Source organism: Elephas maximus, chromosome 22 (assembly GCF_024166365.1).
Source record: "Elephas maximus indicus isolate mEleMax1 chromosome 22, mEleMax1 primary haplotype, whole genome shotgun sequence".
NCBI classification, from domain to species: domain Eukaryota; kingdom Metazoa; phylum Chordata; class Mammalia; order Proboscidea; family Elephantidae; genus Elephas; species Elephas maximus.
This window is the reverse complement of record NC_064840.1, coordinates 33900909-34045087: the sequence shown is the minus strand read 5'-3', so window position 1 is coordinate 34045087 and position 144179 is coordinate 33900909. Positions and strand designations below refer to the sequence as shown.

Below are 144179 nucleotides of genomic sequence, written 5' to 3'. Positions count from 1 at the left end.
TGTCTTGGGAATGACACTTCACCTCTGTGAGTTTGTTTGCTTCTCTGAAAAGTGGGCAAGTGAAAGGGCCCTCCTTATAGAGTTATTATAAGGACTAAGTGGGATGGCCATGGGAAGCGATTACTGAGTGCCTGCTGTGTAGAAAGGGCTTCTGGAGAGGCTGTGGCGCTTCATGTTGACTCACAAGTAAGCTCTCAGTCTCACCTCTCAGTGACAGAAGGATCTTGGGAAAAACTGTTTCCTCATTTGGAAATGAGAGCTGAGATTCCATTTTGAAGTCCTTGTCACTGGAGTAAGGATCCCTAAGGGTGGCAGAGGGACAAATGGCCTACTCAGATACCTGGGAAGGTACAGCCAGCCGCTCATGAATTCTTCAAACGTATATTAAACACCCACCATTTGCAGGTATTTTCTAAGCACTTAACATCATTCTTGAACAAAGCAGACAAACCCCTGCCCTCCTGGGCTGTGCTTCTATCCATGTATCAGACAGAAACAACAGACTTCACCAGCGGGTATGTACACAGGACCTTATTGTGACACTCACGGCCTCCTCTAGGTACAGATACAACATTGGGAGTGATGAACCCCAGGACCAAAGAAAAAAGCGAGTGGACTTGAGGTAAAGCAGGAGAGGCCCCGTCTTCACAGACCAGTGAGAACAGTAGAAGGAGCTTCAACTGCGCAGAGGCCGGGCACGATCCTGGGTCTCACACATCTTATGATTCCCACTAGAGGGGTGAAGTCTATGGGCTCCCCTGCACCAGGAAAGGATTCAAAGAGCTGATGGTGAGGTCCAGAGTGCCTGGTGGAGCAGGTAGGCATCAGGCTCAGAAAGGGAACATGAAAAGACCCATCTCCACCCCAACCCCATCTCGGCTCAGCTTGCCCCCATCACAACACCACCCTGGGGGCCAGGACAGGTGTAGCATCCAAACTGCTCCACAATCTGGCTTAGACCACAGCTGCACATGGGGCTGGCTCAGGCTCCAACCTGCCCTTTGAGAGCACAGTGTCAGTGGGAGATGGGACCACACACGGAATGGAAAGAATAAGGCAGTGTGTGGGTGCACAAACTAGTGGTGGAGCTGCCACAAGGGCCCCAGGAAGATGGGGGCAGGAGGAGAGACTTCATTGTTCACCCATCCATCAGACATCTATGGAGCACCTGGATTTTACCATCCAGGAGGCAGGGCCCAGGGGAGACACACAGTATAGGTCAGGCTTACTGTAGAAGAGGAGAGCTGGTCAGACCAGGGACTCCGAGCTCCCTATGATGTAGGCTATTTTCCAGCCCTCTGCATGGGAACCAAGCTGCCACTGCGAGTACGGCCAGAGTGGGGGTTGGTGGGCGCTGGGATGGGGCTAACCTCTGGTAGGCAGTCCCCAGCAAGTAGGTCAGCTCCCCAGAGTGATTCCACTGGAGGACACATGGAAGGAAAAGTCAGGCCTCTGATTGTGCTGCCCACCCACCTGCCCTCAGTGCCATCTCCTCCATCCTGGGTATGTGGTTGGAAAAATTCCTGGAAGATTTCTTCGAGTTTCTGGATTTTCCCTGCCTCCAGCTGCTGGAAGACTACACAGGGTTCAATATACCCAGATTGGAACTACAGCAACGTGTCTGCCTTCTCTTGGCACAAATGGAACAACCAGAGCCCGCTGAGGCAGAGCCAGAAGGTGAGGCAGAATGAGGGTGGGTGTATGACATGTGGGGAGGGGGACTGGCTGTATACCCAGGGAGAATATTCCAGGTTTGGGTTGGGATAGGAGCAAGGACTAGCCTCAGACCACTCATGTTTTGGACTGCAGTCTAGGAAGGCTTCTGGGAAGAGGGGTTCTAGAACTGGGGCTGCTCACAAGGCAGTGGCATGGTTTGTATGTTTGGAAAAGCATATGGAAAGCCCTTGTGTTGGTGAAACTTTCACTCTTTGCAGCTCCAGGACCATCACTGGAGCTACACACAACTCAAGCATCAGCTCCAGTGGCAGCTCAGGAGCTGGAAACAGCTCCTCTGGCAGCTCCAGAACCAGCTCCATCACCAGCCCCAGCAGTTACACCAGAGCTTGGGCCAGTGCAAGCTCCAACACCAGAGTCTTCCTGCCCCTCACTTGGGAGCACAATGCATGGGCTCAGAGGGGAGAAGCCAAACATCTTGTCATTCCCTCCCAAGCTGGTGGCAGAGCAATTAACAATGATGGATATGGTGAGCAGCTGGGCGGGTGGGGTGGGCCTGGGGTGGGCCTGGGGTGGACCTTAGTTCTGGCATTTGGTGCCCAAGCCATGCCTTTCCCTGTTGTGGATTCCAATTATGTGTCTCCAAATGGCAGCTCCACCTCTTACCAAGCATGGGACTTGGACAAGTTTCTTAAACCCCTGGGCCATTGTCCACATACGGACAGTAAACACAAGATACTGACCCATCTGCTGCATAGGCTGACTGTGAAGATTCGAAGAGACCGGACAAATACTCAAGTTGGTGGGGGACATCTAGTTAAGTGCCAAGTGGTACTCCTTGATGGACACTCAGTTCATGGGTGTCCACCCTTCTGACCAGAGATACTCACCAACTTCAGTACTCATCAGGCACTAATGTGTACATGCTCTACGGAAAACTTCCAAACAAAGCCTGAGGTTGTAGAGTCCAGGGAGAATGTGCATCTGAACGGGGTGACAGACCAAAAGGGCTTATCAAGATGGGCAGAAGGTGCTACCTTGGTATGTGCAGGCTGGAGCCACCTTGTGGTCCTTTGTTAGTGAGGATAGGCTGGGTGACAATTCTGTGCTCTCTTCCTGGCCAACAACGAACCCTGGCTCACTCATTTGCTGGGCATTCACAATGGGGAGAAGACAAATCCAAAACACACCACGAGGCTTATGCCACATCCTCAGCTTCCAGAGCTCCAGCTCACCCCAGTGGGCCCTGGCCTAGGACTGTGGGACTGTGGGCTCTGAGGTGGGGTGGGGAATGTCAAGTGACACTTCTCCTCCTCTCCAGGAGCTGTTCAAGAAGGTGGTGCCCTATGACTGCCTAGGATCCATCTGGTCCCAAAGAAAGAAGAAGGGCAATGAGCACCTGGCGCCCACCGTCCGGGCCACTGTCACACAGTTTAATAGTGTAGTACACAGTGTCATCACCACCTGCCTGGGGGACAGGAGCATGAAGGCCTCAGACAGGGCCAGGGTGGTAAAGCACTGGATTGAGGTGGCCAGGGTAGGTTGTGGGTGAGGCCCAAGGGACCCCCTCACTCAGTCCTGGGAACTTCCTCTTCGGTCAGCCCTCAGGATTGACGTCTGTGGTTGAAGTCCCTACACAGACCCTAGTCCCCTCCTGGGCAATGGCACACTGGCCTTGACTTGCACCATTGGGGAACACCCATTCCTACCTAAACTCCATCCTCAGGTTACGCTAAGATCATTCTCCCTGTGATCCTTGTCTTTGAGTCCAAGTGTGCCCTGCAGGGGCTTTTTGAGCGCCTGTCTCACTGAGGAGGAAAGATGTCAGTTGAGATAGACTGGGGCTACAGCCCTCCACCTCATGGCTCACCCTTTTTACTTCTGCAGGAGTGTCTGATCCACAGGAACTTCTCTTCACTCCAAGCTATTCTCTCTGCTCTGCAGAGCACTTCAATTGTTTGAAGGAAACTTGGGGAAAAGTGTCCAGGTGGGCATGCGTCTCCCACAAGAGCACCAGGGTAGAACTGGCACTTCCCACAGGGATGAGAATTACCCCCTCAGTGAGCTGGGACTGGCTGAGAGGAGTGTTGAGGGCAATAACTTGTTGATGGGCAAGGTCTCAAATCCTCCATGTGTCCTTAGGTCAGCAGTTCAGTGTCAGGACTCGATTTCCCCACTAGTTACATACAGGGTGGTGTCAAAATACTGTCAGGTGTTCACTTCAAATCTCCATAACTCTCTGACCAGTTGAAATCAAAACAGCAAAAATCTAGCTGTTCAGTGGAAACGGGATGTGGGATCCTTGTTGCACCAACCTGAGACCTCACCACCCAAGTCCCAGAGGGCCCTTGGGGGCTTGGTGCGACCCCGGTTGTAAACCACTCACGCAAATAGTTTTGCTCCTTTGGGCTCTCAAACAAAAAGGGTTTGACTTATACGCAGCCCTACATCCCCAAATTTCTACTTCTTTCTTTCCTCTCCTTAGCCACAGCTACCAAACCTTTAAGAAGCTGTGTAAGAACAAGAACATGGGGATCAGGGACCTGCCCATTAAGGTAAACTGGAGGCGGGGGGGGGGGGCAGAGCAGGTGGTACTCTGTCAGTTTCACTTTGAAAGTTTATGTGAAAAATCCCAGTCCTTCCTCGACTGCAGTAAGAGAGCCCTTTGGTCAATGGTCAGGTTGGGAGCAGTGTCATGAACAGGAAGCCCTGGTAATCAGTATAGAGATGTAGACTGGCCTGTTGTAGGAGCGGTGGATGAGCTGACAGAATGAGTAGGTCTCTGGCTTCCAAGCTGGACTCTCACGATTAGACTTAGCTCCTTTGGGCTGTTGGTTAGTTGGGCAGGCATGGGCCCTTCCTTCCACAGCGTACACATCCTGTCCTCAGGCAGACAGCCCTGCTGCTTCTTCTGTCTTCACTGCACACCCAAGCATTGTGGCACCCCACTTTCAACAGGGATGTGGACTGCAGGGGAGCCCTGTGAGCTCTGTGGCCCTGCTTTGAGTACAAATGGCTCCACCCAGGAGACAGATGTGCATATATTCTGGGACTCCTAAGCCCCTTGCATACAGCAGACACTGCTCATCCATCACAGACCCAGGATTTTCATCATGGGGTCTCCGTAGCAATGACATATGGTCACATGGCTTATGAGAAGTATCTGGAGACAAATGAATACAGGCTCTACCTCAGAAGCTTCCACATCAAAAAGGGAGCAAAGTGTCACTGCACATTGCTATTGGCAACTTCTACCCGGTTTGAAAGAAATAGCCCTTTGGGAAGCCGATTCCATAGTTGATGGGGACAGAATTCTCTGCAGGGGAGTTTCTGAGGGCTCCTTGCGGAGGTGACGACTTTGGCAATGCCTTGGGACCAGAGACTTGAGCAGAGCGGGAGCAGGCCTTCTGAGACACTCAGTCCCTTCTCTCCACAGCTCAGTCCATCTGGGACCCAACCTCACAACAAGAGGCCAGGAGGACAGTCCCCTGGTCAGTGGTGGGGGTGGAGTGAAGGCAGCTGACCCAGGGCCTCCTGCTGGGGGAGAGGAGCTGGTCTCTCCTGTGTCTCCCTGTGAGACCCTGAACACATCGCTGCCCCTCTTAGGGCCCCTGATTTCTCATCTGGAAAATGGGAGGATTAGGATGCTGTGGTGCCCGCCTCACGGGATGACAAAGAGGGTTATAAAGAAAAAGTATGTGCGTGAGCTTTGTGCAGGGCTCCACCACAGAAAGGGTGATGGCGAGAACAATAATAGCAGTGATGTACACTTGGGTCTTCAGGAGCTATTATGAGGTAGGCAGAATTCCCACCACACTTCCAGACAGGGAAAAAGGCTCAGGGGTGACCAGGCTGCTTGCCCAAGGAAACACTCCAGTGAGTGCTGAGTTGGGGTTTGAATCTAAAATCAGAGCACACTGGAGTTGGCAGTGGTGATGCAACCAGCTGACTCTGGCCAGGTGTCCAAGGCCCAAATAAGGTGCACAAGAACTGTTGAGATATGGATGTCCTCGCTGACTCCTTGACTCTGGTGGGAGGGGCTTTCCATGTCTGCCACCCTGGAGATGAACCCCAAGAGAGCCCAGAAGGGGTAGCTGGAGAGGGAGAAAGTAAGGGAGCCAAGGCCTGGAAAGGGGCTGGAAGGAGCTGGCTCCAAGTCAGGAGAGGAGGTGACCTTCCTCCTCAGGCCCTTCCCTTTTGGGGACTCAGTGCATGAAATGCCTCCACTGACATGCCCTCCTGTGGGTCCTAAAAGGTCCATGCCTAGATTTGCTAGTATCGTGGGGGGGCGGGCAAGTTATAGCTGCCAGAAGAAGGGCCTGAAAGAGCCAGTGTCAGGGTGGATTTGGGAGTGGGGAGAGTCAGGGAGCACATAGGGTTTGTCAGTTGCCACAAGCTGATCCCTCAAGAAGATTAGAGGGAGTTCAGGGTCCATGAAGCTGGAAAGGGAGGCTCAAGTTGAGGCAGCTAAGGGTCCCCAGGGTGTTCTATGTGGGAGTCTGCTATGTGCGGCAAGAAGTGTGAGATTGAGGAATTTCAGGGAAGCGGCCTTTGTGGGCACCTGAGATTGTGTGCTCATTCCTACCCCCACCCCATGTTACAGGGTGTCGTCCAGGCCAGTGTGCCCTACCTGGGAGTGTACCTCACAGAGCTGGTGATGCTAGACACAGCTTTAAAAGGTTTTATGGATGTGAGTGACCTGGGGCCATGAGGCAGTAACCAGGATCCCAGGACATGGGAGGAAAGGGCCCCCCTTACCATTCCTTGAGTTCTCAGCACATGGCACCTCATCTCATGAGAGCCTCACCACCACCTGTGAGTTGGGGGAGTCAGGCCATCTTACCCACATGTAAAAGGAAGCTGAGTATAAGCTACCTGTCCTGGTGCCCCATGCTGATGAAGCAGAAGAGTCTCTGACTGCAACCGCATAAGGCTTTGGCTGAGTTGGACACAGGATCTCCATAAAGACATGGCACTCGGGGTGGGAGGCGGGTAAAGCTGACCCCTCCCAAGGTCAGGCAGTCCCTGAGTGTCTGAGCAGCGCCTCCATGCCCAAGACCTCAGTCTCTTCATCTATCATCAGAGAAGGCTGGGCTTCATGATCCTTTATCCTCTGTCTCTTTGTCCCCTTTCTTCTGCTGGCCAAAACCTGGCCCACAAACAAGTGCTGGTGCTTGAGCTGCTGCCCCCTGCTGAGCTCTCTTGGTAGTGCACCATAAGACAGGCTGGGAGCTTGTAATGGCCTAGGGGACCCGTTCTGATGGACATGTCCTTGTGTCTTCTAGGGAGGTTTGGTAAACTTCCAAAAAAGGAGAAAGGTGAGCAGTTTTGGAACACACTGTGGGGTGGGCTTGGATATTGGAGCCCCTCCTGGACAGGATATCCCTTGCTCTATCCCCCTTCCTTTTAGATTTATGGGGAGAGCTTGATGCCAGAAAGGGGAGACACATCCCACATAAGGGTAGACCCAGGAGGTTAGAAACTAGGTCAACTTCCTGGAAGAGCCTTTAAACCGGTTCTGAGACAGGAGGGCTCTGAATGGGAGTAGAGGGTGGGGAGGCCCATGGGAGGAAAGACCCAGAGACTAGATTCCTGCCTCTCTCATCACCCACACCCAGGCCAGGTCGGCCTCCTGTCCTTCCCTCTGTTCCCAGGAGTTGTGTGCTGCAGGACATAAAACTCCTCCACAGGGCCTGCCAACAGTACACCATTGTGGCTCAGGAACAATTTGAGGCCTGGTTCCAGGATATGGAACGTCTCACTGATACCAAGAGGTGAGGCCTGGGCAGGAATTGGGCCATGGGAGGGTGGGCTCTCCCTGGTGGCTGCTGCATAGGGCCTGTGGACTGGTTTCCTGGTCAGTGCAGGACCTTTGTCTCCGATGACAGCTGGGGTTCCTGGACTCCAGCAACTGGGTAGAAATGAGGTGTGGCTTCTGGTAGCCTCACGACTGCCCTCTGTCATGTAGCTACAACCTGTCCTGTGAGCTGGAGCCCTGGGCACAGCTATCCAGGAACACCCACTTGCTCAGCAAGAAGGCCTAGGGGATTTGAGCATCTTCAAGGCCTTGCATGAGTAAGTGTCCACATATTGGAGGGCAAGGGTGGGCTCCTTGGAGGCTCAGTGAAGGTCAGAGCCCAGCATGGGCTGAGGGAGTCAGACAGCCTGGTGCTGGGATCCCAGCTCCAGTCCTGTGACTGGGGCATGTCTCCTCACCTCTCTGTGCTTTGGTTTTCTGCTCATGAAATGGGCTGATGCTAAATGATCTCTTAGATGGCTGGAGCTACTGGGGTGATGTTGATTGACCAAACACCAAGCACAGGCCCGATGCACACAGTGCAGTAGTAGATGGGAAAGGGTGGAGTGTGTCCCTGGGGAGGACCTCCAGGTAAGCTGACCCCTCCACCCAGCTGCCAGGACCCCAAAGCAGAGCCCCAATACCAGAAGCAGATCCCACTCCCATAACCAGCTTATTGTGGCCCTTTTCTTCGAAGTGGGGCAACAGCCAGGAAGGCATCAAATACCACAGGGACCGTTCAAAAGACAATGGACACCATTCAGAAGGCTGGCCTCTCAACCTATACACCTGACCTTTTGGAATACAAGGATTTCAAGGAGTCCTAATTCTCAGTCCCACAGCCCAGCCCAGCGCAATCCTCCATCCATCTCAGCACCTCCCCAGTCATTCCCACCCCTGTGTGTGTGTTGCAGATTCTGGGCTTCAGACGAGTGAAGTCTGGGACCTGGAGATGTGAGCCTCAGTGGAGCAGGAGATGACACAATGTTCATTGTTATTTATTCTTATTTACATTTGCTTATGAAAATTTTCTTCTTTAATTATTAAATTTTCATTTCTTCTTTACTTCAATCATCTATGCACTTTTTTATAATTTATATTTGAGTCATTTAGTTTTACAGTTATAAATTTTCACACCATTTTAAATTCATTTATTTTCATGGGGATACGTTCTAGATATGGTCATTTATATTTAGTTATTAGCTGGATTAGTTTATCTCTTGTTCTTTAGCATCCCAGTGATGTAGGGAAATGTCTAACTGTACCTACAGCTTCATCAACAAATGGATTTTGCTATCAGACAGTAGACACTGGGCTTCTCCATGGTACCTTGGGCATATCAGAGGGTCCCCAAAGACTTTCCTTAAATACTTTTCTATGCTACATTTAACACTAATATTTTGAAAATAACCTCTATGAAGAAAGAATCCTTGGAATTTTATTTACTGCCTCTTTAAAATTTAAGTCAATATAATCAACAGATCAACCACAGTATACCACGAATCCTATTACTGAACATCTTGAAATCATATATATAAGTTATGGATTATGCAGTTTAAAACCATAAAAATATGGGTCTCCTATAAATGAGCCCATCTTCCAGAACTCCAGAAACATTCTGCCAAGCTTCCTGTACTCACGGATGTTGTACTGTTCACTGGAAGTTGACTGTCATTGGTAGAAATCATTGTAACAGGTTCAAAGCTGTATCCTAAACACCCTCCTGGGTCATCTCACATTATAGAACATTATAGTTGGAAGCCCAAACGCTACAGCAGGCCACCTGTAACAGTTGTTGAGTGAATCCATGAATGAATGAATGGTCATTTAGTTCAAAGATTCTTGGTCTGTTATTCATGAATTACCAGATAGGTTTTAGGGGCCCATGAATCACCCTAAAACTGTATGCAAATTACTTCATATATATACATTGTTTGGAGTGAGGAGAGAGAGAGAGAGAATACTCCTGGTGTCTCAAGACCCGTCATCTCTGCAGAAGGTAAGACAGGTAGGGGTGAGAAGAGCCCAAACCAGGTACAGCCCCCTTGACCTCTGAGTTCCACCACACACAGCTCAGCTGGAGCTCCCCTCAGTCTTTTAGTGGTCACTCTAAGAGACCTGAGGAAGAATCCATTGTGAATCTATCGGAGCCTTCCATACATGTGAGGATCACCTGAGGGCAACATCACCAACCAAATAACCTCACATGTACAAATATATGTAGCATGCCATCTCCATGGTCTTCGTTCATAGTTTGGTTTATTCTCAGTGTTAGTTACTATGGAGGAGGCTTTTAATATCCTTGAGATGCTCACCAGTCCCAGAGTAAATTTCTCATACTCAATAAACCCCTACAATTTAAGGTATATTTCTTCAAAGACACTCAACTCAGAGAAAAGTAAAAATTAAAAATCCATATAATGAGTATATGGTAACAGAGAAATAATCAGAAAGAAATTTATTCATTTCGATTAACAACTTGGAGCCCCAGCTACCCTACTAGCAAAAAATTGTGTCCAATAACCATGCTCTCAGTTGTACAAGAGCCCCACCAGCTCACAGAGGATAAAAGGACTCATTTCAGAAAGGAAGGGAGGGTCTTGCACCCAACATGGCCCAGAATTCACTTGCCTAAACCGATCCTGCCCCACCTGACAGAGAAGAACGGTCTGCGGTGCAAGAGGCCTTGCAGAGACCCCTGAGGATGAATAAGAGGGGTGACTCCACTGTCTCAGGCCTAGACTCAGGGACCAGGATAAACAAAACTGGCCCACGCCAAACCAAACCCACTTTGGCTGAGTCGTTTCTGAGTCATAGGGACACCATAGGGCTTCTAAGGCTGTATATATCTCTATGGAAGCAGACTGGCACATTTTTCTCCCACAGAGCTGCTGCTGGTTTCAAATTGCCACGAGTGGTTTCAAACATTTCCCTGGGTGGGTTTGGGGAAGGCCAGGATGAGTTTCCCAGATGTCCTGGAAGGTGTTCAGCTGAGAACAGAAGGAAATGCCTCACGGCGAGAGGCTGGTTTCCCAGTTGTAATCACCCCATAGACCCCTCAGGAACAGGCCGGCAGCACCCAGTGTTGGCCCAGGGCCCTTGATGTTTCCAGTTTCTCCACTGCTCTTGTCTATTTCCACCTTCCCCAAAAGAAGTCAGTTGTGCTGTGTCCTGGCTAAGATGCATCTGCCCTTATTTCTCTACGTGAGTCATCTGCCTGCTCACTGAGCTGTTTCTAGGAAGTCCTGGGCACTTACCCTCTCTGAAGAAGTTTTTCCTAATAGGCATCAGAGCCAGAAGCCCAGCACAGTGACAGGGTGGCCACCAGCATGTGGGGCTGTGCCCGGAGTCGCCTCCTCCTTCCCTGTGTGCACATCAGACCAGAGCCCCCCTTTCCAGGCTACCAAACTCTCTACTGGATTCCTAGGTTCTCAGGCTGGAGACTCATTTTTCTGGTCTCAGCCTGCTGACCCCAGCATAAATGGAATTCTGGAGTTTGGTCTCTTACTCAACAGGGAGCTGGGCTCAACTTCCCAACACCTCTATCTTACTCCCCTTTCTTACAGACACCTGGCTGAAGCAGGCCAGTGGAAGGACAGAGAAGTTTCTCCGCATCTGCCTGACTTGAGACTCTGATTATGACAGGTCCCAGGGTCCCTGATCCAGAGCTCAGGTGTAACAGCCCCTGGAGGGGCTCTGAGTCTGCGGTCTAGGAGAGTCATGGAAAGAGGACTTGGAAAGCGAGCAGACATCACTGAATGGGGATCCTATCTAGTGTATTTATTGCTGACTGACGATGATACATTGGGGTGACTGTGTTAGAGAAACTGTCCTCGGGTGAAGAACACAGAGTAGGAGGGGAGCCCAGCCAGCTCTGCCTTAGAGCAGGATATGAGCCCAGGCACAGTAGCCAGATAAAATACAACAGTGCATGGGCAACGCATGTTTCAAGATAGTATCCATTGTTTATTTGAAATTCGAATTTAAATAATCTCCAGTATTTCTATTTTCTAAATCTGGGAACCTCCCCTGGGCCTTGTGCACACCCTCCCCACTCACAGTCAACTGCCAGGAAGTGTTTATGGAATGGTCTGCATACTCAAAAAGGACACACAGTTAAGGACTTAAGCACTTTCTGTAAGGCTGCAACTGCACTGGACACAAACATGGATGTGGACACACAGTCACACACACCAGATGAAACCACATGCAGATGAAACCATGTGATCTGAAGCATCTCTGTAATTGGTAATAATGACAACTCTGACGGAGCGCATTACAAGTTTCAAAAATGTAAATTAGCACACAGTTTTAGTTTCGTAGGTATATTGACGTATGTCAGCTGGGCTTACTAAAGTGTTTTTGTTGTTATAACTACAGGGATAATTTTATAAGAAATAATAAATTTCTGCTGAAACATTGCACAACAATTTTACAAAGAAAGATGATCCCAAGAACGCAGAAATTTTCACCAATATCTTTATTATCACATGCAAGAAAGTAATTCAAAAACGGTTGCAGCAGTACATCAACAGGGAACTGTCAGAAATTCAAGCTGGACTCAGAATAGGATGTAGAACAAGGGATATCACTGCTAACATCAGATTGGCTGAAAGCAGAGAATACCAGAAAGATGTTTACCTGTGTTTTACTGACTATGCAAAGGAAATCAGCTGTGCGGACCACAACAAATTATGGGTAACACTGCAAAGAATGGGGGATTCCAGAACACTTAATTGTGCTCATGAGGAATCTGTACACAGACCAAGAGGCAGTTGTTCAAATGGAACAGGTGCTTCGTGCATGGTTTAAAATCAGGCAAGGTGTGTGTCAGGGTTCTATCTTTTCACCATACTTATTCAATCTGTATGCTGAGCAAATAAAGCTGAGAAGGCTTAACTATATGAAAAAGAACATGGTATTGGGATGAATAACCTCATGAATAACCTGTGATGTGCAGATGACAAAGTCTTGCTTGCTGAAAGTGAAGGGCACTTACTGATGAAGATTAAAGACCACAGCCTTCAGTATATACTATGCCTCAACATAAAGAAAACAAAAATCTCAAAACTGCATCAATAGCAACATCATGATAAACAGACAAAATACTGCAGCAGTCAAGGATTTCGTTTTACTTGAATCCTCAATCAACATTCATGGATCATCAATCAAGAAATCAAATAACATATTGCATGGGGCACATCTGCTGCAAAAGGCCTCTTTAAGTGTTGAAAAGCAAAGATGTCACTTTGAGGACTAAGGCGTGCCTGACCCAAACCATGGTATTTTCATTCGCAACATATGCATGCGAAAGTTGACAATGAATAAGAAAGACTGAAGAGGAATTGATGCATCTGAAGTATTGTGGCAAAGAATACTTGAATATACCTTGGAATGCCAGGAGAACAAACAAACCTGTCTTTAAAGAACTATAGCCAGAATGTTCCTTACAAAAGAGGATGGTGAGACTTTGTCTCACGTACTTGGGACACATTATTAGGAGGGATCAGTCCCTGGAAAAGGGCATCGTGCTTGGTAAAATAGTCATCAAAAAACAGGAAGACCCTCAATGAGATGGACTGACACAGCGGTTGCAACAATGGGCTCAAACATAGCAACAATTGTGAGATTGGTGCAGTACTGGGCAATGTTAGTTTCTGTTGTACATAGGGTTGGTATGAGTTGGAATCCATTTGCCAGCATCTTACAACAACAAATTTGATAATTACAGTGGTTTTAAAATACGTTTTAAAATTCTTTGACTTTCTTCCCTTCAAAAGGTGAAGACAAGTCTCTCTGACCTTGAATGTGGGCTGGACTGAGTAACTTCTTTTTAAGAAACAGAGTAAGGCAGAAGCAATGGCATGTGATTTTGAACACCAGGTCATAAGGGCATTGAGGCTCTCTTTCTCTCAGATTGCTCATTCTCCAGCAGTTAGCTGGACACTCAAGCAGCCCTGAGGAGAGGCCCACATAGAACTCAGGCCTCTGCCAATGCCAGCACCGACTTGCCAGCTGTATGAACGAGCTACCTTGGAAGCTGACCCCCCAGTCCTGGCAATGCCTTCAGATGACTGCAACTCTGGGAAACAGTTACCTTGAACTTCATCATAAGACACTCTGAGCCAGAACCACCCAGCTAAACCTCTCCTGAATTCCTGACTTACAGAAACTGTGAGAGGTAATAAATGTTTGTTATTATTGTTTTAATCTACTTGTTGTTAGCTGCTGTTGAGTCAGTCCGTGACTCATGGCAACCCCACGCACAACTGAACAAAATGCTGCCTAGTCCTGCACCATTCCCATGACTGGTTGCAGATTGGACCTTTGTGATCCATAGAATTTTCACTGGCTGATCTTCCAAAGTAGATCATCAGTCCCTTCTTCCTAGCCTCTCAATCTGGAGGCGCTACTGAAACCTGTTCAGCATCATAGCAACAAACAAGGCTCCGCTGACAGATGGGTAGTGGCTGTACTTGAGGTGCGCTGGCTTGGAATTGAACCTGGTCTCACCCATGGAAGGTGAGAATTCTATCACTGAACCACTGCTGCCCTCTAAGATCACTTATTAGTGGCAAAAGCTGTAATGAAGCAGCAATAGATAACTAATACAGAGAATAATAAGCAGTAACTGTTTACATTCACATAAAAAGTAAAGTGTTTCTCTGAAAACCAGCAATTCCACTATACCTATATTGGAGGTATACCCCAGAGGAAAACAAGACACCATAATTGGTGATATTTATTACAGCATATTTTATTTTAATTGGGAAAAAGTGGAACCAAAGTCAATGTGAAAAAAAAAAAAAAGAATACACATAAATAAACTATGGTGGACCATGGTGTGGAATCAACAGCAGCAGGTGGGTATGTGGGCTTTGATGTAGAAGTAACCTAACGAGACAGTAAATGAAAAGTACAATTTAAAGAAAGATACATATCACACCATCTGTGTAACCAAAACAAAACATCAAGAGCTTTTCGGACTGAATCCATCCACCACCATCAGCTCACTGTCTCCATCAAGATGACCTTATCAGTCTATGTTCTTTGAATCCAAACTCATTGCTGTTGATTCTGACTCACGTCGTCCTTCTTTTTAGGTGCTGTTGAGTGGGTTCCAACACAATAGAACTGACCCATAGGGTTTTCAAGGAGACACTGGTGGATTTGAACAGCTGTCCTTTCCGCAAGCAGCTGAGCCCTTAACCACTTAGCCACCAGGGCTCCAATGCAACCCTATATGGGCAAAGCAGAACTGCTCCATGGGGTTGCCAGAGCTACAATTTTTACAGGAGAAGACTGCCACATCTTTCTCCTAACGAGCAGCTGGTTCTTTTGTTAGCAATTACTTGGTTTGGAGGGTTTGGAGTGGTGGTTCGGTGGTAGACTTCTCCTTCCCCGTGGGAGACCGGAGTTTGATTCCTGGTCCATGCGCTGCATTCACAGCTAGCACCTGTCTGTCCTTGGAGGCTTGCATGCTGCTATGATACTTGTGGTGAATTGAGTTTCTCTGTGTGGCCTTTTGCCTTGGTTCCTTAGAAAAACAGCTTGGGAGATTTTTTCCCTAAGCCCTGAGGAGTCACCTTTGCCTTAGTTCTTTGGAGCAGCAATTTGTGGAGGGGGGCTCCCAGGTTGTTTTCTACCCCAGAGGATTTGTTACATCTGCCCAGGGGATTCCCCTGTTGACTGACATTTCACATAAGCTGTAAACAACTTGATGGCTGGATACTTTCGACTGGCCCTGGGTGGAAATCTGCCCTGTGATTAGTCTATTTTACTCACCTTAATTTGGATTGGTAGGTTTACTAGTCAGAAAGGTGGTGTATAATCCTCCCAATAGTATTAAGCAACTTGTGGACCACCAAGGGGGTTGGTCAATTCATGGGTCATGCTGGGAGGGCCACACCTTGAAATTGGCAAGGAGTTTGCTTATATAAGCGGCCGAACTCTACAGAGGTTTTGAGAGGTCAGGAGGGAACCTTAAGACCAATAATAGCTGGAGCAGAGTGGTTTGGATCCCGTGTTCCTGTGATGGTAATCTCCTAAAACAGCTGTAATAAGGGTCAAGGGCCGTAACACTGAAGACAACGAGAGGCCGAGAAGGAGCCCAGTGGCAGAGGCAGCAGTGAGAGGACAGGAAGTGGCCTAAATGGCTGAGCCGGTGGCAAGAGGCCTAGAAGGGGCCCTATAGGAGATCCAGCGGTAATGACGGAAATTTGTTGCTAAGAGAGCAGCAGCTGAGCAAGCTGCAACACTGGCCCTGAGCTGGGTCAGTTAGCAGTGGAGAGGCCACCGGTGGGGAGGCCTAAGGCAGAGGGGCCTACGCAGTCAAGAGGGGACCACCCAGCTGAGGGGGCCTGCATGGCCAAGAGGGGGCCTGTGTGGCAGAGACCTGCATGGCACAGAGCAGCTGAAAGAGCTGTCCTGGTTGGAAACTGTCCTGCGTTGAAGACGAGGAATGTGGTCTCCACTTCAGGGACCCATCCAGACCTTGCCTATGTGTTTCCTGATCCTGATCGTAAGTTGTTGCTGTTCCTCTAAAATTGATCCTAATCCAGAGCTGCTGCCTGTTAATTCCCTAATAAACCACAAAACTGTGAGTATGATCTGTGAGTTCTGTGTGACCACTGCAATCAAGTATCAAACCCTGTAGAGAAGGAGAGAGTGCCGTCAGAGTGGTGTCAGAAGTTACGGAGAAGTGGGAAGACCAGATATACCTGACCTCTGCCGCATAGGAACCAGCTTTGTGCTGATCCTAATTCTTACCCCTCAGCAATTTAGACAATTCCTTATGCTTCATTACAATGCTGGACAGATTTCAGCAGAGCGTCCAGACTCAGACCCATCCCCTTCTAAAAAAAAAAAAAATCAGCCAATGAAAATCCTGTGGATTACATGGGGTCACCATGAGTTGGAGGCCAACTTAACAGCAGCCGAGAACAACAATAACTTGGTTTGGAACCAATGTCTACATATTGCCTAAGCTGACCCTTGTTTTGAAATATTCTTGGTGAGGATGTCAAAACTATCTTACTTGTAACTTGCATACACAGTACTTTTTATTTGTTTATATTGAAGTCAGTCAGTTACCTATTCAGGAGCCCTGGTGGCACAGTGTTTATGTGCTCAGCTGAGAATTGAAAGAGTGGCAGTTCAAATCCACTAGCTGCTCTGTGCGAATAAGATGTGGCAGTCTGATTCCGTAAAGATTTACAACTTTGGAAACCCTATAGGACAGTTCTACTCTGTCCTTCGCTGTAAGAATCAACTCAAAGGCAATGGGTATGGAGTATGGGTAGTTACTTATTCAGGTTTTGTAGGCATTCTTCAGCTCTTTCTGACAATGACTGCTCAGAGACAATGGACAAAAGAAACCTAAAAGGGAGTTTTTAGGCCTCTTTTAGTGTTTCTCACACCTAAAAATTCTGATCAGAGTTAGAGAATTCCTGTTATTACCTTCTAGTCCTTCAAGTGGTTAATTGGTAGATATGCTAGGAAGTCCAGAAATGGACGTGCATGTTATTTGATTTGCAAATACAAATGTCCAGTAGAAAATAAAAAGCTGGGAATAAACACTCAAACACATGTATATAATTTTTAAGTTTTATTGTGGTAAAAATGCATATAACACATAAGTCGCCACTCTAACCATCTTTCTGTGGACAGTTGAGTAGCATTAACTATATTCACAATGTTGTGCAACCACCACCACCATCCACCTCCAAAACTGTTTTGTCACCAAATACAGAAACTCAGTATCCATCAAGCAAGAGCTCCCCATTCCCCCTCCCCACAGCCCATCTACTTTTGTCTCTATTTGCCTATTCTAGATACTTCATTTATGTGACAACATATAATACTGTATTTTATATACATGACTTAATAAACATATCCCCTTTAAAAAAAAAAAAAAAGATGTTGCCCAAGGTCACCCATCAAAGAAGGCAGAGATGGGACTGGATCCCAGGTCTGTTTGTCTGCAGAGGGCTGAGCAAACGTCAGCAGCCTCCATGGCACAGTGCTGGCCCACATGGTGGCCCCTGTCCATCTGGAAGAAGCTGATGGACTGACCAGGGCTCTTCACTCAGGCCTCTCCATAGGGCCAAAATGGAGGGACCATGTTCTTATGAGACATGATTAAATAAGCTCTTCACGGCTCAAGAAAAAACACTCCCACTTATCTACACACTAATTATCCGCTGACTTCAGGAATGTCCAAGACACAGTCTTCCTCCACCGTGAAAATGCAGTAAGAACCTGGCAAAACCAACCAGTTGAGTCGATTATGAATCATGGGAATTCCATGTGTGTCAGAGTACAAATGTGCTCCAATGGGTTTTCAGTGATGGATTTTTCAAAAGTAGATCACCAGACCTTTCTTTCGAGGTGCCTCTGGGTGGACTCAAACTACCAGTATTTCAGTTAGCAACCAAACATTGTAACCATGTACACCACCCAGGGACTCCATGATAGCCACAAGCTTTACATTTTGCATAATTAGCTTCTCAGGCTCTCTGCATTGCCAGCTTCTCTTCTCCGATAAGCTTTACGAAGCAGCTTTTCCCAACTACATCACCACCTTCCCACTCCATTCAGCTGCGTTCAGAGCACTTATGATCTGTCTCCCTCTTCTAGAACGTTAAGTTCTGTGATTGCAGGGACCTTGCCAGTCTTGTTTGCAGCTACGGTCACAAAGCCTAACAGAGATCCCTGCATGATGTGGGGGCTTAGTAAACATTTTCTCAATGAATGGATGAGCGGATGAAATAGGCATGTAAAAGAAACAGGAGAGTGTGCTGTGGAAAACTAGCCCTGAAATCCAGGAGACCTGGGTCAAGCACTTACAAGGTGGGTTTGTGATCTCATTTTGGGAAACCAAGGCTCAGCAAGGAGAAGCAACTTGCCCAGGGAGGCGGAGCTGGCCCGGAGCAGAGACAGAATCCCAGGGCCAGCAGGTCTGCCCCGCCACTGTGCTCTTCCCACCGCACTCGCTCTGTGTTGCAGTGAGTTCCCTGATGTGGTCTTTTGCCCTTGGTTTCTGGAAATTGACATTAGGGGATTTCCAAAATTGCCTGCTCCTGACGGTTTTTGGAGATGTGGTAGTGCAGTGGTTAAGAGTTTGGCTGCTAACCAAAAGGTAGGCAGTTAGAATCCACCAGTGACTCCATGGAAACCTTATGGGGCACTTCTGCTCTGTCCTATAAAGCGGCTATCTGTCACAATTGACTAGACAGCGATTTCTTTTCTGAGAGTTTGTTATTTTGGGTGGTTTGGCTAGGAAGCCTCACCCAGTAATAGCCAAAGAGCCTGCCTGGTAACTGACAAAGGAGCATGAAGACTGGCTTAAATAAACACTAAAACATGGAGCCTCAGATGGATTTCCCTGCATGGAAGCAGAGCTACCTGTATAGGAACTGAGCTGTACAGGGATTCAGTGGAGCAGAGCCGAGAGCTGCTGCACTGATGAAGAGCTGCCGCACTAAGAGTTGTTAAGTACTGGGCCAGTTGAGAGCTGAATCAGCCCAGAAGCCGTAGCCAGCTGGGAAAAGTGTGACTGATGGCTGTCTAGGAACAGCGGGCAGTATCCGGCCCAGGATAGGTCGGGGAGGGAGAATGGATGAGTCTTGCAGAGAAAGAGCACAAGGCGGGGCCAGCAGAGGGCCATCTGTGGTCTGATTAAAAAGCAGTACCAGCTGAGAGATGTCAAGGAGCTTTCCCTGGTTGAAAAGTTTCCTGGTGGGTGAGAGTGAACATCAGGTCTTGGGAGGGTGCTGTGTTCTCTTCAGACAGTGAAACCCTGCACTGGGACCCCTCCTGGGCCTCACCCTATGAATTTCTTCATTTATATTCTTCTCTGTTATATTCAACTTACTATAGCAGGTATAGTGTTTTGGTGACCTCTGTGAGTCATTCCAGTGAATTATCAGAACCAAAGGAAATACTGTGGCTGGCTGGTCTATGTACAGGGAGTCGTGTGGACCCCACTGCTTGTAGCTGGTACCCACTGACCTAGCCCTGGGTGGCTCAGAATGAGATGACCAAGCCATGGGTGGCTGGGGATGAGACGGCCAAACCCAGGGAGGCTGGAGATGGGATGGCCAATCCCTGGGTGGCCAGGGATGGGATAGAGGACTGCCTGGGAAGCTGGAGTCTGAGCTGGCCAGAGAGGGGAAGCTGAGATTCCTCAAATGACGCATATGGAGTGAGATATATTAACCACCACACAATTTAGCATTGGAGGTGGGCGATCTTGGTCTCCCTGGACTGGGCTGTATAACTGGCACTGTGAACAAGATAGGATAGCGTATCCTTATTTATGCACAGGGGACAAAGCCCTGGAAAGCTCTCTCTGCCTCATGGAATTGACCCTCTGGTGGCCTAAACTCTCCCTTGCCTCCCACGACTCTGGGGCTCCACTCTGCTCTGAATCACCTTGGGACTTCAGCAAAGCTCCTTCCCTCTCTGGGCCTCAGTTTCCCCACCTTGAGAATGAAGAGGTTGGAGGATCAATCCCAAAGGTCCATTGCAGCTCTACATCACCGGGGTCCTAAAGTGGGGGTGAAGGGACCTTGATTTTGTAATCACCCCCCACCTGGTAATCTTCCCCTCCCCCACTGGCCTTGGCCTGCCCAGACCCAACTCATGCCCCAATGCACCCATTTGAGAGTGATCCTAGGACCTTCTCACTCTTCCTTTCCTTATTTCTGGTTGCCCCTGAGAGGTAAAGACAGAATTCAGAGAACCTCTGGCCTTATCTCTGGGAAAAACACCCAGCAATGCCCTCGGAACACAACCAAGTCAGCACTGGCCCTGTGAACTGCTCCTGACCTCCAAGCTCTGGCCCTGCCAAGTAAGCTCCAAGCTGGGCTGTGCTGGGTAGGAGCATTCCTAAGCCTTAAAACTATCTGGTGAAGCCAAAGGCGTGGGCCCCATTTTACAGATGTGGAAACTGAGCCTTAGGGAGGCCAGGTGGCTAGGAAGCACAGAGCCAGGAATAGCAGGGCTGAGATTCCAACATATAGCCGTCTTTTCCACCCTTATGATCAGCTGCCATATCCTAGCCCTTCTGCCTACTAGATATGTTTCCTTAGGCAAGTCACAGTACCTCTCTAAACCTTAGTTTTGTCACTAATCTGATTAAAGGGATGATAGGTCGCAAAGGGCTATGGGAGGACCAAACAAGGTTATGCACATTATGTGCTGTGCACAGAGCCTGACACACAGTGAGCCCACGATAAACATTAGCTGCATGCAGATCGCCGCCTCTGTCTAAAACCTTGCACAGCCTCCTTCTACTTTAAATCTGGTCTTGGCAGGAACATCACCTTTTCAAGGGGTTAATTTCCCCTGCCTGGTTGCCACAGCGGCCACTTTTGTTACACCCCACAGACCCGTCATAATTTGGCAGACCTGTCTTCCCGGACAGGTTGTGACCCCTATATGAGCCCTGTGTCTCCCTGGATTACAGCTATGGTGCCAAACCTACCCTGGCTCTGGCACATCAAAAAAATCTGTTGCTGTTGAGTCAATTCCAACTCACAGCAACCGTACAGGACAGAGTAGAACTGCTCCATAGGGTTTCCAAGGCTGTAATCTTTAAGGAAGCAGACTATCACATCTTTGTCCTGCAGAGCAGCTGGTGGGTTCGAACTGCTGACATTTCAGTTAGCAGCTGAGTGCTTAACCACCTTTAGAGGAGGTTACTGGAGCCTCTGATGAGGATCCCAGAGGGAGAAGCACTTCCTCTTCTGACCTGGATTATGGCCTGGAAGCCCTCCCACCCAGTGCATCATCACCGCTAAAGCCAACACTCGATGGACGGAAATTAATCAAGTCTAGACCTTCTCAGAAGACTGGCATGGGGCAGTGAGTCTATCATTGTGGCTGAACACTCCGACACTGATGACCCTGGGCACATCTATAACCGAGAGGAACAGCTTTTTGACCCAGAATCCAGGAATTCTTCCTTCAAGAAGCACCTCCAAATTACAGGGGTGCCTGATGCTTTAATTGGCATGACTCAGAACATATGGGAGGCCATGGTCAGTGTAGACTAACTTGCTAGGCATGAAGGTGGCACAGATCATGATTCTCAAATACTAAACTTCCACCAACCTTTGACCCAGTGGGGTCCCTTGGCCACTTGCCCAGGATCCAAGCTCATGTCACCCACTATTCCCTCACTGTCCTGGAGGTGACCTTTACCTCCTCCGGGGTACCCTTGTATTGTTGGCTGAGGGATTTAGGAGTTATGCCATGAATTACTCATTGGCAAATCTGCCCTTAAATTGGTTCAACTAAAAGGACGATCTCCTACAATTAGAAACTCCCATAACACCACCACATAATAATATTCATGCTTCCTTCACCCAGTGTAACAGTCTCAATGGGCAGCCTGATTATAATGCCCCATCTATGCCACATCCTTACTTGAAATAATGTCACCCACCAACCCTGTACCACAGACCGGCCTAGTCAGTTCTTTTTCCCACCACCGGAAACAATCGCCTGCTTACAAAATTGGTGGTACATTGAGAAGCTTACAATTACTATTTCATGCAACTTTTGTAGCCCTGGTGTCACAATGGTTAAGTGTCTGGCTGCTAACGGAGGCCATGGGTTTGAACTCACCAGTGGCTCTGTGGAAAAAAAAACCTGACAATATTCTCCGGTAAAGTTTTCTGCCTAGGAAGTCCTATAGGGCGCTTCTACTCTGTCATATAGGGTCACTGTGAGTCAGAACCGAATGGACAGCACACAATAACAATAGGTGGACACTGAGGCTCATGTCATTGTTATTCCAGGAAACTCCTGTAAATCCAAAGACAGGCAAACTTACAGTCTTTGCAAGTATTCTCAGGCAAAACTACAGAAGCCAAACAAATTCCCCTTGATGTCATGACTGGAACAGTCTTTCTGACCAAGCTGCTTGTGGTGGTGGCCCCTTTATTTCTTAAGTTCCCTATTGTGGGTGTGGGTGCCATGACAGCCCAGTTCCTGCATTGCTATAAACCTATGTTCCTGGCAGTATTGACTACTCTGCCAAACGGGAGCCCGTGAATCTTCTACTACCAATAAATGTGATGAGTGTGCACCAATGTCACCTGAAGTAAACTACTGCAGGCTTTTGTCCTATTATTAAAACTTATTATGAGAGTGTGTCACTGTTTTCACTGTTTCTCCCTTAAACAGCCTCATTTGACCCATGCTTAAACCAAATACCAATGAATGGTGCTTGAGAGTTGAATCTAGCATTCTGGACACTCAGGTGCCTTCACCAAAGTTTTAATACCGAATAGAATGGAACTACTTGAAGGCATGCAAAAGGCTCTGGATGGCTACTTTGTGGTGATAAACTTTGCTAGAATGTTTCACTCTGTCCCAATATCAGGGCCTCAGCCCCCAATTTGCCTTCACCTCTGAAGGAACGCAGTATATCTTTACTGGATAGCCAGTGAGTTCTACTTATGGCCCTGCTATTGCCCATAATCTGTTGCACCAAAACCTGCAGGAAGTCAGACTGCCTCCTGCAGGCTGTGACATTACATTGATGATATTTGGCTACAGGGCCCCTCTGAGGAGGAAGGCCAAGAACTCACCCTCATCCACCATCTATAGTTGAGGGGATGGGCTATCGAACCTCACAAGATCCATGTCCCAGTGACCACTGTTGAATTCCTTGGAAAAATGTGGTCATCTGAGGACAGGCACATCCCTGCTCCTATCACCCACCAGCTCCTTCAGCTGTGTCCTCCTCAGACCCACCACCAGCTCTAGCAACTGTTGGGACTCTTTACCTTCTGGTGACAACACATACCTCATTTTTCAGTACTTCTCCCAACCCATTTATCAGGTGACCTATAAGTCCTCGTCTTTCCAGGGAGGGGTAACCTCCAGAAAAGGGAAACAAAACTTACACAAGCCTTTCAACAGGTAGCACCTCGGTGCCCCCAGGCACTGAATTTAGACTTGAAGCCTTGACCACCAAGCCTATAGGACCCTCTGGACAAATACTATCCTAAGTGGCTAACCACGGGCTTTTGCACTTGGAGGCTCCCTATGGCAGCCACCCCTTGAGCATCAGATTTTAGCTGCCTGAAGTCATCGACTGTTCCTACTGCCAGGTTGCCTTGGGTGGTTCTTCCTCTCTGAGCCACATTCCGACCTGTGTAAAATGAATTGGTGGCACTCACATTCTTGGGGTGCCAAGCAGTGGAGCCAACAGTGGTAACAGTACACTGCCTTGCTATTTGTGAACATAAATGCATTCACTTGAGCCACAGGCATTTTTTGAGTATCTACACGACAACCACACATTAGGCACTGGGAATAAAAGACAGCTTCCAACCCAGCAGGTAAGACAGATAAGCTACCGGTTCTCCCCAGTGTGCCACGTGCTGGGATGGGGCCATGCAGGAGCCCATGAGAAGCCCCGGGGGCCAGGAATCTCACTGGGAGGGTCAGAGTCTAAGTAAGACCTGAGGGAGGGCCAACAGGAGCCGGACAGTGGATGGTCACAGACGGGGGACAATGATGACACAGGGTGGCTCTAAAACTATGGAAGAAGATAAAGCATCAGATGTCTATAAAAAAAGGGATATGTGTATCAACAGAGAAAGCAAACACGACAAAATGTTAACAATTGTATACAAGTGTACGCTGAATTATTTTCTCAACTTTTTCACAGGTATGAATTTTTTCAAAATAAAATGTTGGGGAGGGGAGGGTTGGAAGACAGAATACAATATAAAGAAATCTGTTTTATACCAAGGTGTACTTACAGCAGAAAATTCATTGTATAAAATGCAGTATTAAAAGTAAAACCATCGTTTAGAAAAGAAAAAGGGAGAACATACCCGAGAGACAGGATAGGTAAGAGAAACAAGCAACCCTCTGACCCCTTCTGTCTCTGGGGCTTGGTCGCTGAGTCATCACATCGAGCAGCTGGAGGAACTCTGGTGTGAGTGGGAGGCGGCCCAGTCCCTGTGACCGAGTACACCTACCTGGCGGGGCTGCGTTATCTTACTTGTAAAAACAGACTGTGCATGTTAAAATTGCAAATTTTATGTTACACATATTTTATCACAAAAAATTTTAAAAACTTTAAAACAAAAAGAACAACAGGGTGTAGGTAAAACTTACGTGAAGTAATCACAGGACGCAGCCAGCAGGATACGGTGGGCCAGGATGTGTTTCCCCTCCACCACCAGGACAACATGGAATAGAATCCCACTGTCATGGAGGGCCAGCAGCCCATGCAGGAGTGCCCGGGAGTGCTGCATGATCCGGCAGGTGTTGCTGATGGTGTGCATGTAAGAGGGCTGCAGAGGCAACTTGCAGAGCTGGGTGAATGCCTGGTCCTCCACCATCCTGGCAGCTGCACGAGACCTCACCGCTGTGGCCGTCACCTGGCAGAACAGAGGGCATAGGGATGAGCGGGGAGGAAAGCACCCACACCATATATGGACTGGGCAGCTCACCCCAGGGGCACCTGTGCCTCACCATGCTCTTGGGGGGAAGAGTTCCAGCTCACCTGTGCTTTCCACATGGTCTCAAGTCCCCTAATGCCCTCTCCCCCTTCCACTTCTGGTCAAAACGTACACTTCCTGATAACCTTAGTCCCTTTATCGCCCAGATTCTTTCTCCCATTTTATGTTCTTCAGCATTGCTGTAAGGTAGAAGGCATTGAGAGACATAGAGAAGTGGGTCAGAGTGCCAACCCCTCTAGACTCACCACATGCCCTTTGCGTCCTCAGCCGTAAAGAGGGAGATAAAAGCCCCCATCCCATCGGGGTTCTGTAAAACCAGTAAGATGATGAACATCAATACCAGCATGCACCAGGTACTCAAGTGCTTGTCTTCCCTCCCACTGAGAATAAATGAAATTGGGAGTTCTCACCCATAAAGGATACATAGACTGACAAGGCCTGGGTGGTGGTGAGGAGACTCAGGGAAGGCTGCCAACACTGCATGCAGGGGTGGGTTGGGGCTAGGCAGCCAAGACCTGCCATCCTTTACCAAGATTCTGGGAGACTGACCCAGTAACTCTGACTAGACTTGGTAAACACTTGAGATCAACTGTATTACGTTTTAAATTCTAGGTTGTTGTTGTTGACTGCTGTCAAGTCAGCCCCAACTCGTGTAGACCTTACGCACGCACAATGGAACAAACACTGCCCAGTCCCACGCCATCCCTATGATCGGTTGCAGATCAAACCACTGCGATCCATAGGGTTTTTGCTGACTGCCAGGCCTTTCTTCCTACTCTTAGCCTGGAAGCTCTGCTGAAACCTGTTCAACATCATAGCAACATGCAATCCTCCACTGACAGACCGGTGGTGGCTGTGAATGTAGTTCTTTGGCCAGAAGTTGAAGCCAGGTCTTTCGCATGGAAGGAGAGAATTCTACCACTGAATCTCCACCTTCATATGTTTAAAGAATGCAAAGAATGACTGCATGCAAAGAACGATTTGAATATGGGCCTCAAAAACCTAATCAGTAAACGAATCTACTGAAAGGCTATTTTGCCCCGGACTCCAGCCAAGAAGCGACTGTAGACTGCAGGCATGTGGACTGTGGGCCTGTAGACCGCGGGCGTGAGGACTGCGGGTGTGTGGACTGTGGGTTTGTGGAGTGTGGGCAAGAGGGCTGCAGGCACGAGGACTGCGGGCCCGTGGGCTGCTGACCCGTGGACTGCGGGTGCGAAGAGTGTGGGCCTGTGGACTGCAGGCGTGTGGACGGCAGGCAGGAGGACTGAAGGTGTGTGGACTGTGGGATGAGGACTGCGGGCAAGAGGACTGCAGGCCTATGGACTGAGGGTGTGAGGACTGTGAACTTGTGGGCATGAGGATTGTGGGCAGGAGGACTGTTGGCATGTGCACTCTGCAGTACTGGTAGGACAGCCAGTCTGAGGACGGGGAACTAAGGGGCCATCTCCTACAAGGCCGTGAACATCCAATTCTCAACCTACATTACCCTCATTCCCCAAACTCAAAATTTGTTTCATCTCTGATTTTCTTTTTTGTAATTTTTATTGTGTTTTAAGTGAAAGTTTACAAATCAAGTCAGTCTCTCACATAAAAACTTATATACACCTTGCTAAAAAAAAAAAATTTATTTTTTTATTTTTTTTCATACTCCCAATTACCCTCCCCCTAATGAGACAGCCCACTCTCTCCCTCCACTCTCTTTTCATGTCCATTTCACCAGCTTCTAACCCCCTCCACCCTCTCATCTCCCCTCCAGGCAGGAGATGCCAACGTAGTCTCAAGTGTCCACCTGATTCAAGCATCTTCTCCAACCCATTGTCCAGTCCAATCCATGTCTGAAGAGTTGGCTTCGGGAATAGTTCCTGTCCTGGGCCAACAGAAGGTCTGGGGGTCATGACCACTGGGGTCCTTCCAGTCTCAGTCAGACCATTAAGTCTGGTCTTTTTATGACAATTTGGGAAGTGCATGCCACTGCTCTCCTGCTCCCTCAGGGGTTCTCTGTTGTGTTCCCTGTCAGGGCAGTCATCAGTTCTGGCCGGGCGCCATCCAGTTCTTCGGGTCTCAGGATGATGCAGTGTCTGGCTCATGTGGCCCTTTCTGTCTCTTGGGTTCGTAATCACCTTGTGTCCTTGGTGTTCTTCATTCTCCTTTGATCCAGGTGGGTTGAGAACAAATGATGCATCTTAGATGGCTGCTTGCTAGCATTTAAGACCCCAGACGCCACCCTTCAAAGTGGGATGCAGAATGTTTTCTTAATAGATTCTATTATGCCAATTGCTGTAAATGTCCCCTGAAATCATGGTCCCCAAACCCTGCCCCTGCTACACTGGCCTTCGAAGCATTCAGTTCATTCAGGAAACTTCACTGCTTTTGGTTTAGTCCAGTTGTACTGACCTCCCCTGTATTGTGTGTTGTCTTTCCCTTCACCTAAAGTAGTTCTTATCTACCAACTAATTAGTGAATACCCCTCCTCCCACCCTCCCACCCTCCCTCCTCTCGTAACCACAGAAGAATGTTTTCTTCTCAGTTTAAACTATTTCTCAAGTTCTTATAATAGTGGTCTTATACAATATTTGTCCTTTTGCAACTGACTAATTTCACTCAGCATAATGCCTTCCAGGTTCCTCCATGTTATGAAATGTTTCACAGATTCACCATTGTTCTTTGTCGATGCATAGTATTCCATTGTGTAAATATACCATAATTTACTTATCCATTCATCCGTTGATGGGCACCTTGGTTGCTTCCATGTTTTTGCTATTGTAAACAGTGCTGCAATAAACATGGGTGTGTAAGCCTTCGTGTAAAGCTCTTATTTCTCTAGGATATATTCCAAGGAGTAGGGTTGGTGGACCTTATGGTAGTTCTATTTCTAGCTTTTTAAGGAAGCGCCAAATCGATTTCCAAAGTGGCTGTACCATTTGACATTCCCACCAGCAGTGTAGAAGTGTTCCAATCTCTCCACAGCCTCTCCAACATTTATTCTTTTGTGTTTTTTGGATTAATGCCAGCTTTGTTGGAGTTAATATGAAATCTCATTGTAGTTTTGATCTGCATTTCTCTAAGAGCTAATAATCGTGAACATTTCCTCATGTTTCTGTTAGCTACCTGAATGTCTTCTTTAGTGAAGTGTCTATTCATATCTCTTGCCCATTTTTTGATAGGGTTGTATTTTTGTCTTTGAGTTTTGGCAGTATCACGTAGATTTTAGAAATCAGACGTTGGTCAGAAATGTCAAAGCTAAAAACTTTTTCCCAGTCTGTAGGTAGTCTTTTTACTCTTTTGGTGAAGTCTTTGGATGAGCATAGGTGTTTGAGTTTTAGGAGTTCCCAGTTATCTAGTTTTTCCTCTGTATTCTTAATAACGTTTTGTATACTGTTTATGCCATGTATTAGGGCTCCTAACGTTGTCCCTATTTTTTCTTCCATGATCTTTCTTGTTTTAGACTTTATAGGTCTTTGATCCATTTTGAGTTTGTTTTTGTACATGGAGTGAGTTATGGGTCTTGTTTCATTTTTTTTTAGAGGGATATCCAGTTATGCCAGCACCATTTGTTAAAAAGACTGTCTTTTCCTCATTTAACTGTTTTGGGGCCTTTGTCAAATATCAACTGCTCATATGTGGATTTATGTCTGGATTCTCAATTCTGTTCCATTGGTCCATGTATCTGTTGTGCCAGTACCAGGCTGTTTTGACTACTGTGGTGGTATGATAAATTCTAAAATCAGGTAAAATAAGGCCTCCCACTTTGTTCTTCTTTTTCAGTAATGCCTTATTTATCTGGGGCCTCTTTCCCTTCCATATGAAGTTGGTGTTTTGTTTCGCCATCTCATTAAAGAATGTCGTTGGGATTTGGATCGGAATTGCATTAAATGTATAGATCGCTTTTGGTAGAATAGACATTTTTATAATGTTAAGTCATTCTATCCATGAGCAAGGTACATTTTTCTTTTGGTTTCTTGCAGAAGTGTACTATAGTTTTCTTTGTATAAGACTTTTACATCTCTAGTAATATTTATTCTTAAGTATTTTATCTTCTTCGAGGCTATCGTAAATGGCATTGATTTGGTGATTTCCTCTTCGATGATCTTTTTTTTGGTGTAGAGGAATCCACCTGATTTTTGTATATTTATCTTGTATCCCGATACTCTGCTGAACTCTTCTATGAGTTTCAGTAGTTTTCTGGGGGATTCCTTAGGGTTTTCTGTGTATAAGATCACGTCATCTGCAAATAGAGATACTTTGACTTCTTCCTTGCCCATCTGGATGCTCTTTATTTCTTTATCTAGCCTAACTGCTCTGCCTAGGACCTTCAGTACAATGTTGAATAAGAGTGGTGATAAGGGGCATCCTTGTGTGGTTCCTGATCTCAATGGCAATGCTTTCAGGCTCTCTCCATTTAGGGTGATGTTGACTGTGGGCTTTGTATAAATGCCCTTCATTATGCTGAGGAATTTTCCTTCTATTCCTATTTTGCTGAGAGTTTTTATCATGAATGGGTGTTGAACTTTGTTAAATGCCTTTTCTGCATCAATTGATAAAATCATGTGATTCTTGTCTTTTGTTTTATTTATGTGGTGGATTACATTAATCGTTTTTCTAATGTTGAACCATCCCTGCATACCTGGTATGAATCCCACTTGGTCATGGTGAATTATTTTTTTGATACGTTGTTGAATTCTATTGGCTAGAATTTTGTTGAGAATTTTTGCATCTACATTCATGAGGGATACAGGTCTATGATTTTCTTTTCTTGTGGTTTCTTTACCTGGTTTTGGTATCAGGGATATGGTGGCTTCATAGAATGAGTGTGGTAGTATTCCATCCTTTTCTATGCTCTGAAATACCTTTAGTAGTAGTGGTGCTAACTCTTCTCTGAAAGTTTGGTAGAACTCCGCAGTGAAGCCGCCCGGACCAGATCTTTTTTCTGTTGGAAGTTTTGATTACCTTTTCAATCTCTTCTTTTGTTACGGATCTACTTAGTTGTTCTACCTCTGTTTGTGTTACTTTAGGTAGGTAGCGTGTTTCTAGGAATTCATCCATTTCTTCTAGGTTTTCCAATTTGTTAGAGTACAAAATCTATAGTAATCTGATTTGATTCTTTTAATTTCTGTTGGGTCTGTTGTAATATCAACCACCTCATTTCATATTACGGGTTATTTGCTTCTTCTTCTGTTCTTCTACTGTCAGTTTGGCCAGTGGTTTATCAATTTTGTTGATTTTTTCCAAAAACCAGCCTTTGGTCTTGTTAATTCTTTCAGTTGTTTTTCTGTTTTCTATTTCATTTAGTTCAGCTCTAATTTTTATTATTTGTTTTCTTCTGGTTCCCGTGGGTTTCTTTTGTTGCTCTCTTTCTATTTGTTCAAGTTGTAGGGATGATTCTTTGATTTTGGCCTTTTCTCCTTTTTGGATGTGTGCATTTATTGATATAAATTGGCATCTGAGCACCGCTTTTGCTGTGTCCCAAAGGTTCTGATAGGAAGTGTTTTCATTCTCATTGGATTCTCTCAATTTCTTTATTCCATCCTTAATGTCTTCTATAATCCAGTCTTTTTTTGAGCAGTGTATTCTTCAGTTTCCAAGTGTTTCATTTTTTCCCGTTTTCCCTGTTGTTGAGTTCCACTTTTATGGCCTTACAGTCAGAAAAGTCTAATTTTCTACTAATCTTTAAAATGACAAAAAAAAAAAAAAAAAGATTCTAATGTAAACCCTGCCATAAAGAAGAGGCCTCCTTCCACTCTCACAGGCCCCCTCCTACCTCCTCTGGACACTCTTTAATCCCACCCTGGGCCCACTCTCCTTCCCACCAAAAAAAAAACAAAACCAAAAACAACTGCCACTAAGATGATACTGACTCACAGCAACCTTACTGGACAGAGTAGAACCGCCCCATAGAGCTTCCAAGGAACGGCTGGTGGATTTGAACTGCTGACCTTTTGGTTAGCAGCCGAGCTCTTTACCACTGTGCCAGCAGTGCATCCCACCAAACATGCCTGATTCTCCCTACCTGTCCTCTATTCCTGCCCCCCTCCACAGTCGGCACACTCATCTTCCTCTCCTCCTAGACTTGGAACCTGTACCCATCCACCCGCCCCTTCCTCCCCACCCTGGACTGCCTCGGGCTTTCTTACCAAGGTCCCCGAGATTGCTGGACCTGAGGCATATCATGCTGACCACCTCTTTCACTCAGGATTCTCTCTTGCCTTGAAATTTTCCTATGACAACTCTCTCTGGCCTCCTTCCTTCACCCAACACACCCTGATCCACAGCCTGCATTCCCAGTGGCACCTCCAGCTCAACGCCTGATCCAGACAGCAGCCCTTCTGACTGTCCTATTTTTGTTACTAGTACAATCACTATTTTCCATGTTGGAATCCTCATGGTCTCAAGGGTCCCTTTTCCTTTCTAACCCTTGTATCTGATCAGATCCTCCAGTCTGAATCCTTCTCCTCATTCCTGTCTCAGACAGCCATCCCCTTATTCCACTCAGTGGCCACCACCCTCATTCAGACACCAACTGGGTTTCCCACCTCCTGCCTCATCCTTCCCTGGTCCCTCGGCCTAGGCTGCACGGGGTCCTAAAGTGCCCCTCTGATAGTGCCATCTGACTTCTCAAGCACTGTCTCCCCAGTTCCCAAACTTGGGGCTCTCTGTGATCTGGCTCAATCCTCCCTGAAGCCTTAGTCACTCATCCAGCTACCGTCACTAGTCCTTAAACCACAACGGACACCTGTTATCCTCTTAGGTCCCTATGTGGCACAAATCGTTTGCTCGGGGCTACTAACTTAAAGCTTGGTGGTTTGAAGCCACCCAGCAACAACATGGAAGAAAGGCATAGCAATATGCTTCCACAAAAATTAAGGCCAAGAAAACCCAACGGAGCAGTTCTACTCTGTAACACATGTGGCCGCCACGAGTTGGAATCGACTCGACGGCAAGAGGTTTGGGTTTCTTTTTTTCGCTTTGGTCATCCCCTCAACACCTTCAGCCTCTTTTTCTGTCTCCTATAACCCCATACTGGTCAGGATCCAGCCCAATCACTTCTCCCTCTATCATGTTCCTCCACTCCAAGCAGTCATACTACCACCAGCGTCTGGCTCCTTGAGGCCTGGAGCTGTATCTCACACACATCTCTCAGCCCTGTGACCAGTGGTATCACATGACACCAGGCACTTAGCCTTGGCTTCCTCATCAATACCAAGGAGTCAAGAGAACCTCTTTTTCCTGCCTGAGGGCTGACTGCTATAAAAGCTCCCCAACCTGGATCCTCATCCATTGTGAGCACAGCAGCCCCTTTGACCCCTTGGGAAGGGATGGATGGAACTGACTCCATAAACACCTACTCCAAGAAGAAGGTAAGTAAAGCGGGAAGGCCACCTCCTTGGGCAGGCAATGCATATTTATCAAGTTCAATTTAAGGAACTAAGCCAAGTGCCGAGAGGAGTGTGAAGAAAGATGAAACCATTCTCTGCTCTGAAGGAGCACAGCACAGAGCCCAGGATACACCACCCAGGGAGTCCATGATAGCCATGAGCTCTACATTTTGCGTAATTAGCTTTTCAGGCTCTTTGCTTCGACAGTTTCTCTTCTCTGGTCAACTTTGCAGAGCAGCTTTTCCTGATCACGTCATCTCCCCTCCCACTCCATTCCACTGCCTTCAGAGCACTATGATCTGTTAGTCCGTCTCCCTGTTCCAGAATGCAAGTTCTGTGAAGGCAGGGACCTCGGCTGTCTTATTTGCACCTATAGGCACAGAGCTTAAAAGAGTTTCTGGCAACCCATAACAAAAGAAGAGATTGAAAAGGTAATCAAAAAACACCCAATAAAAAAAAGCCTGGGTCTGGATGGCTTCACTGCAGAGTTCTACCAAACTTTCAGAGAAGAGTTAGCACCACTACTACTAAAGGTATTTCAGAGCATACAAAGGAGGAAATACTACCAAACTCATTCTATGAAGCCACCATATCCCTGATATCAAAACCGGGTAAAGACACCACAAGAAAAGAAAATTATACACCTATATCCCTCATGAATGTAGATGCAAAAATCCTCAACAAAATTCTAGCCAATCGAATTCAACAACATATCAAAAAACTAATTCACCATGACCAAGTGAGATTCATACCAGGTATGCAGGGATCGTTCAACATTAGAAAAACAATTAATGTAATCTATCTAAAACAAAAGACAAGAATCACATGATATTATCAATTGATGCAGAAAAGGCATTTGACAAAGTTCAACACCCATTCATGATAAAAACTTTCAGTAAAATAGGAATACAAGGAAAATTCCTCAACATAATAAAGGGCATTTATACAAAGCCAACACTCAACATCACCCTAAATGGAGAGAGCCTGAAAACATTCCCACTGAGATCAGGAACCACTCAAGGATGCCCTTTATCGCCACTCTTATTCAACATTGTGCTGGAAGTCCTAGCCAGAGCAATTAGGCTAGATAAAGAAATAAAGGGCATCCAGATTGGCAAGGAAGAAGTCAAAGTATCTATTTGCAGATGACATGATCTTACACACTGAAAACCCTAAGGAGTCCCCCAGAAAACTACTGAAACTCATAGAAGAGTTCAGCAGAGTATAGGGATACAAGAGAAACATACAAAAATCAGTTGAATTCCTCTACACCAAAAAAAAGAACATTGAAGAGGAAATCACCAAATCAATGCCATTTACACTAGCCCCCAAGAAGATAAAATACTTAATAAATCTTACCAGAGGTGTAAAAGACTTACACAAAGAAAACTACAGTATGCTTCTGCAAGAAACCAAAAGAGACGTACACAAGTGGAAGAACATACCTTGCTCGTGGATTGGAAGACTTAACATTACAAAAATGTCTATTCTATCAAAAGTGATCTATACATTTAATGCAATTCCAGTCCTAATCCCAACGACATCCTTTAATGAGATGGAGAAACAAATCGACGACTTCATACAGAAGGGAAAGAGGCCCCAGATAAATAAGGCATTACTGAAAAAGAACAAAGTGGGAGGCCTTACTTTACCTGACTTTATTTAATACCCCCACAGTAGTCAAAAAGCCTCGTACTGGTACAACAACAGATACATGGACCAATGGAACAAAATTGAGAATCCAGACATAAATCCATCCACATATGAGCAGTTAATATTTGACAAAGGCCCCAAAACAGTTAAGTGGGGAAAAGACAGTCTTTTTAACAAATGGTGCTGGCATAACTGGATATCCATCTGCAAAAAAATGAAACAACACCCATACCTCACTCCATGTACAAAAACTGACTCAAAATGGATCAAAGATCTAAATATAAAATCTAAAATGATAAAGATCTTGGGAGAAAAAATAGGGACAACGTTAGGAGCTCTAAAACATAACATAAACAGTACACAAAACATTATTAAGAATGCAGAAGAAAAACTAGATAACTGGGAGCTCCTAAAACTCAAACACCTATGCTCATTCAAAGACTTCACCAAAAGAGTAAAAAGACTACCTACAGACTGGGAAAAAGTTTTTAGCTTTGACATGTCTGACCAGCACCTGATCTCTAAAATCTATATGATACTGCAAAAACACAAATAACCCAATGAAAAAATGGGCAAAAGATATGAATAGACACTTCACTAAAGAAGACATTCAGGTAGCTAGCAGATATATGAGAAAATGTTCACAATCATTAGCCATTAAAGAAATGCAGATCAAAACTACAATGAGATTTCATCTCACTCCAACAAGGCTGGCATTAATCCAAAAAACAAAAAATAATAAATGTTGGAGAGGCTGTGGAGAGATTGGAACACTTCTACACTGCTGGTGGGAATGTCAAATGGTACAACCATTTTGGAAATTGATTTGGCGCTTCCTTAAAAAGCTAGAAATAGAACTGCCATACGATCCAGCAATCCCACTCCTTGGAATATATCCTGGAGAAATAAGAGCCTTTACACGAACAGATACATGCACACCCATGTTTATTGCAGCACTGTTTACGACAGCAAAAAGATGGAAGCAACCAAGGTGCCCACCAACGGATGAATGGATAAATAAATTATGGTATATTCACACAATGGAATACTACACATTGATAAAGAACAGTGACGAAGCTGTGAAACATTTCATAACATGGAGGAACCTGGAAGGCATTATGCTGAGTGAAATTCGTCAGTTGCAAAAGGACAAGTATTGTATAAGACCACTATTATAAGAACCTGAGAAATAGTTTAAACTGAGAAGAAAACATTCTTTTGTGGTTACGAGAGGGGGGAAGGAGGGAGGGTGGGAGAGGGGCATTCACTAATTAGATAGTAGATAAGAACTACTTCAGGCGAAGGGAAAGACAACACACAATACAGGGGAGGTCACCACAATTGACTAAACCAAAAGCAAAGAAGTTTCCTGAACAAACTGAATGCTTCAAAGGCCAGCGTAGCAGGGGCGGGGGTCTGGGGACCATGGTTTCAGGGGACATCTAAGTCAATTGGCATAATAAAACCTATTAAGAATACATTCTGCATCCCACTTTGAAGAGTGGTGTCTGGGGTCTTAAACGCTAGCAAGCAGCCATCTAAGATGCATCAATTGGTCTCAACCTACCTGGATCAAAGGAGAATGAAGAACACCAAGGACACAGGTGATTACAACCCCAAGAGACAGAAAGGGCCACATGAACCAGAGACTACATCAGCCTGAGACCAGAAGAGCTAGATGGTGCCCGGCTACAGCCAATGACTGCCCTGACAGGGAACACAACAGAGAACCCCTGAGGGAGCAGAAGAGCAGTGGGATGCACTCCCCAAATTCTCATAAAAAGACCAGACTTAATGGTCTGACTGAGACTGGAAGGACCCCAGTGGTCATGGCCCACAGACCTTCTGTTGGCCCAGGACAGGAACCATTCCGAAACCAACTCTTCAGACAAGGATTGGACTGGACAATGGGTTGGAGAGGGATGCTGGTGAGGAGTGAGCTTCTTGCATCAGGTGGACACTTGAGACTAGGTTGGCATCTCGTGCCTGGAGGGGAGATGAGAGGGTGGAGGGGGTTAGAAGCTGGTGAAATGTACACGAAAAGAGAGAGTGGAGGGAGAGAGTGGGCTGTCTCATTAGGGGAAGAGTAATTGGGAGTGTATAGCAAGGTGTATATGGGTCTTTGTGTGAAAGACTGACTTGATTTGTAAACTTTCACTTAAAGCACAATAAAAATTATTAGAAAAAAATCTGCCTCAAGCATTATGCTCTTTTAAGAGCTACCTATATGGGATCAAGCTGATAAGAGCAACTCAAAATATTAGATAAGAACCTTAGGGGCAGTGAGTTTATGTTAATGAGGGAGGAACAATTCAGAAAAAGAGGGTGAGAATCGTTTATAACTGGAAGACATGTAATCAAGGTCACTAAATTGCACGTGTAGAAACCATTGAATTGATGTATGTTTTGCTGTAATATTCTCAACAACAACAAACAAAATAAGTAAAATCTGGAAAAATAAAAAAAGAGGTCTATTCCATGAAAAGCCCCTTCTCAATGACAAGACTTTACCAGCCACAATGGAGAGAATCTGTGAGGCCCCTTGACTTTACTCTCGTGCTTTCACAGCGTCCCCTGTGTAACCAGTCCTGGTGTAGGAAACAGTACACTTGCCCTTCTTCTTTTTTTTTTTAATACTTTGAGTCTTTATTAAAATGTTAAGGGAGCTTGTTTTTACATCATTAGGTATAATAGTGTGAAATATGAAATTATCCAAAGGTTCAAACGGAAATATTACACCTTATAATACTATAAAGCAATTACAAACAGCTGTTATAAATGTAAAAAGGTGTGTAACATACAAAGTTAACAGAAAATGAGAGAGTATAAAACTATCAACACAAACTATTTTCCAAACACCTCCGTAAAATACATATGCAAATACACTTGCTCTTCATAGCTCATCTGTATGTACTTAAGTCACCTATTTCAATCACTGTACAAATACTCCCCCCCCCCCTTTTTTTCTAATACGGTTTCATTCATTTTGGTCTAAAACCTTTAAAACACACTTAGATCCTCTACTTGTCAACAATCTATACAAGACCATCCTTACAGCCACATAACAGTAAAAAGAGAATAAAGCCTTAAAATTATACCACTTTGGTTTCATAATTTCACATTTCCCTATGCAAAAAAGAAAACAGTACTCAACATTGTATAAGAGCTGATGCAATTCATATTAACATTGAGAAAGAAAAAAAAAAAAAGAAACAAAGAGCAGCCCAACCATCCAGAAGCTGGCCGGGCACTCACAACCAGGCTTTGTTATTCTCCTAGTGGACACAGACATCTCAGAGAATAACCCACCTCAGACAAGGTCTCTCTGAGACCTTGAAAAAGTGACACAAAGCAAGGCCAATTCATAATTTCATCTAAGTATAGACAAAACAAGATTACCGTGCAACCCACAAAATACAAAACATCTCCCTCTCTCAACTAAAATGAGGGACTGCTACTTCTTTACCAATCACAGCTTTACCCTTGCTCTTGTCTGTACTCCCTTGTAGATAAGATTTATTGACATACCTAATCATAAAATTACCCCCACTTTCTGACAGCATCCAATCTAGAACAAACTTCTACTTCTTTAGGCCTTTTCTCAAATCTTTCAACCAAATTCCAAATCCTATGAAAGGTTGTTTATTACACCCTCTTACTGAAACATCCCACAGTCCCCATGGCGCATGGTTTCCTTTGTTGCAACAAGTAAAACCAACTTGTTCAACTTCAGCTGTGTCACAGGTGGTCTTTGGCTGCAGGGGAATGACAGCATCTAAATACCATGTTCTATCTATACCTCTCTCATCCCCAAAACATCCCCCTATCAAAGAGTCATGGATACATTGTTAAAGAAAACTGTACAGGAGAACCAGGAAGACTAAAATGCAGGTCATTTTGGAGACCTGCTGAAAAGAGCAAACAGCAAAAACAGACTAGATAAGGCCTCTCAAAAGTACTGCTACGAGATCTTCCATATGGAGGGGAAACCAAGGTGACATATAGGGAGATACAAGTTAGGTTTATACTTAGAAAAATAGGGGTAAATATTAAGGTCACAACAAAGAAGACTAACAATCCCATACTTCAAAATAAAAACCAAGATAAACATAAAGGCTCAGCAAAAACAAATTCAACTACAATGATAAAGAGGAACACACAATTTACAAAGAAAAACTTTTCAGCACAAAAAAGTAAGTGGAAAAATGATACTGTCAACAACAAACAAAAAAAAGGCATCAAAATGACAGCACTAAACTCATACCTATCTATAATTACACTGAATGTAAATGGAGTAAATGCACCAATAAACAGAGTTGCAGATTGGATTAAAAAAAAAAAAATCCAGCTATATGCTGACTACAAGAAACACACCTTAGACTTAGAGACACAAACAAACTAAAACTCAAAGGATAGAAAAAAACATATCAAGCCAACAACAATCAAAAACTAGCAGGAGTGGCAATATTAATTTCTTACAAAATAGACTTTAAAGTTAAATCCACCACAAAGGATAAGGAAGGACACTACATAATGATTAAAGGGACAATTTACCAGGAAGATATAACCATATTAAGTATTTATGCGCCCAATGACAGGACTGCAAGATACATAAAACAAACTCTGATAGCATTGAAAAGAGAGATAGACAGCTCCACAATTATAGTAGGAGACTTCACACACCACATTCGGTGAAGGACAGGACATCCAGTAAGAAGCTCAATAAAGACACAGAAGATCTAAACGCCACAATTAACCAACTTGACCTCATAGACGTATACAGAACACTCCACCTAATAGCAACCAAGTATAATTTCTTTTCTAGTGCACATGGGCACATGGAACATTCTCTAGAATTGACCACATTTTAGGTCATAAAGCAAGCCTTTGCAGAATTGAAAACAGTGAAATATTACAAAGCATCTTCTCAGAACATAAGACCATAAAACTAGAAATCAGTAACAGAAAAACCAGGAAAGAGAAATCAAATACTTGGAAACTGAACAATACAGTGCTCAAAAAAGACTGGGTTATAGAAGACATTAAGGAGGAAATAAAGAAATTCAAACAATCCAATGAGAATGAAAACACTTCCCAGCAGAAACTTTGGGACACAGCGAAAGCAGTGCTCACAGGTCAATTTATAGCAGTAAGTGCAAACATACAAAAAGAAAAGCCCAAAATAGAAAAACAAAAAACTGTCCCTACAACTTGAACACATAAAAAGAGAGCAACAAAAAAAAAAAAAAACACTCAGGCACCAGAAGAAAACAAATAATAAAAATTGGAGCAGAATTAAATGAATTAGAGAACAGAAGAACAATTGAAAGAGTTAACAAAACCAAAAGCTGGTTCTCTGAGAAAACTAACAAAATTGATAAACCATTGGCCAAACTGACGAAAGAAAAACGGGAGAGGAAACTGACCCAAATAAGAAATGAGAAAGGCAATATCACAACTGAAATTAAAAGAATTATATCAGATTACTACGAAAAATTCTACTCTAACAAATTTGAAAACCTAGAAGAAACGGATGAATTCCTAGAAACACACTACCTACCTAAACAAACACAAACAGAAGTAGAACAACTAAATAGAACCATAACAATAGAAGAGGTTGAAAAAGCAATCAAAAAACTCCCAACAAAAAAAAAAAGCCCTGGCCCTGACAGCTTCATTGCAGGTAACACCACTACTGCTAAAGGTTTTAGAGCACAGAAAAGGACAGAATACTCTCAGACTCATTCTATGAAGCCAGCAAACCCCTGATACCAAAACCAGGTAAAGACACCACAAAAAAGGAAAATTACAGACCTATATCCCTCATGAACTTAGATACAAAATTCCTCAACAAAATTCTAGCCAACAGAATTCAACAACATATCAAAAAATAATTCACCATGACCAAGTGGGATTCATACCAGGTATGCAGGGATGGTTCAACATTAGAAAAACAATGTAATCCACCATGTTAATAAAAGACAAGAACCACGACTTTACCAACTGATGCAGAAAAGGCATTTGACAAAGTCCAACACCCATTCATGATAAAAACACTGACAACAAAACAGGAATAGAAGGAAAATTCCTCAACATAATAAATGGCATTTATACAAAGCCAACAGCCAACATCAGCCTAACTGCAGGGACTCTGAAAGCATTCCCCTTGAGAACAGGAAACAGACAAGGATGCCCCTTAAAAAAAAAAAATCTTATTCAACATTGTGCTGGAGGTCCTAGCCAGGGTAATTAGGCTAGATAAAGAAATAAAGGGTATCCAGATGGGCAAGAAGTAGTATAAGTATTCTTATTTGCAGATGACATGATCTTATACACAGAAAACCCCAAAGAATCCTCAAAAAAACTGCTGAAACTAACAGAAGAGTTCAGCAGAGCATCAGGACACAAGATGAACATACGAAAATCAGTTGGATTCCTTTACACCAACAAAAAGAACAGCGAAGAGGAAATCACCAAATCAATACCATCTACAGTAGCCCCCAAGAAGATAAAATACTTAGGAATAAATCTTACCAGGGATGTAAAAGACTTATACAAAGCAAACTATAAGACGCTACTGCAAGAAACCAAAAGAGTCCTACATAAGTGGAAAAACATACCTTGCTCATGGATAGGAGGACTTAACGTCGTAAAAATGTCTATTCTACCAAAAGCCATCTATACGTACAATGCAATTCTGATCCAAATTCTCCCAACTATACTTTTTTTAAATAATTTTTATTGTGCTTTAAGTGAAAGTTTACAAATCAAGTCAGTCTGTCACATATAAGCTTATATACACCTTACTTCATACTCCCACTTACTCTCCCCCTAATGAGTCAGCCCGCTCCCTCCTTCCAGTCTCTCCTTTCATGATGGTTTTGCTAGTTTGTAACCCCCTCTACCCTCCCATCTCCCCTCCAGACAGGAGACGCCAACACAGTCTCAAGTGTCCACCTGATACAAGTAGCTCACACTTCATCGGCATCTCTCTCCAACCCATTGTCCAGTCCCTTCCATGTCTTATTAGCTGTCTTCGAGAATGGTTCCTGTCCTGGGCCAACAGAAGGTTTGGGGACCATGACCGCCGGGATTCTTCTAGTCTCAGTCAGGCCATTAAGTCTGGTCTTTTTATGACAATTTGGGGTCTGCATCCCACTGATCTCCTGCTCCCTCAGGGGTTCTCTGCTGTGCTCCCTGTCATGGCAGTCATTGGAAGCAACCAAGGTGCCCACCAACAGATAAATGGATAAATAAATTATGGTACAGTCACATAATGCAATACTACGCATCGATAAAGAAAACTGACGAATCTATGAAACAATTCATAACATGCACAATTCTGGAAGACATTGTGCTGAGTGAAATCAGTTAGTTGCAAAAGGACAAATATTGTATAAGACCACTATTATTAGGACTGGAGAAACAGTTTAAAAAGAGAAGAAAATATTCTTTGATGGTTATGAGAGGGGGAGGGAGTGAGGGAGAGAGGGAAAGGGGCTTTCATTAATTAGATAGATGAGTTTTATTTTAGGTGAAGGGAAAGACAACACACAATACAGGAGAGGTCAACACAACTGCACTAAACAAAAAGCAAAGAGGTTTCCTGAATAAACTGAATGCTTTGAAGGCCAGTGTAGCATGGGCAGGGCTTTGGAGACCATGATTTCAGGGGACATCTAAGTCAATTGGCATAATAAAATCTATCAAGAAAACATTCTGCATCCCACTTTGGACAGTGGCATATGGGGCCTTAAACGCTAGCAAGCAGCTCTCTAAAAAAAAAAAAAAAAAGACGCATCAGTTGGTCTCAACCCGTCTGAAGCAAGGAATAATGAAGAACACCAAAGACGCAAGGTAATTACGACCCTAAGAGACAGAAAACACCACATAAACCAGAGACTACATCATCCTGAGACCAGGAGAACTAGATGGTGCCCAGCCACAACCTGTGACTGCCCTGACACGGAACACAACAGAGAACCCCTGAAGGAGCAGGAGAGCAGTAGCATGCAGACCCCAAATTCTTGTAAAAAGTCCAGCCTTAATGGTCAGACTGGGAGTAGAAGTAGCCCAGAAGCCATGGTCCCCAGACATTCCGTTAGCCCAAGACAGGAACCATTCCCAAAGCCAACTCTTCAGACAGGGATTGGACTAGAATATGGGATGGAAAACTACACTGGTGAAGAATGACCTTCTTGGATCAAGCAGACACATGAGACTATGTTGGCATCTCCTGTCTGGAGGGGAGACGAGAGGGAAGGGGGGGTCAGAAGCTGACCAAATGGACACCAGGAGAGAGAGTGGAGGGAAGGATTGCTATGTTTCATTAGGAGGAGAGCAATTACGAACGTATACCAGGGTTACGTAAATTTTTTTTATATTTATTGTGCTTTAAGTGAAAGTTTACAAATCAAGTCAGTTTCTCACACAAAAACCCATATACACCTTGCTACACACTCCCAATTACTCTCCCCCTAATGAGACGGCACTCTCTCTCCCTCCACTCTCTTTTCATGTCCATTCTGCCAGCTTCTAACCACCTCCACCCTCTCATCTCCCCTCCAGGCAGGATATAACAACATAGCCTCAAGCGTTCACCAGATCCAAAAAGCTCACTCCTCACCAGCATCCCTCTCCAACCCATTGTCCAGTCCAATCCTTGTCTGAAGAGTTGGCTTCAGGAATGGTTCCTGTCCTGGGCCAACAGAAGGTCTGGGGGCCATGACCACCGGGGTCCTTCTAGTCTCAGTCAGACCACTTAGTCTGGTCTTTTTATGAGAATTTGGGGAGTGCATGCCACTGCTCTCCTGCTCCCTCAGGGGTTCTCTGTTGTGTTCCCTGTCAGGGCAGTCATAGGTTGTAGCCAGGCACCATCTAGTTCTTCTGGTCGCAGGTTGATGTAGTCTCTGGTTCATATGGTCCTTTCTGTCTCTTGGGTTCGTAATCACCTTGTGTCCTTGGTGTTCTTCATTCTCCTTTGATCCAGGTGGGTTCAGACCAATTGATGCATCTTAGATGGCTGCTTGCTAGCATTTAAGGCCCCAGACGCCACTCTTCAAAGTGGGATGCAGAATGTTTTCTTAATAGGTTTTATTATGCCAATTGACTTAGATGTCCCCTGAAACCATGGTCCCCAGGCCCCTGCCCCTGCTACGCTGGCCTTTGAAGCATTCAGTTTATTCAGGAAACTTCTTTGCTTTTGGTTTAGTCCAATTGTGCTGACCTCCCCTGTATTGTGTGCTGTCTTTCCCTTCACCTAAAGTAGTTCTTATCTACTACCTAATTATTGAATGCCCCTTTCCCACCCTCCCTCCCCCCCGCCTCGTAACCACAAAAGAATGTTTTCTTCTCAGTTTAAACTATTTCTCAAGTTCTTATAATAGTGGTCTTATACAATATCTGTCCTATTGTAACTGACTAATTTCACTCAGCATAATGCAATCTAGATTCCTCCATGTTATGAAATGTTTCACAGGTTCCTCACTGTTCTTTATCGATGCGTAGTATTCCATTGTGTGAATATACCATAATTTATTTAACCATTCATCTGTTGATGGGCACCTTGGTTGCTTCCATCTTTTTGCTATTGTAAACAGTGCTGCAATAAACATGGGTGTGCATATACCTCTTCGTGTAAGGCTCTTATTTCTCTAGGATATATTCCAATGAGTGGGGTTGCTGGATCGTATGGTAGTTCTATTTCTAGCTTTTTAAGGAAGCTCCGAATCCATTTCCAAAGTGGTTGTACCATTTGACATTCCCACTAGCAGTGTGGTAGTGTTCCAATCTCTCCACAGCCTCTCCAACATTTATTCTTTTGTGTTTTTTGGATTAATGCCTGCCTTGTTGGAGTGAGATGAAATCTCATTGTAGTTTTGATCTGCATGTCTCTAATGGCTAATGATCATGAACGTTGCCTAATGTATCTGTGAGCTACCTGAATGTCTTCCTTAGTGAAGTGTGTATTCATATCTTTGGCCCAGTTTTTCATTGGGTTATTTGTCTTTTTGCAGTTAAGTTTTTGCAGTTATCATGTAGATTTTAGAGATCGGGCACTGATCAGAAATGTCATAGCTAAAAACTTTTTCCCAGCCTATAGTTAGTCTTTTTACTCTTTTGGTGAAGTCTTTGGATGAGCATAGGTGTTTGATTTTTAGGAGATCCCTGTTATCTAGTTTTTCTTCTACATTCTTTATAATGTTTTGTACACTGTTTATGCCATGTATTAGGACTCCTAACATTGTCCCTATTTTTTCTCCATGATCTTTATTGTTTTAGATTTTATATTTAGGTCTTTGATCCATTTTGAGCTCATTTTTGTACATGGAGTGAGGTATGGGTCTTGTTTCATTTTTTTGCAGATGGATATCCAGTTATGCCAGCACCATTTGTTAAGAAGACTGTCTTTTCCCCATTTAACTGTTTTGGGGCCTTTGTCAAATATCAACTGCTCATATGTGGATGGATTTATGTCTGGGTTCTCAATTCTGTTCCATTGGTCCATATATCTGTTGCTGTACCAGTACCAGGCTGTTTTGACTACTGTGGTGGTATAATAAGTTCTAAAGTCAGGTAAAGTAAGGCCTCCCACTTTGTTCTTCTTTTTCAGTAATGCCTTATTTACCCGGGGCCACTTTCCCATCCATATAAAGTTGGTGATTTGTTTTTCCATCTCATTAAAGAATGTCGTTGCGATTTGGATCGGAATTGCATTAAATGTATAGATCGCTTTTGGGAGAACAGACATTTTTATAACGTTAGGTCTTCCTATCCACGAGCAAGGTACATTTTTCCACTTACGTTACCTCTTTTGGATTCTTGCAGAAGTGTACTGTAGTCTTCTTTGTATAAGTCTTTTACACCTCTGGTAAGATTTATTCATAACTATTTTATCTTCTTGGGGGCTAGTGTAAATGGCATTGATTTGGTGATTTCCTCTTCGATGTTCTTTTTCTTGCTGTAGAGGAATCCAACTGATTTTTGTATTTTGTCTTCTATCCCGATACTCTTCTGAACTCTCCTATTATTTTCAGTAGTTTTCTGGAGGATTCCTTAGGGTTTTCTGTGTATAAGATCATGTCATCTGCAAACAGAGATACTTTGACTTCTTCCTTGCCAATCTGGATGCCCTTTATTTCTTTATCTAGCCTAATTGCCCTGCCTAGGACTTCCAGCACAATGTTGAATAAGAGTGGCGATAAAGGGCATCTTTGTGTGGTTGCCGATCTCCAGGGGAATGTTTTCAGGCTCTCTCCATTTTGGGTGACGCTGGCAGTTGGCTTTGTATATATACCCTTATGTTGAGGAATTTTCCTCCTATTCCTATTTTGTTGAGAGTTTTTATCATGACCAAGTGTTGAACTTTTTCAAATGCCTTTTCTGCATCAATTGATAAAGTCGTGGTTCTTGTCTTTTATTTACATGGTGGATTACATTAATTTTTTTTCTAATGTTGAACCATCCCTGCATACCTGGTATGAATCCCACTTGGTCACGGTGAATTATTTTTTGATATGTTGTTGAATTCTATTGGCTAGAATTTTGTTGAGGATTTCTGCATCTACATTCATGAGGGATATAAGCCTATAATTTTCTTTTCTTGTGGTGTCTTTAACGGGTTTTGGTATCAGGGATATGGTGGCTTCACAGAATGTGTTTGGGAGTATTCCGTCCTTTTCTATGCTCTGAAATACCTTTTGTAGTAGTGGTGTTAACTCTTCTCTGAAAGTTTGGTAGAACTCTGCAGTGAAGCCATCCGGACCAGGGCTTTTTTTTTATTCGGAGTTTTTGATTACCTTTTCAATGCCTTCTTTTGTTATGGGTCTATTTAGTTGTTCTACCTCTGTTTGTGTTAGTTTAGGTAGGTAGTGTGTTTCTAGGAATTCATCTATTTCTTCTAGGTTTTCAAATTTGTTTGAGTACGGTTTTTCATAGTAATCTGATATGATTCTTTTCATTTCAGTTGGGTCTGTTGTAATATCGCCCATCTCATTTCTTTTTTGGGTTATTTGCTTCCTCTCCTGTTTTTCTTTTGTCAGTTTGGCCAGTAGTTTACCAATTTTGTTGAGTTTCTCAAAAAACCAGCTTTTGGTCTTGTTAATTCTTTCAATTGTTTTTCTGTTTTCTGTCTCATTTAGTTCAGCTCTAATTTTTATTATTTGTTTTCTTCTGGTGCCTGTGGGTTTCTTTTGTTGCTCTCTTTCTATTTGTTCAAGCTGTAGGAATAATTCTTTGATTTTGCCCCTTTCTTCTTTTTGGATGTGTGCATTTATTGATATAAATTGGCCTCTGAGCACTGCTTTTACTGTGTCCCAAAGGTTCTGACAGGAAGTGTTTTCATTCTCATTGGATTCTCTGAATTTCTTTATTCCATCCTTAATGTCTTCTATAATCCAGTCTTTTTGAGCAGGGTATTGTTCCGTTTCCAAGTGTTTGATTTCTTTTCCCTGCTTTTCCTGTTATTGATTTCCACTTTTATGGCCTTACGGTCAGAGAAGATGCTTTGTAATATTTCAACGTCCTGGATTCTGCTAAGGCTTGTTTTATGACCTAATATGTAGTCTATTCTAGAGAATATTGCATGTGCACTAGGAAAGAAAGTGTACTTGGTTGCTGTTGGGTAGAGTGTTCTGTGTATGTCTACGAGGTCAAGTCGGTTGACTGTGGCATTCAGATCTTCTGTGTCTTTACTGAGCTTCTTTCTGGATGTCCTGTCCTTCACCAAAAGTGCTATGTTGAAGTCTCCTACTGTTATTGTGGAGCTGTCTATCTCACTTTTCAATGCTGAAAGAGTTTGTATCTTGCAGCCCCACACTGGGTGCGTAAATATTTAATGTGGTTATATCTTCTTGGTGTATTGTCCCTTTAATCATTATATAGTGTCCTTCCTTATCCTTTGTGATGGATTTAACTTTAAAGTCTATTTTGTCAGAAATTAATATTGCCACTCCTGGTCCTTTTTGATTGTTGTTTGCTTGATACATTTTTTCCCATCCTTTGAGTTTTAGTTTGCTTGTGTCTGTAAGTCTAAGGTGTGTCTCTTGTAGGCAGCATACAGGTCGATCTTGTTTTTTAATCCATTCTGCCATTCTCTGTCTCTTTATTGGTCCATTTACATTCAGGGTAATTACGGATAGGTATGAATTTAGTGCTATCATTTTGATGTCTTTTTTTGTGTGTTGACAGTTTCTTTTTCCCACTTGATTTTATGTGCTGAGTAGATTTTCTTTATATAGTGTCCTTTCCTCATATTTGTTGTTGTTGACTTTGTTTCTGCAGAGTCTGTATTCTTCCCTTATATTGTATTTTGATGAGTAGGATAGTTTGTCTCCTTTGTGGTTGCCTTATTATCTACCCTTATTTTTCTAAATTTAAAACTAACTTATTTCTTTGTATCATCGTATCTTCCTCTCCATATGGAAGGTGTACGATTACATTTCTTAGTCCCTCTTTATTATTTTAATGTTGTCTTCTTTTACATAATCACATTGCTGTTACCCTGTGTTGGGTTTTTTTTTTTTAATCTTGCTTTGTTTTTTTGGATTTCTCTGGTTTGACTTCTGGTTGCTCTGCCCAGTGTTCCAGTCTTGGGTTGATAGCTGATACTATTGATTTACTAACCAAAGAACTCCCTTTAGTATTTCTTGTAGTTTTGGTTTGGTTTTTACGAATTCCCTAAACTTGTGTTTATCTGGAAATGTCTTAATTTCACCTTCATATTTAAGAGACAGTTTTGATGGATATACGATTCTTGGTAGGCAATTTTTTTCCTTCAATTTTTTTAAAATATGTCATCCCATTGCCTCTTGCCTGCATGGTTTCTGCCAAGTAGTCCAAGCTTATTCTTATTGGCTCTCCTTTGTAGGTGACTTTTCGTTTATCCCTTGCTGCTCTTATAATTCTCTTTATCTTTGGTTTTGGCAAGTATAATATGTCTTGGGGACTTTTTTTTTAACATCTACCTTATGTGGAGTTCAATGAGCATCTTGGATAGATATCTTCTCATCTTTCACAGTATCAGGGAATTTTTCTGCCAACAAATCTTCAACCATTTTCTCTGCATTTGCTGTCATCCCTCCCTGTTCTGGTACTCCAATCACTCGTAGGTTATTTCTCTTGAGAGAGTCCCATGATTCTTAAGGTTTCTTCATTTTTTTTTAATTCTTCTATCTGATTTTTCTTCAAATATATTAGTGCCAAGTGATTTATCTTCAAGTTCAGAAATTCTAGCTTCCACTTGCTCAATTCTGCTCCTCTGACTTTTTATTTAGTTATTTAATTCTGTAATTTTATTGTTAATCTTCTGAATTTCTGATTGCTGCCTGTGTACGGATTTTTCCAGCTTATTAAACTTTTCATTATGTTCCTGAATAATCTTTCTAATTTCTTCAGTTGCTTTATCTGTGTGTTCCTTGGCTGGTTTTGCGTATTGCCTCATTTCCCTCCTGATGTCTTGAAGGGTTCTGTATATTAAACTTTTGTATTCTGCATCTGGTAATTCCATGAATGCAGTTTCATCTAGAAGATCCCTGGATTCTTTGTTTTGAGAGCCTGTTGAGGTGATCATGGTCTGTTTCTTTATGTGACAAGATATCGACTGTTGTGTCTGAGCCATCTATAAGTTATCGTATTAGTTTATGCTTGCTTACTGTGTCGTAGCTGCTTGCTCTGTTTTGTTTTGGTATACCCCTATGGGTTGCTTGAGTTAGCTAGTTTGATTATTTTTGCCTTTGGAGCTCTGGTGTTCTGTTCCCAGCTGGCTAGAGCTGTTATCAGGTGTATCAGTCTCGGAGTCCATTCAATTTTCTTGTATGAGTTCAGCTCAGGTGTCCAGGTAGCTGATATCAAGTGTGTGGCACAGGCTCTGTCCTATAGCCTTAGAGGGGCAGGGGTGATTGGGTTATATACCGGTATCTGATTGCAGCAGAGGGTCATGCTCTGAACAAGGCAGGGGGCTAAGAACTGACCCCCAAGTGTCTCTGAGGAAAACGTGTCTCTGTTCCCTAGAGTGTGCTGGTGGGTGGGTTCTGCAGAGGGTCCGTGGGCACCCAAAGTTTTTTGGTTGTAAGGACTGGGAGGTACCAGTTATCTTTGGACCCCTGTTGCGGGTGGCTGGGTGACCTGAGTGGCGCTACCAGTCCTTAGGTCCCTGCTGTGTGTAGGTGAGGACCTTGTTTAATAGGCAATGTCAAACGTCAAACACCCATCTCTCCACTGCACAGCTGAAATGGTTGGAGTTTGCCAATAAGGGCCTATTCTCCTGAAATAGGCCCACACAGGTCCATGCAGAAGGGAAAGGTGCTCAAGGTCCAAGGACTCTTTATGCCTGGGCAGGAGCTGCTTTTGTCCTGAACTCCCCCAGTTAATGGAGCTAGCAAATTATCTTTTCCCCCCATTTGTAAATTTTTCCCTTCCCCAAGGCCAGGAGGATGGCTCTAGGTCCTCACCAGGGTCTATCTCAGGCCCAGGGAATGCAGAGGCTGAAGCCGGCCTGGGGGTGGGTGGGGGTGCGGTAAAATATACGCAAGTACTTAGCTTTTGCCGAGAGCGCCCTTCAGGTTCCGGAGCTGTGAGTGGGCTGTGTGGCTGGCTGCTGCTTCCTGAGGAAACTGCGGTGGAATACTATTACTAGCCCGCCGCCAATACCACTCCGGGAATGGTGCCTGAGGGCTCCCCGCGATTCCGGTCCAGTAATTCCTCTCCACTTCTGAACAGCCCCTTCCTTCCCCCACCCCTCAGTTCGTTGTCTAAGCTTTCCTTTGATGCTCAGGGCTCCCAGCTTGTCACAAATATACTCGTTTCACTTGTTTTTTTGGGTCTTTGTTGTAAAGAGGGCTCGATGGAGGCGTCTCTCTATTCCACCATCTTGGCTCCGCCTGTATGTAAATTTCTGTATGAGAGACTGACCTGATTTGTAAACTTGCACTTAAAGCACAATAAAAATTAATTTAAAAAAGTACTGCAACAACATAAAATGCAGAAAAGCAAGCACTACAAGGTGAATACGCCATCACAAACACACAAAGGATAAATGACAAATTTAAGGAAACAGAAAAGAATCCATAAAGTATAATAATTCCTCAATTAAGATTAAAAGTTTGCTTACACAAAACATTCTAAAAAATACCTTCACAAGATTGCATGGCAAGGGGGTAGAGTAGTTAACAGAACAAAGATCTTTTTGAGGGAAAACAAAAAAAAAGAGGATTCAGCAATGTCTTTTAAATAGAAAGGTCTTAACTTTGTTGGCCCAAAAAGTTTTTTCTTTTCAAGTAAGTCCACTTATACATAATCCTTTCATTTCCCCAATCAAGGCAATATAAAATGATTCTACATTCTCAAGGTAACTAAAAGGTTTTGAGCACCCAAGGTCCCCAGAGTTCAGGGAAATAAAGTACTATTTACAGTGTTTCGTAAGACAGGTATCTGTGGCTTCTACTGTGGGATGACTAGGAACACCATGTAAAGCAGGTCCCTTTGTCAAGGGCACCACACAGCACTACTGGGGAACAAGGCACAGTGTGGGCACTGACATTTCCAGAAGTAGAGCCCACGGGGAAGAGGTTCTGAGTGTTCTCTTCCTCTTGTATATTTGGCACTACAGGTGATGTCGCAAAGCAGCTCTGGTGCTCAGGGACCTCTCGTTGGCACACTCAAATCACAGCTTGGGCGAAACTTTTGGCATTACTACTACTGATGACACTTTGCTGTGAGTTACTGACACCTGTCTTACATTTAAGGTAACAAAGCAGCCAATGTGAGATAAAATTCTCCTAACATTCCCATCAGGCTTACCTGTCAGAGCTATCATCTTAGATTCCAGATTCATGATGGCACTTTCTACAGAGATAGGCCGTCTGATCAGGGCAGTTGGGTTAGTCATGTCAATAATCACTGCTTGAGCCTGCTCACCAACTTTCTCTCAAACACATATAAATTTATCAGATTCCATTGTCAGTGTGTTGAATCCAATGATGGATTAATTCCCAGGTTTTGGAGCTAAACTGCAATGAAGACTTGGTTAACGCAATTTTTTTTCTTTCTAAAGAAAAAATGAAGAAGAAGTTAAGCAAGAGTTTAGAAAAAAGTTACATTAAGTAAACATCTGAGGCAAACTCTGACTTGCCTTTCTGTACCTTTAACAGATACAGCGGATGGGTCAACAGTAACCTGTTAGTCAATCCTCAAGGAGTTTATAATCCTGCAGGCATGATGAGACACATACAAGGATAAGGAAAATACCAGGGCAGTGAAGAACACCATGAGTGGTACAGAAAGGAAGACACTAGGCTGGAGAGGGAGAGAGGCCCACAAACAAACAATATCAGAGAAGGCTTCACAGACAAGACCACTACTGAGGAAAGCCTTGCCAGGAATGGGGTCTTAGAGAGGTGAAGGTGGGGCAAGAGGAAGAGAAGGGGAGAAAACATAAAAACTGGTTTCTCCAAAAGGCAACAATAACAAAGAACCAGTCGATAATTTTTGCTTAAAACATTTCCCTACATATCATAAGTCTGTCTAAATCTGATTTAAATGAATTTCTAAGTCCATTTGAATACTACTTGGGAGTCTACAGTTAACAAAGCGACTAGGCCTCGTACGTATTCCAGAGGCAGAAGAAATGCATCTACTTGTGTAAACTGCAATTAAGGTATCTTTCACCAAAGGCCATTTTATACACAGTACCTGGCCTACATAAAGATCTATTAATAAGTTTCAGTGCAAAACCTTGAGAAAATACATAGCCATGAAATTTATACTGCCCTATTTTTTATTATAAGAAACCACGCGGCAGTGGTGGTTCAGTGGTAGAATTCACACCTTTCTTGCATGAGACTTGGGTTCAATTCCCAGACAATGCACTGTATGTGCAGCCACTACTTAACTGTCGGTGGAGGCTTGAGTGTTGCTATGATGCTGAAGGGTTTTCAGTGGAGCTCCCAGACTAGGACAGATGAAGAAGAAAGGCCTGGTGATCTACTTCCAAAAACCAGTCAGTAAAAACCCTATGTATCTTAATGGTCTGATCAGCAACCAATCATGGGGATGGTGCAGGACCAAGCGGCGTTTTGTTCTGTTTTGAATGGGGTTGCCATGAGTCAGGGGTTGGACTCCATGGCAGCTAACAGCAGCCATATAAAGGAGCCATTCTTATTTCTATAAATCCCCATGTCCCAACCTACAAGGTACTTTTATTTCTCAACTTTGTTCCGCTCAACCCAAACCTAACTGCTACCAACTTGATCCTTTAACATCTGGTGGTGTAAACAGTTAAGTGCTTGGCTGCTAACCAATAGCTTGGCAGTTCAAACCCCCCAGTGGCTCCGTGGGAGAAAAACCTGGCCATCTGCTTCCGTAAGGATTACAGCCAAGAAAACCTTATGGTGCAGTTCTACTCTTCTCACTTGGGGCCATCATGAGCCGAAAACAACTCAATGGCACCAAGAACAACAATCTTGTATTGTACAGGCTTATGCTAGCAACAAAGATCATGCACCATTTGTTTAAAAATAACCACCATCCTTTGGAAGGGGTTCAGATGAGTCTGTTAATACTGCTAGCATAATTTTTTTACTCTATCATTTTTCTTTTGATATAGACATGAAATCTTTAAAAGCAGGGACTGTATCTTATTTGTCTTTTGTAACACAGACAATAACACCTATTGGAAATTTCAGTCACTGAGTGGAACAGGCTCCACCACAGCATATCACCTCATCTGATCTCTCCATTAACCCATGAGGCATATACATTATACAAAATTTACACTTGTATAAAACAAGGCTTTTCAGTTAAGAAATCTTTCTAATGTCACAAAGCTGACTTATGATGGAGACAGGTATGAATAAAGCCTGTGTTCTGAAGCACAATACTGAGTTGTTCGAATTTCATATTTCATTTTAACACAGGAAAGATGAACTAAGTGGTGATTATATGCAAGTGAGTCCACCAAAACAAACAAAAAACACATATAGTAGCAAAAAACATTTAACAACAAAAAAACCAAAACATTCTTTCATAATTGTAGTGAAATAATATTCTTTTAAAATACAACCTCCTTGTCAATACTTCCATTACTACAATGAAGTCCCTTCACATTCCAGCCTAGGGTTATACCAGAAAAAGAAAAAAAAGATGCACACAGTGGCCCAGTGCTCACAAGGAGCCACACACACACCAGCATCTCTAGCCATGGCAGGAGCAGTCCTGGCTCTGTGTATGAATGGAACACCACAACAGGAACCCTCCAAAGGATGTCAGGAAGAGACAACATGGACCCTAAAGTACTAGATCATCATTCTCGCCAAGCTTAGTCTCCTGCAGGCTTATCCAACAATGTCTAAGATCGTAAATCCCTGGAAGATGTGGGTCAAATTAGCTTTATTTACTCTGTAATTGATTTGAAAATCCCAGAAAATGGAAGTGTATCAATGCCACAGATGGCACAATATTCAAACAGAGAGCAGTCGGAATCCAGAAGACTGCTGCATTTGAGTTTCATACCCCAGATTCTACAACATTATCAATCAAACGACTTGGGAGCCTTTTGAAAAGAAAATCATGAATACCAGGGTGTCAACATGGTCACTAAAAAGTCATGCTAAGCCAACCTTATTTTCTTGGGGTCAAGCAAATGTGGCAGGTTACATCTTCATTTCACAAAGCACTTGGCTTAGCTTTGCTGAGGTAGCTGGAAGTAGCTTTCACAGCCAGTAATAAATCCTCATTCCGAGCCCTCTATCTGTGGCACTCCTATGGTATATGGAACTTTGCTTTTTATTATCTACATGTATCTTCTTTCTTTTCACACTCAGATTCAGTGCCTCCTAATCTGGAATTCTTCAAAGTATCTAGCACCTAAAAAGCCTAAATAACACACAAAACAGAAGAAGCTTGGACTAAGATGGAGAAGCTGAGGTGAGCTTGTACACATGCAGGTGCACAGCTGGACCATACTCCAAGGTACTGGCCATATATGCGACTGTCTACCTGATGACAGGCCACAGACTGTGTCCATCTTCTGCTACTCAATATTTTGAACAATTCCTCTAGTCAAAGTCACAGAAGGGGATGTTTTTAGTATCTGTTAAGGGTCTGCTTTGAGACTATCAATAGTCTAGGATAACAATCAGAATCTTTACATAACTGGAAGGACTATGAAATAAAAAATATAAATTTACAAAAATGCAAAAAAATACATTTGTATTAAATATAAAAAAACAGGATCAAGGTTTTACTCAAAATGAAGCAAATATTCAGAATCCAAAGAAGACCCACACATTGCAAATGGTTACATTGATTTTATCCAAACCAAGTGTATAAAACATTTGATCCATCAACAGATGAATGGGTAAACAAAATGTGGCGCAGCCATACAATGGAATATTATGCAGCCATATAGAGAAATGAAGTTCTGATACATGCTACAACATGGATGAGTCTGGGAAACATCATGCTGAGCGAAATAAGTCAGACCTGTACAGACCTGTACTGATTTCAATTATATGAAATGTCTAGAATAAGCAAATGCATAGGGATCAAAGTTTATTAGTAATTACTAAGGATGGAAGAAGATGGGACAAAAGAAGTTACTGCTTAAGGAGCACTGAATTTCTGTTAAGGGTGACAGAAAAACTGGGAAATGGATACTGGTGACCGTTACACAATACGGTGAATGTAATTAATGTCACTGAACTGTACACATAAAAATGGTTGAATTGGTAAATATATTTTTTAAGTAAATTAAAAAAAAAAATTGAGACAAATGAGGAAATTTTACATTGATAAGGTATTTGACCCCCACATATCTGTCAGTTTGTTGTACTGTGGGGGGCTTTTGTGTTGCTGTCATGCTGGAAGCTATGCCACCAGTATTCAGACACCAACAGGGTCACCCACAGCGGACAGGTTTCAGCTGAGCTTCCAGACTAAGACAGATGAGGAAGAAGGACCTGGAAGTCTACTCCTGAAAAGAATCTGCCAGTGGAAACCTTATGAATAGCAGTGGAACACTGTCTGATACAGTGGTGAAAATGAGCCCCCCAAGCTTTTGGGACCTCATTTGCTGATATGGCACAACTTAAAATGAGAAGAAACAGCTGCAAACATCCATTAATAATCAGAACCTGGGATGTATGAAGTATGAATCTAGGAAAATTGGAAATCATCAAAAATGAAATAGAATGCATAAACATTGATATTCTAGGCATTAGTGAGCTGAAATGGACTGGTATGGGTCATTATGAATTGGACAATCATATGGTCTACTGTGCTAGGAATGACAACTTGAAGAGGAATGGCATTGCCTTTGTTGTCAAAAAGAACATTTCAAGATATATCCTGAAGTACAACACTGTCAGTAATAATATCCACATGCCTACAAGGAAGACCAGTTAATATGACTATTATTCAAATTTACGCACTAACCACTAAGGTCACAGGTGAAGAAATTGAAGATTTTTACCAGCTCCTACAGTCTGAAATTGATCAAACATGCAATCAGGATGCACTGATAATTACTGGTGATTGGAATGCGAAAGCTGGAAACAAAAAGGACTGGTAGTTGGAAAATACGGCCTTGGAGACAGAAACGATCCTGGAGACTACATGATAGAATTTTGCAAGACCCACGACTTCTTCATTGTAAATGCCTTTTTTTTACCAACATAAACGGCGACTATACATGTGTGCCTCGCCAGACAGAATACACAGCAATCAAATCGATTATGTCTGTGGAAAGAGAAGATGGAAAAGCTCAATATTATCAGCCAGAACAAGGCCAGAGGCCAACTATGAACTGACCACCAACTGCTCATATGCAAGGTCAAGTTAAAACTGAAGAAAATTAGAACAAGTCAACAAAAGCCAAAGTATGACCTTGAATATATCTCACCTGAATTAGAGACTATCTCAAGAACATATTTGACGTCCTGATGATCGGAGACCAGACGAGTTGTGGAATGACATGAAGGACATCATCCAAGAAGAAAGCAAAAGGTCATTAAAAGACAAGAAAGAAAGAAAGAAAAGACCAAAACATATGTCAGATAAGACTCTGAAACTTGCTGTTGAACGTCGAGAAGCTAAAGGAAAAGGAAGAAATGATGAAGAACTTAACAGAGAATTTCCAAGGGCAGCTCGACAAGACAAACTAAAGCATTATAGTGACACGTGCAAACAGCTGGAGATAGAAAATCAAAAGGGAAGAACACGCTCATCATTTCCCAAGCTGAAAAACTGAAGAAAAAATTCAAGCCTCGAGTTGCAACAGTGAAGAATTCCATGGGGAAAATAGTAGTAACGCAGGAAGCATCAAAAAAAGATGGAAAGAATATACAGACTCATTATGCCAAAAAGAACTGGTCAATGTTCAACCATTTCAGGAGGTAGCATATGATCAGGAACCAATGGTGCTGAAGGAAGAAGTCCAAGCTGCAATCGAAGGCACTGGCAAAAAACAAGGCTCCAGAAACTGGCAGAAAATCAATTCAAATGTTTCAACAAACGGATGCAGTACTGAAAGTGCTCACTCTTCTATGCCAAGAGATTTGGAAGACAGGTACCTGGCCAATTGACTTGAAAAGATCTATATTTATGCCTATTCTCAAGAAAGGTGATCCAACCAAATGTGGAAATTATTGAGCAATATCATTAATATCATAAGCAAGTAAAATTTTGCTGAAGATCATTCAAAAGCGACTGTAGCAGTTATTGACAGGGAACTGCCAGAAATTCAGGCCAGATTCAGAAGAGGACGTGGAACCAGGGATATTCATTGCTGGACCCTGTCTGAAAGCAGAGTATACCAAAAAGATGTTTACCTGTGTTTTATTGACGATGCAAAGGTATTCAACTGTATGGATCATAACAAATTATGGGTAACACTGAAAAGAACGAGAATTTCAGAGCACTTTATTCTTCTCATGAGGAACCCGCACGTAGATCAAGAGGGAGTTGTTCAAATAGAACAAGGGGATACTGCATGGTTTAAAGTCAGGAAGGATGTGCATCAGGATTTTATCCTTTCACCATACCTGTTCAATCTGAGAAGCCAAGAGGCTGGACTTTATGAAGAAGATGGCATCAGGATTGGAGGAAGACCCATTAACAACCTCCGTTATGCAGATGACACAACACTGCTTGCTGAAAGCGAAGACCTGAAGCATTTACCGATGAAGATGAAGGATCACAGCCTTCAGTATGGATTACACTTCAACATAAAGAAAATAAAAATCCTCAAGGCTGCACCAATAAGCAACATCATGATAAACAGAGAAAAGACTAAATTGTCAAGGATTTCATTTTACTTGGATCCACAACCAACATCAGTGGAAGCAGCAGTCAAGAAATCAAGAGATGCATTGTGTTGTGCAAATCTGCTGCAAAAGACATCTTTAAAATGTTGAAAAGCAAAGATGTCACCTGAAGACTAAGCTAAGCCTGACCCAAGCCACGGTATTTTCAACTGCACCTTATGCATGCAAAAGCTGAACAAACAAGAAGGAAAACTGAAGAGCTGGCACCTTTGAATTGTGGTGCTGGTAAAGAATATTAAATGTTTTTTTTTTATGGGATGCCAAAAGAAGGAACATATCTGTCTTGGAAGAAGCACAACCAGAATGCTCTTAGAAGCAAGGATGGAAAGACTGCATCCTACATACTTTGGACATGTTATCAGGAAATATCAGTCCCTGGAGAAGAACATCATGTTTGGTAGTGTAAATGGTCAGGGAAAAAGAGGAAGACCCTCAACAAGATGAACTGACACAGTGGCTGCAACAATGGCCTTAAGCATGACAATTGTGAGCATGGCGAAGGACTGAGCAGTGTTTGCTCTGTAGTATACAGGGTCCCTATGAGTTGGAACAGACTTGACAGCACCTAACAACAACAACGTATTTGAGGAATTATTGACCTTTCTAGGTGTGATAATGTTATCCAAGGAGTCCCAGGGTAGCGCAAATGGCTAAGCGCTTGACCTCTAGCTGAATGGCTGTCAGTCTGAACCCACCCAGAGGCACCTCAGAAGACAGGCCTGACGATCTGCTTCCAAAAGGTCACACAGCCTTGAAAACTCTACAGAGCACAGCTCTACTCTAACACACATGGAGTCACCATGAGTCATAATCGACTTGATCGCAACTAACAACGTTATTAGAATATGCCTTAAAAGATAAAAAGTTCTGATGGAAAATCTGGGAGCAATTATTAGTGATGGTTACATAATATGATTAATGTAACTGATATCACTAAATTGTACATATGGAAAACACTGAATTGGGAACTATGTTATATATATATTTTTTTTAATAACTTTTATTAAGCTTCAAGTGAACGTTTACAAATCCAATCAGTCTGTCACATATAAGTTTACATACATCTCACTCCCTACTCCCACTTACTCTCCCCCTCTTGAGTCAGCCCTTTCAGTCTCTCCTTTCTTGACAATTTTGCCGGCTTCCCTCTCTCTCTATCCTCCCATCCCCCCTCCAGACAAGAGTTGCCAACACAATCTCAAGTGTACACCTGATATAATTAGCTCACTCTTCATCAGCGTCTCTCTCCCACCCGCTGACCAGTCCCTTTCATGTCTGATGAGTTGTCTTCAGGGATGGTTCCTGTCCTGTGTCAACAGAAGGTCTGGAGAGCATGACCGCCGGGATTCCTCCAGTCTCAGTCAGACCATTAAGTTTGGTCTTCTTATGAGAATTTGGGGTCTGCATCCCACTGCTCTCCTGCTCCCTCAGGGGTCCTCTGCTGAGCTCCCTGTCAGGGCAGTCATCGATTGTGGCCAGGCACCAACTAGTTCTTCTGGTCTCAGGATGATGTAGGTCTCTGGTTCATGTGGCCCTTTCTGTCTCTTGGGCTCCTAGTTGTCCTGTGGCCTTGGTGTTCTTCATTTTCCTTTGCTCCAGGTGGGTTGAGACCAATTGCTGCATCTTAGATGGCCCCTTGTTAGCATTTAAGACCCCAGACGCCACATTTCAAACTGGGAGGCAGAATGATTTCATAATAGAATTATTTTGCCAATTGACTTAGAAGTCCCCGCAAACCGTGTTCCCCAGACCCCCGCACTTGCTCCGCTGACCTTTGAAACATTCATTTTATCCCGGAAACTTCTTTGTTTTTGGTCCAGTCCAATTGAGCTGACCTCCCATGTATTGAGTGTTGTCTTTCCCTTCACCTAAAGCAGTTCTTATCTACTGATTAATCAATAAAAAACCCTCTCCCACCCTCCCTCCCTCCCCGCCTCGTAACCACAAAAGTATGTGCTCTTCTCAGGTTTACTATTTCTCAAGATCTTATAATAGTGGTCTTATACAATATTTGTCCTTTTGCCTCTGACTCATTTCGCTCAGCATAATGCCTTCCAGGTTCCTCCATGTTATGAAATGTTTCAGAGATTCGTCACTGTTCTTTATCGATGCGTAGTATTCCATTGTGTGAATATACCACAATTTATTTACCCATTCATCCGTTGATGGACACCTTGGTTGCTTCCAACTTTTTGCTATTGTAAACAGAGCTGCAATAAACATGGGTGTGCATGTATCTGTTTGTATGAAGGCTCTTGTACCTCTAGGGTATATTCCTAGGAGTGGGATTTCTGGGTTGTATGGTAATTCTATTTCTAACTGTTTAAGATAACGCCAGATAGATTTCCAAAGTGGTTGTACCATTTTACATTCCCACCAGCAGTGTATGAGAGTTCCAATCTCTCCGCAGCCTCTCCAACATTTATTATTTTGTGTTTTTTGGATTAATGCCAGCCTTGCTGGTGTGAGATGGAATCTCATCGTAGTTTTAATTTGCATTTCTCTAATGGCTAATGATCGAGAGAGAGCATTTTCTCATGTATCTGTTGGCTGCCTGAATATCTTCTTTAGTGAAATGTGTGTTCATATCCTTTGCCCACTTCTTGATTGGGTTGTTTGTCTTTTTGTGGTTGAGTTTTGACAGAATCATGTAGATTTTAGAGATCAGGTGCTGGTCGGAGATGTCATAGCTGAAAATTCTTTCCCAGTCTGTAGGTGGTCTTTTTACTCTTTTGGAGAAGTCTTTAGACGAGCATAGGCGTTTGATTTTTAGGAGCTCCCAGTTATTGGGTTTCTCTTCATCATTTTTGGTAATGTTTTGTATTCTGTTTATACCTTGTATTAGGGCTCCTAGGGTTGTCCCAATTTTTTCTTCCATGATCTTTATCGTTTTAGTCTTTATGTTTAGGTCTTTGATCCACTTGGAGTTAGTTTTTGTGCATGGTTGAGGTATGGGTCCTGTTTTATTTTTTGCAAAGGGATATCCAGTTATGCCAGCACCATTTGTTAAAAAGGCTATCTTTTCCCCAGTTAATTGACACTGGTCCTTTGTCAAATATCAGCTGCTCATACGTGGATGGATCTATGTCTGGGTTCTCAATTCTGTTCCATTGGTCTATGTGTCTGTTGTTGTACCAATACCAGGCTGTTTTGACTACTGTGGCTGTATAATAGGTTCTGAAGTCAGGTAAGGTGAGGCCTCCCACTTTCTTCTTCTTTTTCAGGAGTGCTTTGCTTATCCGGGGCTTCTTTCCCTTCCATATGAAATTGGTGATTTGTTTCTCTATCCCCTTAAAATATGACATTGGAATTTCGATCGGAAGTGCATTAAATGTATACATGGCTTTTGGTAGAATAGACATTTTTACTATGTTAAGTCTTCCTATCCATGAGCAGGGTGTGTTTTTCCACTTAAGTATGTCCTTTTGAATTTCTTGTAGTAGAGCTTTGTAGTTTTCTTTGTATAGGTCTTTTACATCCTTGGTAAGATTTATTCCTAAGTATCTTATCTTCTTGGGGGCTACTGTGAATGGTATCGATTTGGTTATTTCCTCTTCGGTGTTCTTTTTGTTGATGTAGAGGAATCTAAGTGATTTTTGTATGTTTATTTTATAACCTGAGACTCTGCCAAACTCTTCTATTAGTTTCAGTAGTTTTCTGGAGGATTCCTTAGGGTTTTCTGTGTATATAATCATGTCATCTGCAAATAGTGATAACTTTACTTCTTCCTTGCCAATCCAGATACCTTTTATTTCTTTGTCTAGCCTAATTGCCCTGGCTAAGACTTCCAACACGATGTTGAATAAGAGCGGTGATAAAGGGCATCCTTGTCTGGTTCCCGTTCTCAAGGGAAATGCTTTCAGGTTCTCTCCATTTAGAGTGATATTGGCTGTTGGCTTTGCATAGATGCCCTTTATTATGTTGAGGAATTTTCCTTCAATTCCTATTTTGGTAAGAGTTTTTATCATAAATGGGTGTTGGACTTTGTCGAATGCCTTTTCTGTATCAATTGATAAGATCATGTGGTTTTTGTCTTTTGTTTTATTTATGTGATGGATTATATTAATGGTTTTTCTGATATTAAACCAGCCTTGCATACCTCGTATAAATCCCACTTGATCAGGGTGAACTATTTTTTTGATGTGTTGTTGGATTCTATTGGCTAGAATTTTGTTGAGGATTTTTGCATCAATGTTCATGAGGGATATAGGTCTATAATTTTCTTTTTTTGTAATGTCTTTACCTCGTTTTGGTATCAGGGAGATGGTGGCTTCATAGAATGAGTTGGGTAGTATTCCGTCATTTTCTATGCTTTGGAATACCTTTAGTAGTAATGGTGTTAACTCTTCTCTGAAAGTTTGGTAGAACTCTGCAGTGAAGCCGTCCGGGCCAGGGCTTTTTTTTGTTGGGAGTTTTTTGATTACCGTTTCAATCTCTTTTTTTGTTATGGGTCTATTTAGTTGTTCTACTTCTGAATGTGTTAGTTTAGGTAGGTACTGTTTTTCCAGGAATTCATCCATTTCTTCTAGGTTTGCAAATTTGTTAGAGTACAATTTTTCATAATAATCTGAAATGATTCTTTTAATTTCATTTGGTTCTGTTGTGATGTGGTCCTTCTCATTTCTTATTCGGGTTATTTGTTTCCTTTCTTGTATTTCTTTTGTCAGTCTAGCCAATGGTTTATCAATTTTGTTAATTTTTTCAAAGAACCAGCTTTTGGCTTTGTTAATTCTTTCAATTGTTTTTCTGTTCTCTAATTCATTTAGTTCAGCTCTAATTTTTATTATTTGTTTTCTTCTGGTGCCTGATGGATTCTTTTGTTGCTCAGTTTCTATTTGTTCAAGTTGTAGGGACAGTTCTCTGCTTTTGGCTCTTTCTTCTTTTTGTATGTGTGCATTTATTGATATAAATTGGCCTCTGAGCACTGCTTTTGCTGTGTCCCAGAGGTTTTGATAGGAAGTATTTTCATTCTCGTTGCTTTCTATGAATTTCCTTATTCCCTCCTTAATGTCTTCTATAACCCAGTCTTTTTTCAGAAAGGTGTTGTTCATTTTCCAAGTATTTGATTTCTTTTCCCTAGTTTTTCTGTTATTGATCTCGTTTTATTGCCTTGTGGTCTGAGAAGATGCTTTGTAATATTTTGATGTTTTGTACTCTGCAAAGGTTTGTTTTATGACCTAATATGTGGTCTATTCTAGAGAATGTTCCATGTGCGCTAGAAAAAAAAGTATACTTTGCAGCAGTTGGGTGGAGAGTTCTGTATAAGTCAATGAGGTCAAGTTGGTTGATTGTTGTAATTAGATCTTCCGTGTCTCTGTTGAGCTTCTTACTGGATGTCCTGTCCTTCTCCGAAAGTGGTGTGTTGAAGTCTCCTACTATAATTGTGGAGGTATCTATCTCGCTTTTCAATTCTGTTAAAATTTGACTTATGTATCTTGCAGCCCTGTCACTGGGTGTGTAAATATTTATTATGGTTATGTCTTCCTGATCAATTGTCCCTTTTATCATTATATAGTGTCCTTCTTTATCCTTTGTGGTGGATTTAAGTCTAAAGTCTATTTTGTCAGAAATTAATATTGCTACTCCTCTTCTTTTTTGCTTATTGTTTGCTTGATATACTTTTTTCCATCCTTTGAGTTTTAGTTTGTTTGTGTCTCTAAGTCTAAGGTGTGTCTCTTGTAGGCAGCATATAGATGGATCATGTTTCTTTATCCAGTCTGTGACTCTCTGTCTCTTTATTGGTGCATTTAGTCCATTTACATTCAGGGTAATTATAGATAAATAAGTTTTTAGTGCTGTCATTTTGATGCCTTTTTATGTGTGTTGTTGACAATTTCATTTTTCCACATACTTTTTTGTGCTGAGGCGTTTTTCTTAGTAAATTGTGAGATCCTCATTTTCATAGTGCTTGACTTTATGTTAGTTGAGTCGTTACGTTTTTCTTCGTTTTTATCTTGAGTTATAGAGTTGTTATACCTTTTTGTGGTTACCTTATTATTTACCCCTATTTTTCTAAGTAAAAACCTAATTTGTATTGTTCTATATCGCCTTGTATCACTCTTCATATGGCCGTTCAATGCCTCCTGTATTTAGTCCATCTTTTTGATTATTGTGATCTTTTACCTATTGACTTCCATGATTCCCTGTTATGTGTATTTTTTTTTAATTAATCTTAATTTGTTTTTGTGATTTCCCTATTTGAGTTGACATCAGGACGTTCTGTTTTGTGACCTTGTGTTGTGCTGATATCTGATATTATTGGTTCTCTGACCAAACAATATCCTTTAGTATTTCTTGTAGCTTTGGTTTGGTTTTTGCAAATTCTCTAAACTTGTGTTTATCTGTAAATATCTTAATTTCGCCTTCATATTTCAGAGAGAGTTTTGCTGGATATATGATCCTTGGCTGGCAGTTTTTCTCCTTCAGTGTTCTGTATATGTCGTCCCATTCCCTTCTTGCCTGCATGGTTTCTGCTGAGTAGTCAGAACATATTCTTATTGATTCTCCCTTGAAGGAAACCTTTCTTTTCTCCCTGGCTGCTTTTAAAATTTTCTCTTGATCTTTGGTTTTGGTGAGTTTGATGATAATATGTCTTGGTGTTTTTCTTTTTGTATCAATCTTAAATGGGGTTCGCTGAGCATCTTGGATAGATATCCTTTCGTCTTTCATGATGTCAGGGAAGTTTTGTGTCAGGAGTTCTTCAACTATTTTCTCTGTGTTTTCTGTCCCCCCTCCCTGTTCTGGGACTCCAATCACCCGCAGGTTATCCTTCTTGATAGAGTCCCACATAATTCTTAGGGTTTCTTCATTTTTTTTAATTCTTTTATCTGATTTTTTTTCAGCTATGTTGGTGTTGATTCCCTGGTCCTCCAGATGTCCCAGTCTGCATTCTAATTGCTCGAGTCTGCTCCTCTGACTTCCTAGTGTGTTGTCTAATTCTGTTATTTTATTGTTAATCTTTTGGATTTCTACATGTTGTCTCTCTATGGATTCTTGCAACTTATTAATTTTTCCAGTATGTTCTTGAATAATCTTTTTGAGTTCTTCAACAGTTTTATCAGTGTGTTCCTTGGCTTTTTATGCAGTTATCCTAATTTCATTTGTGATATCATTAACCATTCTGTAAATTAGTTTTTTATATTCTGTATCTGATAATTCCAAGATTGTATTTTCATTTGGGAAAGATTTTGATTCTTTTGTTTGGGGGGTTGGAGAAGCTGTCATGGTCTGCTTCTTTAAGTGGTTTGATATGGATTGTTGTCTCCGAGCCATCACTGGGAAACTAGTTTTCCCAGAAAATCCGCTAAAAAAAAAATGCAGTCAGATCCCTATCAGAGTTCTCCCTCTGGCTCAGGCTATTCAGATGTTAATAAAGCCGCCTGGGGAGGGCGAGGGAGGGAACAGAGAGATAGGAGAGTAGCACCTCAGAATATAGCCAGAGTTGCTTGTCTTGCTTGGAATGACTATTATATCTGAGATTCCCGCGGGCGCATCGCCTATGTGTGCTGGCTGTGTGGAGATTGCCCCCAGGGGGTCTGGCCCGCTGGAGTCACGCTCAGATCCTCCGCTTCCAGCCCCACGCCCAGCATCAAGGCTCCCCTACTGGGACGGTGCACTCTCGACTCCAAAATCAGTCGCTGCCTCCCGGGGACTTCTCGTCCCTCCAGCCGCGTGGCCGTGCCGCCCCCGAGAACCAGTTGGGCCTCCTCCCGGGGTTAGTTCAGATGGGTGGAGCAGGTCCCCGTGCTTGTGCCGTGACCGAGTGTCCGGGCTGGGACGCTGTTCTCCCCGCTCCAATACCAGTCGCTGCCTCCCAGGGACTTCTCCTACTGGCTGCGTCCCACGCCGCCCGCGCGACCCGGCTGGTCCCCTTCCCGGGGTTAGTTCAGGGGGGTGGAGCAACTCTCCGTGTTTATGCCGTACCTGCGTCCAGTCCAAATCCCTGCGGGACGGTTCCCTGGCTCGGACGCTGCTCTTTCTGCTCCAAGACCAGTCACTGCCTCCCAGGGACTTCTCCGACCGGCTGCGTCCCACGCCGCCCGTGGAACCGGCTGGTCCCCCTCCCGGGGTTAGTTCAGGGGGGTGGAGTCGCTCTCTGTGCTTGTGCCATACCTGACTGGTACGCTGGCTCCAGGCTGTGGAAACAATCGCTGCTTCCCCGTATTAGTTCGTTCTCCGTCTCTAAATCTGTGTTTGTTGTTCAGGGTTCGTAGATTGTTATGTATGTGATCGATTCACTTGTTTTTCCGTGTCTTTGTTGTAAGAGGGATCCGAGGTAGCGTCTGCCTAGTCCACCATCTTGGCTCCGCCCCCTATATTTTTTATAAAAGAATATTTTGTGTTTTTGCTGAAGGTTTACATGGTTTAGGTTCCTATTCAACAATTTCTGTGCAAGTTGTTCAGTGACATTGCTTACATTCTTCACAATGTGTGAACATTCTCATTATTCCCGGTCTTGTTGGTCTATTTCCATTAATCTAGTTTCCCTGCCTCCTTACAGCCTCATCTTTGTTTTAAAGTAAGTGTTGACCATTTGGTCTCATATGCACAATTTTTTAAAGAAGCACAGTATTTATGCGTGATATTCATTATTATTTTTAACAATATTTTATTGTGTTTTAAGTGAACCTTTACACAGCAAATTATGTTCCCCTTTAACAATTTTTATACATATTGTTCCGTGTCTTGGCTACAATTTTTAGTGTGTCAGCATTCTATTTCCATTCTGTTTGTTCTGTTTCCATTGATTAGCTTCCCTGCCCCTTCTTGCCTTCTCTCCTTTGCTTTTGGGCAAATGCTGACGGTATAGTCTCATATAGTTCATTGTTGAGGGCAGCAAATTATTCATGGGTGATACTGTTTAATTTTATAAGCCAAACTATCATTTGGCTGAAAGGTGCTCTCCAGGAATAGCTTCAATTCCATGTCCAAAGTTTACCATAGGGCGATAGTCTCGGGAGCTCCTCTAGTCTCCATCGATCCAGTAGGTCTGGCCTTTTTAAGGAATAAGTTTTATTCTACACAATTTTCTTCCACTCCAACCAGGACATATTATTGTGTCCCTGGTCAGAACCGTTGGTAGTTGTAGCCGGGCACCATGTAGTTCTTCTGGTGGTGACAACTCACTATTTTTTTAACCAATTTGTTATTTAGCTACAGGGGTTAGTTTTGGTTCAAAGTTTCAAGAGTATCACTGGGCAACAGTCTTGAGGAGTCCTCTAGTCTCAACTAGTCCAGTAGGTTTGTTTTTTCTTTTTTTTTTTTTTAAGGAATCTGAGGTTCTGTTTCATATTCTCCGATTTTACCAGGGTTCATCTATTTTAGACCTGATGAGAAGGGATGGTAGTGGTAGCCAGGTACCATCTAGTTCTCCTGGTATCAGGGTAGATGAGGCCGTGGTTCATGTAGACTATTTGTCCTGAGACTAGTTTCTTCTTTGAGTCTTTGGTTTCCCTCTTTCTCTTTTGCTCTGGATGAGTAGAGACCAACAGCTGTATCTTAGATGGCTACTTGCAAGCTTTTAAGACCCCAAACACTACTTACCATACTAGGTTGTAGAACATACCTTTATGAACTATATTATGCCAATTGATCGAGAGGTACTACGAGAATATAGCCGTAATCCTTCAAACCCAGAAATCCAATCCCGAGAAGTGTTTGGCTATATCTTAGTACGCAGAACCATGCTCCCTATGTTCTTTATTATATATACACGAATACATGCATACACTCACATAAGATACACATACATATGTATACACCTATATATACACACATACGAACATACCTACACACATATATGCCTACATTCATACATATACCCCTGCACATATATTTTTTGATTGATTTTGCTATTGTTTCAAAATTACATATACTGTACCTACTACTAAAAGGTCCTTTTTCCCTGTATACTTTTTGGTGACATCATTTACCTTTATCAAGCTGTGTACACGTCACCCTCATTCCGTGTTACCTTTCCCATCACCAAAAATAATAAATGTCTACTATCTAGACAGTGAATTCCCCACTCCCCTCTTTGGTAACCACTAATGAACATTAGTTTCTGTATATTGTTCATGTCATTTCATAAAAGTGGCAACATACAATATTTGTTTTTTATGATTGATTTATTTTGTTCAACATAATGTCCTCCAGGCTCATCCATGTTCCAAGAGATTTTGGGAGCTCAGGTTTTTTTTTGTTTTTTTTTTTTTTAATTGCTGAGTAGTATTCCATCGTATGTATGTATATGTGTACCATATTTTACTTAGCCATTCATCTGTTTATGGGCACTTAGGTTGTTTCTATCTTTTTGCTATTATGAATAGCGCTGCGATGAACATAGGTGTGCATATGTCTGTCCGTGTCACATCTATTATATCCCTAGGGTATGTACTTAAGAGTGGAACTGCTAGGTCATATGGAAGCTCTGGAGCCCTGGTGGTGCAGTGGTTAGCCCTGCTAACGAAAAGGTCGACAGCTCGAATCCACCAGCCTCTCCTTCAAAACCCTATGGGGCAGTTCTACTCTGTCCTACAGGGTTGCTACGAGTTGGAATCAACTCATTGACAATGGGTTTGGTTTTTTGGTTTACGGCAGCTTTCCTTCTAGGTTGTTGAGGAACCATCAGACTGTTTTTCACAAAGGCTGTACCATTTTGTATTCCCACCAGCAATGAATGAGAGTTCCAATTTCTTCACAACCCCTCCAGAAGTTGCTCTTTTTCTTTTTTATCTTGACCATCCTACTGGGAGTGAAAGGGTATCTTATTTTGATTTTGATTTGCATTTCTCTGATGGCTAATGATGTTGACTATCTTGTCCTATGTCTGCTGGACATCTGAATATCCTTTTTAGTGAAGTATCTGTTCATGTCCTTTATCCGATTTTTGATTGGGTTGTCATTCGGTTGTTAACTTGTAGAAGTTTTCCATGTATTTCAGAGATTAGACCTTTATCAGTTGTATCATTCCCAAGGATTTTTTTCCCAGTCTGTAGTTGCCTCTTTAGTCTTGATGAACACAGTATTAAACTTTTATGAGGTCCCAGTCACCTATTTTGTTTTCTGTTGGTCATGCATTCCTTGTTGTGTTTGACAATCTATCACTGAAAAAAGTTAGGTCCCAAAGCTTTGCTCCTGTATTTTCTCTCAAGAACTTTACAATTTTAGATTTAACATTTAGGTCCTTGATCCATATTGAATTAGTTTTTGTGTATGGTGTGAGATACAGATCTTGTTTCATTTTTCTGCATGTAGAAATCCAGTTTTATCAGCACCATTTGTTGAAGAGATTGCTCCTTCCCCACTGAATGGATTTGGTACCCTGGTGGAAAATCAACTGACCACAGACGCTTGGATTTGTTTCTGGATTTTCAATTCTATTCCATTGGTCTATGTGTCTATCATTAAACCAGGCTGTTTTGATTACTACAGCTGTGTAAAATGTTTGCAATCAGGAAGTGTGAGGCCTCCTACTTTGTTCTTCTTCTTCACAATTGCCTTGGCTATTTGGGATCTCTTGTCTTGCCACATGGAATCTCTGGTGGCATAGTGGTTAAGAGCTATGGCTGTTAACCAAAAGATCAGCAGTTTGAATTCACCCAGTGCTCCTTGGAAACTTTATGGGGCAGTTCTACTCTGTCCTATAGTGTTGCTGTGAGTCAGAATCAATTTGATGACAACAGGTTTGATTTTGGTTTGGCCTTTCCATATAAAATTGAGGATTGGTTTTTCCATATCTGTAAAGAATGCTGTTGGAATTTTGATCAGGATCACCTTGTATGTGCAGATCGCTTTGAGTAGTACTGACATCTTGACTATGTTAAGTGTTCCAATCCAAGAGCACAAAATGCCTTTGTATGTATTTAAGTCTTCTTTAGTGTCTTTCAGAGCCCTGGTGGCACAGTAGTTAAGAGTTTGGCTGCTAAACAAAAAGTCAGCAGTTTGAACCCACCAGCCACTCCTTGGGAACCCTATAGATTGTTCTACTCTGTCCTGTAAGGTTGCCATGAGTCAGAATCGACTCAACGGCAACAGGTTTGGTAGTCTGTTTCAGCAGTGTTTTATAATTTTCATTGCAGAAATCTTTCACAGCCCTGGGAAAATTTATTTCAAGATATTTTATTCCCTTTGATGTTACTGTAAATGAAGTCGCTTTCTTAATCCCTTTTTCATATTTCTCATTATTGGTGTATAGAAACCCAACTGAATTTTGTGTTGACTTTTTATCCTGCAACTTTCTACATTCTGCTATTAGTCCTAGAAGCTTTTGGATTTATATGTGTGTGTGTGTACACATACATATATAAAAAAAAACATATACACATACATATATGTATCTTTACAACACTAAAAAATGTCAAAAATAAATGAGAAAATAGAACTGTAAAATAAACAGTTTTTCTCTTTTAGAGATACATACTATTTAAAAAAGTAATATGTCTGGAATCAGCCTCGAGCCAATCTGGCAGTGAATAGGGACATAAGTCAAAACAGGCCATTCGTTGGTAAGCAACCATTCTTGGTCTCCTAACCTACTTAGATAATTCATGCTTTAGCAGAACAGGATTGTCTGCTCTCTAGACGGAGTTGTACATTTGCCAGTAGATGGGTATATGTTTTCTATATTGTCACTTCATTCTTAATTTGAGGATCAATGTCGGATTAATATGATGATATTGTAAACTCAACTCCAAATGTCATCAAGAATCTGCACCCAGGAATGCAAAATGGTACAACCATTTTGGAAAATGATATGGCACTTCCTTAAAAAGCTAGAAATAGAAATACCATATCATCCAGCAATCCCACTCCTAGGAATATATCCTCAAGAAATGAGATCCGTCACACAAACAGACATATGTACACCCATGTTCACTGTAGTGCTATTCATAATTAACGAAAAGACGGAAACAACCTAGGTGCCCATCAACAGATGAATGGATAAACAAACTATGGTACCTATACACAATGGACTACTACACAACAATGAAGAACAATGACGAATCTGTGAAACATCTCACAACATGGGTAAATCTGGAGAGCATTATGCTGAGTGAAACAAATCAACTACAAAAGGACAAATATTGTATGAGACCACTATTATAAAGACTCATGAAAAGGTTTACACACAAAAAGAAACAATCTTTGATGGTCACCAGGGAGGGAAAGGGTGGGGAGAGAAAAACACTACCTAGACAATAGATAAGTGGTAACTGGTGAAGGATAAGACAGTACACAGGAAACCAGCACAACCTGACCAAGGCAAGGCCATGGGAGCTCCACCGACACATCCAAACTCCCTGAGGGACCGAATTACTGGGCAGAGGGCTGTGGGGACTGTGGTATTGGGGGACATCTACCTCAACTGGCAAAACATAGTTTATAAACAAGATTTTCTACATCCTATTTTGCTGAGTAGCATCTGGGGTCTTAAAAGCTTCTGAACAGCCATCTAAAATACTCTACTAGTCTCACCCTGTCTGGAGTAAGGGAGAATGAAGAAAGCCAAAGACACAAGGGAAAGATTAGTCCAAAGGACTAATGGACCACAATTACCATAGCCACCACCAGACTGAGTCCAGCACAACTAGATGGTGCCCAGCAACCACCATGACTGCTCTGACATGGATCACAACAGATGATCCCGGACAGAGCTGCAGAAAAATGTAGAACAAAATTCTAACTCACAAAAAAAGACCAGACTTACTGGCCTGACACAGACTGGAGAACTCCCAAGCACGGCCCCTGAACACCCTTTTAACTCAGTACTTAAAGTCATTCCTGAGACTCACCCTTCAGCCAAAGACTGGAGAGACCCATAAAACAAAACGAGACTAAAGGGCACACCAGTCCAGGGACAGGGACAAGAGGACAGGAGGGAACAGGAAAGCTGGTAATGGGGAACCCAAGGTCGAGAAGGGGAGATGTTGACACGCCATGGGTTTGGCAACCAATGTCAGAAAACAATATGTGTACTAATTGTTTAATGAGAAACTAATTTGCTCTGTAAACCTTCATTTAAATTACAATAAAAAATATTTTTAAAGAATTTGTACTCAATCTCCTAAGCATAGCAGGTACTTAAACATTAGTTACTGAATCACATTCTTTATATATAAACACATACACACATCTATGATGTTTTAAATAAAAAAGTAAAAGTATCTCACAAACGTAAGACAGTGTTTTAACATTTGAGAACAGTGGATCCAAAAATAAGTCAAACACTGTTAGAAGCAGAAGAAACGAAGATACTGGTTGTTCTCCTCTACCAGTCTTTGGACACAGGCAGCGGCAATTTTAACCGTGCAGTGACTAGAGAACACTGGTAGTATTTACAGGAATGATAAACACACAGGACAATCCCACTTTTACACCAAAAATACTACTGTGCTCTACTCCATATATAGAAAAAGAATCCCAGAGAAGTGAAGTGATATGCCCAAAGACAGTTTTGTTCACTAGTTCAAAGAAGTAACCTACGACTTCCAGTTTCTAGTATAACTTCTGTTAAGTAACGTAGCTATACACTTAAACAGCCAACGTAAGTGAAGAGTTAATGAACCCCAGACCCTCTGTTAGCCCGAGGCAGGAACCATTCCCAAAGCCAACTCTCCAGACAGGGATAGGACTGGACAACAGGATAGAAAATGATACTGGTGAAGAATGAGCTTCTTGGATCAAGTAGACACATGAGACTATGCTGGCATCTCCTGTCTGGAGGGGAGAGGGGAGATGAGAGGGCAGAGGGGGGGTTAGAAGCTGGCCGAATGGACACGAAAACAGACTGGAGGGAAGCAGTGTGCTGTCTCATTGGGGGACAGCAATTAGGAGTATACAGAAAGGTGTATATAAATTTTTGTATGAGAGACTGACTGATTTGTAAACTGCCACTTAAAGCACAACAAATTTTTTTTTAAAAGCCAAAAAAAAAAAAAAAGTTAATCAAAAGAAGACAAGATCCTATCTAGTGATCCTTTTCAGCTCTGAAGACCTGCAACTAAATGAATCCAAACACAAGTCTGATACCGGAGAAAATGTAAAAAGAAATTATGTATCTGACAGCTCTGTGGTCTCTCTATATAAGGAGCTTTGGGACAACAAGGTCCCTGGGCAGCACAAATGGTTTGCGCTTGGTTACCAACAACAAGGTTAAGGGCTCAAATCCACCCAGCAATGCTGTGGAAGAGAGGGATGGCAACCTACTTCCATAAAAAATAAAAATAAGACTCCCAAAAAACCAATCCCAGTGCCTTCGAGTTGATTCCGACTCATAGGGACCCTACAGGACAGGACAGAACTGCCCCATAGAGTTTCCAAGGAGCACCTGGCACATCTGAACCGCTGACTCTTTGGTTAGCAGCCATAGCACTTAACCACTACGCCACCAGGGTTTCCTCCGTAAGATTAAAAACCAAAAACCAAACCCAGTGCGGTCAAGTCAATTCCGACTCGTATCAACCCCACAGGACAGAGCAGAACGGCCCCACAGGATTTCTAAGAAGCGCCTGGTGGATTCGAACTGCCGACCCTTTGGTTAGCAGTCATACCACTTAACCACTACACCACCAGGGTTCCCTCCATAAGATTAGTCACTGAAAATCCTACAGAGTACAATTCTACTCTAACACATATGGGGCTGATGTGAGCCAGAGCTGACTGAATGGCAACAGGGTTTTTTTTTTTTTTTCTTGGTAGTGACAGGAAACTGACTCAGGGAGTTGCAACTGTTGTTTATACAGAACTGCTGGTGAAAACATCAATTGCTCGTATCAAAGAAGCCAGCACCACTCAAGTTGCACTGAACATCCTCAGATTTTCATGCCTCTGTGCCTTTGAAGATGCTAGTCCTTTTTCCTTCTATATCTGTCTCTTTCTTATCTCTTATTCACCGCTTTATCCTGGTGCCCAGCACAGTGCCTGGCACATGTATGTTAAATAACTAATTAGTAAAGAAGTTACTTATTTTAGGCAGTCAGAGTTACTTCACCGGCAGATTAAGAATATATTTTGTATTTCAAACTTTCCAACAAGTTTTTCCCTGCTTAAGAGGGAGCTCTGTTGATGAGCACCTATGAAAAATGAGGCTACTAAGATTTTCCCAGAACTTACACCCCAAGACTAGGCTAGTTCAGGGATCATTTAATAATGACATGTGTACAGTACTTTAGAAAATCTCTCTCAAATGACACCACTGCAGGTTTTCTGTAGTATTTTAAAACCAACACATATAAGACCTTATATTTATTTCTGTTAAATGTCAATTAGTTGGATTACAGCCTGTCAAGATGATTTTGGATTTTAATTTTGTCTTGGAACTTTGCTATCCCAGCTTTGTGACATCCTCCTCTCTTCCAGCCAGCCAAGGGTGATAGTAATCTTCCTGGCATGGGGGCCACCAGCAGGTAAGCAAGAGCAGTGGAAGAAGAAAATGTGAGAGAAGAAACTGAAAGCAGGAGATTTGGTGGACGGGGCGGGGGGGGAAGGGGGGGGCGTGCAGGAAAATCAGGAGAAAGCAAAAAAATACTAACAAGGTGGAGTGACAGGGTGTCAACAACTACTGCCACAGGGTCATATTAATAAACAGTTGTTAGTTGCCACTGAGTTGATTCTGACTCATGGCGACCCTATGCGTACACAGCAGAACTGCTTCGTAGGGTTTTCAAGGCTATTACCTTTTGGAAGCAGACTGCTAGGCCTGTCTTCTGAGGTGCCTCTGGATGAGTTTGAACTCCCAACCTTTTGGCTAGTAGTCAAGTGCGTAACTCTTTGCGCCACCCAGGGATCCTAATAAACAGTACCGTTAAACATATTCTGTGATCTGTACATGCTCTCAAAGACAGATCTTCACATATATATGCATGTTTTCTGTATAATGACTCAAGACATGTTTGTGCCTCAGTTTCCTCATCTAGGAAACAGAGATAATAATAAAACTATCTCATGGGATCATAATGATTTAACATAAACACCTAACCCCTTCTCCTACCTGTCACATATGAGCAGTGAATATTACCCATCACAGGAGTGACAGGTGATGGAGATGAGGTACGTGAAGAAGCACTTTGCACAGGACCTGGACGAAGCCCTTGTTCAAACACAGGCAACCAGTCTTGGTTTTCCTGTAGCACAAATACATTACAAGAGCTGGAGGTACCCATCTAGTTCATTAAAACTCATAGCAACCCTGTAGGACAGAGTAGGACTGCCCCATAGGGTTTCCAAGGCTATAATCTTTACAGATGCAGACTGCCACATCTTTCTACCACGCAGTGGCTGATGGGTTGTAGCAGCCGAGGGCTTAACTACTGCGCCATAAGGGCTCCTTAGAATCTTTACGGAAGCAGACTGCCGTAACTTTCTCCCTGAGCAGCTAGTGGGTCCAAACCGTCAACCTTCTGGTTAGCGGCTGAACACCTAACCAGTGTGCCACCAGAGCTCCTTTTAAAACAAACTGAGACCTTTTAAAAAGCTAAAATGTGTGGTGTTCTTGTATTGGAAGGATGTTATGAAAAACACACTTTGACAACCCACCCCCATGGGCTATCCTCATGACCACAAAGACCAGTCACAAACTTGGGTGTCAGAATCACAAGACCCAAAGAGGGAGCTTCAAATTAGACACAAGCAGATTTCTGCTGCTAACCAAAAGGTTGGCGTTTAACCCACCCAGTGGCTCCAAAGGAGGAAGACCTGGTGATTAACTCCCAGAAAGATTACAGCCTCATGGGAAAAAGTTTTAATTCTCCTAGAATCCAGATTTCTGGGGACCATGGAGTTAGGGTAACCCACCTAGACCATTTGCTTAGATGTCCTTTTAAATCTTGAGCCTTGAAGAAACTGGTCTACTAAAAGCCACCTTAAGTCACACAACAGCCTAGCGAGCACCTCAGTGAAGACCGTTTTGCCTTAGACACTGGGCTCTTTTGAAGACTTACCTACCTGCAGTCAGTTTCCAGAAACAGAAACTCGGGGGTCTCGCTGTTTTAGGATAAATTTTTATATAAAGACTGCCAATAAGATGGGCTATAAGAATTTTTTTTAAGTTCTCTTCGTCTTTGGAACATTGTTGACTCCCTAATAGAAATGTTATCCCGATTTGCAAACCGTATATTCAATAAACTTCAATTTCTAGTACTGGTTTAGTATGACTTAACACTAGAAGACCCTACGGGCGGTTCTACTCTGTCACATGGGGTCGCTATGAGTCGGCCGGAGTCCAGGGCACCTAACGACAACAACTCTTACAGTTGGAATACGTGAGCATTGCTCACCAGTCTTCTTGCAGCTTTTCAGATGCACCGAAGAGGCAGTTTGCTCCCCTGTGCGTCAAGTGCACCTAGGACCCAGCCCGGTTTCCGGTGCTCACAGTCAGAGGAAACCCGCAGATGGCGGCCTTCCCAGCGGCCGCGGGAGACTGGCTCTTGTGCCCCGGAGGCCAGGCCGCACGTGTGCCCGCCCTCGCCCTGACCCCCGCGCACCCCACCCGTGGTGACTGGACTGGGCGTCCTCGGCCTCGGAGCTGCACCAGCCTCACCTGTAAGTGCTCTTGGAGGTGGGCCAAAAGGGTCTGGGCCACGACGGGCACGGGGCTGAGGCGGCGGAATTGGCAGCAGATGTGACTCCCCCAGCGCCTGCTGACGAGAGGTGGGGCAACGCGCAGGCGCACTGACCACTCGCTCCGCCTCCTTCCCCTTCCCGCCCGCTCACTGACTCCTCTCGCGCTGACACCGTGCGTGGGTTCCCTCCGCCTGCGGCCGGAGGGTCCACGAAAAGTAGTCCCGCGCCACCGCGCAGCCCCAGTCCAGGCGACCCGGGTCCTGTGCTGTCCTCGGCTGGTGCCCTGAGCAGGTGCCCTGAGAGGTGGACCAGGTCGGGACGTCCTCTGCAAGTTCCTCGAGTGAGGGGTTTTCAGGAGTGATAAACCAAGTCACTGAGCTGCCTTTGCCTTGGGCCTTCGATGTGTGGAGAGGGAGGGGCAGTGTTGGCAGTTCTACCTTTAACTCTGGACACTTGTGTTCAGGACTGTTTTTCTCATTCAGGCAAGAAATATGCCAAAAACACGGCAAAAGAGCCTTCAAGTGTGTGTTATACATAAGTTCCCGCCTGAGGCTCAGTCATGGCTCCTTTAGGAGAAATCTTTCCTGGTTCGTTCCATTTCTACATGAACACTGTCAGAATATCAGTGTGAGGGTCTGCAAAGATCATCTAGGGGCAGATGACCAAACAAGGCCACCGAGGGCCACGCAAGTTGCCTGTGGTCGCACAATGGTGGTAGCAGGTCTGGAACTAGAGGCCACACCTGGCTTATCCAGCGTCTAGTCGTTTTCCCCAGGCACTATTTGAGGACGTGTTTGCATGCCAATGACTCTCATGGTGCAGTTGGTATACTTCTCTACTTCACTTGTTGCTCATTGGTCACTTTAAGAGATGAATGACCCACTTTGAATAACACAGTGATGGTGCAATTACTGGAGCCGTGGTGGCGCAGTAGTTAAGAGCTCAGGTTGCTAATCAAGAGGTAGGCAATTTCAAGCCACCAGCCGCTCCTTGGAAACCCTATGGGGCAGTTCTACTCTGTACCATAGGGTCGCTATGAGTCATAATCAACTCGATGGTAATGGTTTTGGTATTTTTCTTATTTTTTTGTTATTTTGGTGCAACTACTGGCACAATCGCTTGAAAATCTAGTAACCAAACATTTGTTAAAGAATCGAACAACAGAGCCGATTTTTGCTGTGGGTAGTACTACATTTCGCAAATTTCCATATTTTGGCAATAATGCCTGTGACCCCAAGTACACTTTACTCCAAACAGTACATAAAATCTTTCAGGATTAATATTATCATTTCCTAAATCACCTTCCCCGAGATTTTTTTGAGTCAAGATTAAATATTTACACACTAAAAGAATTTTAAGAAAACTATGGGTAAACAAAATGACAGGATTGGTAACAATCAGGACCTGGCCCAGAGTCTGTACTTGCAAAGGAACTAAATGTTCTGATTTGGAAATGATTCTAATATGCTTACCATGGATGAGCAACTTGCAAAGTACTCCTGATTTTTTTTTAAATGGGCAAAAAATTACAAGCAATTCATTAAAAATCATAATTTCCAAACATCTATCCACTACCCATCTGTCAGTTTGTCATACCGTGGTGGTTTGCACGTTGCTGTGAGATTCTGGAAGCTATGCCACCAGTATTCTAAATATCGAGAGGATGGACCCATGGTGGACAGGTCTCAGTGGAGCTTCCAGACAAAGAAAGACAAAAAAGAAAGGCCTGACAATCCAATTCCAAAAATTAGCCAATAGAAACCTTATGGATCACAACGGAATATTGTCCAACTCACTTGCTTTGGGCACATCATCAGGAGAGATCAAACACTGGAGAAGGACATCATGTTTGATGAAGCAGAGGGCCAGTGAGGGTGAGGGAGACCCTTGGTGAGATGGACCGGCAAAATAGTCACAAGTATGGACTTGAACAGGTCAGTGATCATACGGATGATACAAGAATGACCTGGCAACGTTTCATTTTGTATATAAAGTCGCCATGAGTCGGAGTCGAAATTATGGCTGCTAACTATATCATTCCTTTAACCTATCAGATCAGCAAAGGTCAAAAATTTTGATAACACTGTGTTGGCAAGGGTGTGAAGAGGGTAATGTGGTGAAAGCTATGCATACACGCTTTAGTAGTTCCACCTAGGGAATATAACCTACAGTGATTCTTGCAGTCCTTCATCCCGAAAACAAAATTCAAGAAAAAGAAGCAGCTTGTGGTAAAAAAGAATAACCTCTCAAGGAAACAAGGCACCACAAGTGAGAATCAGGAGAACCAAGAGGCAACAGGTACAGACTCACACGAATCGAGATGATGCAATTATCAGAAACAGGCTTCAAATTACTATATGGAGTGTTTAAAGAGCTAAATAACAAGGTTAAAAACACATGCAGGCAACCTGAAACTATAAAGAATGACCAAGCAGATTTTAAAAAGAACCAAGTAGAAATTTGAGAAATGAAAAAAGTAGCCCAATGTTGGCATATTATAAGTGGGTCCAAAATATTGAATGGTATCATTGTGAGGTAAATAAAGTGAAAATGGAGGAAGGGTAAGAATGGGAACTACATCAATCAAAATCCAATTCGGAGGCAGAAACCACACCAGTTATTCAAACAGAGAATTGAATATAAACAAGAGGTAACAGGAAATAAAGTTATTACTAGGTACCTGGAAGCATAAAGAGAGAACCGTAACATCACGGAGGTACAGAGGCAAGAAGCAGATGCCAGCCCTAGAGCTCAGGAATCAATGGCAAGAAGTTGGAATTACTACAATTTAGAGGCAGTGCTTCTGGCAGTTCCCTGTTGATGTACCGCTGTAGTCGTTTTTAAATTATCTTCAGCAACATTTTCATAGCAGGTGATATAACTGATACTATTCAATAATTTCTGCACTCCATTTGATTGCCTTTCTTTGGAATGGGCAAAAATACAGATCTTTTCCAGTCAGTTAGGCAAGTAGCTTGTCTTCCAAATTTCTTGACGAGAAAGCACTTCTTGTATTGCATTCGTTTGTTGAAGCATCTCATTTGTTGTTGTCGTGTGCCCTCAATTTTGACTCATAGTGACCCTATAGGACAGAGTAGAACTGCCCCATGGGTTTCTTAGGCCTTTTTCTTGTGTACAACTTGGTGGCATCAGTTACCAAGTTGTGCATACTTCACCCATATTCGGTGCTACCTTTCCCATCACCATACACAAAAAGTGACTACTATCTAGAGAACGATTCCATTCTTCTCCCCCCTACTCATACACCCCCGGTAACCACCAATGAACATTGGTCTTCCTATACATACTTCTTCTTATCATTTCATAAAAGTGAGATCATGCAATATTCGTCCTTTTGTGATTGCCTTATTTCATTCAGCATAATGGTCCTCCAGGTTCATCCACGTTGTAAGATGTTTCAGTAACTCATTTTTCTTTATGCCAGCATAGTATTCCATTGTATGTATGTACTGCATTTGGTTATCCATTCATTCATTGATAGGCACTTAGGTTGTTTCCATTTTTTTGCTATTGTAAAGAGTGCTGCAGTGAACCTAGGCATGCATATGTCTTTCATGTCTCTTCTATTAGATCTCTAGGGTATGTACCTAGGAGTGGAATTTCTGGGTCATAGGTAGTTTATTTTTAATTTTTTGAGTAATCATCATTCTGTTTTCCACAGTAGTTGTACCATTTTCCATTCCCACCAAAGGTGGATAAGGGTTCTTAGTTATTATACAGTGTTGCTATAAAAGAAATACCACAAGTGGGTGGCTTTTACAAATTGAAATTTATTTTCTCACAATTTAGGAGTCTAGAAGTCTGAATTCAGGGCGCCGGCTCTAGAGAAGGGTCCTTGTCTCTTTTTGGCGTCTATTCCTCATCTCCTTGAATATCTTCACGCGATGATCTTCATGTGGAGTGGCATCTATCTCGCCTCATTTCTGCTTCTCCTCTGTGTCTAATCTGCTTGTTTTATATCACAAAGGTGATTAGCTTAAGACATACCTACACTGATAACTGCCTCATTAACATGACAAAGAATATCTTATTCCGAAATGGAATTTCGTCCACAAATATAGGGGTTAGGATTTACAACACGTATTTTGGGGGGACACAATTGAATACATAACAGTTTCCCATCTCCCCACATCCCCACCAATGTTTGTCTTCTGTTGTTTTTTTTTTTTTTTTTGATGTGTGCCATTTTAGCAGGGGTGAGGTGGTATCTCACTGTAGTTTTGATTTGTATCTCTCTAGTGGCTAACGAGGAGCCCTGGTAGTGGGCACAATGGTTAAGATCTTGGCTGCTAATCAAAACGTGGGCAGTTCAAATCCACTGCTCCTTAGAAACCCTATGGAGCCGTTCCACTCTGTCCTATAGGGTTGCTTATGAGTTGAAATCAATTCGATGGCAACGGATGATGGCTAATGACAGTGAACATCTTTTCATGTGTTTGTTGACCACTCAGATGACCTCTTTGGCAAGGTGTCTATCTTGTATCCATTCTGCCACTCATCTCTTGACTAGGAGCATTTAATCTGTTTACATTCACTGAAATTATTGATAAGGGAGGGTTTACTTCAGCCACTTTATTATAGTTTTTTTTGTATGTGAGTTAATGATTTCTTTGTTCGTCTTTACCTTCAGTGCAGAGTTCTTTTTTAAATATAGATTTTCATTCCTTTTATGCATTATTGTTGTTTTGTGATTGCTGAGTTTTTTGTTGTTGTTGTTTCCTTTTTTATTTTGGTGAGTAGTTTTATTTACTTTCTCTGTGGTTACTGTGAGAATTACATTTAACATCATATATTTTAAATAACCTGTTATATCTTAAAACCACCTTAACTTCTTCAACTTACTAAAATTCTATATCTACACCAATCATCTCCCATTTTTATTTCGATGTTGTCATAAGTTGTAACTTTGTATCTCAGTTTCCCTGTAATCTACATTTAAATTTATTTTATTGTGATATATGTATTTAAGTGGCTGTTAAGTGTCATTACTTTTCTTTCTGGGGGACTTCCTTTAGTATTTCTTGTAGAACTGGCCCGGTACTAACAAATTCTCTTACTTTTTGTTTATCTGGGAATGTTTTTATCTCACCCTCATTTTTGGATGATAATTTTGCTGGATATATTATTCCTGACTAACAGCTCTTTTTTTTTTTAGCACTTTAAATATGTTGCCCCATTCCCTACTTGCTTGCATGGTTTTTTGAACAGAAGTCAGCACTTAACCTTACTGGGGTCCCCTTGTACATGATATTTCACTTTTCTTATGTTGCTCTTAAAATTTTCTCTTTATCTTTGGTTCTCAAAACTTTAAAATGATGTGCCATGGTGAGTTGCTTTTAGGATTCATTCCGAATGGAGTTCATTGATTGTACTTCTTGGATGGGAAAATTACCATCTGTCGTGATGTTTGGGAAATTTTCTGAGATTATTTGTTCAAATATTTTTTATGAGCCTACTTCTCTTCTTGCTCTGGAACTCCCATTATGTGTAAAGTACTCCTTTTAATGCAGTCCCACATATCTCTTAGGCTTAGTTCACTTTTTGTCATTCTTCTGTTTGCTTTTCGGACTGTACAGTGTCAAAGGCCCAATCACTGAGTTCGCTGGTCCTGTCTTCTATCATTTCATTTCTACTTCTGTGCCCTTCCGTGGTGTTATTAATTTGTACAACTTTACTTTTAAGCTTCAGAATTTTTTTTTTTTAAGATTTCTATCTCTTTTTTAAAATTTTTGTTTTGTTCTTGTATTATTTTTCCGATTTGTTTTAGGACTTTATTTGTGTTTTTCATTATCTCTTTGAGCATTTTTCGTATGGATGCTTTGAAGTCTTTGTCAGGTAATTACATTATTTGTTCTTCCTCAGGGATTATTTCTGACCTCTCGCTTTGTTCATTTGTTTATGCCATCCTTTCTTGTCTCCTCATGTCTGTTACATATTGAGTTTATTTATTTATTAGTTTAAAAAATCAGGAGATTAGCTTCTTTCCTTTCTCCTTAGAATGCTGTTTGTGCTAGCTAGTTGGTATTTCCTGGGATTCACAGGGTCTCCTGTTCTAGCCATTAAGCATAGCAACATATGCTGTTAATGGGAGTATCAAAAGGAGAGAAGAGAGAGAAAGGAGAAAAAAAAATCAAAGAAATACTGGCTGAAAACTTCCCAAATTTATTAAAAAAGTAGTAATCTACATATCCAGGAAGCTCAACAAACTCCCAATAGGATAAATACAAAGAGATCCACAAATAGACACATCATAGAAAAATGCTGACGGTCAAATACAAGGAGAAAATCTTGAAATCAGCAACAGAAAAATTATTCATTATTTACAAAAGGACCCCAATAAGATATACAGCTGACTTCTCAATGGAAACTATAGAGGCCAAAGGACAGTGAAATGACATATTCTAAATGCTCTAAGAAAACTGTGAACCAAGAGTCCTACAGTCAGCAAAATATATTCCAAAAATGAAGGTGAAATAAAGACTTTTCCAGATGAAGAACTAAGAGAATTTGTTGGTATCATACCCTCTTATCCATCCATTGCTGTTGACTCAATTCCGACTCATAGTCACACTACAGGACAGAGCAGAACTTTCCTGTTAGGTTTCCGAGGAGCGCCCGGTCGATTCAAACTGCCGACCTTTTGGTTAGCAGCCATACCTCTTAACCACTATGCCACCAGGGTTTCCATACCCCCTCATAAAGAGGTACTAAAAGAAGTTCTTCAGTATGAGAGCAAGTGATCCAGATGGTTAATTCACATATGCAAACATGCAAGCACTGGTAAAGATAACCATGTATTTATAAAAGAAAATACAGGAGTTTGGAGCAAGATGGCAGCATGAGCAGCTGCATGTTCCCAAACTCCCATTACAACACCACAAAACACAAGCAGAAAATGGCAGAACCACCCTTGCCAGAACTCTGGACACCAGTCAAAGGGTTATAGCAACTAAGAAAACCCTGAATCACTAAAACAAGTGACATCTAACTGGTGAGAGATATTTGCCTGCACCTCTTGCTCCCAAGCCCTGCATAGCCACCTCAAAGCATTGGTGGCCAACATTCCCAGGAAGAGTCTGTTCTCTGGTTCTAGACGGAACATAGCAGACTCTATTTGCTAATTATTGTATGTTTCTGTTATAACCTGTGTGGGGACCACCTGAAAGCCTGAAGCAAGGAACCTGTCTCAGTATGACCTGTCTCACAGCAAACACAGGGCTGAGGGGAAGGCTGTAACCACCTGTAGTTACTTGTGGCTGAAATGTATAATTAAAGCATACAATAGATCCCTAAGCACTGGGAGGGGAGGCCAGGGAGGGAGACTATTTTGGAAATTAAGGGTTTCAAAAGCACTGTGTATATGGATGACTTGAAAAAACCACATGCATGCCTAGGGCAAGACACATGATCAGAAATCACCTAAGAAGACTCTATGCTATCACCTTGGAGTGATCCCTAGGCTCATTACAAGCCTGGCTAAGTGTTGAAGGAAGACCCTGACAGACATCAAATTTGCAAAGAATAGGTTAGGGTTTTTTGTTTTGTTTTGTTTTCCCTAGCATTCAAGGAAGTCTCTCTCAAAATATTAGATGAACACAAGCTAAAAACAGACACTTCCGTGTCCACACACATCCAGGGTTTCCATACCATCAATAATTAGGGGGAGTCACTTAAGAAATGAAAAACTACCATCTTCAACAATTAAATAAAAAAGCCCATCAAACCCTGGGGAAGGGGAAGAATTTTTTTTTTAATTTTACATTTAATTATTTATTTTTCATTGTACTTTAGATGAAGGTTTACAGAAAAACTAGTTTCTCATCAAACAGTAAACACATTGTTCTATGACATTGGTTAGCAACCCCATGACATGTCAACAAACTCCCTTCTCAACCCTGGGTTCCGTATTACCAGCTTTCCTGTTCCCTCCGGCCTTCCAGTCCCTGCTCCAGGGCTGCTGCATCCCTTTTCTTGTTTGTTCCGTGAGCCTGTTCAATCTTTGGCTGAATGGTGAACCTCAGGAGTAAACTCATTACTGAGCTCAAAGGGTGTATGGGGGCTATACTCTCAGGGTTTCTCCAGTTTTTGTCAGGCCAGCAAGTCAGAAGGGGAAGAATATTATGTCCACAGTTACCACACTCTAATATTCAAGTGTCCTAAAAAAAAAAAAAAATCAAAAGGCTTATGAAGGACCACAAAAGAATGGCTCATTTAAGAGAACAATATAAAGTGACCAAAACCATCCCTGTGAAATCCCAGATGATGGACTTGCCGGACAAAGACTTTAAAGCAAGACTACTAAATATGGCCAAAGAGCTTAAGAAAAACATGGAGAATGAATGAAAGGAAATTATGAAAATAATATATGAACACAATAAGAATCAAAAAAAAAACAAAGGAATCAAACAAAAATACTGGGCCTGGTAGAACAGAAGCACTAAACACAATATTTGGCCAAGTAACTGGGATGTCCCATGAAACCATGACTCTAAACCTCCAAATCAAGGAACCAACTCACATGAGGTGTTTGGTTGTACAGAAGCAGCCTCAGCACCTTATCTTTTTTTTATGTTGTTGTAAAATATATCTATCACACAATTTTTGCCAATTCAACCTTTTCTATGAGTGTACAACTTATTGACAATAATTACATTTATAGGCTGTATAGCCCTACCCCTAATCAATGCAATTTTTGCCTGGGGTCCTAAAACCTTGCAAGTGGCCTTCCAAGGTACAACAATTGATCTCTATTTGCCTGAAGAAAGAGAGTCAGGAATAGGAGGAGGATGTGAAATGTGTGGCTAACCTTATATGAACAACTACCCCTCTTTACCACGAGACCAGAAGAATTGAAAGGTGCCTGACTACCACAACTGAACATTTTGACCAAAGGTTCTATAGAAGAATCCCAATCAAAAGGGGGAATATGCAGAACAGAATTTCAAATTCTCCTGGACTCCAGATTTTTTAGAGCCATGGAGGTCAGATGACCACCTGAAAATATTGCCCTGAGATAATCTTTAAACCTTAAAACAAAAATATCCCCTGAAGTCTTCTTAAAACCAAATAATAGTTTAGCTTAACTGGTAAAGAATGTCTGCCTTGAGCACTGTGCCCTTTTAAAATCTATCTATATGGGATCAACTTGACAATAGCATCTTGAAAGATTAGGTAGAAAACTTAGGGGACAGTGAGTTCATATTAATCGGGGAGGAACAACTCAGAAAAGGACGGTAAGAATGGTTACACAACTAAAGAATGTAATCAATGTAACTGAATTGTATGTGTAGAAATTGTTGAATTAGTATAAGTTCTACTGTGTATATTTTCAACAAAAATAAAATATTTAGAAAAAATTCTGGGTCTTAAAAGCATAATAACTGAATGGAAAATTCACTTGGAAGGTTCAGTAGCAGAGTTAAACTGACAAAGGAAATAATTAGGAAACCTGAAGACAGGATTGTTGAAATTATTAAGCGTGAGGAAAAAAATCTGAAAAAGAATAATGAAAAGGAAATAGTACCTAAGGGATTTGTGGGAAACCATTAATCAGACCAGCATACGTATTATGAGAATCCCAGAGGAAGAAGAGAGAAAGGATAGAAAAATGTTTGATGAAATAATGGCTAAAACCTTCCCATATTTGATGAAAGACATGAATCTATGCATTCAATAAGCTCAACAAACTCCAAGTAGGATAAACCCAAGGAAAGTCACACAGAGTCACATTAGAATCAAACTCTCAAAAAACAAAGATAAAGGGATAATTTTGAAAGCAGGAACAGAGAAGCAAATTGTCATATACAAGGCATCCTCAATAAGATTAAGCACCAATTTCTCCTCAGAAAGCATGGAGGCCAGCTGAAAGAAAAGAATTGTTAACCAAGAATTCTATATCTGGCAGAACTGCCTTCAAAAATGAGGGCAACACTAAAAAATTCCCAAAAACAAAACTCAGGTGAGTTCATTACCATGAGACCTGCCCTACAAGAAATGCTAAAAGGAATCCTACAGGTCGAAAGGACACAAGACAGTAAATTGAAGCTGTCCAAAGGAAAAAAGGTCTTCAGTAAAGGTAATTTTATGAGTAAATACAAGGGCCGGTTTTATAGTATTTCTCATTTATAACTCTACTTGTGCCTTCATAATTGTAAAAAGAGCGTAGGGATGATGTCTGACCTCTAACTTCACAAGGGGGAAGGAGAATCAACATCAACAGCCCAAGCTGATTCCTATGAGATGGAGGTCAGACATATGTCCTCTCTCTGCCGTCTTTACCAATTCTGACACCAATCAGAATTGCCTACTTCACTGCTGGGTTTGATAATTCATTGCAATGGAAACACAGAACTCACAGACAATACTCATGATTAAGGGGTTTATTAGGGAAGTGAGAGGTTATAATTCAGGTTCAGAAATACTCAGGATATAATTCTTCCGTCAGGACAGCCTCTCCCCAGCTATGTTCACGGGCAGGGCCTCTGACCTGCTCCAATAAGTGTTACAAAGCTCTTTTAGCCCCGCCAATAAGTGCCCAGAAGCACCCCACCACACCAGCAAGCCTCGGCCTAAAGGCACTCAGCTTTCTCGCCCCGTGGGCTGGGAAGCACCCTGCATCATCTCCTGCCAATCTCTCCTGCCGCTGTTTCTCTGCCACCACTTCTCGCTGTCTTGTGTTACAGCTCTCTCTCTCTCTGTCTCCTGTTTCCGGGAGCTTCTCTGCCCAGGGATCCCAGGTACAAAGAACACTCTCCACTCTTGGCTCTCCTTCCTTGGTGGTGGTGGAATCCTCTCTTTCCCACCTCTGGGATGGCTTATCTCAAGCCCAGTGGGATGGCAAAACTGGCCAATCCTTTAGTTGGCCACAATTACCCTACCTACACAGATGCCCAATCACCTGTGTGGGAATTACAAGTCCATGGCAAGAAAGGCCACACAAAAGTGTTCCATCACATCTCAATTATTTAAAAGATAAATGCATAAGAATAATTATAAATGTATGTTACTGAGCACATAGTGTATAAAGGTGTAATTTCTGACAACAAAAACGTAAAAGGGGGAGTGGTATAGGAATAGAAATTTTGTACATTACTGAAGTTAGATGGATGTCAATTTAAACTAGTGTGTAATAAATTTAGGATGTTAAATGCAATCCCCATAGCTACAAAGAAAATATTTATGAAATATGCACAAAAAGAAAGGAGAAAGGAATCAAAATGTTTAATTATAAAAAAAATCAACTAAACACAAAATTAGGCAATATTAGAGGAAATGAAAGACAAAAAATGTATAATACAAATAGAAAACAAATAGATAAACGACAGAGGTAAGTCTTATCAGTAATAACTTTAGATGTAAACTCTTCAATCAAAAGGGACAGATTGGCAGAATGGATGATAATGTCTACAAGAGACATATCTTTAACCCAAAGACACAACTAGGTTGAACATAAAATGATGGAATAAATATTCCATGCAAGTAGTAACCAAAAGAAAGCTGAGGTGACTATATTGGTACCAGACAAAATAGACTTTAAATCAAAATTTTTACAAGAGATAAAGAACATTCTATAATTATTCAAGAGTCAACTCATCAAGAAAACATAACAATTATAAATATACATGCAGCTAAAATTAGAGCTTAAATTTTATGATGTGAACATTGACGATGTTAAAGGGAAAAATAAAAAGCACCAGTTTCAATCATGGTTAGAACATCTAGAGAGCAGATCAATACGGAAATAGAGGACTCGAACAACATACATACCAACCAGACCTAACAGACATATATAGAATACTGAACCCAACAACAGTACAATACATATTGTTTTATAATGTACATGGATCAATCTCCAGGACAAATAATATGTTAGGTCCCAAAACAAGTCTAGATACATTTAAAAAGATTTAAATTGTACCATGTACCTTCTCTGACCAAAATGGATTGAAACTAGAAATCAATAACAGACAGAAAACTGGAAATTTTACAAATTTGTAGAAATTAAATAACATATTATTGAATAACAAATGGGTAAAATACTAAATCACAACGGAAATTAGAAAATACTAAGAGGTAAATGAAAATGAAAGCACAACATATTAATTGCTTGTGAGATGCAGTGAAGACACTGCTCAGGGAGAAATTTAGGGCAATAAACACATTGAAAAAAGAAGAAAGACAATAAATCAATATAACCAACTTTCCAACTCGAAGAACTAGAGAAAGAAGAGCAAACTAAGATCAAAGCTATCAGAAGAAAGGAAATAATAAATATTAGAGTGAAAATAAATGAAATAGAGGATAGAACAATAATATAATCAACAAAATCAAAAGCTGTTTTTTTGAAAGATCGATAAAATCAACAAGCCTTTACCTAGACTGGTATTGAAAAAAAATGCAAATTTCTGGGGTAGGTTTGCATTAAACAACTAGACAGGGCATACACAGTGTCGGTGCAGTAGGGAAAGTGGACCTGGCTACTATGAAGGTAGTTGTTCTTTGAGACCAGCGTTTGCTTCCTCGCACTGAGATCATAGATGCCGAAACAGAGGGTAAAGACCAGGACTCACATGCATCTAAACACATCATTTCTTTCCATGGGACTGGGCCCTCCACTTGTAACAAGGGAGCTCTGCCTGGACAGGACCCTGGGCTTTGACTGATGTTAGGGGCATTAAACCAAAAAAATACCTGTTGCTGTCAAGTCGATTCTGACTCACAGCGACCCTCTAGGACAGACCAGAACTGCCCCAAAGAGTTTCCAAGGAGCATCTGGTGGATTCAAACTGCCAACCTTTTAATTAGCAGCCCTAGCACTTAACCACTATGCCACCAGTGTTTCTGCTAGGGACATTAATGCCTGTAAATACTGGATTATCCTTAGTGATGCTCGGTTCCATGATCACCACAGGGTTGCTCTGGCTAGTCAGGCCCCAAGTTTTCACGCCTGAGCTTCCCTCACGATAGGTTCTGGTGCTAAGAGCTCTTAAACCCTTAAGCTTAAGAGCTCTTAAGATGAGTGTGAAGCCCATCTCTGGGGGAGCCTCTCTTATCCCAGAGCCCATGGGTACGACTGAAACCCCAACCCAGAGGGCCCTGGGTTGTGTGCTGCCAAATGGTGAGCGGTGCTGCCAATTGCTGGGCCTGACATTGATCATGGCACTGAGCATGTAGGTGGCAGCTGTAATGCCAGAGGCAGTGGCGGTGCCGCAGGGGTGGCACTAAAGACAGGCTGGGTGATCACATGGGTGTCCAAGGTGGAAGCTATGGGTAAATAAAATATTATTTAAAAGATCTGCTCAAATATGACTGTGTGGTACTGCCCAAGGTGGCTGGCCTCAAGCGCAGCTTGAAGCTGGGGCTAGAGCCCAGGCAGAGCCCCCTTGTTGTAAGTGGAGGGCTCAGCATTCCAGCTTCCCAAACTGGAGTGATTTGTTAGAAGTGTGGTTCTGTGGTACAACCCATCAGGGGCCCCAAATATGGGCTGTGTGGTGGTGGCTCCCGGGTAAAAAAGAAGGTTCAAGGTTGAGGTGAGGCTGTCGAACCTCAGTGGAGGTGGGCTGGTGGTGTCTGAAGCTGAGGAAGTGCTGCTACTTGGGGATGTCCAAAGGGCTTTGCTAGATGGGAAGAAGCTCCCACTGGAGCCAGCGGGAGGCCCCAAAAGGAGATGCTGGGAAGGCAGAATTGTGTCCATGGGAATGGCCCAGAAGTCAAAAGACAAACCTGTAGATGTGGTGATTGAGGGGCTGGAATTGACAACCAGAGCAGGAGTTGGTAGGCTGGTGGGGAGAGGGGCACTAGAGTCCCTGATTGGTGTGGGCTCTGTGCGAAGGAGACTGGGGAATCCACACTCCTGGGTGTAGGTGGCTCCATTCTGCAGGTGCTGGGAGCAGCAGGGAGGGGAGAACTGGCCTCTGCTGCAGCCAGGATTGAGGCCCTGGGATGAGGCCCTCCCTCCCCCTTCACAGGGGCCCCCCAGTTGGATTTGAACATGAAGGGGGAAGGGATTGAGCAGCAGCTACAGGAACAGGTGAGTCAGGAGTTGGGCCCCTTGTCTCCCAGTCCATGCCTAATGTGAGGGAGGGAAGGGAGTAGTGTAGGGCTGGGGACCTATCAAAGGGGAGGGAGGAGGGGTCATCAAGACAAAAGGAGCTGAGGGAAGTGAGTATGAAGAGGTGCCCAGAAAGGGCTCCAACACTGAGGAGATGGGGTGCGTGGTTAGCTGTGCTTCCTCTGAGACAAATGGTCCACAGAGGCAGCCACTGCACCTGGCAAGTCTTGCTGCTTCTTGCATCATTTCAGCTATGGATTACTCCCTGGGGGGGTAGAGGGGCAGCTGATGGACAAATGGTCCTGTAGCAGCAGGGGGAAAGGACAGGTGCTTGTGAGTCCTCATTCCCTTTCCCCAGGGACCTTGCAGAGACCTGCTCAGAACTAAATGTGGGGGCCACCCAGATCCTGCAGGGGTGGGGGCATGGTCGCAGGAGGGTAGGCTGGGAGAGACATACTTCCATATAACCCAGAAATCCCATTCTTAGGTACCTACCCCAGGGAAATGAATACTTTTGTTCACACAAAAACCTGCATGTGAATACATATACATATATATGTATGTGTGTATATATGTAGTATATATGTATGCATGCATGTGTGTATGTATGTGTTGTATATATGTGTGTATGTATGCATATGTATGTATATGTGTGTGTGTGTATGTATATGTGTGCATGTATGTGTATGTATATATGTATATGTGTGTGTGTATAACATATCCATATGTTAGTTGCCATTGAGTCAGCTCTGACTCATGGTGACCTGATGCGAAACAGAATACAACATTGCCCAATCCTGCACCATCCTCATGATCATTGGTATGTTTGAACCCATTGTTGTGATATATATGTATGTGTGTGTGTGTGTTATATATAATACCTGGTATATCTCCTCAGTGAAGGACTGTTCAGGTTATCCAGTTTTTATTGAGTGGGTTTGGAATTATTTTTAGTTATTGCTCTTGAAATAAATATATATACCAAACATTTCAGTCTTACTAGAGTTAATATTTTACGAATTCTAGCAAAATGTAGAAGGCTTACAGCCATATAGATTATTTTACCCATCTTTATATTACAGTTGTCATATGTATTACTCTACACGAAGTGAACCTCACCCTCTGAGACTGTAGTATAGTTTTTTATTTCAAAAGTGACACATATATTAAGGAATTTAAAATGAGAATAACATGCATCCTCTCTCTGCCATCTCTACCAATTCTGACACCAACGGTCCCTCCCAAAACAGTCTCTACTTCTCTGCTGGGTTCCGTGATGCATTGCAATGGCCACACAGAACCGTCTCTCTCTCTGTCCTGTCTGTCTCTCTATCTGTCTCTTCCTCTCTCTCTCTGTGTCTCTCTGTCACTCTCTATGTCTCTCTTGCTCTCTCTCTGTATCTCTAGCTCTCTCTGTTTCTGCCTCTGTCTTTCTGTCTCTCTTGCTGTCTTTCTCTCTCTTTCTCTCTGTCTCTCTCTCTCTCTCTGTCTCCTGCTTCCAGGAGCTTCTCAGTGCAGGGATCCTAGATCCAAAGGACATGCTTTCCACTCCTGGCAGTTCTTCCTTAGTGGCGGTAGGATCCTCCCCTCTGCTCTGGAACTGGCTGTCTTTTAAGGCAAAACTGACCAGTCCTTTGGCGGGCCCCAATTACACTATCACACAGTCTTCCCAGTCACACCTGGGTGGGGGTTACAAGGCCGTGGCTAGAAAGATCACTCAAATGTAATCAATAGCACTGCAAGTGGCTTCAGTTCTGAGTTAGCAGGGTGTCCGGGGGCCGTAGGTTCAGCAGTTCCTCCAGTCTCTGTCAGAACATTGTCTGTTTCTTTGGTGTGAATTTGAATTTTGTTCTACATTTTTCCTCCACTTTGTCCAGAACCCTCTATTGTGATCCCTACCACAGCAGTCTGTGGTGGTAGCCGGGCACCATCTACTTCTTCTGGGCTCCGGCTGGTGGACGCTGTGGTTCATGTAGCTCATTGTCCTTTGGACTAATAGTTTCCTTGTGTCTGGTTTTCTTCATTCTCCCTTGCTCTGGACATGATGGGACCAACAGATGTATCCTGGATGGCCACTTGCAAGCTTTAAAGACCCTAGACTGTACTCACTAAAGTAGGATGTAGAACATTTTCTTTAGGAATTATATTATGCCAGTTGACCTAGATGTCCCCAAGACAATGGTCCCCAGCCCTCAGCCCCAACAACTTGGTCCCTCAAGGTGTTTGGATGTATCTGAAGGTTCTGTGAGTTTGCCTTGGTCAAGTTGTGCTGACTTCCCCTATATTGTGTATAGTCTTCCCTTTTGCCAAAGTTCCACTTGTCTGCCATCTAGTGATTTCTCCTTCCCACCCTTCCCCTCCCTCATAACAATCAAAGATTATTTTTTACTGTGTGTAAACTTTTTCTTGGGTTTTTATAATAGTGGTCTCATATGGTATTTGTATTTTTGTGATTGACTTATTTCACTCAGTATAATGCCCTCTGGATTCATCCACGTTGTGGATTTTTCACAGATTCATCATTGCTCTTTATGGTTGTTTCCATTGTGTGCATGTACCATAATTTGTTTATCCATCCGTTGATGGGCACTTAGGTTGTTTCTTTTTGCTCTTGTGAACAATGCTGCAATGAACATGGGTGTACATACGTCTATTCAGGTCATGGCTCTTATTTCTCTAGGATATATTCCTAGGACTGGGATTGCTGGATCATATTATACTTCTATTTCTAGCTTTTTAAGGAGGCACTGTATTGTTTTCCATAGTGGCTGTGCCATTTTACCCTCCCACAAGCAGTGTATAAGAGTTCCAGTCTCTCTACAATCTTTCCAGCATTTGTTATTTTCTTTTTGATTAGCACCAGTAATGTCAGGGTGAGCTGGTATCTCACTGTAGTTTTGATTTGCATTTCTCTAATAGCTAATGATCGTAAACACTTCCTAATGTGTCTGTTAGCCACCTGAATGTCTTCTTTGGTGATGTGTCTATTTATATCTTTTGCACATTTTCTAATTGGATTATTTGTCTTTTTGTTGTTGAGGTGTTGAAGTATTCTGTAGATTTCAGATATTAGACCCTTGCTGGATATGTTATAGCTAAAAAAAATTTTTTTTTCCCAGTCTGTAGGTTGTCTTTTTACTCTTTTGGTGAAGTCTTTTGATGCGCATAAGTGTTTAGTTTTTAGGATCTCCCAGCTATCTAGTTTATCTTTTGGTGTTTGTTCATTGTTAGTTATGGTTTGTATTCTATTTATGCCATGTATTAGGGCCCCTAGCATTGTCCCTATTTTTTCTTCCATGATCTTTACTGTTTTTTGTTTTATATTTAGGTCTTGAATCCATTTAGTTTTGTGTATGGTGTGAGGCGTGGGTCCTATTTCATTTTTTAGGGATGGACATCTAGTTTTGCCAGAACTGTTTGTTAAAAAGACTGTCTTTTCCCCCATTAAATGGACTTTGGTCCTCTGTTAAAGATCAACTGACCATAGGCGGAAGGATTGACATCTGGGTTCTGGATTCTGTTCCATTGGTCTATGTGTCTGTCATTGTACCAGTGACAGGCTTTTTGACTACCATGGCTGTAGAGCAGGTTCTGAGATTAGGAAGTGTGAGGCCTCCTACTTTGTTCTTTTTTTTTTTTTCAATAACATTTTGCTTATCTGGGGCCCCTTTTTTTTCTATATAAAGTTGGTGATTAGTTTTTCCATGTCATTAATTACAAAAGAAAATAATAACTTTGCAGTTGAGAAAACTTGTAGTAATCAAGTGATCAAAGCTATTATCAGTCATATGACAATCTGGCATCAGCTGGCCTCTGCTATCATCAGTTCTATGATGAGTTTACAAATCGATGATTTTGTTTCCTTTCCAGGGATGGATTATCCAACAGGCAATGTAAGCTTGGTGCTTTCCACTCAGCTGTCTCTTCTGAATTTGTGACATCAAAAGCAGCCCTGAGTAAAAGGTTATCACCTGGATTTTCTTCTGCAGGATCTTGCCATGATTTTTTTTTCTTTGCCTTGCCATCTCTTTCATTTTTTTCTAATAATTTGTCCAACTTTCTAAGCTGTACTCAGTGGCAGGTTTGATAAAAACCAAAAAACCAAACCCATTGCCATCGAGTTGATTCGGACTCATTCAACCCTTTGTGACACAGTCTATTCTGACTCATAGTGAGTGACTCAGGGTTTCCAAGGTGTGGCTGGTGGATTCCAACTGCCAACCCTTTGGTTAGCAGCTGTAGTTCGCCATAGCTCTTAACCACTGCACCACCAAGGCTTCAGGAAGTTGGATATGTATTATCAGTTCACTCTTGGCATAATCAGGAAGTTCATTTTTCTTAAATTGTATGTAGTATGTGCTACGTAGGCAAAATGCATTCCTAACAGTCCTATAATTATCCAGCCTGCCCATCATCAGCAATGTGATACGTAGGTACTGTGATGTATTATAGAAGTGTTTATCTGTAACCACTTGGGACAGTTCAGTTTTCTATTAGAAATTTTTATTGTTCAGTTCCCTTCAACTAATTTCTAAAGGACTATGAAACCGATGAAGTTTGATGGACCACTAGAACAGAATAACATTTCCATTTACCTTGAAAAAGCCACATTTTTTCTCCAATCTGTAGCTTATGAAGGTTAAGGTCAACATGATATTTTTATAATGAGACCTAATTCAACAATTTCAACAGGAATAACTTTATTAAACCACATCTTTTTTTAATTTCCAAATCTAGACATTATCGTTATCTAATTACTGGGTTAATTTTAGGAATAAGTTATATTTGCACATATTGCATTTATAGGAAACATTCAGAAAGTTCTAATAACCGCCTTGAGTTTGTTCCTTCCAAATGGTTTTTGTAGATATCTAGAAATGTGTTAACACAAATCCAATTCTCAGCTTCAGAAATGAACACGATGTGTTCATCAAAAATATGGATGTATATCCTATTTATCCCTAGTGGTAGTACAGCTTAGTTGAACTTTACATGGATTGCAATAGAGTTTCTTAAATAACATTTGTTTTAATCATATTTCCATAAGACTGGTTCAACTTGGAAACCTGAATTGCTTAAATTAACTTATAATCAAAGCAGTTTTACACTTTTCAAGGCTGCCATTTCTAGCATGTTTGAAACTAATCCGTCCCCAACCTACCCAACTCCAAAATAGCACTCTATTTAGGAATATAGGAAAACAGAGAAATAGGCAGTTCTCAAACAGGGGACATGAGATGTTCCCTGAGTCTAGTTAAAGGTAGTTTAAGTGGAGAGAGAAAAAAAAAATGTGTCTGTTTTCAGGAAAAACAAATAAGCTTCCTCCACACAGTTTATTCACGACTCCCTTCTGATGATGGGTCAGCTAACACAAAAACGTTACACTTGGGATATATGCAATAGAATGAAGTGAAGTGAACAGAAACATTTTTTAAAAAGCTCGTAATTGTTCTTTTTTTAGTTTGGATACATTTCCATGTGCCTAAGCTTTCAATTTTTAAATCACCGGGCTGTCCTTTATTACCTCTCCACCAAAAACACAAATTCCTACCTCAGTATAGACATAACTATAATACAGTAATAGGTCACTTTGAAATACAAGATATTAACTAAAACCAAAAAACTCCCATTTTATTTTGCTATTTTTTACATCTTTTTTCCCCATCTTATTTTCAGTGAGGGGTGTAGTTGGCAGTAAGTAAAATAAATGTTTCAAAACTAAAGTAACTATAGTTTTCTGAGTACAATTTACTTGTTCATACACGTGCCCCCATGTGATGAATGCCCACCCTTCTTCTATTATTAGAGCGACTTTGCTTGGAAGGGAAAGTGTTCAGCCACATTTAGTTATAAAATCTTTGTAACTTACAGATGAAGCTCTAAGTGACAGCTTCCTTTCCTGGAAGAAGATGCACAGTGTCTCATGTGAAGTCAGTGGAAGCATTGAAAATAGAATACATCACTTTGACTATCTCTCATCTCCAACCAAAAATTATTAGAATTTAAAACTATGGCTATAAGAAAATAAGTCTAGCTTCAAAGGGTATATATATATATATATATATACATATATATATCTGTACCAAAAAAACCCATTGCCATCGAGGCGATTCCGACTCAGAGTGACCCTATAAGACAGAGTAGAACCGCCCCATAGAGTTTCCAAGGCGCACCTGGCAGATTCGAACTGCCAACCGTTTGGTTAGCAGCCGTAGCACTTAACCACTACGCCACCAGGGTTTCCGTATAAATGTATATATATATTTGTGTATATATATGTATATATATACATATATATTACACATACATACATATACATATATACATATGTACATACATATACACATATATACATATATACACACACACACAAGCTGTAGTTTTCAAAGAACTTTGACCTTCTTCTATAGATCAGAGTTAATATGGACAGTTTGACAGTGTCCAATGTGGGTGGTTTGAATATTCTGCCCCACAGGCTGAGCCAGTTTATGGGCATAGTGGCAAGGAGCAGGAACTTGAATGACACCCTTTAGTGAATGAGAAATGAAACAAATTCTTAATTTACATCTACTTTCTGTAGATTTGAATCCTCATATACAATTCAAAAGTTCAGAAAGTACAGATTCAAGGATAAGCAATGGATTTGTTAAAAAAAAATACTGGCAAATTATAATACATGTGGCATAGCTTGTAAATTAAACTCTACTGTATCTGGTTTCAAGCAAACCATGTCATAGATGACGTTATAATGAGTGGGAGTAACAGCACCATCTTTCACAGACTGAGTCACAATAAAAAAATCATACCTGGAATTAGAGGACACACGAGCCTCAGCTTATTTTAGAAGACTGTAGTACACCTAGTATCTGAAGTGAAAGCATATAGTACATTAATTTACATCCCCTAGACTGAAAGTGTTTCCCCTAAATTTAGAAGCCTGTCTGACTGCTGGACAGTGATTTGATAAAGCAGATCCATAAAACCAGAACTCGTTGCCGTCAAGCCAATTCTGACTCGTAGCGACCCTACAGGACAGAGCAGAACTGCCTCATAGAGTTTCCGTGGAGCGCCTTCTGGATTCGAACTGCTGACATTTTGGTTAGCAGCCATAGCTCTTAACCACTGTACCACCAGGGTTTCCACAGATCCATGAAAGAAAGATACATTGACACAGGTAATGGCTCTCATGGGCTTTAGATTTCAAGGCATATGCACTGATGCATAGAGGCAGAAATGTGAAACTGGCATATTTGATATGACCTTAGTTAACAAGATAGACAATCAATAGTTTAACCTTTTCAGCCTTAACAGACCTAGAAGGCTCCACACCTCATCAACCCCAAGACTCACTAGACAAGAATTTGGGGATTTAGGGATTCAGGGAATGGAGTAAAAAAACCGAGGGTATAGCCCAGCAGGGACCCCATATCTATTGAGGAATCACTGGAATATACTCCCAACTAGGGATGACAGTCAGTCAATAAGGCAGTCAGTGAACAGAATAAACATCATTTTTTAATAAACGTGTTTCCAAAGCTTTAGAGTTATCATAATCATAGAAACTACACCCACAACTGTTTTGTTTGGTCACTTAATGAAGAAAGGTGATTTAAAGATCATATATTTTTAATACTCAATTTCAAGCACAGAGGAAAAAATAAGAATAAAATGAACGCCTGTATGCCCAGTACCTAGCTTTGTTAAATCTTAGTATATTTTATTGTCTTCAGGTCTTTAAAAAACAGACATACTTCAAGTCCCACGTCTATGTTTGTACCTTGTTTGCACCCATTCGTCCACCTCCTTCCCTAGAGGTAACTTTCTATTTATATTTCCGTGCTTAGCATTCTCATGCACAGCTTTTAATACTTTAATTACCTAGATATGTATCTCTAATCAACAAACTTAACAGCACTTGGGGCTGCTAACTGAAAGCTTGGCAGTTGGAACCCTCCCAGCAGCTCTGCTGGAGAAAGACCTGGTGATCTGTTCCAATATAGATTACAGCCCAGGAAACCCTATGGGGCAGTTCTACTCCGTCACATAGGGTTGCTATGAGTTGAAAATTGACTCGATGGTACCCAACAACATCTATCTATCTACATCATTACCTACATATTTAATAAGTTTGTTTCATGCTTCAAATGACTTTTACTCAACCTAAATTTTATCGTTTATCCATATTTATGGATAGTTTATTATCTTTCCAGTGTATTATTAGTTTTCTGAATTTCTCTACACTTAAGTGTTCAAGGGCTAGTTATTTATATTAATATAACCCAAACCAGATGTTTTTTAGATATAACCTGGCATATTTTTACATCCTTTTGCTTTCAGTTTTAGTGTGTTTGTAATGCACATTAAGAGTTTTTCTTCCAAAGAAAATCTAGCCGTATACTAACACCCTAACTGACATAACTGCTAAGGTTAATCTATTTATATTTATTGTAAATATTAGATTTATTTTTATGTGTATTGTCTCACTTTGTGCTTTTGGATCATCTTTGTGCTTTCAGTGCAACATTTCTTAGTTCTTTTCCTCATGCTCTTTATTCCATTTTTATATCTTTTCTCATTTATGCATGCTTTTATATAAAATTTCTCCAACTGTTTCATTATCTGAAACTTTTGGGCATCTAATCTTGCTGTATTTTCTGCTGATTCTTACTCCTGGTGGACTGTTTCATTATAACAAGACAGGCAATAACTGAATCACTGTTCTGAATTACCACATGGTTTTCAGGGATAACAGGGACGAATGTATATTTTGTTGCCTACTTACTGTTCCTATTAGTTTGGCAATGCCTTATTTATCCAGCCTCATAGGGATAGTGTCAAATAAAAATATTCCACGTAAGAGAAACTGGTCTCTATTCTGTTTTTTCATATCACCCCATTTAAAAGAAGTAAAATATATTTTAAAAATAGAAACATCCATAAGCTATTAAATAATTGAAGATTTTTATATTTAGGGTATATTCAGTATAATTTTATTTGTGATGATTCAGAATTGGCAATATAATTTATTACCTTTTATAATCATACACGAAAATATTTTTACTTTTACTATTTTTTCAATTTCTACTTTTAATTTTTTTTAATTAAAAACCTGTTGTCGATTCTGACTCATTAAAAAAAAAAAAACCTCAGTGCCAGTCGATCCCGACTGATAGTGACCCTATAAATTAACTTTTAATTGGTCATAGACTTTTCTAAATATTTGATCAAGAAACTCAAACAGACAAATCACAGTTCCTATATGCAAATTAAGAACCCTGACCAACAGTCATAAATAGAGACCAAATTAGTTGTAAAACATCAGAAGTGCTTTAAGGTGAGGGTATTGGAATTAAATGATTTTGCTAAGCTGAATTGATTTGAGAAAATTATTGAGCCAGTTCTTAAAGAGAAAAAAAGTGACTTACCCTTCCTTTCTGGTCAACTCTACATAACTCTACATCAATAACCAAAAATCTGGTGTTCACTTGTTTCTTCACCACAATTACTGTTAGTTTGATACATTAAACAATTATACTTGTCACTACGTTTACTCAGTATTATCTTAGAAGTATTCAGTGTTGCAACATCACACACAAAGGCACTATAAAAAGAATCTAGACAGCAGCCCTCCTCGTTCCTCAGTTTACCATCCAGAACCACCTGCCTGTTTCAAGCAGTAAGCAAGGAGGTATCTATTCATAGCCACCCACACCCTAGGGTAAGGGACCCTTCCTCACAACCTCAGGATCATTCCTGCTACTGCTCCTGGGCTGCAGGCCTAAAAAACCCACAAGCTGAGGCCAGAGGCACCACCTGGATGGGGTTCTCAGCTCAGATACTTACAAAAACTCCAAGCTAAGAGAGAAATAAGTAGAAATCATGTCTGGCTACTTCCATGGATTCTTATAAATATTTGAAGTTAAACTCTCCTACATTGACACTTGAAGGGAGATTGAAAAAACAGAAAGATCACAGAGGTCCCCTGGAGAAAACCTCTGCTACACCAGTGCTCCAATTCTGTTTTGCTCTCTGACTGGAATATGAAACACAAAGAGGAAGGATCTCTTTTCTCCCCTGCCATCCACTGAAGCATACTGTTTGTATCAAGCTACTTCTCTCTCATTCTTCATTCAGCTGTCAACCAGCTGCACTTGAAAATGTATATACTTGAGTGATTAGGGGGAAATGTATTTTAAGGAAACCAGAAACTGTGGTATTTCATGGTCAAGCAATGGTTGAAGCTGACCATCTCCCACTCCGTTGTCCCCACACATGATCATATAAGAAGGCAGGCATGGATTACACCTACTCCAGACCTTCAGTGCATCTGAAGAGAAACCAGAAACAGGTGTAAATATTCCATGACTTGGAACAAACTGGCTATTTGTCTTAGTAATCTAGTGCTGCTATAACAGAAATACCGCAAGTAGATGGCTTTAACAAAGGGAAATTTATTTCTTCACGGTAAAGTAGGCTAAAGTCCAAATTCAAGGTGTTAGCTCCAAGGGAAGGCTCTTTCTCTGTCGGCCTTCTTGTCAATCTTACCCCGGACTAGGAGCTTCTCCACGCAGGGACGCCGGGTCCAAAGGATGCACTCTGCTCCCGGCACTGCTTTCTTGGTGGTATGAGGTCGCCTCTCTGCTAGCTTCCCTTTCCTTTCATCTCTTGAGATATAAGAGGTGGTGCAGGCCACACTCCAGGGAAACTCCCTTTATATTCGATCAGGGATGTGACCTGGCATGGGTGTTACAATCCACCCTAATCCTCTTCAAAATAAAATTACAAACACAAAGTGGAGGACAACCACAGAATACTGGGAATCATGACCTAACCAAGTTAATACACACATCTCTGGGGGGACGTAGTTCAATCCATGACACTATTGCTATTTTTGAGAAATTCAGCGTCCATTTTCAAGACTGTAACATTCAGAACGGTTTCACTCTCTAGTTCCTCAGCCTAGTCCAGGATTCCTCAACGACTGCACTATTGACATTTTGAATCAGATAATCATTTGTTGTCTGGGCTTGTCCTGTGCATGTCAGGATGTTTAGCAGCATCCCTGGCTCCTACCCATTCAATGCCTGTAGCACTCATCTCCCTGCAGTTGTGCCAACCCAAACTGTCCCCAGTCATTACAGAACAACCCCTGGGGAGCAGTATCTCCTCTGATGGGGACAACTGTGTAGAGGCAGGCACTCCCAACACCACAAGACACTGACCATGCAAGCAGGCTGTCAACCCAGTCACAAGCTCTTGCCCTGATTCTTGGAGAACACACAGAGAATATCATCTGTTCAGAGAAAAATAAAACAGTTTGGAAAACAAAAACCTTAATTTTTAATGTTTTCCTTTCTGAATTACTCTATGAAAACAAGGTTGGATCAGCAGCTGAGGGTCTGATTAAGGATCAATATTTCATCCCCTGCAGAGCTCACAAACGTATTGGTCTCTTTTGATATCTGAAGGATTTTATGAAATTTTGAATGCACACAAGTAGTAAAATACAACGAAAACATTCACTAATATTATTACAAATTACACACACAATATGCACGACTACTGTAGTCTCACCTACTGGGGAATGCAATAAAACAAAAATCCAGTGTTCCTAGAGGTCCTTGCTTCTAGATAGATGTCCTAAACTGTGCCCCACTGTGATAGTTAAGGTTGTATGTCAGCTTGGCTGGGCTATGATTCTCAGTCTTTTGGCAGTTATATAATTTGGTAGCTATATAATAATGTTATCACCTCCATGATGAGATCTGTTACGAGCAGCCAATCAGGTGAAAGGGAATTTCCTTGGGGGTGTGGCCTGCATCCAATATATGTGCACTTTCTGGCAAATCTCATTGGCTCTTGTGTACTCTGGATCCTGCAGCTGGCTCCTGTTCATGTGACCTCTAATTCTTGGGACTTGAGCTAGCAGCTCACCTGCCAATCTTGGGATTCATCAGCTTTCACAGTCTGTGAGCCAGCACCTACCACCTTACCCGCCAATTTTGTGTTTGTCAGCCCTTGAGGCTATATGAGCCAGGAGAAGCCTCCAGCCTGACCCACAGACTTGGGACTTTCCATCCTCTACAATCATGTGAGTCTTTTCCTTGATATAAATCTCTCTCTATATATGAATTTATATACTTCGCTGGTTTTAATTCTCTAGAGAACACAGCCTAAGACACTCATCTATAATAATCTGTTTTGAGGGAGCAGTTTGCTTTGGAACAGTGAAAGCCATTGTGACAATGTTTCAACATATCAAGTAAACTGTGTGTAAATATAAATATGTGTATACATACAGGGTCGCCAAAGAGTCAGAATTGACTCGACGGCATTGAATTTGGTTTTGGTTATATATGTCTTGGAAGAAGTACAGCCAGAATGCTCCTTAGAGGCGAGGATGGTAAGACTTTGTCTCGCATAATTTGGACATGATTTTTTATCAGGAGGGACCAGTCCCTGAAGAAGGATATCATGCTTGGTAAAGTAGAGGATCAGCAAAAGCGAGGAAGACCCTCAATGAGATGGATTGACACCGTTGCTGCAACAATGGGCTCAAGTATAGGAATGATTGTAAGAATGGTGCAGGACCAGGCGGTGTTTCATTGTGTTGTACATAAGGTTGCTATGAGTTGGAACTGACTCAATGGCACCTAACAACAACAACATATATATAAATATATATAGTTAACCTTCTATCCAGAGCTGCATTTTATTTTATCAGAGTAAATGACCGCCTTACATTATCTGATGTATTTCTTTGCCTTCCTCTTCTCCAGAATTTAAACTCCAAGGGAAAGAGCAAGCATTCTTTTTGGTCTACATTTTTACCTACAGATTCTCAGCATTTGAACATGCTAAGCATTCAAAAATATTTGTCTAGTGAATGAAAGTTTAATTTTTCCCTGTTATTGTAACACTTTCTCATTTCCAAAAAAAGTATGGTAAAACAATGTTATTGAACTGAAACAGAGTCTGACTGAACAACATAAAGTCATCCATCCAAATAAAGATCAGGTTATACTCTGTGGGCCACAAACATTATTACACATATTGGTGGTGTGTAGTGGTCACACAGTGTAATACACAAGGAATTACAAACTGAAGAGTGTGCAAGTGCATTTCAGGGTGTGGTTAGCACTGTAAGGACAGAAAATAAAATGATCTCTGGAGAAAAGGATAGGCATGCTAGGTAGAACTTCTCCTTTTCCAGGTATTTTATGCATAAATTTATGAGGAACACCATATCCTACATCTGTAGGCCTCTGAGCAACAGCTGTGGATTTCCATCTGTCTTCACTCACGCACCTGCTAAGTGTTTCCCTCATGTGTTAATGGTCTCCATGGAGAGACTCACTGATCAGAGCCTGTGGTAGGCAGAATTCCAAAAGTGGTCCCCAAGATGTCCAACCCTCATCCCCAGAATCTGTGAATATGGTGAGATAGCACACCCATGATTATGTCAGGCTGTATGGCATCCTTGACGTTAGAATTAGCCAGGTGAATCTGCTCTTATTGCATGAGCCCCTTTGAAAGTAGAGACTTTTTCTTCTGGTTGATGGCTGAAGGGGAAGTCAGAGAGAGTTCAAACATGAGAAAGATTCATCGTGCTTTGGTTGATTTGAAATTTAAGGGACCATGTGAGAAGGAATGTGAACAACTTCTAGGACCTGATACTGGCCTCCACTAGAGAGCCAGCAAAGAAATGATCCTCAATCCTGGGAAATGATTTCTGTCACAACTCCATGGGCTTGGAAGAGGTTCCCGAACTTCCAAGTAAGAACGTAGCTCAGCTGACACCTTGATTTGAGCATTTTAAGGCCCTGAGAGCCATGTAATGCCAGACTTCTGACCCACAGAACTGAGTGAAAATGGGTGCTTTTTAAAGCTAAGCTTTTGATAATTTGTTACACAGCAGTATAAAACTAATAGAGTGTCTTCCACTCAAAATGTTTGATGTATAACTTGGCCAGAGGATCAGGACAAGAACAACTTGTCATCAAGCTCCTGAGACCTCGTGAGTTGTCAAAAACAACTAGTTTGATTCACCTCTCCATTTTAAAGTCTTCATACCAACTAACAACTTCTGCCAGTGCTTACTTGCTGTGTTGATTCTTCATTGATGCTTGAAACAAATTCTGCAGTGGACTTTTGTTGATTTCAATATCATATGAAAAATCAATACCAATAAACACAGTTCTGTTTATCCTAAATTTGAAAATGAGTCAATTCCTTTAAATAGAAAACAAAGAAAATTTAACCAAATTTTGAAGAACACTTAAGCACAGAGGTGGGGCCAAGATGGTGGAGTAGTAAGATGCTTCCCGTGGCCCCTCTTACAACAAAGACCTGAAAAAACAACTGAGTCATTTATATATATGACAAGCGACATAAACACTCCACAAAAAAAGAAAATTATAGGCGGGACTATAATGGCTGACTAGGTAGAAGCTACCTTGGATCCCTCTCGCAAAAAAGACTCGGAAAAACAAGTGAATCGATCACATACATGACAATCTACGAACCCTGACCATCAAACACAGATCTAAAGAGTTGATCTGAGTGACAGAGACTCAGCCAGTGCAAGCAGGCTGCACATTGACGAGGCTAACGAGGAAACGAGCAACCACGGGGAAGCAGCGATTGTTTTCGGAGCCTGGAGCCAGCATCCCAGTCAGAAAACCTTGGTGCCAGGCTTTGGACTAGGCGCAGGGGACCTGAGCATGGTGTCCTGAGATGGCGCAAACACGGGACACAGGCCTAACCCCCTGAAGTGACCTTGGGGGAAGCCCAGCCAGTGCACGCAGGCAGTGCAGCAATGCGGCTGACAGGAGGAGAAGTCACCGGGAGGCAACGACTGGTTTTGGAGCCTGGAGTGCAGTGTCCCAGCCGGGAAACCTTGGCGCTGGGCTTTGGACTGGGAGTGGAGGAACTGACCACAGCTTCTCAGACACCACAAGCACAGGACGTGGGCCTGACCCTTGGGGGCAATCTCGACCCAACCACAGGATACACACACCTCGGGAATCTCAGATAAAACAGTCCTCACCAAGCAAGATTAGTAACTTTGTCTATATTCCAGGCTGCTACTCTCTCCGATCTATCTGATCCTCCCCTCCCCTTCCCAGGCGGCTTCATTAACATTGGAATTTCCTTGGCCAGAGAGTGAAGTGCTCTGCGTTTTTTTTGTTTGTTTGTTTTTTTGTTTTGTTTTGTTTTGTCTTTTCCTAACCCATTCTCCTGGCCTGAGAGAAGCAGCTACAAAAAAAAAAAAAAAAAAACCCAGGGACCAAGAATCCTTCCCTGACTTCCCGAAATTGGACTAAAAATACAGAACCAGCTCCAACCAAGCATATGAGATCCACGGTCTTGGGCTTTCATCCCTACAGGGAACAAGGTGGCTATTATAATGCAAAGGCAATTCTAATAGTGATCTGACTGTAATTGTTTTAGTGGATTACTGGAAAGACAAGTTTCCCAGGTCTGATATCTCTACCTATTAAACAGAGCCCTCACTGACCCACAACGGGGAACTGAGGGCTGAAGCTCCACCCAAACCACCTAGCCTCCTGCCATAGGAGTCTGAGGATAGTGACACCTACCAATCTGTAGAGGTACATGCATTGGGTGCCTCAGGTACAGCTGCAGAGCCCACCCACCAAAGTGCTTAAGGAATAGAGACACACCTAACTCACTGGCACTTGGGGGAAGCCTGTCAGCATCCTACCCCCGCTCGAGTGTGACGCCCTGCTGCTACTAGAATCTGGTGCATACAACTATCACCACCACTCCTCTAAGTGAATAGGTGACAGTCTACCCCACACACTTGGTGACCGAAAATTAGACTCTACTCAAGAATAGTGAATAGACGCTTAGGCTTATATATCTGGTAACAGCCCAAACCACCTGGTAATAGGACATAAGTGATTCAAAGCCCACAACAATCAAGACAGTGCAATCTAGTAGCCCATGTGTGTATACTGAAAGAAAACAAAACAAGATAAGACTCGGTGAGCAAATATAAAATAAATCATTACAATATCTTATAGATGCCTCAGAGACAGCAGTCAATATCAAACCACATAAAGAAGCAGACCATGATTGCTTCTACAACTCCCCAAATTAAAGAATCAAAATCTTTCCCAAATGAAGATACAATCCTGGAACTGCCAGATGCAGAATATAAAAAACTAACTTACAGAATGCTTCAAGACATCAGGGATGACCTTATAAATGAAATAAGGCAATCTACAGAAAAAGCCAAGGAACACACTGATAAAGCAGTTGAAGAAATCAAAAATATTATTCAAGACCATAGTGGAAAAATTAATAAGCTGCAAGAATCCATAGAGAGACAGCATTCAGAAATCCAAAAGATTAACAGTAAAATTACAGAATTAGACAACTCAATAGGAAGTCAGAGGAGCAGAATCGAGCAATTGGAATGCAGAGTGGGAGATCTGGAGGATCAGGGAATTGACACCAATATAGCTGAAAAAAAATCAGATAAAAGAATTTAAAAAAATGAAGAAACCCTAAGAATCATTTGGGACTCTATTAAGGAGAATAACTTGCGTGTGACTGGAGTTCCAGAACAGGGAGGGATAACAGAAAATACAGAGAGAATAGTTGAAGATCTTTTGGCAGAAAACTTCCCTGACATCATGAAAGACGAAAGGATATCTATCCAAGATGCTCATCGAACCCCATTTAAGATTGATCCAAAAAGAAAATCACCAAGACATATTATCATCAAACTTGCAAAAACCAAAGATCAAGAGTAAATTTTAAAAGCAGCCAGGGATAAAAGAAAGGTCTCCTACAAAGGAGAATCAATAAGAATAAGTTCAGACTACTCAGCAGAAACCATGCAGTCAAGAAGGCAATGGGATGACATATATAGAGCACTGAAGGAGAAAAACTGCCAGCCAATGATCATATATCCAGCAAAACTCTCTCTCAAATATGAAGGCGAAATTAAAACATTTACAGATAAACACAAGCTTAGAGAATTTGCAAACACCAAACCAAAGCTACAAGAAATACTAAAGGAAATTGTTTGGTCAGAAAACCAGTAATATCAGATACCAGCACAGCACAAGGTCAGAGAACAGAACATCCAAGGGAAATCACAAAAACAAATTAAGATTAATTGAAAAAAAAATTTAAAAAACGCTCAAAACAGGGAATCATTGAAGTCAATATGTAAAAGATCACAATAATCAAAAACAGGGACTAAATACAGGTGGCATAGAACTGCCATATGGAGAGGGAAACAAGGCGATATAGGACAATACAAGTTAGGTTTTTACTTAGAAAAATAGGGTAAATATTAAGGTAAGCACAAAGAGGTCTAACAATTCCATAACTCAAAATAAAAACCAAGAAAAACATAACGACTCAGCAAACATAAATTCAACTACTATGAAAATGAGGAACACACAATTTTACAAAGAAAAATGTCTCAGCACAAAAAAGTAAGTGGAAAAATGAAATTGTCAACAACACACATAAAAAGGCATCAAAATGACAGCACTAAACACATACTTATCTATAATTATGCTGAATGTAAATGGACTAAATGCACCAATAAAGAGACAGAGAGTCTCAGACTGGATAAAGAAACACGATCCATTTATATGCCGCCTACAAGAGACACACCTTAGACTTAGAGACACAAACAAACTAAAACTCAAAGGATGGAAAAAAATATATCAAGCAAACAACAAGCAAAAAAGAGCAGGAGTAGCAATTTTAATTTCTGACAAAATAGACTTTAAAGTTAAATCCACCACAAAGGATAAAGAAGGACACTACATAATGATTAAAGGGACAATTGACCAGGAAGATATAACCATATTAAATATTTATGCACCCAATGACAGGGCTGCAAGATACATAAAACAAACTTTAACAGAACTGAAAAGTGAGATAGACACCTCCACAATTATAGTAGGAGACTTCAACACACCACTTTCGAAGAAGGACAGGACTTCCAGTAAGAAGCTCTATAGAGACACGGAAGACCTAAGTGCTACAATCAAGCAACTTGACCTCATAGACTTACGAAACACTCCACCCAACTGCTTAAAAGTATACCTTTTTTTCTAGCGCACATGGAACATTCTCTAGAATAGACCACATATTAGGTCATAAAACAAACCTTTGCAGAATCCAAAACATCGAAATATTACAAAGCATCTTCTCAGACGACAAGGCCATAAAAGTGGAAATCAATAACACAAAAATTAGGGAAAAGAAATCAAATACTTGGAAACTGAACAATACCCTACTGAAAAAAGACTGGGTTATAGAAGACATTAAGGAGGGAATAAAGAAATTCATAGAATGCAATGAGAATGAAAACACTTCCTATCAAAACCTCTGGGACACAGCAAAAGCAGTGCTTAGAGGTCAATTTATATCGATAAATGCACACATACAAAAAGAAGAAAGAGCCAAAATCAGAGAACTGTCCCTACAACTGGAACAAATACAAAGAGTGCAACAAAAGAAATAAGAGCCTTTATCACACGAACAGATATATGCACACCCATGTTTACTGTAGCTCTGTTTACAATAGCAAAAAGCTGGAAGCAACCGAGGTGTCCATCAACAGAGGAATGGTTAAATAAATTGTGGTATATTCACACAATGGAATACTACGCATCGATAAAGAACAGTGACGAACCTGTGAAACATTTCATAACATGGAGGAACCTGGAAGGCATTATGCTGAGTGAAATTGGAGGCAAAAGAACAAATATTGTATAAGACAACTATTATAAGATCTTGAGAAATAGTATAAACTGAGAAGAATACATACTTTTGTGGTTATGAGGTGGGGAGGGAGGGAGGGTGGGAGAGGGTTATTTACTGATTAGTTAGTAGATAAGAACTACTTTAGGTGAAGGGAAGGACAATACTTAATACACAGAAGGTCAGCTCAACTGGACAGAACTAAAAGCAAAGAAGTTTCCGGCATAAACTGAATGCTTTGAAAGTCAGCGGAGCAAGGGCGGGGGTTTGGGGACTATGGCTTAAGGGAACTTCTAAGTCAATTGGCAAAATAATTCTATTATGAAAACATTCTGCATCCCACTTTGAAATGTGGCGTCTGGGGTCTTAAATGCTAACAAGCGGCCATCTAAGATGCATCAATTGGCCTCAACCCACCTGGATCAAAGGAGAATGAAGAACATCAAGGTCACACGATAACTATGAGCCCAAGAGACAGAAAGGGTCACATGAACCAGAGACTTACATCATCCTGAGACCAGAAGAACTAGATGGTGCCCGTCCACAACCGATGGCTGCGCTAACAGGGAGCACAACAGAGAACCCCTGAGGGAGCAGGAGATCAGACCCCAAATTCTCATAAAAAGACCAGACTTAATGGTCTGACTGAGACTAGAGGAATCCTGGCGGTCATGGTCCTCAAATCTTCTGTTGGCCCAGGAAAGGAACCATTCCCGAAGGCAACTCATCAGACATGGAAGGAACTGGACAATGGGTTGGAGAGAGATGCTGATGAACAGTGAGCTACTTGTATCAGGTGGACACTTGAGACTGTTGGCATCTCCTGTCTGGAGGGGAGATAGGAGGGTAGAGAGGGTTAGAAACTGGCAAAATTGTCACGAAAGGAGAGACTGAAAGGAGGGAGCGGGCTGACTCATCAGAGGGAGAGTAAGTGGGAGTATGGAGTGAGGTGTATATAAGCTTATATGTGACGGACTGACTTGATTTGTAAACGTTCACTTAAAGCACAATAAAAAGTATTTAAAAAAAAAGAAAAGGAAGAAAAATAGTGGCCTGTAAAAAAAAAAAAAAGAAAATTATAGAGCTATATCCGTAATGAAATTAGATGCAAAAATGCTCAACAAATTTCTAGCCATTAGAATTCAACAACATAACAAAAAAATAACCCACCATGACCAAGTGGGATTCATACCAGGTATGCAGGGATGGTTCAACATTAGAAAACCGATTCATGTAATTCATCATACAAATAAAACAAAAAACAAGAACCACATGATCTTATCCATTGATGCAGAAAAGGCATTTGACAATGTCCAACACCCATTCATGAAAAAACTCTCAGCAAAATAGGAATAGAAGGAAAATTCTTCAGCATAATGAAGGGCATTTATACAAAGCCAACAGCCAACATCATCCTAAATGGGGAGAGTCTGAAAGTATTTCCCGTGAGATTGGGAACCAGAAAAGGATGTCCTTTATCATCACTCTTATTCAACATTGTGCTGGAGGTCCTAGCCAGGGTAATTAGGCTAGATAAAAAAATAAAGCATGTCCAGATTGGTAAGGAAGAAATAAAAGTATCTATATTTGCAAATGACATGATCTTATACACAGAAAACCCTAAGGAATCCTCAAAAAACTACTGAAACTAATAGAAGAGTTCAGGAGAGCATCAGGATACAAGACAAACATACAAAAATCAGTTGGATTCCTCTACATCAACAAAAAGAACATCGAGGAGGAAATCACCAAATCAATACCATTTACAACAGCCCCCAAGAAGATAAAATACTTAGGAATAAATCTTTACAGAGATGTAAAACCCCTATACAAAGAAAACTACCAGACACTACTGCAAAAAACCAAGAGACCTACATAAGTGAGAAAACATACCTTGCTCAAGGATAGGAAGACTTAAGATGGTAAAAATCTCTATTCTACCAAAAGCAATCTATAGATTCAATGCAATTCCGATCCAAAGTCCAACGACATTTTTCAATGAGCTAGAGAAACAAATCGCCCACTTCATATGGAAGGGCAAGGAGCCCCGGATAAGTAAAGCATTACTGAAAAAGAAGAACAAAGCGAGAGGCCTCGCTCTACCCGATTTTAGAACGTATTATACCACCACAGTCGTCAAAACAACCTGGTAGTGGTACAACAACTGATACATAGACCGATGGAACAGAACTGAGAATCCAGACATAAATCCATCCACATATGAGCAGCTGATATTTCACAGAGGCCCAGTGTCAGTTAAATGGGGAAAAGACAGTCTCTTTAACAAATGGTGCTGGCATAACTGGATATCCATCTGCAAAAAAAATGAAACAAGACCCATACCTCACACCATACACAAAAACTAACTCAAAATGGATCAAAGACCTAAATATACAAACTAAAACGATAAAGATCATGGAAGGAAAAATACGGACAACGCTAGGAGCCCTAATACATGGCATAAACAGTATAGAAAACACTACTAGCAATGCAGAAGAAAACTAGATAACTGGGAGCTCCTAAAAATCAAACACCTATGCTCATCCGAAGACTCCACCAAAAGAGTAAAAGATTACCTACAGACGGGGAAAAAGTTTTTGCTTACTACATTTCCAATCAGCATCTGATCTCTAAAATGTACATGATACTGCAAAAACTCAACTAGAAAAAGACATATAACACATTTAAAAAATGGGCAAAGGATATGAACATACATTTCACTAAAGAAGATATTCAGGTAGCTAAAAGATACATGAAAAAATAGTCACGATCATTAGCCATTAAAAAACCGAAACCTGTTGCAGCCGAGTCATTAGCCATTAGAGAAATGCAAATCAAAGCTGTAATGAGATTCCATCTCACTCCAGCAAAGCTAGCATTAACCCAAAAAACACAAAATAATAAATGTTGGAGAGGTTGTGGAGAGACTGGAACTATTATACACTGCTGGTGGCAATATAAAATGGTACAACCACTTTGGAAATTGATTTGGCACTGCCTTAAAAAACTAGAAATAGAATTACCATATGATCCAGCAATCCCACTCTTTGGAATATATCCTAGAAAATTAAGAGTCTTTACACGAAGAGATACATGCACACCCATGTTCACTGTAGCACTATTTACAATAGCAAAAAGATGGACGCAACCAAGGTGCCTATCGATGGATGAATGGATAAATCAATTATGTTATATTCACACAATGGAATATTACGCATCGATAAAGAACAATGATGAATCCGTGAAACATTTCATAACACGGAGGAATGTGGAAGGCATTATGCAGAGTGAAATTAGTCACCTGCAAAAGGACAAATATTGTATAACCCACACCCAGTGCGGTCAAGTTGATTCCGACTCATAGCAAACCTATAGGACACAGTAGAATTCCCCCATAGAGTTTCCAAGGAGGGCCTGGCAGATTCGAACTGCCAACCTTTTGGTTAGCAGCCGTAGCACTTAACCACTATGCCACCAGGGTTTCCAAATATTGTATAAGACCACTATTACAATAACTGGAAAAATAGTCTAAACAGAGAAGAAAATATTCATTGATGGTTACGAGAAGGGGCAGAAAGGGAGGTAGGGAGAGCAGTTTTCACTAATGAGATAGTAGATAAGAAATCTTTTAGGTGGAGGGAAAGACACAATACAGGAGAGGACAGTACAAATGGACTAAACCAAAAGCAAAGAAGTTTCCTGAATTAACTGAACGTTTTGAAGGCCAGTGTAGCAGGGGTGGGGGTTTGAGGACCACGGTTTCAGGGGACATCTAAGTCAATGGACATAATAAAATCTTTTAGGAAAACATTCTGAATCCCATTTTTGGAGAGTGGCAACTGGGGTCTTAAACTCTAGCAAGCCACCATCTAAGATGCATTAATTGGTCTCAACCCACCTGGACCAAAGAAGAATGAAGAACACCAAAGACACAAGATAATTATGAGCCCAGGAGACAGAAAGGATCACATAAGCCAGTGATGACATCAGCCTGAGACCAGAACTAGATGGTGCCTGGCTACAACCGATGACTGCACTGACAGTGAACACAACAGAGGACCCCTGAGGGAGCAGGAGAACAGTGGGATGCAGACCCCAAATTCTCATAAAAAGACCAGACTTAACGGTCTGACTGAGACTAGAAGGACCCCAGAGGTCATGGTCCCCAGACCTTCTGTTGGCCCAGGACAGGAACCATTCCCGAAGCCAACTCTTCAGACAGGGATTGGACTGGACTATGGGATGGAAGATGCTGCCGGTGAGTAGTGGGCTTCTTGCATCAAGTGGACGCTTGAGAGTATGTTGCTATCTCCTGTCTGGAGGGGAGATGTGAGAGCTGAGGGGGTCAGAATCTGGCTGAATGGACATGAAAATAGAGAGTATACAGAGGGGGTGTGCTGTCTTGTTAGGGAGACAACAGTTAGGAGTGCATAGAGGGGTGGATATAAGCTTTTGCATGAGACACTGACTTGATTTGTGAAAGCTCACTTAAAGCACAACAAAAACTAAAAAAAAAAAAGGGCAAAGGATATTAACAGGCACTTACCAAAGAAAAAATTCAGGCTGCTAACAGATTCATAAGGACATGCTCAGGATCATTAGCTACTAGAGAAATGCAAATTGAAACTACAATGAGATTCCATCTTACCCCAGCAAGGCTGGCATTAGTCCAAAAAACACAAAATGATAAATGTTGGAGAGGTTGTGGAGAGACTGGAACACTTATATACTACTGGAGGGAATGTAAAATGGTACAGGCACTTTGGAAATCAATTTGGTGCTTCTTGAAAAAGCTAGAAATAGAACTGCCATATGACCCAGCAATTGCACTACTTGGCATATACCCTAAAGAAGTAGGAGCCTTCATACAAACAGATACATGCACAACCATGTTCACTGCAGCACTGTTTACAATAGCAAAAAGATGGAAACAACCAAGGTGCCCATCAAGGGATGAATGGATAAATAAATTATGGTATATCCACACAATAGAATACTACATATTGATAAAGAACAGTGATAAATCTGTACAACATTTCATAACATGGAGGAATCTGGAAGGCATTATGCTGAGTGAAATTAAAAAAACGAAACGTGAAAGTAGTCAGTTGCGAAAGGACAAATATTGTATAAGACCACTATTATAAGAACTCTAGAAACAGTTTAAGCAGAGAAGAAAATATTCTTTGATGGTTATGAGAGGGGGGAGGTAAGGAAGGAGGCAAAGGGATATTCACTAATTAGACAGTAGTTAAGAACTCCTTTAGGTTAAGAAAAGACAACACACAATACAGGCCAGGTCAGCACAACTGGGCTAAACCAAAAGCAAAGAAGTTTCCTGAATAAACTGAATGTTTTGAAGGCTAGAGTAGAAGTGGTGGGGGTTTGGGGGCCATGGTTTCAGGGGACATCTAAATCAATTGGTATAATAAAATCTATTAAGAAAACATTCTGGATTCCACTTTAGAGAGTGGCATCTGGGGTCTTAAACGCTAGCAAGCAGCCATCTAAGATGCACCGATTGGTCTCAACCCACCTGGAGCAAAGGAGAATTAAGAACACCAAAGACACAAGGTAATTATGAGCCCAAGAAACAGAAAGGGCCACATAAATCAGAGACTACATCAGCTTGAGACCAGAAGAACTAGATGGTCCCTGGCTACAATGGATGACTGCCCTGACAGGGAACACAACAGAGAACCCCTGTAGGAGTAGGACAGCAGTGGCATGCAGACCTCAAATTCTTGTAAAAAGACAAGACTTAATGGTCTGACTGAGACTAGAGAGACCCTGGAGGTCACGGTTCCCAGACCTGTTAGCTCAAGACTGAAACCATTCCCAAAGCCGACTCTTCAGAGAAAGCTTGGATGGGACTATAAGACAGAAAATGATACTGGTGAGGAGTGAGCTTCTTGGATCTATGTAGGCAGCTCCTGTCTGGAGGGGAGATGAGAAAGCAGAGGGGGACAGAAGCTGGCTGAATGGACATGGAAATAGAGGGTGGATAGAAGGAATGTGCTGTCTCATTAGGGGGAGGGCAACTAGGAGTATATAGTAAGGTGTGTATAAGATTTTGCACAAGAGACTGACTTGATTTATAAACTTTCACTTAACGCCCAATAAAAAATAAAAAAAGGTAAAACAATATATATTATACCCTTACGCTAACATTCAGTTTAAGCACTAAAATTAAAGGCATTAGAGAATATGAATGATAATAAAACATTGCACTTACGGGCTTTTTGCAGGGCTTATTTTTTTTTTATGGTCTTGGTTTTGTTTTTTTAACAAGGACAAGAGATCTTCAGGATTTCCTCACAAACTGTTAAACAGAAACAGCAGGAGTTTGGCTGTAATAAAGGGAAAACGAGAGAAAGAGAACGAAGTAAGGAAACTGTCTACTAACACCTGGCTCACGCATTTGCTGACGTAATAATAAAGCACCTCCATCAGAGATAACGCTGCTTCCCAATGACGGCCTCATGGTGATTAGGTAAAGCTGCACAGAGATTTCCAGCATCTCTATGTGGATCATAGTTGATGCTGTACTGATACAGGTCATAGTGGGGATGAGATGTCAGCCGGAAGTGGTTCTCAAATAACCTTACCACATCACCTTCTGAACCTGAAAACTGAGCCATATATCCACACTGCAACAACAGAGTGCATCGCTGGACCCAAGACACTCCAAACACCACAATATTGAGAGCCATAGTTAGGTCAAACAAGGAGATTAAAAAAAGTTTTTTATACACTGACATCCAGAAATGCCTAACATCAATTTAGGTGTACCCTTATGAAAGCATGTATTTAGAAAGTTGAAATCTGATAAGATTAAAAAACTTAACGATTAAAATAGATCAAAGCAAAACCTCTGCAGCAGAATGCTTCCAAAAGAGGAGGGGAAATATATAGCAATACTCAATTAAATTTTTTTCAGTATAACCAGATATCCAGAAGCCAGACCAGTGGCCGTCAAGTCAGTTCTGACTCATGGCGACCCCATGTGTGTCAGAGCAGAACTGTGCTTCATAGAATTTTCAATGGCTGATTTTTTCTGAAGTAGATCACCAAGACTGTATTTCAAGGTGCCTCTGAGTGGGCTTGAACCACCAGCCTTTTGGTTGGCAGCAAGTGCGTTAACCATTTGCACCACCCAGGGACCAGTATCACCAAAAAAACCAAACACCCATTGCCATCAAGTCGATTCTGACTCACAGTGACCCTGTAAGACAGCAGAACTATCCCATAGGGTTTCTAAGGAGTAGCTGGTGGATTCAAACTGCCAACTTTTGGTTAGCAGCTGAGTTCTTAACCGCTATGCCACCAGAGCTCCAGTGTAACCAAAGAAATGAGTAATTTGATTTCACCCGAATAAGAGGAAAAGAGAAAAATGGAGAGTCCATTCAAGTTTCTAAAACAATCTGCATTTCTGCACAAGTGAATATTATTACAAGAATATGAAAGAATAACAATGAGGCGTCTCCACTTACAATGATGATATGAAGCTTTACGGAGTCTCTTAAACACAAACAGGCATCTTCTATCAAAGGCTTAAAACAAATTCCATAAAACTGAATTGTTAGTGGCCAACATACCGGTTTTCGACTCCCTCACACGTTCCAAGTCTTGCCTAATATCCACCATGAGATCTCAAAAAGCTCCACTGAAGCCCTTCTTTCCCAGGGATACGGCCTGCAGTCCAGCTGAGAACTGAAGTTTTCCTACATATGAACAAATATAAAAGCCATGAATTTGCAGAGTAAAAAGGAAATGTAAATGGAAAGTAACAACAGTAGTCCCAGCTATTAAATAAAACGGTGAACCCTGTTTGAGGTAGAAAATAACTGCCAAAGGATTCAAACATTACTTCAGGTATGTGTGGCCAGAAAGGGGAATATTACCCAAAAGCTTTTCCCAGAGAGGCCCTGGGCCACATCAGCGGTTCCCTTAGCATCTCGTTCTCCCCTGCTATAGTATCTGTCGTGTTTTATCAGGTATTTCTGCACAGAAAAAGATTCTTCAAAGCAGAAATCTTGTTCTGTCTCTACGTCTTATAACCCTATCACATGGCACTGCAGTGCCACCTAGTGGAAATCAGGAAATGCTGCATGTCTTGGGTGCCCTGAAGTCCATTCAACTCATAGCGACCCTCTGTAGAACAGAACAAATTACTGCCCGGTCCTGCACCATCCTCACAATCTTTGTTATGCTTGAGCCCACTGTAGCAGCCACTGTGTCCATCCATCTCACTGAAGGTCTTCCTCTTTTTTGCTGACCCTCTACTTTGCCGTGGCCCTGGTGGCACAGTGGTTAAGAGTTCAGCTGCTAACCAAAAGACTGGCAGTTCGAATCCATCAGCTGCTCCTTGGAAACCCTATGGGGCAGTTCTGCTCTGTCCTATCGAGTCGCTTTGAGTCGGAAAAGACTCAACAGCAATGGGTTTTCTGCTTTACCACGTATGATGTCCTTCTCCAGGAACTGGTCCCTCCTGAGAACATGTCCAAAGCAAGTGAGACAAAGTCTTCACCATCCTCATTTCAAGGACCATTCTGGCTGTACTTCTTCCAAGACAGATCTGCTCATTCTTTAGCAGTCAGTGGTATATTCAATATTCTTCTCAGCGCCATAACTCAAAGGCATCAATTCTTTGGTCTTCCTTATTCATTGCCCAGCTTTCACATGCATATGAGGAGATTGAAAATACCATGGCCTGGGTCAGGCGCACCTTAGTCCTCAGAGTGACATCTTTGCTTTTTAACACTTTAAGGTCTTTTGTAGCAAATTTGCCCAGTGCAATACGTCGTCTGATTTCTTGACTGCTGCTTCCGTGGGCGTTGATTATGGATCCAAGTACAATGAAATCCTTGACAACTTCAATATTTTCTCCCTTTATCATGATGTTGCTTATTGGTCCAGTTGTGAGGATTTTTGTTTTCTTGTTTTTTAATTGTGCTTTAGATGAAGGTTTACAGAGAAAATTAGTTTCTCATTAAACAATTAATACACATATTGTTTTGTGACATTGGTTGCCAGCCCCATGACATATCAACACTCTCCTCTTCTCAACCTTGGGTTCCCCATTACCAGTTTTCCCGTCCCCTCCTGCGTTCTTGTCCTTGCTGGTGTGCCTTTTAGTCTCGTTTTGTTTTACGGGCCTGTCGACCAGATTATTTGTACAAAGGGTCAATCTCAGGAGTGACTTCATTACTGAGTTAAAAGGGTGTCTGTGGGCTATACTCTCAGGGTTTCTCCAGTCTCTGTCAGACCAGCAAGTCTGGTGTTTTTTTGTGTGAGTTAGAATTTTGTTCCACATTTTTCTCTAGCTCTCTCTGGATCTGTCTATGGTGATCCTTGTCAGAGCAGTCAGTAGTGGTAGCCAGGCACCATCAAGTTGTGCTGGACTCAGTCTGGTAGAGGCTGTGGTAGTTGCGGTCCATTAGTCCTTTGGACTAATATTTCCCTTGTGTCTTTGGTTTTCTTCATTCTCCCTTAGCTCCACATGGTGTGAGACCAGTGGATTATTTTAGATGGCTGCTCACAAGCTTTTAAGACCCCAGACACTACTCACCAAAGTAGGATGTAGATGTTTTCTTTATAAACTATGTTATGCCAGTTGAGCTAGATGTCCCCGATACCACGGTCCCTACTCCTCAGCCCGGTAATTCAGTCCCTCGGGAAGTTTGGTTGTATCTACGAAGCTTTTATGAACTTGCCTTGGAAAGTTGTGCTGACTTTCCCAGTATTGTGTGCTGTCTTACCCTTCAAAGTTACCACTTATCTATTGTCTATTTTGTGTGGCTTTTTGTTTTCTTTATGTTGAGGTATAATCCATACTGAAGGCTGTACTCTTTTATCTTCATCAGTAACTGCTTCAAGTCCTCTTCACTTGCCGCAAGCAAGGCTGTATTATCTGCGTGACGCAGGTTGTTAACGAGTCTTTCTCCAATCCTGATGCCACATTCTTCTTCATATGGTCCAGCTTCTCGGATTATTTGCTCAGCAAACAGGTTGAATAACTTTAGTGAAAGATACAACTGACGCACATCTTTTCTGATTTTAAAACATGCAGTATCTCTTGTTCTGTTTGAATAATTGCCTCTTGGTCTATGTACAGGCTCCACATGAGCACAGTTAAAGGTTCTAGAATTCCTGTTCTTCACCATGTTATCCATAATTTGTGGGGGTCCACACAGTCGAATGTCTTTGCATAGACAATAAACACAAGTAAACATCTTTCTGGTTCTCTCTGCTTTCAGCCAAGATCCATCTGACATCAGCAATGATATCCCTCATTCCACATCATCTTCTCAATCTGGCCTGAATTTCTGGCAGCTCCCTGTTGATATATTACTGCAACCATTTTTGAATTATCTTCAGCAAAATTCTACTTGTGTGTGATACTAGTGATATTGCTCAGTGATTTCTGCATTCTGTTGGAATGCATGAATGGACCAAAAAAAATAAATAAACCTGTTGCCCTGGAGTCAATTCTGACTCTTGGCGACCCCGTGTGTTACAGAGTAGAACTGTTCCATGGGGCTTTCTTGGCTCTAATCTTTATGGAAGCACATTGCCAGGCCTCTCTTCTGATGTGTCACTAGGTGGGTTTGAACCACAAGTCTTTAGGTTCGTAGTGGAGCACAAACAGCTTGCGCCACCCAGACAAACCATGAGAACTGGCTTTTGATTCTAGAAGACTCATCTCTTTTTTATTAACAGCAAATGGAAAAGGATTTCACACCATTACATTCTAAGATGCATATAAATGTAAATGTTCTACAGAGTCAACATTTGAGTGACAGCACAAAGCAATCTTTGAGTGAGAGGTGGTACTTTGTGAAGGAGCATTTAGATACTATATGTAGACACTGTTCCCTGAGTGGCCAAGACTGTCCATGCTCTGGGGTATGAAAATGGTTTTCCTCAAAATGGTACCTCCGAGAGCTGTTATTTGTAGTTTAAAGTTTTTAAAGTCTGAGTTTGTACTAAGAAGAGCTATTTAACTGCATGTTGCACATAAAAGTTTTAAACTATTTTATGAATCTAAATTTCAAACTAGTTTCCTAACACATCCAGCAATGAAATTCATATTAAAATTTCAATTAAGGAAGACAGCAGACATCATTTATCACTTACGTGCCATGTGCTTTACATATAATATTTAATCATAACACCAGAAATGTGATACAGATGATAAAAAAAAATGGGTGCTTAGATTTTATGTTACTAGACTTCTAATTCTTCATTTTGTTGATTCTGGTTTTCTGTCCACTTATAATAAAAAAAAATCTACCTACATATTCGTTTTTTTTAAATATTTAAAACTTTAACCTACCACTTACCTACATATTCTTTTTTTTTTTTTTTAAGTATGCAAAACTTTAACCCACCAGGATTTATTTAGCTCTAAGAGTCAAAAATCCAATCTGGGGTTTAATTGCACTGAGTGAATCCTTGGTAAATGGCATCATCTGAGCCTCTGTGCTCACATGTATAATGAGGACAACCTGTCACCTTGAAGGACGATGCCACGTAGGCGAACATCAAGATATGCAATGGGCTGCTCAGCCTTTCAATGCAATGATCTAAGAACTCAAGTAAATAATGTTCCTAGAACCGCAAGTTAAATGAGAGTAGCGGTATACAGATGTGCTGTCTACACCTGAAACGCAATTACATCAAATCCACTACCAAATGGGGATCTACGTTTCTTTTCCAGAAGCCTAAAGTAGACAGTAACACACTGACAGCCAGATCACTCACTGCAGGGAAGGAGACATCTACAAGCTGCACTCTCTCCAACCTTCCAAACCTGTGGTAGGCCTTCAGTCATGAAACACCCTGCCACCCACCAGACCCTTCTCCTTCCTTTCACCTGGAGACTGAGATGCACCTTCTGCTCCTCTAGGTTGCCCGGGAATAACTAGCTGGCCTTCTCCTTGGGGCGGCCAGAATCTAGCCTGGAATTGACCTGGCTGCTGGGTCTGCATATTTTATCCAAACTCCAAGGGCGCGGGTGCAGGGCAGCAGGGTAATGGCCAAGGACAAGGCGGGATCCCTTGGGCACCTCCCCGTAGGGGCGGGGCGAGCCTCTTTCTGGACCAGCCTCCTTCCGGAAGAGGCGGGGCGGGAGGGCGGGCCTCGAGGCGGGCGGGCCGGGGGCGGGGCGAGTTAGTCCCGATGACGCAGGGGCGGGGCGAGCTTCGGCCGGGCGGGCGGCGGAACGCACCGGGCTGTCGACTGAGGTAAAAGACGCGACGCGTCGCTGTGGCCGGCGGCAGGCGGGGCGCCAGCGAGAGGGAGCGCTACCCCGGCGCCTTCGAGGAGGCGGCGGACGGAGCCCGGCAGCAGGAGCGACATTACCAGCTGCCGTCGGCGCTGCAAAGAGCTGCCCAGGTGCACGACCCGGGGCGAGGTGGGCGGCGGCCGGGCCGAGGCGACCCGCGGCCCCTCCGCGCTCACGCGCCCTCTGTTCGTAGCTCCTGCCAGCAGCGCCTGTCCTACACCACGCTCAGCGACTTGGCCCTGGCGCTCCTCGACGGCAGCGTGTTGGAGATCGTGCAGGGGCTGCTGGAGACCCAGCACCTCACCGAGAAGAGCCTGTACAGCCAGCGCCTGCGGCTGCAGGACGGCCACCGAGGTGCGCGGGCGGGGCGGCGGGCCACGCAAGGGGTTCCCCGGGAAAGACGACTCTCGGGATGAGCCCCCCGGCGGGCTTTTTTGGTGACAGATGAGGCTCGTCAGTTTTGTCAGTTGCCCGCGTAGAACGACGTCCAGAAACTCCTTGTTCGGACTCCGCGGTGCTCCCCACCTCCTCCAGGCAGGATGGCCCAAGTCCTTGGTGTTCGGCCAGCCCACGGTACAGACCTGGGTGGCTGCCGCCCGCGTGGCCCTTGACTGCCCCGCTGTGGAAGATGGTCTGTCCAGGACTGGCGCGTCCTTTGGGGCCACATCCCTCTCCGGCTGCGCATGGAATTCCCAGGAATTCCCTTTGACACCTGAGACGTTTCCCCTGTGAGCCACAAGCGCAGCCAATGCCTCTTGAGCCTTGGCAACTCCTAGGCGTCCCCACCCAGGAATATTGGGGACCCTGGGGCCCTTCCTGCAAGGGATGTAAGGCAGGCCCCCTAGCTCCATTAGGTTTCCCACTTTTGATTTTGTTTTCTCCAAACTTATTGTGAAAAAAAAAAAAAAGTTCAGACATTTAGAAAGGTTGAAAAAATAATACAATGGATACGTATATGCTTTCTACCTGCATTCAGCATTAACCAAACCAAAACCAAACCCACTGCCATCGAATCGATTCCGACTCATAGCGACCCTATAGGACAGAGTAGAACTGCCCTGTAAAGTTTCCAAGGAGCGCCTGGAGGATTCGAACTGCTGACCTCTTGGTTAGCAGCTGTAGCATTTAACCACTACTCCACCAGGGTTTCCTCAGCATTAACAGTTTGTCATATTTCTATACGTCTCTAAATGTGTAAGAATATTATAATGCTTCACCATGAATCTATATTTTCTGTAAATTGGGAGGCATATCTAGAGGCCTGATTAAAAAACCCAAAAACCCAGTGCCCTCACAGGCCTGATTAGATCCAGATTAAACGTTTGTGGCAAAAATTCCTCCAGGTGATCCTGGGCCCCCTCTCTGTGGGGTCAGGTGATATTGGTTGGCCCCAGGATTAGTGTATTTTTATCAGGACTGGATGTTGGATTTTGTTAAATCCTTTTTCTGTATCTGTTGAGGTCATCATGTGGTTTTTCTGTTAATATGGTGAATCGCATTGGTTGATTTTTTTTAATTTCTGGGATAAACTGCATTCTTAGGTAAATCCTACCTGGTCATGATATGTTGTCCTTTTTCTACATGCTGGATTCAGTTTGCTAAAATCTTAAGAATTTTCACCTCTATGTTTATGAAGGATATTGATCTGCATTTTGTTCTCTTGTTCTTTCGTCCTCTGATTTGGGTATCAGGGTAAGGTTGGCCTCAGAATGAGCTGAGAAGTCTTTCTTCAGTTTTCTGGAAGAATTGTGTACAGTTGGTTTTATTTCTTCCTTAAATTTTTGGGTGATTGTCTTTTTAAAATTTTTTATTGATGTATACACTTCAGAAATCTGAAGAACATATCTGATTATCCTTTTTTAAAATAATTTCTATTGTGCTTTAAGTGAAAGCTTACAAATCAAGTCAGTCTTTCACATATAAACTTATACACACCTTACTACATACTCCCATTTACTCTCCCCCGATGAGTCAGCCCTCTCCCTCCTTTCAGTCTTTCCTTTCGTGACCATTTTGCCAGTTTCTAACCCCCTCTACCCTCCCATCTCCCCTCTAGACAGGAGATGCCAACATAGTCTCAAGTGTCCACCTGATGCAAGTAGCTCACACCTCATCAGCATCTCTCTCCAACCCATTTTCCAGTCCAATCCATGTCTCTGACGAGTTGGCTTCAGGAATGGTTCCTGTCCTGGGCCAATAGAAGGTTTGGGGACCATGACCGCTGGGGTCCTTCTAGTCTCAGACCATTAAGTCTGGTCTTTTATGACAATTTGGGGTCTGCGTCCCACTGTTCTCCTGTTCCCTCAGGGGTTCTCTGTTGTGTTCCCTGTAAGGGCAGTCATTGGTTGTCACTGGGCACCATCTAGTTCTTCCGGTCTCAGGATGATGTAGTCTCTAGTTTATGTAGCCATTTCTGTCTCCTGGGCTCATAATTACCTTGTAAGGTTGGTGTTCTTCATTCTCCTTTGATCCAAGTGGGTTGAGACTCATTGATGCATCTTAGATGGCCGCTTGCTAGCATTTAAGACCCCAGATGCCAGACTTCAAAGTGGGATGCAGAATGTTTTCTTAATAGATTTTATTTTGCCAATTGACTTAGATGCCCCCTGAAGCCACAGTCCCCAAACCCCTGCCTCTGCTTTGCTGACCTTCGAAGCGTTCAGTCTATTCAGGAAACTTCTTTGCTTTTAGTCCTGTCCAGTTGAACTGACCTCCCCTGTATTGAATGTTGTCCTTCCCTTCACCTAAAGTAGTTCTTATCTACTATCTTATCACTAAACAGCCCTCTCTCACCCTCCCTCCCCCCTCTCATAACCACTAAAGAATGTGTTCTTCTTAGTTTAAACTGTTTCTCAAGATCTTATAATTCTGGTCTTATACAATATTTGTCCTTTTGCAACTTACTAATTTCACTCAGCATAATGCCTTCCAGGTTCCTCCTTGTTATGAAATGTTTCACAGATTCATCACTGTTCTTTATCGATGCGTAGTATTCCATTGTGTGAATAGACCATAATTTATTTATCCATTCATTCATTGATGGACACCTTGGTTGCTTCCATGTTTTAGCTATTGTAAACAGTGCTGCAGTAAACACGGGTCTGCATATATCTGTTTGGTAAAGGCTCTTATGTGCCTAGGTTATATTCCGAGGAGTGGGATTGCTGGGTCATATGGTAGTTCTATTTCTAGTTTTTTAAGGAAACACCAAATTGATTTCCAAAGTGGTTGTACCATTTTACATTCCACATCCTCTCCAACAGTAATTATTTTGTGTTTTTTGGATTAATGCCAGCCTTGTTGGAGTGACATTTCTCTAATGGCTAACGATCAAGAGCATTTCCTCATGTATCTGTTAGCTGCCTGAATGTCTTCTTTAGAGAAGTGTCTGTTCATATCCTTTGTCCAGTTTTTAATTGGGTTGTTTGTCTTTTTGTGGTTGAGTTTTAGCAGTATCACCTAGATTTTAGAGATCAGGCGCTGGTCGGAGATGTCGTGGCTGAAATTTTTTCCCAGTCTGTAGGTGGTCTTTTTACTCTTTTGGTGAGGTCTTTAGATGAGCATAGGTGTTTGATTTTTAGGAGCTCCCGGTTAATCTGGTTTCTCTTCGACATTTTTAGTAATGTTTTGTATTCTGTTTATGCTTTTTATTAGTGATCCTAATGTTGTCCCTATTTTTTCTTCCATGGTCTTTACCGTTTTAGTCTTTATTGTTTAGGTCTTTGATCCACTTGGAGTTAGTTTTTGTGCATGGTGTGAGGTATGGGTCCTGTTTCATTTTTTTGCAAATGGATATGCAGTTATGCCAGCACCGTTTGTTAAAAAGACTATCTTTTCCCCAATTAACTGACACTGGGCCTTTGTCAAATATCAGCTGCTCATATGTGGTTGGATTTATATCTGGGTTCTCAATTCTGTTCCATTGGTCTATGTGCCTGTTGTTGTACCAGTACCAGGCTGTTTTGACTACGGTGGCTGTATAATATGTTCTGAAACCAGGTAGAGTGAGGCCTCCCACTTTCTTCTTTTTCAGTAATGCTTTACTTATCCGGGTCTTCTTTCCCTTCCATATGAAGTTGGTGCTTTGTTTCTCCATCGCATTAAAAAATGTCATTGGAATTTGGATTGGAAGTGCATTGTATGTATAGATGGCTTTTGGTAGAATAGACGTTTTTACTATGTTAAGTCTTCCTATCCATGAGGAAGGTATGTTTTTCCACTTGTGTAGGTCTGTTTTAGTTTCTTGCAGTGGTACCTTGTAGTTTTCTTTGTATAGGTCTTTCACATCTTTGGTAAGATTTATTCCTAAGTGTTTTATCTTCTTGGAGGCTACTGTGAATGGTATTGATTTGGTGATTTCCTCTTCGATGTTCTTTTTGTTGATGTAGAGGAATCCAAGTGATTTTTGTATGTTTATCTTGTAACCTGAAACTCTGCTGAACTCTTCTATTAGTTTCAGTAGTTTTCCTGAGGATTCTTTAGGGTTTTCTGTGTATAAGATCATGTCATCTGCAAATAGAGATAATTTTACTTCTTCCTTACCAATCTGGATGCCTTTTATTTCTTTGTCTAGCCTAATTGCTCTGGCTAGGACTTCCAGCACAATGTTGAATAAGAGTGGTGATAAAGGGCATCCTTGTCTGGTTCCCCTTCTCAAAGATAATGCTTTCAGACTCTCTCCATTTAGGTTGATGCTCAGTGTTGGCTTTGTATAAATGCCCTCTATTATGCTGAGGAATTTTCCTTCTATTCCTATTTTGCTGAGGGTTTTTGTCGTGAATAGGTGTTGGACTTTGTCAAGTGTCTTTTCCTCATCAATTGATAAGATCATGTGGTTGGTTTTTGTCTTTTGTTTTATTTATATGGTGGATTACATTAATGGTTTTTCTAACATTGAACCAACCTTGCATACCTGGTATAAATCCCACTTGGTCGTGGTGGATTATTATTTTGATATGTTGTTGAGTTCTATTGGCTAGAATTTTGTTGAGGATTTTTGCATCTATGTTCATGAGGGGTAAAAAGTCTGTAATTTTCTTTTTTTGTGGTTCTTTACCTGGTTTTGGTATCAGGGATATGCAGGGTTCATAGAATGAGTTAGGTAGTATTCCATCCTTTTCTATGCTTTGAAATACCTTTAGTAGTGGTGGTGTTAACTCTTCTCTGAAAGTTTGGTAGAGATCTGCAGTGAAGCCGTCCGGGCCAGGGCTTTTTTTTTTTGTTGGGAGTTTTTTGATTACTTTTTCAATCTCTTTTTTTGTTATGGGTCTATATAGTTGTTCTACTTCTGATTGTGTTAGTTTAGGTAGGTAGTGTGTTTCTAGGAATTCATCCATTACTTCTAGGTTTTCAAATTTGTTAGAGTACAAGTTTTCATAGTAATCTGTTATGATTCTTTTACTTTCAGTTGCGTCTGTTGTGATATGGCCCATCTCATGTCTTATATGGGTTATTTGTTTCCTTTCCTGTATTTCTTTAGTCAGTCTGGCCAATGGTTTATCAATTTTGTTAATTTTTTTCAAAGAACCAGCTTTTCGCTTTGTTAATTCTTTCATTTGTTTTTCTGTTCTCTAATTCATTTAATTCTGCCCTAATTTTTATTATTTGTTTTCTTCTGGTGCCTGATGGATTCTTTTGTTGCTCGGTTTCTGTTTGTTCAAGTTGTAGGGACAGTTCTCTGATTTTGGCTCTTCTTTATGTATGTGTGCGCTTATCGATATAAATTGACCTCTGAGCACTGCTTTTGCTGTGTCCCAGAGGTTTTGATAGGAAGTATTTTCATTCTTGTTGCATTCTATGAATTTCTTTATTCCCTCCTTAATGTCTTCTATAACCCAGTCTTTTTTCAGCAGGGTATTGTTCAGTTTCCAAGTGTTTGATTTCTTTTCCTTGATATTTCTGTTATTGATTTCTACTTTTCTGGCCTTGTGGTCTGAGAAGATGCTTTGTAATATTTCGATGTTTTGGATTCTGCAAAGGTTTGTTTTATGACCTGATACGTGATCTATTCTAGAGAATATTCCACGTGCACTAGAAAAAAAAGTATACTTTGCAGCTTTTGGGTGGAGCGTTCTGTATAAGTCTTTGAGGTCAAGTTCGTTGATCGTAGCAATTACATCTTCCATGTCTCTATTGAGCTTCTTACTGGAAGACCTATCCTTCACCAAAAGTGGTGTGTTGAAGTCTCCTTCTATAATTGTGGCGATGTCTATCTCACTTTTCAGTTCTGTTAAAGTTTGTTTTATGTATCTTGCAGCCCTGTCATTGGGTGCATAAATATTTAACATGGTTATATGTTCCTGGTAAATTGTCCCTTTAATCATTATGTAGTGTCCTTCTTTATCCTTTGTGGTGGGTTTAATGTTAAAGTCTATTTTGTCAGTAATTAATATTGCCACTCCTACTCTTTTTTGATTGTTGTTTGCTTGATATATTTTTTTCCATCCTTTGAGTTTTAGTTTGTGTCTCTAAGGTGTGTCTCTTGTAGGCAGCATATAGGCGGATCGTGCTTTTTTATCCAGTCTGAGACTCTCTGTCTCTTTTTTGGTGCATTTAGTCCATTTACCTTCAGTGTAATTATAGATAAGTATGAGTTTAGTGCTGTCATTTTGATGCCTTTATTTGTGTGTTAATGACTATTTCATTTTTCACTTTTTTGTGCTGAGAAGTTTTCTTTGTAAATTGTGTGTTCCTCATTTTCATAGTAGTTGAATTTATGTTTGCTGAGTCATTATGTTTATCTTGGTTTTTATTTTGAAGTATGGAATTGTTAGGCCTCTTTGTGGTTACTTAATATTTACCCCTATTTTCTAAGTAAAAACCTAACTTCTTTCTTCCTATATCACTTTATTTTCCTCTCCATATGGAAGATCTGTGCCTCCTGTATTTAGTTCCTCTTTTTTGATTATTGTAATCTTTTACATAATGACTTCAATGATTCCCTGTTTTGAGCATTTTTTTTCTTTTAAAAATTAATCTTATTTTGTTTTTGTGATTTGCCTATTTGAGTTGATATCAGGATGTTCTGTTCTGTGATCTTGTGTTGGTATCTGATATTACTGATTTGCTGACCAAAGAATTTCCTTTTGTAATTCTTGTAGCTTTGGTTTTTGCAAATTCTCTAAGCTTGTGTTCATCTGTAAATGTCTTAATTACACCTTCATATTTGAGAGAGAGTTTTGCTGGATATATGATTCTTGGCTAGCAGTTTTTCTCCTTTAGTGCTCTATATATGTCATCCCATTGTCTTCTTGCCTGCATGGTTTCTGCCGAGTAGTCTGAACTTATTCTTTTTTTTTTTTTTATAATTTTTTGTGCTTTTAGTGAAAGTATACAAATCAAGTCAGTCTCTCACACAAAAACCCATATACACCTTGCTACACACTCCCAATTACTCTCCCCCTAAGGAGACAGCGTACTCTCTCCCTCCACTCTCTATTTTTGTGTCCATTTTGCCAGCTTCTAACCCCCTCCGTCCTCTCATCTCCCCTCCAGGCAGGAGATGCCAACATAGTCTCAAGTGTCCACCTGATCCAAGAAGCTCACTCTTCACCAGCATCCTTCTCCATCCCGTTGTCCAGTCCAGTCCCTGCCTGAAGAGTTGGCTTCGGGAATGGTTCCTGTCCTGGGCCAACAGATGGTCTGGGGGCCGTGACCACTGGGGTCCTTCTAGTCTCAGCCAGACCATTAAGTCTGGTCTTATGATAATTTCGGGTCTGCATCCCACTGCTCTCCTGCTCCCTCAGGGGTTCTCTGTTGTGTTCCGTGTTAGGGCAGCCATTGGTTATAGCCGGGCACCATCTATTTCTTCTGGTCTCAGGATGATGTAGTTTCTGTGAACTTATTCTTATTGATTCTCCTTTGTAGGTGACTTTTTGCTTATCCCTGGCTGCTTTTAAAATTTTGTCTTAATCTTTGGTTTTGGCAAGTTTGATGATAATATGCCTTGGTGATTTTCTTTTGGGACCTATCTTGTATGGTGTTCGATGAGCAGCTTGGGTAGATATCCTTTCATCTTTCATAATGCCAGGGAAGTTTTCTGCCAACCGATCTTCAACTGTTCTCTCTCTATTTTCTGTTATCCCCCCAGTTCTGGAACTCCAGTCACAAAAAAGTTATTCTTCTTGGTAGATTCTCACATGATTCTTAGGGTTTCTTCATTTTTTAAAATTCTTTTATCTGAATTTTCTTCAACTGCATTGGTGTCAATTGCCTTATCCTCTACCTCCTCCACTCTGCATTCCAGTTCCTCGATTCTGCTCCTCTGACTTCCTGTTGAGTTGTCTAAATCTGTAATTTTATTGTTAATCTTTTGGATTTCTGATTGCTGTCTCTCTATGGATTCTTGTAGCTTTTTAATTTTTCCACTATGTTCTTGAATAATCTTTTTGATTTCTTCAACTGCTTTAGCAGTGTGTTGCTTGGCTTTTTCTGTAGATTGCCTTATTTCATTTCTGAGGTCATCCCTGTTGTCTTGAAGCATTCTGTATATTAGTTTTTTGTATTCTACATCTGGCAATTCCAGGATTGTATCTTCATTTTGGAAAGATTTTGATTCTTTAATTTGGGGATTCGTAGAAGCAATCATGGTCTGCTTCTTTATGTGATTTGATAATCGACCTGTGTCTCTGAGCCATCTATAAGATATTGTAATAATTTATTTTATATTTGCTCACTGAGTCTTATCTTCTTGTTTTGTTTTGTTTCAGTATTCCCAGCTGGGCTACTAGATTGCACTGTCTTGATTGTTGTACCTTTGACTCACTTCTGTCCTATTACCAGCTATTTTGAGCTGTTACCAGATATATGAGCCTATGAGTCCATTCACTATTCTTGAATAGAATCAGCTTAGGTGTCCTGATTGTGGGTCACCTAGTGTGTGGTGTAGGCTGTCACCTATTAACTTAGAGGAGTAGTGGTGATGGTTGTATGCACCAGATTCTAGTAGCGGCAGGGGTCACACTCCAAGGAGGGCAGGATGCTGACAGCCTTCCCCCACGTGCCAGTGAGGTAGGAGTGTCTCTATTCCTAGAGCATTTTGGTGGGTGGGCTCTGCAGCTGTACCTTAGGCACCCAATGTTTGTACCTCTAAAGATTGGTAGGCATCACTATCCTCAGACCCCTTTAGCAGGTGGCTAGGTGGTTTGGGTGGAGCTTCAGCCCTCAGTTCCCTGCTGTGGATCAGTGAGGGGTCTGTTTAACAGGTAGAGAAATATCAGACCTCCAAAACTTGTCTTTCCACTGCTTTGCTAAAACAATTATAGTCAGATCTCTATCAGAATTGCCTTTACATTATAATAGCCACCTGGTTCCCTGTATGGATGAAAGCCAAAGCCTGTGGATCTCTTTTGCTTGGCTGGAGCTGGTTCTATATTATTATTCCAGTTTAGGGAAGTCAGGGAATGGATTCCTCCCCCCGCCCCCCCAAGATTGTTAAATGCTGCTTCTCTCAGGCCAGGAGAATGGGTTAGAAAAAAAAAACCAACAGAGCATTTCACTCCCTGCCCCAGGAAGTTCCAATGTTAATGAAGCCGCCCAGGGCAGGGAGGGGAGGGACCAGATAGATAGGAGGGAGTAACCAGCAATCTAGACAAAGTTACTTACCTTGCTTGGTGAAGACTGTTTTATCTGATATTCCAGAGGGGCGTGTAGCCTGTGTGAGCTGGCTGGGTCTAGATTGCCCCCAAGAGTCAGGGCTGCTGTCCTGTGCTTCTGCTGTCTCAGGAAGCCATGATCAGCTTCTCCACTCCTAGTCCAAAGCCCAGTGCCAAGGATTTCTGGCTGGGACACTGTGCTCCAGGCTCGAAAACCAGTTGCTGCTTCCCTGTGGTTTCTACTTCTCTCAGCCGCGTCAGTGTGCACCCTGTGTGTGCTTGCTGGGTTTCTGGCCAAGGTTACTCCAGGGGGTTAGGGCTGCGTCCCGTGCTTGAGCCATCTCAGGAAGCCATGATCTGCACCTCTATTCTTAGTCCAAAGCCCAGCACCAAGGTTTTCTGACTGGGACGCTGGCTCCAGACTTTAAAAACAGTCGCTGCTTCCCTGTGGTCTCTCATTCTCCTGTCAACCACGTCAGTGTGCAGCCTGCTTGCGCTGGCTTAGTCTCTGCTGAGGTTACTCCAGGGGGCTAGGGGTTAAGGCTGCGTCCCATGCTTGCCCCGTCTCAGTAAGCCGTGATCAGCCCAACCACTCTGGCACCAGGGAACTGCAAGGGCTCGAGGCTGTGGCGTGCGACGCCAGTTGCAGAAGCAGCCGCCGCTTCAGCATGCGGCTTTTCGCTCCCCTGTCACTCAGGTCAAATCCTTAGTTCACTGTTTGATGGTCAGGGTTCGTAGATTGCCATGTATGTGATTGATTCACTTGTTTTTCTGAGTCTTTGTTGCCAGAGGGATCCGTGGTATCGTCTACCTAGTTAGCCATCTTGGCCACGCCTCTGATTATCCTTTTTAATGCTCAAGTTGTACCATGTGTGACCAGGAGAGAATATCAGGTGGCTCCCTGTCCTTTGGATGTGTCCCCATCGTTCTTTGAGTACTTCCTCACTTTCTGATATGGGAAGGTGTTCATTCATGCACACATCTTCTTGTCCTTGGAATTGCCATTTCTCCATGGAGCCCTGGTTCCCCTTTAAAAACTCTCTGTACACCTCATTCTTTGTCCTTCAGAAAGCTTGGGCATGTTTTTGGTGCTGCAGCCATAGACAGGAAACCCTGGTGGAGTAGTGGTTAAGAGTTTAGCTGCTATCCAAAAGCTTGGCAGTTCAAATCTACCAGGTGCTCAATTGGAAGCCCTATGGGGCAGCTCTACTCTGTCTTATAGGGTCACTATGAGTCAGAATTGAGTCAACAGCAATGGGTTTGGTTTTGCAGTAGGCAAGTGCCTTTTCCTCCTAGCTGATTTAGCTGGTGGTGAATGGCTATCTTTGCATTGCTTCGTCATTACTAAGTCCCTTCTACCCCAGAAGCAGGTGCAGCTCTCTTCTTACCTTTTGGTTGCTTAGCCAGTGGAAAGTGGGAATTGACCTGGGCTTCGTGGCAACATTTGATAAATGGAGCAAAGCAGCTGAAGTGTCCCTGTATTTGTCTGTTTCCTTTCATTTTGCCTCTTTATTGTATACACTGTAACCAGGTAACCATACCTACCAGTACCAGTTGCTGTCAAGTCTATTTCAACTCATGGCAACCCCATCTGTATCAGAGAAGACCTGTGTTCCATAGGGTCTTAAGTGGCTGATTTTTGAAAGTATCTAAATTGATCACCAGGCCTTTCTTCCAAGACATCTCTGGGTGGACACAAACTGCTGATCTTCTGATTAGCAGCTAAAGTATCAACCAGGAGTCTCTTGTCCCTGTGTATGGAGATGTCTTGAGGGTGGCTCTTGGTTTAAAACACATTTAATGTGATAAATGTAGTTGAAGTGTGCACAGAATGCCAAGAAAAAGGAAGTGGAGGCTGTGGGCACGGTAAGTGCCAGGCTGCTGGCAGTGAGATCCCACAGACCCTCCCAAGAACAGCTGTAAGTTGCGGTGTCTTCCCAGGACCAGAGTGTCGGGTTTTGTGTTTTCTAACAGTTGAGGACCCCTCTGTACCACAGAGATTTAGCTGTTTGACGCTTATGGGTCTGGGGCTCTGGCTCATGATCTTCCATATTCTCTTTTCTTGGTGGTTTCTCTTCATCCCATGAAACCTTTCTCTTCTGTCTATTCCTGTTAGACTGGACAATTGTGCACAAGTCTGTGTCTGACACAGTTTAGCGGGGACCATGGGAGCATTGTGTGGTAAATCCCTCTCTGAGCAACACAGATTCCCCAGCACTGAGCCTCTCTCGGCTCATACGACCTAAAGGTTCCATGTGCTCTTACCTTGGGGTTTTCTTGCCATCATTTTTATTCTGGCGAATTGCCTTGTCATCCGGGGTAGCGTCTCCATCTTGTTTATCAAGGCTGCGTCGTCTTCATTTGAGTGATGATTTTTATCAGAGGTTTGCTTTTCCTGTTACTGCAGAGTCTCTCTCTCTCCTGTTTTGTCTCACTGCCCAGGTGTGCAGTCAGGATTCCGGCAGGCCTGGCATGCACATGCAGTGTGAGGTGGTGGGTTCTCCAGCACCCATCCTTGGGCCACTCAGGGTCCTTGCCCATCCCTGTGCTCTGGCTGCTGTGAGGGGACTGGGAGCTGTGGGCGGGGGGCAGGGACGGCTGTGCCCCTCCTGAAGAGCAGCATAACCACACCCCTTAGTGGGCGGCAGCTGCCCGCTACCCTGCCCAGTGACCCATCTTTCCTCCTTGTTTTCCAGGTTTTTGCCTGGGATGGTGGTCTCTGGGCATCTCTGTGGGTACCTGTGAATGATGGAATGGTTGGCCTGTGGCCATCTGAGCGAGGAAGCCTCCAGACTACAGCCTTTCTCCTGGTGTGCCTCCTCCCACTCCCTTAGTCTTCTGAGCCTGGCCTACGACCGCTGGCCTGTCCCCCCTCCCCCGGTAACCTCTGTCCCTCTGGGGAAGGGCACTGCCCCAGGTGAGGGCGGCCTGGGGGCTGGTGTGGGCCAGAACTCTAGCCACCTTTCTGGTACAGGAAGTGCCTGCCTACTTCCCCCTGGGCTTCCCATCTTCCCCTCTGGCCCGGCTGCTCTGTAATGTAATGCTGGGGCCTGGACAGCGTGGGTGGGCATGGAGGAGTGAGGCATGCCCTGGGCCTGCCCCCGTCCCCACCACCTGCTGAGGGTCCCTCCCTTCCCTCCCCAGTGCTCACACAGGCTCTGCTACAGAAGCATGAGGAGGCACAACAGACCTGCCAGCCCCAAAACCAGCCCTTGCTCCAGGTGGCACAGCAGTGTGAGCTGGAGGTAATGAGTAAGGCTGAGTCACCAGGGCCTGGCCCCTTCTCATGGGCACCACATGGGCTGTGCTGACTGGGCCGCAGTGGAGGTACTACGGGTGGCTTCAGACCTGGATGGCTACACTGGGTGTATCCTGGGACAGGCAGCTGAAGGCTGGTGAGTCCGTGGCCCTTTACTGTCGGGTACAGCATGCAAGATCCCATGTGGGGTGAGGGCATGGGACAGGGTGGAGAAGAGGACCTGTCTGTGATTTCCCTGCTCCTCCAAAGAGTGGATCATGTTGGGCCGGGGCCATGCACAGAGCACATAGCAGAGCAGGTATTAATGTGAGGGCATGATGTGGCAGGCCCAGACCTCCTCCACACCTACCTCCCCAGTAGCCTCGAGGGTGCAAGGGCAAAAGTGGGGTGGTGACAGGGCCAGTCAGGCAGAGGCCCATCCACCCCTGCCTGCTGACTCCCAGTTCTGTTTCCGTCTGACCAGTGCCAGGCCCTTAAGTCACACAGCTTCCTGCACCTAGGGATCTCCAGGTCAACCTGGAGACTGGTATATAACGGACAGAGAGGAGGGCAGGTAGCCCACAGAAATGTGTGTGAGGTAGCCAGGGAGTGCAGGAAAGCCCAGAGGAGGTGGCCCAAGCCATGGATCAGCACCAGAAGAACACCTGGCAGGAGTCACCTACAGGACAGAGGAGAGTGTGAGGAGGGCAGGCCACTGTGCAGCCCTTCTTTAGTGTGGCTGAGGACAGAGGAAGAGGCCTAGAGGTGGTTAGGGCCACCATTGGTAATCTCAGGGCTGGTGCCAGTTAGGCCAGAGGGCTGGGGAAGAAGGTAGCAGTGAGTGTTGGCGGCATAGGTGGGTGGAGGGCTGAGTGCCCCAGAACTGCCCTCAGGTGCCCTCGTTGTGGCAGGCAGTGGAGCATTGGATCCGGGAGGAGCGGTGAACTATGGACGAGAAGGTTGTCTTGGAGCTGGACTGGATAGTGGTGGACCAGCAGAGCACACTGGAGAAGGCGAGTATCACTGGCTTCTACGTTACCACGAACCCGCAGGTCAGCTTCCTTAGGTGATGCTGGTCCCAAAGGCTCGATTCCAACTGGGAATTTATGGCTGGTCGCTGAGAATTCAGGCCTAGGGTTTGTGTGGGGGACGGGGGATTGAATTGAGACTCCAGGAGGGGGCTCTGTCCCAGCCTCTGAGCACAAGGGGGTGAGCCTGCTGGCCACAGGGACGTTCCTACCTACCCTGGGCCCAGCCCTCCGTTCCTTTTCAGCGTGTACCTCCGTATACACTGAGCCAGGGCAACTGCAGGCCATATTGTGGGGTGTATGTAGCCTAGGTTCTGCCCCTTCACCCAGAAGTCAGCCCAGTCGTCTCACTTCCTGGCACCCTCTAGGCCCTAGTTCCTCCTTCTGAGTCCTTGGGAAAAGGCAGTCTCTGAGGCCTTTGCTGGGACTACAGGGGTGCAGTATTATTCTGGCCCTCACAGGGGACCCCCTCTATACCTCAGGAGCTGGTGCTGCATATGAAACTGCTGAAACTAATCTGGAAGCTGCAGCAGAGGGGCTGCCAGATGGGGAAGGCAGCCCTGGGACCACGTGGGATCTCTACCAGTCAACCACTGCCCAACCTGGCTGGGAGGGCAGCCTTGTTCCACTGTTGCCGCAGGCAGCATTGAGCTCATCTTCCTGACGTCTGGCCCCCTTCTTCCCAACTTGCCTGTACCTACCACTCATCTTTGCCTAAGTTTTCCTGTCCAAATGCTAGGATGCTGAGTAAAAGGGAGAGTGAGCATAGCCTGTTTGCTGTCTGCCCCAGGGCTGAGTGGAGGCTGGAGGTTCTAGCACCTTCTCACTCCACTGGGCATTTTCCCAACCTTGACCAAGCACCGGGCTTTGTTCTTGTTCTGATCTTGGTCCCTCCATTGGCATCTGCAGCCTTTGTGCAAGAGGTTCTAAGGCCCTAGCCCTATGTGTCCCGGAGAAATAAAGACTCCTCAGTGTGACCTGTACTTTGTTTCTGTGACAGCCACGTGGTACCTGCCATGACTGGGGCCAAGTAGAGCCCTCACCTGGTGGCTCTGTGGCCTATGGAGGAGCCAACTGAGAATGGTGCTGGGCACAGACCCCACTCAGTGCAGCTATGTTGCTCCAAAGGCTACTGCCTGGGACTCCCCTCCTCCTGCACCTGTGTGCCTGTTCCTGCTCCAGCCTCCTGGTCTTCCCTTCCCCAGCTCTGGTCCCACAGCACTGTCACTACCAGTGACCATGCAGGTCCTCCCGTCTGAGCCCCAGGGCCCAAGGTCCACATCTAACCTCTGTGTGGGGCTGGTGGAGAGGGCAGGAAAAGGCCAGGTGGCATGAGGGCAGGGAGCTGGTGGCAGTCCTAGACCTATTCAGTGGCCTGCTGGAGCAGCAGCTGCCCAGTGTGTGTCACTGGGGCTGCTGGAGTGAAGGCAGCTGAGCAGCAGGAAGGGTCAGGGAGAGAAAGTGGGGAAGGATGGGGAAAGCTCCTGGGCCCGCCCTGGAAGCATAAGGACACTGCTCTTGCCCTGGCCAGGGGAGGGGGGCCTGGTGGGTTATGGAGGGGGCAAGAGGAGGCTGGGTCTGCACTGCAGACTGAGGGAGGTGCTGGCAGGCCTTGCCCCACCCACCCGCCTACCATAGGCCTGACCTCCAGAGCAGATGATGCCGGGAGGCTAGGCCTGAAGGTGGAACTTTTTGGGGACCCTCTGAGCCTCTCTCACTGTGCTGCCTCGAGCTGACCCATGTGAGGACAGACACCACAGGAAAGCAGGCCACGGACACACAGTCGTGGGGCACAGCTGTAGAAATAGTGGTTTATTGACCAGAATGACTTCCTCAGGCCTGGCCACTGGCTAGCCCATGAGGTTCAGGGTATGCAGGTCACACCCTGACAGAGGATGTGAGGGACACAATGGCTGTCTCAGGTATAAAAAAAACTTGCCAAATCTGAGTGCCCACACCCCAGGGCAGGGAGTGGGGCCCTGAGGGCAGTTCTGACCACCTGGCCCCACCTCCAATGGGTCTTTCAGTCTTGGGTACACACAGGTTACTTCATGTTGGTGCTGGGGCACATGGGTGTGGTGGGAGAGCTGAAAGGAAAGCTGCACCCCAGGCCCTAACCCAAAACTACTGCCCTGGCCTGAGGGCCTTAGGAGCACACAGTTCCAGAGGGTGAAAGCAGTGCCTGGCGTTGGCCCATGGAGCCTGGGGCACAGCTGGTAGGGAGGAGTCTAGAAGTTAAGTCTGGCAGCCTTGATGACAGGTGGGGTCCTCCGCGGGGCTTTAGGCTGAGCGATAGAAAAAGTTGCCCATGCAGAGTCTTAGTATGAGCCCCTGCCACAGCAGCTGCCGCTCCCACTCCCGCTGGACACTCTTCCTGATGCCACTCTTTTCCACGGCACAGTGGGACAGGTAGGACAGCACCTCCATCACTGGGCCATAGGGCACAGACTTGTACACGAGGAAGACTGCCTGATCTGCACATGCTTAGGTGGATACAGTGAGCCCAGTTCCCTATGAGCATGCTGACATCCTGTCCCGCCACCCCACCACCAGTTAGGGCCTTGCTCACCCTGCAGGAAGCTGATAGGGTCACACATGCCCAGCAGCTGTCCAGTGCACACCTGGGCATTCGGCGGGATGCATGCCCAGCTACCCCATCCTGTGAGCAGGTGAGGCCATGTACTTAGAGGCCAGTAGGTAATGAGGGGACCAGGGGTAGCCCCAGGACACTGCCCACTGGAGTAGGTGACAGGGTTCCTTGTCTTAGCCCCAAATCCCTCCTGCCGCCCCACAGACACCCCCATCTACAACACTCCAGCCTTCTTCCCCTGTAGGTTGGGGGCCAGGGAGGTAGGCTCTGTCCTTCCTGGCAGGAAACCCTCTGGATGTCCCCTCTCTCCTGGGCAGTTTCTCCCTGAGGAAGGCCTGTGTCAGCTGCAGCTGCATTCTGATGGATGGGACAGCTAAGGGGTATGACCCATGGCCAGCAAGGGTCCCTCCTCTCCCAGCCTGTCCCCCTCCTGCCTCTGCCTTCCTTATCAGGTGTTACATGATCTCCAGGGACCTGGAGGCACACCCATCCAGCCACCTGCCCCAGGGTCCTTGACCCCCTAACCAGGGAGTCTCTTCAGCTTCCACTGGCTGCCCACTTAACCTGTCACCATGCTCCCTCTGCTCATGCCCCTCTAGGGTTTTACTTAGCCTCACGTTTGCCAGTTTCTGCTCCGCCCAGGCTCCAGAGCTGTGCATTGCCAGCGGCAGCCACTGAGCACCACAGCTGCTCTGAACTGAGATGTTGCAGGCCCCGGCACACACCAGGTTCAAGGGCTCAGCATTAAAGGGAGGGCAGCACTGCTCACTACTCTCTTAAGATACTGAATACATAATATTTGGATGTATTGGATTAAATAAAACGTATTATTGGAATTTCATCTTTTTTAACATGGCTGCTAGGCAATTTAAACTTACAAATGTGGCTCACGTTATTTCTACTGGACAGTGCTGCTCCTATTTTGGGGTGTGGACCCCCAACTCTGGCACCCTTCTGTCTTCACTCCTCCACTCGGAGGATCTTATAAAAATTCCCAAGTGTGAAACACCTATATATTGATAGCCCCACGTATTAATCTCCAGTCCTATATGCATGTATCCAGACTCAGCATATCTGTACAGTACTCTGGAGCCCAGTCTTCCACCCCCCAACCCAGGGGCATGTTTAGCCTTGGTCCTCCTCTCCTCATCACCCCCCAGGCAACTCCCTCACTCTCTCCCACCTGCTACACCCACCTCCCTGTGATCCTCGCTGACTCACGGCTCCTCCAGCCCCACCCCAACATCTTAGAGTACTAAGGATTGTCTCCCCCTGGACCTCTATTAGGGATACCCCACGGGACCCTTTCCCTCCTTGCCTCAGGGCTAGGCTCCAATAACAGGGCCACTCAGGCTAAAGGGGCCCTAGTCTCTGCTCTGGTGAACCCCATGACAGCTGCTGTTGTCTTGCTGAATGAGTCTCAGACTGTGGCAAGGGTGGTTGTGTGGTAGCCTGCACAGATGGCCCTCCCTTGGCAGTGTCCATACTCCTCTGTCACGTGACTGTGGGTCATCAAATTGCAGAGTGAGTCTTTCTCTACAGGTATCTGGGTTTGACCTTGTGAATTCCTTTGGCCAACAGGACAAGAGAAACATGATGTGAGCAGAAGCTTGCCCTCTCCCAGTGCTTCTGGAACCTTGACCACCATGTGATGAGCCTAGGCTGGCCTGCTAGAGGCTGGGCACAAGGTGCAGTTGCCTTTGTTGCCCAAGCCGTGAGTAAAACCATCTAGGACCAACCAGACCTCCTGTGACACACTTCAACTGACTGCACATTGAGTCAGTTCTGACCCATAGCCACCCTAGAGACTGTAGGCTGTCTTAATTTAGATATCAAAAAGTATCATGGCTGTAGGTGAATCAAACCTATTGCCACAGAGTTGATAATGACTCATATCAACTCTGTAGACACACTAGAACTGCCCCCATAGAGTTTCCAAGGAGTGCCTGGTGGGTTTAAACTTCCGACCTTTTGGTTAGCAGCCATAGTACTTAACCACTATACCACTAGGGTTTTTGTAGGTGTATAGAGGGCCAAATTCTTGGCAGCCAGGCCAGAAGTATCTTAGTATCAGTTGATCTCAGTAAAGGGGGTAGGGCAGGATTCAACCAATCATATTAAGATTAGCCAATGGTATTCTTCTCTCCCCTCTTCTCATTATAAGCTTCATACCAGACTTTGAGCCATTTGCTTTTTTTCTGCAATCAGAATGGTCTCCTTATATACATACAGAATAACTGCTCAGAATGATCCTTATGCTTTAACTTTTTTTGAGTTTTGATTTTTTCTAACATTAGATTGGAGTGAAAGGCGAAATGCAAGCGGCAGCATAGGCAGCAGAATGCTGCCATTCCCCCATTAAAAATGAAAATAAAAAAGTAATGTGGTGGAACCACTACTCTGAATTCTAGAAAAAGGTAGAGGGTTATAGCGTCCAGGAAATGCTGAACCAAAAATAAGGCAAGAGTCGATGGTAGGAAAGTCTATTATATATAATCTTGCCCTTTCCTGCCTACATGGCAGTAGGGGATATGACAGACCCAGTGCAGCAGTTTGTAAACTGAAAACTGTGTTTCTCTTTGGCCCAGGAGTGTGGGGAATAGACAGCTTTTGCTGGTAGGCTTTTGTGTATGATTCTTCATAACTTCCTGAGGGCTGCCTGAAGGACTGAGGAGACATTATCCTCCCAAAATAGCCAGCCTTCTGGGAGGAACTGGGGCAAAGAAGGGAGCAATGTCATGGGCTGTAATAAGGCCCTGAATCATCAGGGAATAATTAGCATAATTGAAGGAAACAAGCTTCTAAGAGCCAAAGGAGAAGGGCTGGTGTGAGAGTTTCTCACAAAAGTTAGAACTCTAAAAAGAAAGCAGTTATGAAAAATGGCACATAAAGAAGTTCTAAATGTGTTTCCCTCCACCAAATCATGTAATGCCCAGGAAAGAGCAATTTGAACTATATGGGGACTCTGGAAATAGATCAGACACTTAAATCAACCAGGGAAGTACTTAATGAGGGGATAAGCTGCTGATCTTTCCTAGGTAAACCACATGTGCCAATCGGCTACCATCCCCCATTCCCCACACCCACCAGGTAGGTGAGGATGGTGGCCTGTGTTCCTAGAGAGGCTGGCTGGTGCTAGAGTGAGCAGTGGGGAATTTTCCCCACAAGATTTTGGGGTTGCACAGAAGGGTTGGTCTGGTGGTGCCGTGAAAGACAGGTTCAAATAACTGTGGAGATTTGGGTTGGCCCTTTGGGAGAAGCAGCTTGTCCCTCCCAGCATACTCAGAGGGCCAATGTGCCTACTGGTGGAATCAGTAAGGCCACTGACTGAACAGATAATAGAACTGGAACGTGCACTTTGTAAAACTTAGCTTGGGAAGTTCACTAAACAGTCAAGTGCAGCCTACATCAAGTAATAACAACAATCACTGAGCCATGGGAGAGCCAGATTTTTTCTTTGTATTCTGCTGTTTGTTTTTTCCCTGAAGTACAAGAAAATCTCCTTCAAAACACTAGGATGACTCAGGCTCTGGATCAGAGTCCTTGATATTGATGCACATCTAGGAGGGGAGTCTCTTTGATAATAGAGGAGGCAGCTGAACACATGGACTATTACAGTCTTCAACATTTGGGGGGAAAACAAACAAAAAAAATTGCAATTCGTATGGAAGGAGAAAAATGTGAATTTCAAACTTACTACGTTATAATATTCAAATGTCCCAGTTTCAACAAAAAAATAACAAGGAATACAAAAAGCAGAAATGGATGGCCCAATCAAAAGAGCAATACAGAGAGACAGAAGTCGGCTCTATTGCATCCTGGATAATTGGGAGAATAGAGAGCTTTAACGCAACAATATTATATATGCACAAAGAACTAAAAAATCTCTAGCAGTGAATTGAAGGAAATCAGAAAACAAAATAAGAATTTCAATAAAGAGAGAAACCCACTGCCATCGAGTTGATTCCAACTCATAGAAACCCTGGTGGCGTAGTGGTTAAGTGCTACGGCTACTAACCAAGAGTTCAGCAGTTCGAATCCGCCAGGCGCTCCTTGGAAACTCTATCGGGCAGCTCTACTCTCTCCTATAGGGTTGCTATAAGATGATAAAGAGATAGAAACCATAAAAAATAACCAGATATTGGAACTGAAAAATACAATAATTAAAATAAAATAAATACATTAGCAGATCTTAACAGATTTGAGTTGGCAGAAGAAAGAATCAGTGAACTAGAGGACAAGGCAATCTAAATTACTGAGTCTCAAGAGCAACAGGAGAAAAAAGAAAATAAACCTAAATGGAATTTTGGGCCATCGTCAAGCGAACCAGTGTACGCATCACGGGAATCTTATAGAAGAAAGAGACAGAATAAATTTTGAAGAAATAATTGTAGCAAATTTCCCAAATGTGACGACGAACATGAAACCTACAAATCCAAGAACCTCAATGACTTTCAAGTAGAATAAACCCAAAGAGATCCACACCAAGACACATTCTAATTAAACTCTTGAAATTCAAAGATTAAGAGAGCATCCTGAAAACAGCAAGAGAGAAGCAAATTGTCACATAAGACTGCTGATTTCTCCTCAGAAACCTTGGAAGCTGGAAAGCAATGGAATAACATATTAAAAGTTTGAAAGAAAAGAACTGTCAACCAAGAATTCTTTATTCAGTAAAACCGTCCTTCAAAAATGCGAGTAAAATTAAGACATTCCCAGATAAACAAAAGTTTATGTAGTTCATTACAACAAGACCTGCCCTGCAAGAAATGCTAAAGGCAGTTCTTCAGATGGAAAAGAAAAGGCACCAGAAAGTAACTTGAAGTCATACACAGAAAGATCTTCATTAAAGGTAATCACATGGGAAAGTATAAGGGCAAAGTTTAAGGTATTCTTACTTAATTCTAATTGTTATATCCTTCATGCTTTATAATGACACATTTTTTTTTAAGTGTAAGTTTATCTTATAGGGCACATGATAAAAGTCCTTTTTATTGGTAATTACCTTAAAGGTAAATGGATTAAATGATCCACTCAAAAGGCAGAGAGTGGTAAAATAGATTTAAGAAAAAATACAAGGCCCATCTCTATGCTATCTACAAGATACACATCTTAGGCCCAAAGACACAAACATACTGAAAGTGAAAGGATAGAAAATAATAATCCACGCAAACAGTAACCAAAAGAGAGCTGGGATGGCTATATTGATATTAGACCGAATAGATGTTAAGTTAAAATCTATTATGAGAGACAAAGAATGACATTATCAATAATATATTGGTCGATTCGTCAAGAAGATAAATTTATATATATTTATGCATTTACCGTTAAAAACTCAAAAGAGCCCCAAAATATACGAAGCAAATAGTGACAGAACTGAAGGGAGTAATAAAACAAACAAAAAAAAAAAACCCTGTGCCGTCGAGTCAATTCCAACTCATAGCGACCCTATAGGAGAGAGAAGAACTGCCCTATAGAGTTTCCAAGGAGCGCCTGGCAGATAGGAACTGCCGACCCTTTGGTTAGCAGCTGTAGCACTTAACCACTACGCCACCAGTGTTTCCGAAGGGAGTAATAGACAGTTTTATAATAATTGTTGGAGACTTCAATACACCATTTTCAATAATGAACAGAACGTCTAGAAAGAAGATTAGTACAGAAATTGAGGATTTGAGCAATACAATAAACCAACCAGACCTAACATATATAGAACACTCCACTCAACCACAGAACAATACACATTCTTCTACATTGCACACAGATCATTCTCCATGATAGACCATGTGCTAGGTCACGAAACAAATTTCAACAAATTTGAAAAGACAAATCGTACAAAGTATCTTTCCTAACCAGAAGAGTATGAAACTGGAAAATAATAACAAATGGGTCAAGGAAGAAATCAAGACAGAAATCAGAAAATACTTATAATCTAAAGAAAATGAAAGCATAGCATACCAAAATCTATGCGATAGAGCAAATGCAGTGCTGAGAGGGAGATTTATAACAACAAAGGCCTACATTAAAACAGAAGAAAGATCTCAAATGAATAGACTAACTCCACATGAGTAATAGAAAAGGAAGTGCAAACTAAGCCTGAAGCTTCCAGAAAGAGGAAAAAAACAAAAGATCAGAGCAGAAATTAATGGAATTAATCATGATGGTCAGGCTGCATCTACAGCATGTTAAAAATCAGGGTTTTCAAAAGTCTGCATTAAGCATTATACTATTTAAAAGAAATATCTATAAGTGATCAAATTGATAACAGAATAGAAAAACAATTGAATCAATGAAACCGGCAGTTCTCTAAAAAGGTCAGTCAAATCAACAGACCTTTAGCTAAATCAACAAAGAAAAAAAAGAGAGAGGATACAAATAATTAAATGAAAGGGGGAACATTACAACAGACCCAATAGAAATAAAAAGGACCATAGGAGACTACTACTGTACGGCAACGAACTAGAAAACTTAGATGAAATGAGAAAATTCCTAGAAACATAATCTACCTATATTGACTCAAGAAGAAATAGATAATCTCAACAGACCCATAGTAAGAGAAGAGATTGAAATCAGTAATCAAAAACCTCCCAATAACAACAAAAATATCATGGATCAGACAGCATCACTGGGGAGTTCTACCAAAAATTTAAAGAAGAATTGACAGCAATCCTGCGCACACTCCAATGCAGACCGTTTGTGCCACCGAAAGACCTGGAGACAATGTGGGGTGAAGGAGTTCTCTGTGT

General features: G+C 42.7%; 1 long non-coding RNA gene and 1 pseudogene across 2 annotated transcripts; one reads left to right on the top strand and one right to left on the bottom strand.

Annotated features, from left to right (window-relative positions):
* Positions 1 to 24746: 24746 nt before the first annotated feature.
* LOC126065721 (uncharacterized) lies at positions 24747 to 116689 on the bottom strand. Of its 2 annotated transcripts, none has more exons than XR_007514912.1 (3): positions 116603 to 116689; positions 116297 to 116422; positions 24747 to 24882 (listed from the first exon to the last, which is right to left on the bottom strand). It is a non-coding gene; the product is annotated as an uncharacterized LOC126065721 (long non-coding RNA). The 2 variants fall into 2 exon arrangements; XR_007514911.1 differs by lacking the exon at positions 24747 to 24882 and adding an exon at positions 114948 to 115048.
* Positions 116690 to 120735: 4046 nt separating this feature from the next.
* LOC126065451 (protein DGCR6-like) lies at positions 120736 to 134830 on the top strand (annotated as a pseudogene).
* Positions 134831 to 144179: the final 9349 nt, after the last annotated feature.